The sequence below is a fragment of the Bacillus rossius genome, chromosome 12 (genome assembly GCF_032445375.1).
Source record: "Bacillus rossius redtenbacheri isolate Brsri chromosome 12, Brsri_v3, whole genome shotgun sequence".
In the NCBI taxonomy this organism is placed as follows: Eukaryota; Metazoa; Arthropoda; class Insecta; order Phasmatodea; family Bacillidae; genus Bacillus; species Bacillus rossius.
In genome coordinates, this window is record NC_086339.1 from 35,840 (window position 1) to 159,894 (window position 124,055).

The following is a 124,055-nucleotide window of genomic DNA, read 5'->3' on the forward strand; positions in this document are numbered from 1 at the left end:
ACATATTTACCGTCAGTCAGCAGGTTGGCTTGCCCGCCCAGGCGTGACCTTCAACACGCGCGCGCGCGTCTGTCTGCCTGCTGTTGCAAGCAGCTGGATCCTTTGTTATTATGTTTAAAACTTAACAACATTAAAACACTTTTATGAAATTAAGAACCGGTTTTATATAACTTTAAAACACACAGCCATATGTAAACATTTAATTTGTTATGCACACCTCTTATAAAAGCGGCTATGTAAACAAATCAGTTAACAGATAAACAGATTTAGATTTTCCCTAGAGCACAAACATAACATTAAAATACGGGTACACTCCCTATTTAACGCGGTTGTCGGGGGACATAACTTTTACCCGCGTTGTTGCATAACCGCGATGTTTCGATGTGACCAAGGTCAGAAGGCATAAAACACCGCCTGTGTTCTAATAGGTCGGCAAGCACGCACAGTATAGACGGCCCGCCTTTGTGCGGACTTTGCATCCGCAGTTTCCACTAAACACGGGTGAAAAATAAAAATAATAAATTTTAAAGATAAATATTAAATGTTGAATTGTTTTTATTTTTCCGCGTGCCGCGCACAGTTTGTCGCACGGCCTACGAGCGCGCCACACGCCGCCATACACACGTGCGGCACACAAGCTGCTGCTGCCAGTCTCGTGGTGTCAGCCACAGTATCTGCTTCGTCAGTGTCCGTAACAAAGTAAGTGCAGTGTGTGCGGTTACACACGATTCTGTGGTCAAAGTCTTCTAAAAAGAAAGGCCGTAGTGATACTTCAAACCGAATATGAATCGCAAAGTACCGAGTTTGATTGACAAAATAAAAATTCTAGATTTACTTACAGATAGCTTGTCTTTTGTAGAAGCAGGCCGCAGATACAGGAAAAAAACGATTCTAGCATTCGTACAATAAAAAATAAAGAATCGTCTATCGTGTCAAGTGGTTAAACTTTATTATCCATGCTTACAGTAAATTATAAATGGTCACATGTGGGAAACAAAAATTGTGCCAATTTAATTTTAGCGCAATCAGTGACGCCGTATTAAAAACCGTGTTAAACTTTGTCTTTACTTATTTCACCAAATGCTGTGTCGAGTTGCTGAGTGTGTGTGGCTCGGATCGGCAAGTGTTATATTCCCCAGCCTCTGGTTAAAGGTCGGGTGACCGCTACACATAAACATTTCCGGGACTTGTTTACTACCTCACGGCAAAAGTGGTACAGTATGGTTCACGTAAATATTGGACCACTGGGAATTCCTGGGCAAAGATTAAAAATACGCTAGCCGATTTACTTTACTATTTAATGTTAAAACATTATACCAAAGTAAAAAGATGAACTTGTATAATACAATGAATTACCCAATAATATTACGTCTGTAGGTTTAAGTTGTAACAAAACATTTATATACAGATGTCCAGTAAAGTACCAATTAAGATTCTGGAGTGGAATTTTAAACACCGGACTACCTGATTTTGCCTTGTACGCAGCGACGCTGCTCAGTCAAGTGACTCATGCTCTGCCTGTGTGCTGCGTGAACACATTCCCTCCCCCACTCCCCCTGGTGTTTCTGCCCGCTCTAATCTCTACCTCTCTCCATGTTCTCGGCTCGTCTCTCCCTACCCAGCGCTTGCCGACAACCAAGTCTATCCAACATCAATCCCCAGCCGAGTCACGCTGGATAATGTCGCTGGATGGTGGGCTTTATCAGGTCCCCTGTCCGATGCTTCATTTGTGAGATAAAGCGACGTTAAGAACTAGTGTTTCAGAAAATATCACTGGGCTGGATTGGACCATAATTTGAAAACCCTACAAGATAGAGGAATAATGTACGGAGATATCTTGTTTAGAATTTTACTGCGGACATTTTCTACGCCTAGGCTTTTTTCTGCCCGATGCTTAGTTTGTTAGTTACAACGCAAAATTATCCTAATCGGCTGTCAACCATTTATTCCATTATTATTATTCATTTCTGACTGGGGGACATGGTTTGACCCGCGATATACCCGATTCTGCGATCAATCGGGGCGCGATATACCAGGAGTTTACTGTATGTACAATATGTACATATACAAAACATAAAAGTTAGTTAAATATTTTCTGGGGTGAAATTAACACTATCATCTTGCTTTTTTTTAAAAAAACGTGTCCAATTTCATCTGCTTTGGTTTCTGTACGGTACGGCCTGTTCTGCAGCCGGGCATCAACGATACGGCCTGGTCTGCGGCCGGGCATCAACAGTACGGCCCGGTGTTTGTTTATCTGCGTGCGCATCTCTTTCCCCTCGCATTCCAAACCACTCTTCCCCCCTCGAATTCCATACCTGACGTCGCGTCGTTTCCGAGATTTTTTTTAGCCTGTGGCGATTTCGTGCTAACTGAAATTTACAGACGTGCTATTCGAGACTAGGGCAGTAAAATTTACATCGTGCTAACTGAATTCGCATTAATTGAAGACGTGCTATGCGAGGGATTGGTGTATTTCCTCACATTTACATTTCCTTAAAATCATACTTTCAGAACATACTATTACACCTTATGTACCTACACAAATATTAGTGTAAATGGTGAGATGAGTTGGTTACATTGGCCATGTCAACAAATCATGAATACAAGTGAACAGTTGGTTAGCTATGTTAACAATGCTATACATTAGAAAGAATGGATAGTATGAGGTTTAAGTTCTGTATCACATATCCAAGTTTTTCCTTTGATCCTGATGGCAGGATCCTGTATACATTGATCCTCAGATAATTGAAGTTTGCTGTTTTCAATTACTATGTCACTAGGTAATGGACAAAAAAAACACTTGTCATGTAACAATTAATTATGATCTATTTTATATGTGTGTGTGTGTATATATATATATGTATGTATGTATGTATGTATCAACACACACAAAAAAGGCATTTCCACAAGACCAGAGACATAATTTGTTTGTATAGCAACATTCTAGGTTTAATGTCAAGGATCTTTTGACATAGTAAAACAGCATTATGTACTACATGATGAATTCAGAGCCAAGGAATTAACTTGGTAAGGTGATATGGAATAATTACCATGTAGGTGACCTAACCAATAACTATTTCCAGGTTATTTACATGTACCTAACCTTGCAAAACAGACCTTTTTCTTAATATCATACACACCTCCTTACAACTTGTAAAAGCTATAAAATACTCAAAGCTAAGGTATCAATTTAATTCGATAATACAAAAATGTCAGTTAATTGACAATAATTTGAGGATTTTAATTTTACATAATAAAGGGTGGCTTTTAGAATTACCAGATTCAAGAAAACGCTCTTGACAAATTGAAATACATTACAATCAAGCTACATGAAAGAACTATGTGCTAACATGAATATTGTATTAAATATTGAAATAAATACAAACTAGACAAATTATTACAATTTATCTCACAGTTCACATATCATATTAAGGTCTGTCACGAAACATGTTTCAAAATGCCTTAACAATGTTTACCTACGTACCTGTATACTTCTCCCAGAGCACCGCCGGGGCTTTTGATTTTAATGTGGGTGCAGTCACTCCTGTAACACCGGGAAAGTGTTAAAATCGTAGCTTGTTCAATCAAAATTCATCGCCAGTGGGAAACCGTATCAGATGTCGTGCATGTTGCGCTAAACCGACAGAGATACGTCTGATCATTCGGGAAACTGTGGACTCGCTACCGTCTGTCACCATCTGTAAATAGTATTTCACATTGCACCGATATGTGCCTATGCAAACCACAAATTAAACACCACATACTGAAGTGCACAATAGGCTAACCTAGGCAAAGAGTGAGAGATGGTATTATTGTAAACAAAAGGTATTGGTTAGTAACTATGATTTCTACTGCTTACCTGGAAACTGCCTGTTGCGTAAAATCGCAAGGCAATTAGCAGCTGCAGGAAAGGCGATAGCGGTAATCCTCGATGACTCCGTGGTTCTTCAAACACTAGCAAAGGCAGAATGTGAATATGTGATGCCGAACAACATCCTTGGTAAAACGATATCGTCGTTTGAACTGCACGTCACTAAACCACTTTCGTGGATTTTCAAAATCCCTCAAATACCGACGTGGATCCCTGGCAACGTTTCTTTCTTCATTTTCTAGAAATACTTCATCAATTAAATCAAGAAATTCCACAACAATTGGTTCTAATAACGCAGCCATCTTGAATTTTTTTCCATATTTCACTCCGAGGGCCCTCGGAGTGCCCTCGGAGTGTGGTTGCGCGTACACTCCAATATTCCTTCGTTTTTACTCGGTTTCATTCGGATATTACTTCGTTTTTACTCCGTTCTCGAATGTGCAATGAAAATTCCTCCACTCAAACTCCACTCGCACTCGGAGAATTCAGTAACACCATCGGGCTGGTTATTGTTTTACAGAACGACTGCCTTCAAAATTCTTTTCGAGATAAGATTTTTCATACCAGTGCATTGAGACTTGATTTGATGGTTTTGAAACGGTGTCTCTCTCTCGTATAATTCACGGTGTTTTTATCCCCCTTCATTTATATGAATTTAAAATGTTAGATTTTTTATTTTTAGTTTGCTGAACGTGGAATTAGTGCAAAAACGGCCTATTATGACTTAGTGTTGCAGATGGGTCGGAAATCTTATAACGACCACCTCTCTATAACGACCCTAATCTCGGAAACCGTGAGGGGTCGTTATATCTATTCTCCGTTCACTTAGCTGAGTTTTGAAATAAACAAACACCGTTGTATCACTGCGCCGCGTCAGCAAGTGATAGGCTGAATTTATCTTGCGTGCCAAGCACTAGTTGCAACACACACACTTCCGTACAGTCGGTGCTCATAAAATAACGGAGAAGTAATAGAACAGGAAAATGGTTCTTCTGTCAAGCCTAGTTTTTTTAAAAAAAATACATCTGCTGTGATAAAATTACGCCACTTAATGCTACACCCTCCGACCTTTTCTGTTGAAACCATTCAAACAAACAAGTGTCCAAGCTGCTAAATGTGGATTCGTTCATCGTCTTGCGTTTATTTAATCCACTTGAAGTGTCAGCCTGTGAAGTAAACTGAAGGATTTTTTCGCGATTTTTTATGATGTCGCGCACTGCTGTGTTACCGACATTAAACTCAGTCGCAAGTTTGCAATCGTTTCTCCACTCTGAAATCTTTCTATAATTTTTGTTTTGCTGTCGATGGACAGTACCACTCGCTTTCTTTTCTGTTCATTTGATGACATGATGAAATGTTGCGCTCAACACTTCCGCACAACACAACGGTATAATTCGTCGGAATGCAGATCACTGTTACAATACATAAAGTGATCACCACCTTCACGCTTCAAGAACGTACACTAATGGAATGGACTGTCTCCATGCGCCGGGTAATCTCTGTGGCACGGCGCCGTGCTGCGCGCGGGAGTGTACAGTCCAGTCATGCGGACGTGGAATCGCGCACCAGTGTATAATCTATTCACGTAACATGGAACACAAAAAAAAATTATGTACATACGTATGTATGTACTAGTATTTTTTTTTAAACTTTCTGTGTATATAAACATAACTGAGTCAAAGTACTTTGACCAACATACATTTTGCAAAGTATTTTAACATTTACATACATTTTGAATCATTGGTTTTATGTAACTAAAAAATTGGACTTGATGGACATAAATCGTGGTTAATCCGCGAATCGGATGATCGAGTCACGGATAATCAGGGTTCTACTGTATTTACATATAAACAGATACGTCACTTTGGTGGGCGTCCATAATTTTCACACGGCACTGTGGTCGGTGTCCGATGTTTGTACACTATTTGGTATTTTGTCCAGTCAGGGTGGCCTGCCAGGGTGGTACTCTGTTATAAGTTTATGTGGGTGCGGGTGTGTTATGTCGTGTTGTCCGATGTTCTGTATGAGTGTAGACGGGTGTTGTGCTGCCTTATTGAAAAATTTGTCTGTGTATTGTATAACTAATTGGCGTGGTGAAGGTGTGTCTGCAAGTTCGTGTAGTTGAATGTTAGTTACGTATTTGTATTTAACGAGTGTTGCTCTGTGTAATTTATTAAAACATGTTTTTATTTGGTGGAAGCGGATGTCGGGTACGTGGGCGAAGATTACAGAGGAGTATAACAAGATAGGTACAATGTACGCCTTGAAGAGGCGCACTCTGTCCATGGCTGGCAGGGGGCTGTGGGGGCGAAGGGTGGAGAGCGAGTTGTAGGCTCGGTATGCCTGCGCAGTGACAGACGAGAAGTGCGGTGAGAAGCGCAGTGTGCGATCCAGTGTCACACCGAGGTATTTCACTGAATCGCTCCATTTGATCACTGCGCCTCCCACAAACAGTGCTGGCGGAAAGCGGGGGCGTCGCCTGGTAAAGAAAATGGCTTCAGTTTTGGAGGGGTTTGGGAGTATGCCCCAGGATGTGAAATAGGTTGTGACTGAGCGGATGGCCGAGGTCAGCCTGGCTTTGATTTGAATAGGGTCATGATGTGTTACCATCAGCGCGGTATCATCCGCGTACATGACAATCGTGCATTCTAGGGGCGTAGGGATGTCATGAGTGTAAAGGGAGAATAAGAGGGGAGATCCTTGTGGGACCCCTGCCGTGATGATTCTACTAGATGAGATGGACCCTTCCACCCGCACATGGAATGCGCGGGCTTCTAGGAAAGAGTGAAGGATGCAACGAAGGGCAGGGTTGAATCCCAGAAAGGCTAGCTTGAGGATAAGGGCTTGGTGATGGACAGTATCGAATGCACGACTAAGGTCTAGCAACACCATCCCGGTATGGGTTCTTTGGGTGAAGTTGAGGGTGATCTGGTCGGTGACATGAGCCAGGGCATGCTGCGTTGACAGTTTACGCCTGAAACCAAACTGGAATTCTGGCAGCGGTTGGAGACGGTCCACTTCCGCCTCCAACCTGGCCAGGACTATGCGTTCCGCTACCTTGGAGGTCACAGATAACAGTGATATGGGGCGGTACGATGCCGGCCGGGTGGCAGCGCCCTTCCCCTTGAATATGGGGATTACCGTGGCCTCACGCCATGATTGTGGGTAATGGCCTGTGATGAGGATGCTGTTGATGATGTTGGTGAGGTAAATTAAAGCTTTGCGTGAAATGGATTTGAGTAGGCGAGGGGTGACTTCATCTGGGCCAGGGGCAGCACAGCTGTGCACAAGGTCTATTTCCTTCCTCACCTGCCTGGGCGTGGCTAACTTGAGGGAGCCTGGCAAGGGGGGTAGAGGAGGTTGATAGTGGGTGGGTAGCTTTGACAGATGAGGTGGTATGGGTGCAGGGGTGAATGAGTTGGAAAAGTGGTCAACCAGGCACTCAGCCCTGTCAGTCGCCGTCTCCACCACTCCATCGTCCACCTCTAGAGGCGGGATCGCTGGCCTAGTGGAGCGGAGACTGCGGGCAAAGCGCCACACCGAGCCATTTGCCAGTGACAGTGCCTGGAACTTTTTGACCTCGCCCGCCGTCATCCATTCAGCGACGGCCACTCTGCACTGTCGGAACAGCGCATTGTAGTCGTCCCTGTCCGGCTGCAGGCGGGTTCGTTGCCATCGGCTCCTGGCCTTATTTCGGGTTGAAATGAGGTGCTTGATATGTTCGGGGAATGGGACCCCAAGGTGGTGAGGCCGAACTGTGAGGATGTGCAGTGCGGCTGAGGTGATGATGGTGTCAGCAAAGTGAAGAACATGTTGGTCAAGTTCTTCCTTTGTGCGGGCTTTGCGTTGCAGATCTAGCTGCTGGTCCGTAGCTGCTCGGTACATTTTCCAGTCAGCTAGTTTGTAATTTAAGATGAGTTTGGTGGTTGTGGGGGTGACTGTGGTGTCTATGGTTCCCATGACTGGGTAGTGGTCGGATGTCAGGTCGGTGCAGACTGTTTTTTCATTGACTCTGGGTAGGCCTGTGCCTATCACCAGGTCTAAGACACTGGGGCTGCCAGTGTGGGAGTGGGGGTGGTACGTAAATGTGTCAGGGGCATGAAGGGTTAGTGGAGTTCCCCTCAGGTATCTGCGGAGGGCAATACCTCTATGATTATTTCTGAGGCAGCCCCAGGAGGTGTGCCTGGCATTGAAGTTACCCGCCAGAATGACACGTGAGTCGAGGTGGCGGAGGCTGTTGAGGTCCTCCGTTGGAAATGGGGTGGTTGGTGGGATGTAGAGAGCCACGGCAGTGAAAGGTGTGGGGTTCGTGTGCAGCCGAACCGCCACCGCTTCCACGTGGTGTAGTTGCGGTGTTAGCCGCTGGTGATGCGACAGGGTTTGGCGCACAAGCGCCACACCTCCTTGGGCACCACCCACCCTGTCAGCTCGGTGCACCATATATCCTGGTACTGTGAACGGAACACCAGCCCTGAGCCAGGTTTCTGCCAGGAATACCAGGTCTGGTTTGTGAAATGAGATGAAATGGTTAAACTGGGGAGCCTTGTTGGCGATGCTGTTGCTATTCCAGATAATTAGTTTAAGGGAAGGCATTGGTGAGTGCAGTGAATGTAGAAAGAATCACTGAGCACTTCTCGTCATAGTTCTGTGCTGATTTGAATTTTCTCGTGGCGTCTAGGAAGAATGGGACCCATTTTAATAAGTTTAGTTCTTTGATCATCTTTATTAGTTCAGTTAGTATTCCAAGAAGGTTGGGTTCCATGTTATGCGTTTGATTTTTATTCGGTGGAGGGATGTTTCTACTTTGGCGGGCTGTCAAGTTTGGTGGTGCGCGGGTGTCGCGGTTTGGGGCTTGTGTTTGTGCTGTTTGTTGGGGTGCTGGTGTGGGTGTTTGTGCTTGGAAAGTTTTCAGAGTGCTTGCAAATGTGTTCCGTGGTGGGCGCAGCGGTGGGAAATTGGGTGTGGTGTGTGTGTGTTGTGTGGTGGGTTGTTGTGTGGGCTTTTGTACCTTTGTGCTGAGCATGGCCAGCCTGACTGGGCAGATGCTGGCGGCTGCGACGTGGGACTGGTCAGCTTGGCCGTGCTCCAAGCAGTTGACACATGTTGGGGTGTCCTCCCTGGTCCTTGGGCAGGCAGTGGATGGGTGGTCGCCTGGGCAGCGCACACATCTGGCTCGCATGTCACAGCAGTAGGACGAGTGCCCCCAGTGCTGGCAATTTACGCATCGCTGCAGCTCCTGTTGGCCCCAGTAGGCCTCGAACTGCACTCGTACGTGGTCCAGAGTGTGCGGCCCCAGGACCGCCGACAGCTGCGTGCTTCCATTCAGTGAAACGAGGAACAGGGGGACGGGGATGGGGTCTCCCCCTGGTGTCTTCCTGTCCATCCTCTTGATAGTAGCGACATCCAGTCCCATGGCATGGATCTGGTTCCGGAGTTCATCTGTGCAGGTGTCTACCCCAAGGCCGCGAACCACAAAGTGACTGTTCTTTTGGTCTGGCCTTGGGTGGGTGTAACACTCAAATTTTCTTTATTTTAGAAATTTGAGATTTTCGTGGGCCTCGCTGGTTGCAGTCCTTATTTTAACATTGTAACGGGTGACAATGATCTGATAGTTGTTGTTTAGAAGTTTGTTTAGTGCTGGCTTCAGCTGGAGAAAAGCTTTGTCTAGTCCCGTTTTGACTGTTACTGGGGGCATCGTAAGCTTAACTTGCACCCCCTGGGTGCCATCGGTCTGTGGTGGCGGTGGTCTTGCACTGCTGGCACTGGCCGCCGTGGAGGAAGGTAGTGGTGCGGTCCCTGTACTTACTGCAGGTGAGGGCTGTCGTTGCTGTGGTGTTGTGGGCACAGTGTTGTAATTGCTGGGTGCTCCGGGCTGCGACTGTGGTGGTGTGCCGTCATCTGGCAGTCCCAACAGTGCATTGAATTTGTTGGTTTTTGCAAGACGGTTGAATTGCGGGCTGGTGTCAAGGTGCGCAGAGGAGGACCTCTTCGTTCCTTCCCCCTTGGGGACAGAGTGCCAGTTGTAGGCGTTGTCTCTGGGTGTGGGAGATGGGGTGGAGAATCGGCAGTCATCCTCCATGCCAGTCTCATTGTCGGATGTGTCGGATTCAGGCGAGTAGTGGCGTGTGTTGTCTCGATTCAAGTACTCCAGGTATTCTTGGTTTCCTGCAATGACTGGTATTTGTTCTCCTGGTTTGAATTTACGTGCATTTATTTCACCTGCATGGCATATGATGAAAGGATGTGTTGAACTCGATTCATATTTCAATTTTCTGATGTGCAGTAAGAACGACATGGAGTTTCTGTTGACTGGTCTAAGTAATAATAGTTTTCGAACAGAAAATAAATATGTAAATTGTCAACATCATTTATCGCTGGGCAAAACATTTCATACATTGTATTGTCATTGGGCGCCATCTTGTTGTGCTGAGTGCGCGGGCGCGCGCCGAGGTTGTCGCAAGAGTTGGCCATGTTGGTATGGACAGCTTCAATTAATATATCAGTAGTTGGTTGCGATATGGGAACGCACCCTGTCGGAAAAGTCGCTCTATGGCGAGCATGTTCTATGGTATTGCCAATGTGATTGTTTTGGTACATATACACACGAACTTTACAAACACTGATAATTAATTAAATAAAACACACAAAATGTTGCTAAATAAACTTCAATTTTATGGTATTAGAAATACTGCGCTCCACTGGTTTACATCTTATTTGTCAAATAGGTATCAACTAGTAAAAATTTCTGATAAAAGACATAGTACAGTTCACTCAAATAAAGGGTTAATTAATCTTGGTGTGCCTCAGGGGTCGATCCTGGGATCATTATTATTTTTGATTTATATAAATGATCTTCCTTCTTTTATAACTGATCAGTCTGAAGTAATTTTATTTGCAGATGACACTAGCATATTGTGTCATAACATTAAAAATCAAGAATTAATTCAAACATTAAATAGTGTATGTGATAAATTAAATCAATGGTTTAATGCTAATAATCTTACTCTAAATATTGATAAAACAAGTATCTTAAAATTTCACTTACATAAACAGTTTAACCCTGTTGTTCAATTGAATTATAGTGATACTAAAATTACAGAAGCAAATAGTGTTAAATTTTTAGGCTTGCGTGTAAACAATACCTTGTGTGGCAAGGAACATATAGTTAAAATGATACCTAAACTATGTTCAGCTTGTTTCGCACTCCAATCGTTATCAGCAACTGTATCTGTTTTTTATTTAAAACAAATATATTTTTCATTTTTTCATTCTGTAATGTCATATGGGATCATTTTTTGGGCATCATCACCCTATGCTAATGATGTTTTTTTACTACAAAAAAAATTATTAGAATAATGTCTAATGTTAATCACTATGATTCTTGTAGACCATTGTTTAAGAATCTAAACTATGATGTGTCAGTATATATACTCATTAATTAATTTTGTAGTTAAAAATAATGATAGTTTTGATAATAACAGTGCAATACACACTTATGACACCAGAAATAAATCCGACTTGCATGTGCCAAGTAATAATACATCAAGGTATCAAAAAGGTGCACTGTACTCTGGCATAAAACTTTTCAATGCACTCCCTCATAAACTAAAAGCAATCTCCCATTGCAACCCAAGACTATTTAAAGTTCTACTCAAAAACTATTTATTAGAAAATTCATTTTATACATTAAATGAATATTATAATAATGTTTAGAATAACTTATGATGATTTGTTTGTATATTGATTTATTTATATTTTTTGTTTTAATTAGTTCTAATTTGATGTGATATTATGATTTAATTAATTTGATTGTTTGTATTGTTCATTTTTGTTGACTTTATTGACATGTTCTATATTCTTTTAAGAATCTGTTGAACGAATTTTGAAATAAAATAAAAAAAAAGCGATGCCTGTACTCACATCCATTTACACACATGTTGTTTTGACTTTCTGCACGAAATAATCACAGTTTTCGCACACTCGCGGCACTAAAAACTCGTAAATTAGCGAAATCGCGGCACCGATTTTCGCGCGCGACTAGGTGATCGGACTAGAACCGACGCCTTTAACCGCACGACCACCATTTCATCTTAGAAATATTCTTACAAGTGAGTTTATTTATATATTTTTCTGCACTAGAAAAGTCTAATCTATGCAGCCAGATTGAAACTGATGATCGTTTAGTAATGAATCTTATTTCTGTATATTATATTTATTTTCCATTCCATTATATTTTTTTTTAATTTTCAACTTCAAAAACTACAGTACCGGTAGCAGGTAATATGGAGAACGACAGGCCAACGTACTCTAATTTTCGTTTTCGGCAATATGCCACGCAGCATCTAGTTTTCAGTGACATTTTAAAAATATTTACTTATACTTTCAAATCCGATTATTATCACGAGACAATACTAAGATGGCCTTATGTAATTATAACAACTGGATATGTAATAAATTAAAGAGATCAAAACTTGTAATCTATTTTTTTTTCCCGATGTTGGTGAAACATGGTATGATCCCATTTTTAAGGATTCAGTTTGTCCTATCTACTGTCACCGTGTCACCCCCCTGTTCCTCGCCGCTCCAAGCAGTTGTACGTTGTAAACAAAGTCCCAGCTTACCTTGCCACTGTTGTCAGGAAACATTTTGACGCCGACCGCCGGTGCTCCCTCTGGTTCGCACAGGCCGTTATGTCACAACAACACTTACTCTTAAGTGCGCCGAACACGCCCGAGCGCGATGTCCGCCGAGTGTGTGAAAGTGCGCCGCGACGAGCACCAAAGCGACGTCAGCGCCCGGCCGGGTGTGGCAATGTACCTAATTAATTACATAATTATTCCGTCAAATTAAAACAACTAAATTAATAACAATTTAAAAGAGGATTCATGTAAGGGAAATTATGTCTAATTGTCTTATAAGCATATATTGTTTAACTTGTCTTTAAGTCCAGAACTGGCCGGGTCGGTTTTCCCGCGCTCCACACGTTTTGGCGCGAGGCCGCAGGGCGGTCTCGAACTCGGTTACCGTTGGGAGCTCGAAGGGGTCGGGCGCTCCGCGAACGTCGGGCCATCAACTTTCGCGCTTCATCTCCATATCAGCAATAGTGTAAGTCTTTTAAAATCCTTTAACTAGCTCGGCGCCGACCCCACCCCAGTCGCACGATATCTCGTGCGACTCGTAACTTATTAAGTTTTATCCCGACAGGGAGTTTTCTCATATTCTAGGTAATTCCATGTCCAGTTTAAGGACAGCGTATAGTGGTACGCAGTTTCGGCTTCACAGCCAATTAATTGTTATTACCGTAGGCTCATTGTAACGAGTGTTGAAAGCTACTGACTAACTTTCGCCTTTTAATTTTCACCATCTTAAATGTGTAATTTGTAACGTGTGATTTAACTGTATAACTTTAATTTCAAGAGACTTTGACGTGTACGTCTCCAGCTGGCGTATCTACATAATTTTAGAGACGTTAATATTTCGTCACAGGCTAGATTGCAAACAATCCTGAACATCGGGATTTCTCTTCGTGTTTCCGTGTCAGCCTAAGTCGTAGCAACATAAGTTCCGCGACTATCCGTCAAATCCTTCATAGGGACGTGTACTCACCATTTCAGCTTGTCGATATTACTTTGCAACCTATCCTGGTAGCGCACGTCGTTTACGTTCAGAGATACACGTGTCACAGCGGTCCGACAACGGACGCGGCCAGTACCGGGTCCAAGAAGTGTATCAATACTGAATAAAGTGCAGTGTCCTGTAACTCCTTTACCAATCATTTACAAGGCGTCCTGGGTGGCCTGAACATCCCAGGTAATTTCCGAACCACGACGCGCTCCTGCCTGCAGCCACGAGGCCGAACCCCCGTTAAAACCCCTGAGATCTTTTACAACGCTAATATTTTATTAAAAACTAAAACAGGCAGCGGGAGTGGCGTCAACTTGATGAAAATACTTTACCGTGGCCTCAAAATAAGTTTGTTTTACATCTTCGGTTGTGATGGTGCCATCGTGGTACCCTGATACTAGATGAGAGTATCATCGTCCGATGTCAAATACTGAAACATCGTTGCCGTAACGAGGGGTCGTCGCATTTCCAGACAATCCCATGTCTGGAATACTGCTGAGAACATATCCGCTGCAGGATCGCTGGGAGACTTGGGATATCAGACCAGCGTGCATGATCAACAATAGTATGTACTTTCGTTACCATTATCGTCAACCATGAACACTATGTTGATGTATTCTACGTCCGTACAGTTACTCGTCGTAAATTCTTCTATAACACACGTCTCACACTGTATTTGTCATTATGTTTAATCATTCGCGCACTTAACGTTAAGCATTCATAATTACTCGAACTGTTCGTTTGCGCCTTAAATATAATATTGAACCTCTTCACCACTTGCGACCCTAATAAAACTTATTTATTAAAAAAAAAAAATTCTTCAGTGATCATTTTTCATTAGCCTTAAACAATAGCAAATTAAATATTGGATAATTATACAGTTACAAACTAAATTGTAAGTATTTAGGATATGTGGACGAAAGGGATGTCCACGTCAGTGTCACGTAACCCTGTGGGATTACAACTACGAGTTTTGTTTTTTCTACTGCGAGACTAGGAAGTATGCTCACCAAAAAAAAATAAAGGAATCACAACGTAAGTATATCAAGCAATACACTGTTGGGATCAATATATGTAGATTAGTTTAGACATGTTTGCACTGCAACGCATGTATATGATGCTGACATAGCCCTTTATCTGATGCCAATACTCTACTTAGAAAGGCTGTATTCACTACTATTATATGATTCTCATATATTGTGACATTAAATATAGGTAGACTTATTCTTAGTCGGGTATAAATAAATTTTCTATGCGTGTGTATACAATGCTCATCGAAGAAAAAAGTATTGATTAACAAAGTGCGGGTCAATGGTACAATAAATATTTAGGCTAACAGTAGGTACATCCCAAATAGGTCAACGCCTAGGAATTTGAACATTAAAGTTCGTACTGAACCTAAAATAGCCTGGGAGTTCACACATGACTCCAAACTAAATAAACTGGATAACGAATACAAAATACAAAACATTAAACACTAAACACTAAACATGGTACACTAATCCAGTTCACCCGACACTTGTATTCATCAGTTTTCCTTTTAACAAAACAAAATGACATTATACACACCGTTGAACAAATTGAGGTTAATATAAATGTCAACTTCTTTTTTTTTTTTATATTTATACTGACACAATAATACAGATTGACGTAGTTAAAACGTAATAGTAGCTTCATACCACGCTGTTGGTTTCTTCATATTACAGGAGTATGATATGGCCTTAATTGATTTATGTTGAAATTACCAATATGTTGTCCAGTCGTAACATCTTGTAGCATGTAGCAATTTTGTCTAATTATGCCTGCCACCTGATATGGTCCGCTGTATAACATGAATAGTTTACGCGTGACTTGTGACCACTTGTTGCTTGTTGGTGCGGTCCTTTTTAGTACTATATCTCCAACCTTAAAGTTGCTAATGCGAGAGGTTTTATTTCGCTTCTGGCGACCTTTCGCTTCTGCCACCAGACGATCGTGGACAAGTGATTCTACTTCCTCCCTCGTAGGTAGTATTACATTCCTAACAGTTTGTTGATGACCGCTGCCTGTCGTTAATAACAGCAGTGAGGTCATCAGTCATGTTGCTAAGTTGTTGATCTGACTGTAATGTATTGCCATTAGGCGGTATAGGAGCCTGTCTATCAAAATATCCGTGAGGTGGATATGAGAATATCGGTGGCGGACGGCTGAAATCGGAACGTTGCTGAACCGTTGCAGATGATGTCAGCTGCTGTTGTGTCTGACGGTACTGATGGTGTGAGGACCCACTGTCTGACTTCCGACGAGGTGAAACTGATTCCTCCTCGCGGCAGTTGTGTTTGCTCGACTGCTCCACCCGCTCATTATTTCGCGGCTGTTTTTGTAGTTGTCTTTGGCTATAATTTTCGTCATTGCTGTCAGCTCGGTTGCATTTTCCCCACCAGTTGTTTCTTTTCTTTCCTCCTCTATAATGGTTGTATGACTTGTTCTGATAGCTACCTTCACAGTACTGCCAACTGTTAAGGTTCACGTGTCTAGTTTCATTATTTCCCTTCCATAGCTGGTACAAGGGCGCTGGTTTTTGATGTGTTCGCTTCTCTACTTCAGTAGAGTTCCGTGACAGCCGTTCCAATCGGTCGAATGCTACTGGTACCAGCTGTTCATGAAATTCCGTGATGCCGTCGAAATGTCTTCCGGTAAAATGTATTTGGTACCTAATTGGGAGCTGAGATATAAGCATAGACACAAATTCTTCAAGATCCATTTGTAGATCTAAATATCTCATTTTCTCATACATTTGTGAGAAATGATTTTCCAAGGATTTGGATTTTCCTGGATAATATTTCTCTGCATGCAGGCGTGACCTCAAATTTCCCTGCACTCGTGTATTCCAAAATTGTTGTCGGAATTTGTCTTTGAATTCGGCGTAAGTGTGCATTGAGACTTGGCTCAACTCCCACCAATAATACGCATGATCTTTAAGTGCCGAATTCATGCATCTCAAACATTCTTCATCTGTCAACCTAAACATGGACGCATAGTCTTCAAATTTTTTAATAAATCGCATTGGCATACCTGCCAACTTTGGCCAGTCCAAAAGCGGGAGGTTTTTTATTGGCGGGAGGGGGGGGGGGGAATTTTGTTTATTTTGTAAATTTTGAATTTTTTTTTAAGAGTAAACCAGCATGATTAGCACAAGCAATGGGAAAATTGTGTTCTAAAATAAAATACTTTAACAAACACTCTGCTTTTGTCACACTATCTTCTTTCCGACTTGTCACGAAAAACATCTAATTTCTGATTTGATGTCATAGCATTGACGGCATGTTTCTTCGTATTTATATGCTTCACAATGTCGCCCTTTCCGGCATGCGAGACGAAAAAATCACGACACAAAGAACAAAATGCAGCATGTTCACCTTTCCTCGATTGCAAAATACACGGAAATTCGTCACTAAATGTCTTCTTGTACACAGCAAGATACTTCACTGTAGGCTTACTTAGCGCCATTTCTATTAAATCCATATTGTGGAGTAGGCCTACAACTAAACAACGCATACAAAATACTCATCACGCAACTGCTTCCACAAAATAATATTTTTATGAATACACCGTTGAATAAATTCGAAGACTGTACTATAATGCTACCTCTACACTTCGTCTGTGAGCACAGACGCGAACAAAGGCGAATTTGTTCGGGGACGAACAAACAATTCACACATAGCCGGCTGACAAACCGAAGCTAATTTGCGCACGAATGTAAACAGTGGTATCATAAACTCATTATTAATCCACTCCGTTTTATTTCAAACCAACACCACCGAAAATACAGTTTACAATGTTGACAACACACGCCATCTTGGAAAACAAATGAAACCTTTTTCTGGTTGGCTAATAAACACCAATGACGAACGTGTACCAAAACAGCTCCCATAATTATCGTAAATAACTACGTTTCTTTCTTAGATGTACGCTTAACCAAGCGTTTTAGCCGACAATTATGGGCTTTTAGGTTATTAAAATAACTACACGTTATGGTACGAACCGTAGTTACTGTACGATTGTACAGAATAATGGTACAAACATATTAATTCTATAAATTTATTGCATTAAAAAACTTCAAGATAAACAGAACCAAAAATCGGGAGATTTGAATGACAAATCGGGAGGGCGGGAGAAAGGGTATAAAATCGGGAGTCTCCCGCCTAAAGCGTGAGGGTTGGCAGGTCTGCATTGGATTTTCGTTTTCTCCAGCTGAGAACTGTGGTATCGATTCAGACCATTGACGAATAGGGTGATGCATAACCGCTACCTGGTCTAATACTCTGTTACATGACGTAGGTCTAGGCGAGTCTTGCGCCTCGTCGTGCGTGTAGTTAACTGTGCGAATACGCTCGTGTGCGTGCTTATCAGCATTGGTCGTTGCATCTGCTGATGGTACACTAGTATTAGTTATATTATCTAGACGTAACTGAAGCACCTTTTCTTCCAGATGTACTACACGTACGTCTGTGCATTAGTTTCATTATGTTTTTCCTGTACGAGTGTAATGCGTTCGTCTACTTCAGCATGGTGTTGGTTTACTGCCTTGTTAACTATTGCATGACATGCACTGTTTATTTCATTAATGTTGTTACTATTTCGTGCAGCCTGCTCAGCTATTTGTTCTACCCGACCTGCCAATTGGTTATGACGATCAGTTATTTCCTGAGATAATGCTTGAGTTGAATCATCACATCGTTTCCGTACATCTATCAGCTGTTGCTTGGTACTTTCTATATGTGTCTCCAATCTGTTACTGATTGTTACAACACTGCTGTTTACTTCATTCAGTCCTTGACTAAATTCTTGCGTAAGGTGTTGCGTTTGTTGCTTAAGCTCAGTTTTAATTTGTCGCGTAAGCTCAGTTTTAAGCTCAGTTTTAAGGTGTTGTGTTTGTTGCGTAAGGTCAGTTTTCATTTGTGATAAACTTTCCATGACCATATGCATCATGGCAGACAAATCCGTCGGAGATCCTGACGGACCTGACTGTTCAGTTAACATGGCAGACTCTGGCCGCTCCAGATGCTGGCTTGCCTCTACATCGTCACTATCTACTTGTAAAGGAGACGCTACAATGGGTTGCAACCTATAGGTAACTGATTCTTCACTGTTATCCCTAGAATTACGTACAGAGCTCATACGGCTGCGTCCACGAGTTTCCATTGTACACTAATTATAGTAATCACAAAAAAAAATTACAACTAGATTTTTCGAAAGGCCCCACGTTATGGTGTCAGATCTGCGGGGAAGCTAACCCTCACAGTATAATTGATAATTTTATTTTAAATATAAATATTGCCAGTGTAACCTAGTGTGTCATAGATTTGTATGTAAGATTATATTACTTTGATAAATTTTAATATTTGACATCTGTATTACTTTCGACTGTGTAGATAAATTTTGACAAATAAAATATGATCACTGCAGAAGTTAATTTAAAGCAATATTTAAATATTCGTATCTAGCGTTGCTTTTAATAGTTGGGCACACAACAAGAATCAAAAGTTCTTAAAATATTAAATTTAAAAGTTTTTGCCGGCTAATTTATAACTCAATAGAGAACTCATGACTCTATTTCTCTACCACTAATGTCAATCATATTGACACCTGAACACTCTTTCTTCATTCATTATATCAGTTTGGTGATTTCATTCCAATTTAAATCACCTAGTTCTTGGCATACAATTCTTTAATCATTTCATACAGCAAAACATTTTATTCAGAATTGAATGGTGTTATGCAGAAGGAGACCAACCCTCAAAAATAAAAAAAATGGGTTACAACAATGTCTTGAAAGTTAAATTTTTATTCTGTATTCTGCAAAAAACACCCAACCCATATCTGCATTGTGCTGCCTTCTGTGTTCGATAAAACTAACCCACATTGATATCATTCGTAGAGTAATATTCTGCATAAACCATCCATGTTCCTTGGTCAACTAATTACTTATACTACTTTCACATGCCATTCTGCAGAAAGAATCCATGTGGTTTGGTTGATTAAATTCCATGTTTATTTTATCTTCAGAATTTTTCAGAAACTATCCAAGTGGGTTGGTCTGTTACTGCAGATCATTCTTTCGCCTTGTTATTTATCTTTGGAATTTTTCAGATTCCATCCAAGTGGTTTGGTTTGTTTCTTCTAAACACACTGGCCTATTTAAGTACACCTACACCCATTTTATCTATGTTTATTATTTCCATAATTTAATTAATATTGTAATATAAATGAATTATGTGCTATGGAATTTCTTGTGGGCTCATGTAAATGTTGCCAGCACTGCTAATGTTGCTAGCACTTTTTTACTTTTGGTGGGAAAGTTTGTTTACTGTATAGTCTAAACCGGTCTGTTATAATGGATGCACAAAGTAGAGGAAAATTTCTTGTACAGCTTGCCTTAAAAACATTTGCTGAGCAAAGTAATTACAGTCCTGAGCAAAGTAATGACAGTCCTGAAGATATTTCACCAGAAAATTTAATAATACAGGTAAGCATAACTTACTAAACATGATGGGATTGTGTTGTTTTAATTTTTTTATTAATTTTATTTTCAATGTGGTAACTAAACTTCATTAAACCTCATTGTGTACAATAGCTTTAAACAGTTACAATTGAAATAAGAATTTTGTTTTTTAATGAAAATAAAAATTTGGTTATTAACGGTTTGTTTCGTTGTACAGGAAGTACCAGACAAGGAGTCACATGAGTCACATATAGTAGGCCAACATTTTGAAAATGTGCTTGAAGAAGAGGAGATAATTTTTTCTGGTGTTGTAATTGAAGAAGGTATTCTAATCACTCACGAGGAAGAAGTGTATACCTCATTGCCACCAACAGAAGAATTTCAAGAGGTTAATTTATTTTCTTAGTTTCTATGTACTTTGGTTTCGGGAATTATATTATCCGGTAATTTAGTTGAACTGAATGCATTCGCTGTCTTAAAAGACCCAGAATGGTCTCTAAAAAACTCACAAAAGTTTTAAACTTAAAAAAGGACATAACTTCATAACTTACGAAGTAATAATTTTGTAATCTATTACAAGCATACATCATGTACAGTTAAACAGATTATCGTAGGCTCAGTACTCTTCTGTGATTATTCAATAGCACACATTTTCTTTATGTTACAGAACACTGAGACCATTCCCGTATCTGCTGAACATGTAGAAGATGCGTTTCCTGTACATGTGTCAGATTCCATTGCTGATGAAAATGGAGAGGTATATTTATTTCCAAACCTACTAAAGTTATTAATTACTGATTGTATTTTATTTACACCATTTTGGTGTTACTATATGTACAGCCAATATTGATTTAAGTTTTGCAGCCCCTTTAAATTATATAAGCTTTGCAATTCACATTTTTATGCTAAACAAAATTTCTGTGTATCGTTTAGGATATGTTATAGTTTTTACATTAAATAAAATATAACAGGTGGTGCAAAGTTACAAAAGGTCATGCTAAAGTACCTCAGTTTATGTTGTCACAAGTAATATTAATGCATACCTTACTTATGTGTTTCAGAAAAATGATACTGAGTCTAATGTCAGTCATGATGTTGATTATAATAAAAGTCATCTACATCATTTTCCTGGTGACTCATCATTTGATTCCAGTGGTGGGGAAAACCCAGAGGTAGGTTGGCACTATTTTCTAATAATGAGATGCTTTACTGTCATGAGACTAATATTTAAAAATAATAATTTTCTGTTATTTTGTGTGTTTATAGGAAAACTGCAAAACAGGGCGAAAGTCAAGAGGAAGAAAAAGGAAAATTGAAGATCAGTCTAGGAGTGAAAGGAAGAGGAAACGAAATAGCAACCAATCCTACTACAACTACAAGTACAAGCATGTAGCACATAAAGTGTTTGAAGATTATGAATGTCACTGCCCTCTCCAGTGCAATCAGAAAGTGGGTCTTGAAGAGAGGAAGATGGAATTTGACAGATTCTGGAAGTTGGGTGATTACACAGCACAAAATACATATATAGGGAGCCTTGTAACAGAATACCCTAAAAAGCGACAGTATGGACGTGATCCGAAAAAGAAGCAGTTTTCGAGAATTTTTCGTTTATCATCAGTACGAGTATGTAGAAATATGTTCTGCAAGACAATAGCTATCTCTCCATGCAGGGTTAACACGGCACTTAAAAAAGTGAATGGTCGCCTACCTTTAAATGATCAAAGAGGAGTTCAGCAAGGAGGCTGGAACAAAACATCTGACATCAAATTGGAGAAAGTTATAGCCCATATTAAAAGTGTACCAACATACACCTCACACTATTGTAGGGACAGTGTTTCTTCTAAATATTTGCCACGAGACATGACACTGGAGAAGATGTACAGTGCTTACAAAAGTGAAACAGAATACCCTGTGAGCCTTGCCACCTACAAAAGAGTATTTTACGATAAATTTGACTTAAAAATCAAACCTCTAAAAAAAGACACGTGTAACAAATGTGATACATTACATAACCAGATTCAGTGTGGCAACGAAAACAGTGCCGAAGTTAAAGAAGAGCGCCAAAATCATCTTCAAATTGCTACTGATGCACAAACCATGTTGAAAAGTGACATGAAACTTGCAAAGGACTGTGCTGATATTGAATGTCTCACTTATGATATGGAGAAAACATTACCATTACCTCGTATCCCAACCAGTATAATGTTTTATAAACGACAGTTATGGTTATACAATTTGGGAATACATAGTGGCAAAGATGAAAATGGTTACTGTTATGTATGGCTAGAAGGAGAAGCAGGTAGAGGAGCGCAGGAAATTGGTTCTTGTCTCCGCAAGCACATCACCAGTACATTAAATTCTGATGTAGAAACACTAATCCTGTGGTCAGATTCTTGCGGTGGACAAAACCGTAATATCAAGATGGTTCTTATGATGAAAGAAATTTTACACAATCATCCACGATTGAAAAAGATAATACTTAGGTACTTGGTTTCTGGGCATAGCTTTCTCCCTAATGATAGGGATTTCGCAGATATTGAGAGAGCACTCAAGCACCAACATAGGCTCTACACACCTGCAGATTACATCGATGTTATGAAGACATGCAGAAAAAAGAAACCTCTCATTGTTTCCAAAATGAACCCTGGAGACTTTCTTGGAACCAAAAGGATTGAAGGTTCTATTACTAATAGGAAAATGTCTGAAGACAATCGGAAAGTCAGTTGGCTTAATGCCAGACAAATTACACTAAAGCGCGAAGAACCATTCCTTCTGTACATCACTACAGATTTCAAAAGTGAAGATGAACTTGTAATCAATATTAAAAAAAGTACTAGGGGAAGGCCTAAAGCTGATGATATTTGGAAGCTGATTCCACTGTGGCCAAATGGAAAACCCATAACAGCTGCAAAAATGGCTGACATCGAATCCATTAAACATCTCATTCCAGCTGATGCAGTAGATTTTTATAGAAATCTTACGGCCGCCAATGATGCTCAGGAAGATGATGTAGATGGATTCAACAATACATTGAATTTTGACATTCAGGAGTGAAATGTTAGCTAACATGTATTTCGTGTTATAATTTTGATGTTCTCTAGCTTAATGTGTATTTATATTCCTTAGACTATTCAATGTCAAGAGATCAGTATTTTTAAAAAAATATATTATGTCCAAATAATTTTTGTTGTAAACCAAATTATTTTGTGAATATATTTGCTTAATACTATAAAAATTAAACAGGAATAAAATAATTCCAACTGCCAAGTTTTGGTTTACTTTGCAGTATTATAAAAATATGCATTTACTAAAGATCTTCAACCCGTATTTAAATGTTTAAACTGTGTATTATGTAAGATTCGGCATTTATAAAATTATATGTGATGGTTCAGGAAACATGTACACAAATTACATAGGTACTATTTTCTGCAGAACATATTTTACTGGGATTCAGCAAATTTGCAGAAAAAGACCAACCCACATTTACTTGTAATAAAATATTAAGGACTATTTTTTTTTAATTAAATAATTTTGAGAACAACATATATACTCATCCTAATAATCTAATTTAAATTTCATATTCATTGTTGAGTCTCAAAATATTTCAAAGAGCAGTGACTTTAAAGCTAGTGTTCTCTCTTTTGAAATTTTGTGGCATGGATGGCTTCTGCATAACACCATTCAATTCACTATTAACAATCCAAAACTTCCATTTTTCATTTTTAAAAACTTGTTTATTACCAGTCAGCAAAGATATTGCACTTCTTTTCAAAAACAAAGCACACAAAATAAAATAATCTTTTCTCATAGCGTTCATTTGAGTCCAAAGACTAAATTAAAATTATTCAGTTTCATAGTCCTGTGAATATGGCATATTTACAATACCTTCATACATGTGTACTAATGACTAAAAATAAAATTAGAGTGTGAACCATCATACACATTTTACCAGAGGCTCTAATTCACTCAAATTGTTGGTTTCCATGGTGACAGTCACAAAACCTACTTATTTAAAATAACTTTTCTAACTTTTAAAAATATATTAGCTAATTCCCTACCTTCATACATGTGATTACTATCAAATAAAACTAATTTGAAAGTGCAAACCATTATATAAAATTTACTAGAGGCACTATTAGCTTCTAATGTATGAAAATAATGGTTTCCTTAAAAAACTTTCTTGTTTAAACTCACTTTAGTATTTTTTAAAACTAATGCAAGTAATTTACTACCACCATACATGTGTGAACTAAAAACTACAACTAAATTTGGAGCGCGAAACATTATACAAATTTTACCAGAGGCTCTAATAACCTCTAGTGTGGGAATTATGGGAATGAAAAGATTTGAGCACACTAAAATGTGCTGCTGCTCAACACTACAACTACAATCGGTGATGAGGTGTGCTGATGTATGAAAAAAAGTGGTTTATGCCTTAACTAGTCAGCGATTAAATATGCTTACAGGGGTGAAATGCTACAGCCAAAACGACAAAATGCATAGTAACTACAGCGCCTCTGAGCTATTCAAAATGAATTACTAGTTTGTTGTCTGTCTGACTAAAAATTAAATAAAATACACCCACAACTACTCATTTACAAGCTTTACTTCAATCAAACCTATGTATTTACATAACAGTTTTTTGACTAAAAAATATTTATAAATACTAAACACGTTCTCCTAAGGAAATTCAAAACACATTTCCTTTCATCAGTACACTATACAATTAATAAAAACATTTCTGGATTTCATCAGTCCTAATGAAATAAAATAGCAATACCATAAACCATAAACATATTTATATCACAGATCATTTGATAAGTTAGTCCAACAAGACATGAACATCTGAATGTAACAAATGGCAGGATCTCAGGGTTGCTACAAGCTTGGAGTAAAAAAAATTTCCTCACTTTCCCAGCTTTTCAAGACTTGAAATCATCAAGTTTCTCTTACCTTTAAGAAATAAAAATGGTTGCGTAGTGCCATTCAAAGCAGGTGCATCAAAAATAAATAGCTGGGTAGGAAAAAGTGCAGTTTTTCATTAGCAATTTACATCAACTCTTAAAAAAATATATCAAATGCTGCCCATCAAACCTGTGTGTAAACTTGTGGAAATTCCCCCTCCTTTTCCTTATCCCCTCAGCCTGTTAAACTCCATGCTTACAGTAAAAAGTCTGTGATTTCACCAAAACACAGAAAATTAATTAAATTTTGTGATATTTCAAATTCATGAAGTGCCAATTCATTGGTGAAGGCATATATTTCACTTTACTTTTATTATCACTAAAATAAATCCCAGAAATATTTCGAAATGTCCCTTATTTTTTTTTAGTATTCCCCAAATATTTTCATTTTCCTATTCTCAGTTTTCACTACCAAAGGCAACCCTGGTATTTAGAGGCATTGTATCCAACTCCTTAGTGGCTCAGTGGCTTACAAATTATTTAATTTTTGTCAGTAATGCCAGTTTAAATTGTTAATCAAACCATAGATAAAAATTTTGAACAATTTTAATATAGCCAATATCATGAATAAGTTTGCAACATGTACATTGTATTAACATCTTTAAACTGATTCAGTCAGCCTGCAAAATCTTTGCAATATATAAATGAGTACAAACAGCTGTAGGGGAAGTAGTGAAACAGAAAAAAAACTCAGGTTGTTTCCAAAATGCAAAAAAAAATTGCAAGTCGTTTGGAAAGATCCATCACTGTGTAAAAATTAAATACTTCAAATTATTTTTGAGTTGGAAATCACAAGCATTTAAAATACCAATGAACAAATTATCGAGTAAAACATTGGTAAGTCAGTTGGAACAGGACTCTGTTATTAGTCTTATTTTATTTTTTTATATATATATATATATAATTATATATATATATATAATTATATATAATTCTATATACACATATATACACACATATACATATACATACATACACACAAACAATCCACACACACACAAATTAGATTAACAAGCTTGTGGTTCACAACTGTATTTTGTGAATATGACTTCTACAAATGTCAGAATATATATACATATATCTCTCTCTATCATATATATATAATATATATAATATATATATAATATATATATTATATATATATAAAATGAACAAATTGGTCATTTGTGCATTTGTAGTTTTATAACAGCAAATTATAGAAAAAATGTTTTAACAGATATTCTTGAAATTAAAGGTGGAGACCTGACTGAACTGAACGCAGCCTGGCCAGCGCTAGCAGCTGGGATCAACGTGTCTCGCCTGATGCACCGTGCCACGCTCCAAACTGCCACGCAGTCCTCTGGTTGGTAACACACCTCTGTGCTACTTAAATTGGTAACCCTTTAATTTTTTGATAGAATATTATCATTGAAGGTTTCCTGCTTACCTACGGATGTGAAACTCTGATAATATTCATAACAAGAAAACTTTAATAATCTTTAGCACTTTTTAGATGGCGTGTCTCTGACAATATTCATAATAAGAAAACTTTAATAATTTTTAGCTGTTTTTAGATGGTGTATATCTGACATGCAAACCATTTGTCGGCTGAGCCAGCAAGCCACCACAGGCGAGTTACTGTAAAGACTTTTGAGGCAAGTATGTACAATCAAAAGGAACAGGATTATAGTTTACTGAGAACTATAATTTATTATGATGGCTGCTGAAAGCTTAAATGTACTGCAAGGCTGCCAACATCCAAGACACTCATCAGTAATATAAATATAATAAAACATACATTAAATTTGCAAAAAAAAATTTATACTGAATTAACTACACACTATGTATTGGATAAACCAAGCTAATCGTCTGAATAATAATAAAATATTGACGCAGGTATGCATACAAAAAATATCTGAAAAATTAATTAATATATCAGAATTTATATTTGTTCTGAAATTAATTATTTTGTTTGCACCAATCATTGTATATTAGCATTTTCATACAGAAATGCAATGCAGTTAGTTCTTCCAACATATCCCCAATGAAAGCAACTTTGAATCTATAGCAGTGAAGATTCCAGCAAAGATAAAAGTAGAGTAGACTTGGTTAAGTTTTGTACCATAAAATGAAACCGCAATTGGGTACAATTTGACTACGTTTTTATCTGTGCCGCCACCAGTTGCTAATGAAAAAGTGAAATTTGCAAAACTAATGAAATTTCTTCTTTAGTCTGTTTTGCCATGCACTGTACTAACACATAAGTTATTGTCAGTACACATTCATTCTTATTTCGGAAACTTTTGAAGTAACTAGACATGGCTACTCTTTCATGTAACTTGCACAATACTTTTGAACAATTTTTTTTTTCTGCTAAGTTTAGAGGGAACGGCTGCACAATTAATTTTACCATGTTAACACACAATGATGATGCAATAAAAGCAATTCAACAGCAAATCCAAATTTAAGTGTTGTTGCCAAATCTTGGGCTTTTCCAATGTTGCCAAACATCAACTACCCATTTACCAAAATTTTCATACCGTAAGCTTATAGAATATCAAAAGTATCATTTCCACAGACACTGCTAAATGGCTACACGTGCAAGATTTATAGGACAAAGTGTATCACACCGTCCCGAAAAAAATCCAAAAACTAGACACCCGGTATTTTTAGCTCATCGTAAAATTTCTCTGTTATCCGTAATAAAGGAATTAACACTTCGTATTTACGTAACTGGATGTCTATATCAGTAATACGCAATACATATTGGCAGCACTGCTACTGTAAAAAATTATCCATGATTGCTTTAGTAAATGAAACATTCATTTTAAATTTTATGTTGACACTAGCTGCCCGACCCGGCTTCGCACGGCTATACTAATGGAAAAAAATTAAGCCACATCTCCCATTTACAGTAATGGTAAATAAAAAAAATTCAGTGAAAATTTATTACAATGCTGTATAATGTACCGGAGAGAAAATGAATAGCACCGATGGTTTCCCCACTCGTACAACTGATGTACCCGTACTACGCTACGCAGTCTACAAGGAGATCACTCTTGCGCCGCTCATTATACATGTCCCTCCTTGTGGGTACGCCACTGCCGCGCGATGCCCGTTGCAATGGAGACACAGAAGGCATGAACAATGCAAAATCCTGTTCTCATGCAGACAAAGTACCCACTGTTGCCTGGTTTTAACCACCCATGGGATATAATTTTCGGAAAATTTCATCCTGCGTAACATGAACATTACTGTGAAGTTTCAAGTCTGTATAATATATATACTAGAAAAAAAGGGCAATTAAAAAACAATTTAAACACAGAGAGGAAAAAAAACAATAGTATAGGTTTGCGATTTAAAGTGGTAAAAATTATTTAAATACTAATTGAACTCTTATGAGGGTACTGATTGCTTCGTTGTTAATATCACACGGGTGTTTTTGACTTGTATGGGAAAATTAAGAATGATAAGGCATCTAGTGCGTGGCAACAATGTTAATAGGCAATAGGAAATAAACTTCTATGCGCCTGCGGCATTGTCAACACACACTTCGTACGTGTACTGCATGTTGTATCTAACCCCCTCCAACGCATTCGATTCTAAATTGGACTTTTAGTAAGGATCCCTAATGTTATTGATAATATAATATAGCCTATATAGCCTTCCTCGATAAATGTACTATCCAACACTGAAAGAATTTTTCAAATCGGACCAGTGGTTTCTGAGATTAGCGTGTTCAAACAAACAAACTCTTCAGCTTTATAATATTAGTATGGATTTTGGAAAATTCTAACAAAACTTGTATGTATGCCAAGCAAAATGAATATGCATTAACATAAGAGTAGGTAAATCACTCAGTGCACTGTATCCTAAAAGGACACTCACTGTATTAGATCAACTTGGGACACAATCATAATCCTAAAATAAAATTGTAGATTTTTGAAATAATTTTTTTTTTTTTTTTTTTTTTTTTTTTTTTGATAATACATGGTTGCATCTTGAAATTCATTTTTGAAAACACTGAATCCACAAATGTTAACCCTTTGAACGGCTATGTCGAGTCAGGTGTGCCATATTCATATTCCTGTTCAATGTTTTGTCAAGCCCAGATCTTCATTCCCTTAAAACATGTAAGGACGTTTTATTTCATGTGATTCACGAGGATTGGAGAGCCATACTTGACAAATATTTTAACAGGACTTAGTTTCAAAGATTAAAATTTATTAAGTTACACAAAAATACATAGTTATTGAAGGAAGACAGCCAAACAAAACATGTAATATAACCGCAGATGCCTGATTATTGCCTCACCCCAACTCCGCAGTCCTTATTTTTCTTTGTTGCCTTTTGCCAATTTTTATTTGCATTATAGTACAAGAACATTTTTGTTGGCTTTATAATATTATATTTCATTAAATCAGAAAAGATAAATGTATGAAAATCACATTTACTTCTTGAGTTTGTTTATTTGTACATTATTAACATTGTCTATTTTAGTAAAGTAAAATCTGTACATTGTTTTCCCTATGATTGTAAAATAGGTTTTAATAAAGATCCGAAACCTTCTAAATTATCATACAAAAATGTCTTGAATTCAATACTAATAAAAAAAAGAGAAAGCTAAAATACTATCTGAATGTCATGAGCTCACTCCTACTACTTTTTGGCAGCAGCCTCTTTCATCAATTACTTTGAAAGTAGGTGTTATTTTACGTACAAGTGGTTCCAAGCTGTGTAGGTGAATACAAGATTTTTACTTCAGACAAGAATATTAAGTAATAATTACGTATCGCATTCAATTCACTACCAGTGACTTATTTCATGCTGCTCCCATATTTTTAGTAAGGAGATAATTCCTACATATCAATCCATAACTATAAATTCCCAATGTGTAACCATGATGCCTGTCACAGATACTGCTATGGTTGCATGATAGAACACTACAGAAGATTAACCATATCTTAGTACCTGTTTGGTATAAGTTATGTGCATTGCAAGGAAATAACTTAAAGAATTATTTCCTCTACATCCTAAAACAAAACTGCTCCTACACAACCAAAATGGAGGATACTGAAACAATAATCTGTGAAACAAGTACCCATGCAAAAAAAATAATAACCCACATTGTAACGATAAAGGTAGGTACATGCAAAAACCATCAACAGTTTAATAGAACTGTATTAGTGTAAATACATGTCTGCTCATCCAGTGTTTCTTTATCAATTAATGACTACTGAACCTATTCAACTTTTAACAGGTTTGGTCAAGTGGTTTACACAAGTAAAAAAAAATTTGTTCTATTATAGTATCAAAAAAATTAAATACTTAGCTCAGTTTATCACGCAGTGATGCAAAAAATAATATGTACAATATTTAATTTTATAAATAAAGCAAGAGATCTTTATTCACAGTCAATTCTTCTATGATTATCAATATCACACTTCCAATTTTCATTTTTAAACACACTTTACAATTTCAATGATTGTGCACATTCGATGGTACACGAGACAAAAATGTAACATTCCTATCTACTATAACAGATGGAATGAAGGCTAGGCCCTGCGAGATTCATTCGAAAAACCTTTTGACCATTTTCCTTAGCCCCCCACCACCAATTTTCTTGGCAAAGTGTTCCCGCTCCGTGTCGTCGCCGCTGCTGTTCAGCCGTAGCAGCTCCACACCATCCGCACTGCCGTTCGTGTGCCCCTGCCCCTCGCCATTGCGCAGCAGTGTGGGCAGGGACGGCTGGCTCGAGCGGTACAGCTTCCGCCAGTTGTCCGACTTGAGCTTGGCCGGGAGTCCCGGCTCAGGCGCGCCCTGGCCGCACGCCTTCCTGCTGTTCCGCGCGGACAGCGCCGTCTTCATGTAGCTGGGCGACGACAACCCGCGTGGCTGGGTGCCGGTGCCATTTGCGGACCTGCCGGGGTCCACCTTCGGCAGAGCCTTACCGGCGAGGTCAGTCCTCGCGTCATCGCTCAGTGCCACGACGCCTCTGCAGCTAGGAGATTCATCAGCACCCACACAATCGGCAGAGTTGCAGACGACCACGTCGGGATCATCACATACCCAGACATCTTGCTCATTGATGCTAACTATCGTCCGCTCTTTAGGGCTGCTGTGTGACCGGACCAGGTCTGAGAAGCTGGCCCGCCTCGGCAGAACCTTGTCCCCCACCACCACCACAGGGCTGACGCTCGAGCTGTCTGACTGTCGCCTCGACTTGGCCTCCTCCTGTGTACTCAACAGCTTCTTCTTACGTTTCTTGCGTTTGCCATCCACCGTGGGCAAGGATGATCTGCTAGTCAATTCCGTGGTCGTGGGTTCCGATATCAATAAATCTTTATACGTGCCTGAAACAAAAGCACTGCATTAGATACTAATGATAAAAAGTATGTTTCATCAAATTTAATAAGAAGTCATTTCACAAGTGGAATCAATCTAAGCTCAGGAAAGAAAAGTTGTGAGAAAACTTCTTATCCACTTCTTGGTTGCTGTTAAATTAGTAAAAATTGCCATAGTAAACTTAAATGATACTTAATAATAGTTGTTGGTGTAAGATACTATTATATTATAATGATCATAAGTGAAAGTGGTTTAGCATTTTAATAGCCTATTTCAGCAACTTATTCCATTGGTTTAATAAGTGAATGCCCTGCAATCTGAGATTATAGAATGTGCTTACAAAAATCCTACTAGGTTAACTCACCAGAGTAAAAGTTTACTCCACCCAAACGAGATCTGGATTGGGTTAACTTAATCCTTTAACTGATCAACTCAGGTGGACATGGAGTAGGTTCATTAAAAAAGAAAAGCACATAAGAGTGGGAAAAAACTTAAACAAATATAAAAATACTTCAAGTAATAGCAATTTATTTCTTTGGAAAAAAAAATCACAGAACTTAAGGAATATAATAAAATAAAAATTAATAAGCCAATAACTATAAAGATAAAAATAATACACACTTTCTCATGTATGACAGAAAACAATATTAAGTATTTAATTATGGCATTGTAAACCACATATCATAAATTTGTTTCCTGATAATGCTCAGCAAATTGAACTGTAAATTAATGTATTTTAACTGATGCAACAAAAACTTATTCTCATTTTTTAACTGCTGCAGTTTCAACATTTATATGAAAATCCCACTTAAGAAATTTTTTGAAGATTAAGTTTAAAAAATTTAGCACTTGCCCTATTAATACACATAATTTCACTCTTAATTCCCTGTTAATAAGTATAAATTTCAAAGTACCCTGAGAAACTTCTCGACAAATGGACTGTATATTCATTCTGAGACTAAATCATCAAACCAACATGATCAAGTAAACTCAGTTACATGATCTAACTAAGTTAACATAAGGGTTACATTTTCATAAGCGCTTTTAGTGGAAACTCTATAAAGCAGAGAGAATCATTGAATTAGATTATTATATTTATTAAGTACAAAAGAATACTCTGACCAGTAGCATTGTAAAATTAATGTAATGCTTCTTTGGCTTAATCTCTGCTTATTTATAAGTGTAAAGTCGACTGGGGCTCCGCCCCCACGAGCTTGGCCAGACTCCGCTCCCTTCCCAACTCTCACCCCTCCGGCATTTAACCGTCGCAGTACATGAGCGTGTGCATGTTCCAACAGTGCGCGACAACTCCGAACGCCATCCGGTCATGCACTGTAATGTCCCCTTTTATAATTAATAAAGTAAAGTGCTATGTGTCTTTCTTTTTATTCCCAAGTATATGTGCTTTCAGCAGACTGGCACCATTTTTAACTTAATTTAACTACAAATGAAGCTGAATGATTCAGAGCGGACCCAAAGTTAGCCGACGTGGGCAGTATTTTAAATATTATTAAATAGCTATATGTTAATTAGTAACGAAGGCATGACAGAATATGCCTCATTTATGTAGGTTTCTTTATGTATTATTTTTCAATCACTCATGGCATGAATTCGAATAAGCATAAAGGCTTTCTTGCTCCGGAGAGCGCGCTATGTCGCCCCAGTCTGACATCACCGGCCGAGGTAGGACGCGCCAGCACGCCGGGGACTTGATCCATTGCCATCACTGACCAAGTAATTCCATTTTCTTTCTTTAATTAATTCAAACAGTTTTCACAATGTCCTCGGAGCCTGCCTCGGGTGGCAGACTGTTTAATTAATTAATATTTACTCTTAACAGAGACTTCGAAATCTGACCAAACGAATCTTCAGTGCAGCCACATGGGTGGCTCGCACTTCACTTGGTCATATTTGTGCCATAGGGCTTTAGAACCGTTTTTATTGAGACATGTATGAGGGCGTGTTGTAATTTGCAAATGAGAATAAAAGCATGTTTGAGAAACTCCTGCCAACCAGCCGCAGGTAATAAGTGTGTGAGGCTTAAGAACCCGTGTGCCTGACGCTGAGAGTGGGTCAGGCCTTGGTAATGTTGGTAAGTGCATTCGGTGGGTCCAAATCTCATTCCCCACACGGGTCAAGTCTACCTTGAAAGGACTGTGTGACCTGTCTGGTCTGTGACCCATCTGATATCTTTCCGTAACGAAACCACCCTCCAAACTTACAGCAAGTGACATGAAATAATTTCTAGTTTTCTCTATATTAACATTTTACTAATAGTGAAAAACAAAAATCTATTTTAAAGCTTAATTTTTTAAAATAGAAAACGATGCAAAACTAGCATACATGATTCCATAGTAAGAGCAACTACTTTACATAAACACTTCAGATATATAATAATTTGTTAACAATAATCTAATAAACAGAAAATCAATTTGCCTCACTGTAAGGATTCACTTTAAAGCAACAAGAACACACATAAATAAATATAAAATCAGCAATAAAACAGTAAATAATTAAAACCATAACTACAGTGTAAACTCTTTATAATGTCACTCGATTTAACGACAAACTCCCTAAAACGTCGAAATTGTTTAACTTTGGTTGGTTTACCTTGTTTTCTATACAATAATACACTATCCATGCTGACTTTATTTAACGACAACAATATGACATTATAAATCATTAAGCAGTACTTTCTAAGTTGCCGAAGTTGATAAGAACTGCAGCTGTGTACTTTCTTTTGCTTCCTGTTTTGTTGTTGTATTATCTAGCACGTGGTTACTTCGAATGACGTACCGGAGATTCTAAGAAATTTTGCCTTTTGTTTTTGTATGATGAACTTGCACATGTTTACCTCAGTCACTAGACTTTAATCAAGATGTTACATGTTATCATTATCGCAGTTGCTTACAGACTTTTGAACTGTAAACATGGCAAGTGAACAAAAATTTTGTGTATTGACGAAATTTTTTTATTAATACGCTCAATAGAGGCAGGAGAAAATATCTATGATGTTGGAAGACGCTTTGGATTTAGCCGTTCTACCGTGTCAACAATATGGAAAAACAAAAAAAAACAAAAAATCTGCAAGCAGAGGGGGTGGAAAATCTGCTAATAAATTAAAGAAACCTCAATACGAAGATCTGGATCAAGCGACGCTATCATGGTTTTATAGACATGTAAAATATTTACTATACTAGTAAATATATATTACTATAAAATAATAAAATGATATCTTTTATTTCTCTCCATTTAACGACCACACTCTATAATGCCGACAAATGCTCAGTCCGTTAAGTGTCGTTATATAGAGTTTACACTGTATTTGTAAAGCAGTTACAAACTAATTAAAAAATTTGATGTGTTTGTTAGTCAAAATAAAAAAAGAAATACCATTAAAAATTTAGTTTGTATATAAATTCATTATAAAAAATTATGAAAGCCATTCCAATGGCATGCATACAACAGACTTGCACAGGATCAATCACATATTGCCAAATATTCACAAAACGTCCCACATTATTATGAGACAGCAAATTCCAAATTTTTTTAAATTCAATTTAGTGTAAAGCCCAAAAACAAAAATAGGTATAATTTAAATGAGATGTTTATAATCTAGAAATGTGCATACAGTAAAACCTCCATTAACGAATATTCTATTTAACGAAAAACCCCATACAACGAAATAAAATTTTGGTCCCGCCGAACTGCCATAAGATCAATGCTGTTTTAACCTCTAAATACCGAATTTTATTTGTTCCGAAATAGTGAAATTCCCTTTACAACGAACTGCCGCTATTGAAAAACACGCAAATATAAACATCTCCTACAAGACATCCACTAATTTTTTTGCATTCGCTGCTTAAAAATACGTGCGTATAACCTTAAAATAATAAGCAACATCGCGGAAGGCAATAAATAAACAAAGCATCATGGATAACACACGTCGTGTATACATGCCACACTTTGTTCAAAATGGCGGGTACATTTAGCGCTAGTGGCGGAAACCTCTCGTACCATCGCTCTGGCAAGACGAACAACTAGTGTATTTTGCGTTTCTATGGTTAAAGATGCGCACACGCAAATATTTTTAACTATGGTGTAGTACAATTTCCGTTTTTTCAGTTTTCACTGTTGTTTATTTATTTCCACACGTAGTTACGGAAATCAACACGTTACTACTGTAAAATGAATTCTAATCCTAAAAAGCGGCGACAGATTAACGTTAAAATAAAATTAGAAATTTTAAATGCAGTTGATGAAAGTGGAAAAAAAAGTGATATAGCTAAACGTTTCGACATCCCGGCGTCTACACTTTCGACCATATTATCCAACCGGGAACAGATCGAAAACAACGCTTCTTTGGTAGGGACAAATCGAAAACGTGTGAAAGTATGTAAAAATGGTGATTTGGACAAGATACTTTTTGACTTGTTAATGGAGGCTAGGGCATCAAACATCAACAAAGGCATGCCAGGAAGCACTGGGGATGGGAATTGATAATTTCCAAGCATCAAATGGTTGGCCATTAAACAAGTGTATTCTATGTACTTTTTCATGTTTAATTCCTCATATCGTATTAAACAGTCAGAAAGACAGTTCTAGCCATTTATGTGAAGCTTTATGGTGACTAGAAATATATCGTGCGAAACCTCCATTTAACAAACCCCTTTACAACAAACACTACAAATTTTGGTCCCTTGAGATTTGTTAAATAGAGGTTTCACTGTATAACCCAGAAAATTAATATTTGAGAGATGAATTTAATTTGTCAGTGGGCAAGCTGAAGACTTTTTTTTTTTTTAAATAAATGCACGGGCTGGTTTACCATGTTATTATCTCATCAGTGATTTAGGTGATGAAAGCAGTAAAGTAAGACTTGATCGAGTAAGCGAGTTCACCATGGCACACGAAAATTGTGAAATTTTTCGTCGCTGACAAGTTTTGAAAGCACGACAGCATTATTTATCTATGTAAATGGATATTAGGAGCCAGATAGTCCAAAGAGTTCTATGCAATAATATTGAGCTAGCAAATTACTTTGGTGGGAAAGTCTGCAAACTTGTCAAACTTTTTAAAATGTTTTTGGTAAAAGTAAAAAACTAATATTTTTCTCATATATATATATATATATATATATATATATTACAAATTTTTAAAATAATTGTAATTTTTAATTTAATGTGCAATTCTCAAATTTATTGTCAAGGAGTCAAAGTAAATATGTTTTACAAAAAAGATAAAGAAAGAAAATTATATGAACATGGAAAGTAATGTCACTAGAGGCACGGTTTGATGGTGATGGTGGGAGGTATTTCCCAAAGATGGTAGAGGTTAGGGATACGCCTGAATCTTGAGTAAGGGGCAAGGCAAAATAATCCTAACTTTTAACTCTCAAAATGTTAGACTTTATAGTTTAAATGTTTAATTTATAGTTTTTTTAGTCAAATAATCAAAAATTTGTACTTCATGAAAGAGCATGTATTTTTTTAAGTACCAATGTTGCGAAAGGATGCTTAACGAATTGTGTTCCCTTGCTTGTGCATACAGACTGCTCATTTTGCAGAATTTTAATCAAGGTATGTTTTTAATAACTAGAGACAGATGTAATATGCAACAATGTTTCCTGTCAAGATATTTTTCGAAATATTGTAGCTTCTTCTTATGTTATGGTTGGTAGAATAATTTTTTTTTAAGAAAATCTGATATTTAAGAGTGAATAACAGATATTCACTAGCAGAACAAACACACACTTATTGGGCAAGGCATCTGCAGAAAGATACCCTCTCACCGATCTTAGCCAATAGGGAAAGGAACGATGAAAGCATGGATGGACACGTGTGTTAAGTTTATGAAGCAGTGAAATTGTTCCACTATTCAACTATCTCTGCACACAAACATTTGTTTTCGTGCACAGTTGCAATAAAAATGACTGACCCAGTATGTGGAGGGCTTCCTCACTGGGGCGTCGCCTCTTGCCGAGCCGGCTCGCCGCATGTCCCATCAGCCCCTCCGCAGACTTGCGCCTCCTCGGTCTCCTCGCTCTCAAGCTCGCCCCGTCCTCGGCGGCGGTGGGAGGGGGGGCGTGGCCTCGGCAAGTGAAGTACATCACGAGCCCAGCCAGTACCATCAGCAGCAGGCTCGACGGCTGGAACAACTGGACCACGCCACCGTACATTACCACTTCACTTGACTGTGCTAATAACGTATGTATACTTATCAATTGTTTGAGTCCCGTGAGACACATTGCACAGCAGAAACTACCAGAATATGCAAGCAGAAGTGTGCTTGGTAACTTTTTCCCTAGGTTGGCAATCAGAATTAAAAATTAAAATAAATTTTAGTAGCTGTTTTTAATTACAATTTAATAATTTTTGTAATGTTATTTGTTTATTTGTTAATTTTATAGTCTGGTTAAAGTAGTCTTTTTTGAGAGAGAGAAAGGGAGGAAGAGAGAGAAGGAGAAAGGGAGAGAAAAAGAGAAAAGATAGAGAGAGAGAGAGAGATGGGGGTCGAAGTGTTATTGGTAGTAGTGGCAGGAATTCTGCGATGTTACAATATAAAGTTCAGTCTGGCAATTTTATGTAACCAACACTGTTAAGCAAAAAAAAACTGAACATGCACAAACCACTGTCAAAATAAAATAATGACAACTATGATGCTAAATAAGCAGTATAAGATTTGAAATAACCCCCCTTTTTTAATTTTTTTATTTATTTATTTATTTAACTGAATCACCACTCGATCCACTTTATTCTTTTTTTTGAGAGTAATTAAATTTGTTTAATGTTCACCCTCGTGTTCGCCTCAGGTTTACTTGTACTCTCCTCTTTCTCCCGAGCAGCTTCCTGGGATTTTGCAGAACTGTATCTAATGATGTACTTAAGAGAACTCAAAAGGTTTAACAACATGACCTCCCAACCAATCACATACAAGCTTAAAAACACTTTCTAAAATCAACCAATCAAAGCACAATTTACAAGACATCAAATTATTACAAACTGATATTAATGATATTAACAATTGGTGCATTACAAATCTAGTCACACTTAATAAAGAAAAAAAAATTAAATAATAACTAGTATTGTGCGAACTGTTCGAAATTTCGAGTCGAGTTGAGTCACATATTGCGACTCGACTCGACTCGTTGCACTTTGAAGTGTTCGAAAAAAAACGAGTTTTTAGGTTAGGCCTAACACAGGAATTATTTTAATTCCATTTGAAATTACAATAGTATTTTTACGGTCAGAAGCATAATTGAAAAAGTTTTAGGCTATTTTAAAACACGCAAATTAAAAGAACTACCGTCATTTTTGTTTACCAACACAATCTTATAATTTGCAATTTGAAAATACGCACCTGTACAAAGTACAAACAAAAGCAGTCGTGTTTCTCATCCGGAACGGCCTGGTTATAAATGTAAGACGGGTGTTAATGTACAGTGTTGATTAAAATCAGATTTATTTTTCGTGTGTACATCATCCCGTGACACGTTTCATAGTAATTAATTAATAATATACCAGGACAAGCATTCGCGCTAACAGCTGCATGCCGCCATGTTGTCTACTGTTCAACCAACGAACGAGCATTTACTGTTGTTGCAGTCATTCGATATGAGAATCAATACTACAAGTATGAAAATAGGTCGATTTATTGCGATTTTGCTCAATTTGTCGTGCCGGTGTCACGGATCACACAGTAACGCGATCTTTTGTTGAGGTTAATTTAGAAAGTTCTTATTTTCGTTTTGTTTACACCGTGAACATCATGTATCAGTAATGAAAAATGAATCCCGGTTCATCAAAACGTGGTGAAGTACAACATAAAGGTGCATTAATTTGGAAGTTTTTTTCCAAAACCCGAACGGATGAGGCAGAATGTAACACTTGCAAAATTACTCTGAAGGTGCCGTCGGGAAGTACAACTACGTTGATTCGGTATCTCAACAAACACCGACAGAAAAATCAGTATTGGGAAGAAAAACGAACAAATGAGCAAGCATCTGTAACGCCACCAAAAACACCCAGACAACAAACTTTAGATGGTGCATTTACCCATGTGAAAATGGATAAAACTCATCACAGATCTAAGGCAATAACATCGGCAATTGGGAGAATGATGGTTCTAGATTATCAGTCCTATTCCCTTGTGGAGGATAGGGGATTCCAGGAACTTATTAATACCCTAGAACCAAGATACGAGATACCTTCGAGAACAGTTTTTTCGAGGCGTATTATTCCTGAGATGTACGAGAACTACAAGTTACAAATAAAAACAGAAATGGAACGGGAACTATGTTCAGCACAGTTGCTGTCACTTACTACCGACATGTGGACTTCTCGAGCGAACGAGAGCTACATTTCTGTGAACTGTCATTATATGACAGCAGATTTTATGATGAAACGTTATGCTCTTGCTAATTCATACTTTCCTGGCCAACATACAGGATCTGTAGTGCACCAGAAATTGAATTCCATTTTAGAAGAATGGGATTTGGGGCAGTGCACAGTACCCATTTATATAGTTACAGACAATGCACGAAACCTAACTGCAGCATTGTCTAAAATAAATTGGATTTCAATACCTTGCCTTGCACATACAATGAAATTAGCAATAAGTGATGCAAAGAAAACCACTCCAGGTTTTAGTGAATTGTGCCAAAAAGGTCGAGCCATTGTTGGGCATTATCGTCACAGTGTTCAAGCATGAGAGAAACTAGGCTATCTACAGAAAACAATGGATAAACCTATGCACAACTTAATACAAGATGTCGAAACTCACTGGAATAGCGAGTACCAGATGTTTGCTAGGCTACTTGAACAGAATTCAGCTGAATTAGCAGAGAGTGGGAAAAAAAATTGAGTGTTTCAACCAAGCTTAGTGGCATATGGTTAGTGATATGGTTGATGTTTTGCAGCCAATTGACCAAGCAACCACTGAACTGTGTGCTGAATCTTACCCAACCCTTTCCATGGTGATTCCTGTTGTAAGCAGCATACAAACATTGCTGGAAAATAACATAAAAACTAAAAGCAAAACAGGATGTGATTTGACTTTCACTGGAAACTTGCTGAAAGCTTTTCGAGCTCGTTTCCCAGATTATAGAATGTTGAAACCAAATATGGTGGCCATGGTATTGGATCCACGTTTCAAAGGTGTTCTACTCAGAGAAGATGAAATGAAACTTGCTATTAAATTCTTGGAGGAAGAAATCTGCAGGCAACAGGAATGTGATGCTGAATTAGGCCTACCTGCAGTTGACAATTTAGAACAGAGTGATGTAACAGTCACATTGTGGGGGGCTTTTGATCAGTTAGCAAAAGAAAAAAATAAGCTTGCAAGCAAGGAACAATCAATGAAAGATCAGGTTACAACATATTTAAGTGAATCTGTCATAGCTAGGCATGAAGACCCTTGTGCATGGTGGAAAAACAACAGAAAGCAGTTCAATTGTCTTAAAAATTTGGCTCAACATTATCTTTCTGTACCTGCAACACAAGTAGCGAGTGAACGTTTGTTTTCCTGTGCAGGGAACACTGTCACTGTAAGAAGGAGTAATCTGAGCCCAGAGCATGTGGAGCAACTAGTATTTCTCCATCATAATATGAAGCAATAGTAACTCCTATTTCCGTGTAATGTTAGAGGCCTATGTGTAGTTAAATTGTGTTTGTGTAACCTGTTATCTAGTGTAAAAATAGTGTGCTTCAGAGAAACTTGATTATAATAAAACTTTAAACATGACTGAAATATGATAAGTAGGTTAGTAGGTTCTTACATGGATATTTATTTAGCCTATGTATGTTGATGATAAGAATTTATAAACCAATTTTTAGCAGAAATTTTTTACTGGTAGATTACCTCTAAACTCGAACTCGACTCGAAACTCGATTTTTTTTAAAGTGTTCGACTCGAACTCGACTCGAATTCAAAAAGTGGTGTTCGCACATGCCTAATAATAACCTTCACTAGGAAATATATTCCTATTAAATGTGACTTATTATTGGACAATACTATCATCCCAAAATGTATGAAATAGAAGATCTCGGCATTATTGTAGATGCCAAATTATTTTTTCATCAACATGTAGACTAATATCCAGGTCCAAAAATTTTAACCCTTTTCAAATACATTACTTTTCATGCTACTTCTATGGACTCTTTTCTTTCATTTTTCTATTCAAATACACCCTTTTCACAGTATGAAAGGCAAGAAAGCCATATAGCAAGCTCAGATGCAGTTCTGCAGCCTGCCTTAGCAACAAAATATCTGTGCACAACGAAGCCGGTAACCAGTGGAGTTGCTTATCTCTTTATCCAGTTTTGTAATAGAAACCACCACCGAAGCTGGAAGAATTTGAACTCGTATCCTCGTTATCAGATCGCCATTGGGGCCAGGCAGCTACCTTCCCTGATTAACACTAAGAGTTGCCTACCTTTGATGCATTTCCGAATGACATCATCCACGATGCAAACATTGCTATCGTACATTTCCAACCTGGATTATGAAACAAAATTGACTCGTGTCATAACAGCTACGAACCTCAAAAGGTCCAACAAATTTTCTAACAGTAAGAATGATGATGATAGTAATGATACTAATATAAAAATTTTCATAACATTCCAGCAGCTGCAATTTGCAGCATTTCATCCTAGAAGGAAGAGGTTTCATAAGTTTTAAACCATCTTATAATTTGTTTAACAATATACAGAAGCAAATGGAGCAAATATCTTGCTACATCTTTAAAATTTACACCAGAAAAAAATAATACTATACTAAAAATTTATTTCGCTGGCCTATTTAAAAATGCAGTGTGTAGTACAAATATTATATTAAATACTAAACAATGCAGTACTTTATGTTTCGATTGCAAAAACATTCAAAGTAAATGGATTTATAATTATTAGAATTTATGACCTTTTCTATGATTCTCCACTTTACAACCATCCATCACTATCTTGACCCAGTGGGTCACTCAACAGCTTGCACGAGGGAAGCATGTGACTCACTTTGCGCTGCCAACTGTCGTGCTCTGCCACCAAGGTGTCGATGACAGAGGACAGTGCTGCCACCTGTCTCTGCAAGGCCTGGACCATCTCAGCCTGCACGCTCTCCCTCTCCGCCCCCTTGCGGCTCTCCTCAGCGACCACTGCCAGCGTGCGGTCAAACGCTCTCTGCATTTCCTCCATCTGGCGCTTGTAGCGTCGACTCAGCTCTTCCAAGTACTGGCCGCTCAGAGACATGTTCCGCTCCAAGGCCTGAACACCAACACGACACCGGTCAGCACCGCCAACTGTGCATCACTGACTTAACTGTGAGCACATCTAGCTCTCGTTCGGGAGGCCAGCCTTCAGTGATGCTTCGTTCCCAGTTCCAGGAAGACATGAATCAAAAAAGTTCCTGAAACTGCGGGTTCAACATTCTCCACCCTTTCACGGATGATCAATAGTTAGGGACAATATAATATGGTGAATTGAGAAACAACACCTAAAAGCATGTCATTAAACCATAACGCAAATAAAATTATAATTTAGCATTTTTAATCAGATAATTAATTAAAAACACAGCAATGTAATATATTAAATTCATAAATGTTATTTATTTAGCAGGAAGTCTGTACCAAAATTTATGTACTAAAGTGATGGTAAATTGTTTTACTTTCTTGGTTACTCATTTTTGCTTTATGGTAATGGTACATTTTTCAAATACAGAAATACTTTGATTTATTTGTATTATTATGAGTAAGTAAACAGGCTTATAACAAATTATTATATTGTGGAATTGCATCATGTAGCAGTCCAAATTTCACTGTTTTGGTGAAATAAATCACAAAACATTTAAGGGTTACACTTGTTCAATTAAGTGTTATCTTTATGAATGACGGGGATTCATAAAAAATAAAACTGTAACACCAAAAAAAATTCTGTTTTAGAAACAAAATTCAGCTAAAAATAAAATCATAAATCATAAAATATTGTCTCTATCAATAAGTAATTGATGCCAACTGTTAACCAGTGTTGATAACCAAAAATCTAAACTAAGAAAAAATTACTGGGTTCTTGCAACTCAAAATCAAGCTGCAATTTAACCTTCTTGTTCAACTCAGATCTAAAACACTAATTTACCTTAAAAACTTGAAAGCAAGTTTACTATGATTCATCAAAATCAGACCAGCAGTTTTTGCATGATGCTCGAACAGACAAAAATACTTATGTTCACAGTTTTATAGTAGTTTTACATATACATACATATATATATACACACACACAGATTTTATATATATATATATATATATATATATAAATTAAAGTCTCATGTAAATTTACTCTACAATTCATCTACACATTAATTACTTTGTATAAATAAAACAAATGCATAAATCTCAGTTTAGCAGCAAAACAAACTAACCTTTATTCTGTTGGACAGCCTGAGGAACACTGACTCTTTCTGCACGACGCTTGGTGCAGACATGCTGCTGGAGACTGGCGATGAAGAAGTGCTGCTGGTATCAAGGTCCAAGTCCTTCAGTTCCAACAATAGCGTGTCTAGAGACAGGTCAGGTTCTTCCGTGTACACCTCTGCCGATCCCTCGCTGTCTTCTGGTTGCAACTGTGATTCAGACACTGCGTCAACTGCCTGAGTCCTCACACCTAACGGTTCGGGAGATGCTTCTGGCACAGACTGGCTATCTGGTAGCACTGAAGACATCTCCGCTGCTGACGCCGTTGAGATGGCATTTGTAACTTTATCAAATACGATCGTTTCAATTTTCGAACTATCGACAAGTGATACCGAACCAAAATTTGAAAACTCCCCCTGGTCGTAGCCATTTTTTGATAATGTTTTTGTGGGTTTGATCTTTAATGCTGCACTTTCAACATCTGCCTCAGGACTCGCTTCCTTTATCGAAGAAATTTCCGAGCCCAAACTGCTACTGCTCGCATGCACCAGATGTTGTGACGTTTGCTCCACACCAGCAGTGCAGGTGGTTTGAGGACTGACTAGATACTCGTGAAATGCCGTGTTTTCTGGACTAGTGGCATTATTCCATTCTGAAGTGAGATTCAAGGGAAAAACCTCAGCAGTTTCGTAGCTGACGTTCAGCACGACTTTCTTTTCAGCTACAGCAAGTACGTTGCAGAGGGCCGCGATGTACTCAGGGGGAAATATGACAGAAAGAAACCCTGTACGCCCGTAACGTCTGTGGTCGACACCGTTAGTCCTGGGTCGCAGAGGGTACGGTGCACCTATTTTCTGCAGCACAAAGTTCAGACCGAAATCTGCACACAGCTCACTTTCGCGTATGCCCTCACTCACCAGAGGCAAGTCTATCAACAAATGTAAGTAATGCCTGCGACAGCTCAGCAGATGAAACACCTTCCCGAACAAGGCATCGCTGCAATTGTCGCACACCACGATGTGGCTGGGGCTGCAACACCACTCAGATCTTTCAACTACTTTTGCAGGCTCCACGGGCTTCAGACTCTCTGCAACTGTTTCGTTCTGAGGGGTGCCGCTCTGCCCCAGAGCTTCAGCTGCCTTCTTCACGATGCTGAGAACAGCATCCCTCGCGCTGCCGAACAAGTTCTTGGGCGTGTCTCCGGGCTCCATCATGTCCAAGGGCTCCTCGTCGTCGTCATCATCGACGTCCGGGAGCCTCTCCAGGACCTCATCCTCCGTCTCCAGCACCTCGAACTCGCTGGTGCCGTACACCCGGAACAGCGACACGGGGCAGAAGTGCTCCGCCCCGTAGTGCGAGAGCAGCTCCACTCTGATGTACTTGCCGAAGAGGTGCGGGTGCAGGTCGAAGCTCTGCACGTTGCGCTCGTCTAGCGCAGTGAAGTGGCCCACGCTCTGCCAGTCCCGGCTCGGGTAGCGGTCGCTCACAAACACCGAGAACTCCTTCGGTGACGACGAGAACAGCTCGAAGTTGGCTAGGTCAATCTACAAGCAGAACACACCATGTTCACTTACAAGATGGTGCCAAATAATTCAATAAGTAGAAGACTTTATTGGCCAAATATGCAACCACAATTACTAAAATGACTCATTTGACGTGTCAAAAACTGAAACATACCCACAAGAATTTGGTAGGTAACATGACCTGAAATACCAAACGGACTGTCAAAGTTAGTTTCTGTAGATTTATTTGGGCCATTGCCCATATCAATATCAGGAGTCAAATATATTTTGTATTAATGGATATCTTCTGAAAATTAATGAATTTTTACCCAAAAGTAAAAGCGACAGCAAATGTGTGTTAGATAAGCCAGAACTATTCGTAAATGAAGTAGGCCTGCCATCTGTGGTATTTTTTGACCTCGGAACACAATTCACAAGCACTTAGTGGCAGGAAGGCTTAGGAAAACTGAATGTCATACCAACCACTTCTTCACTAAGACTCCCCCAGAGCAACCTAGTTGAAAGACAGATGCAAAACCTGCGTAATATGTTACATGTTTTTTGTCACCAATTCCAACAAAGTTGGAAAAACAAAATTCCTATAACAGAATATGTAATGACTAATACGGTTCATGGCTTAACTGGAATTACACCCTATAAGATATTAACAGGTAAAACATACCAGATATCCTATCAATTGTGCCAAAAGTTGACCAGGATTGACCTACAGAAACAAATTGAACTTTATAAAATATTAAAAGATCTTGAACAAATGGTTTGTACAAGATTAATAATAGCAGCTGCTGAAAATTGGATAAAACAACAAAAATTATCCAAGATAACAAGATTCACAATAAGAGACCTAGTATTAAAAAAAAAATTGGTTGTCTGTAAAGTCGGTTTACGGACAGTTTGTGACAATATCATAACAAAACATTGATGAAATGATTGAATACTTTTATGAATAAAATTGAATAATTTTTATTGAATTATCACTATTTTGTATCGATATAAAGAAGGAGTAAAATGAAATCTACATCTTAATTGATAAATTAACTTTTATTTGCACTCATTAATTCAAATATGTTTATTACTTTAACGAAGAGATTATTTTAACTATAACTTTTATACATGTTTGCTATTTTACTTCTTCCCATCTATGTTATTCTGTTAAGGATAGGACAATGATAGGAAAAGTAGGAAACGAATGGGAGTTTCAAGTTTAATGTGCCTCGAAAAAGTCAAATCGATGGTTGTTCCAATCGAGTGGAAGAGAGAGAGATGCGGCGCAAGCGTACAATGAGCGTAACGGGACACAGTGTAACTGGACAATGGGTATAACGGGACACTTTTTAGTGCGTGCAGCCGGCATTCATTGATTTATTAGACATTGTCACAACAAAAGAAATTTGATTAGTATTTTGGGAATTAGCAAATAAGAAGTTATGTTTACTCTATGACAGGCCATTCAAAGTAACTCAGGTTATCAGAGATAATTTTTATGAGCTATCTGATCCTCAAACTAATGCTATAATTGGCAATTTTTAACATTACTCAGCTTAAATCATATAAAACTCAAATTAATTTCTTAAGCATTTTCTAAGGAATGATAAGTCTGGTTACTCAAAATGAAAACTCTGGATTTAAACAAACTAATGCAAGTAGATTGAAATTCAATTTTGATTTTCACCTCAGGATTGACAGTTTGATTTTAAAATTTCCTTTTTATGACACCATGGTTAAATAAATGAAGGGGCTATTTGAATTTACAATGTAGATTTACAGTCTGTGATATATGTAAATATTTACCAAATTTGCCAGGTAACAATTACCTAGGCAATACACGTGTGATTATATCTTTTTTTTTATTCATTTTATATTGTATTTTGTGCTAGGTAATTAGTAACCTGAGATGTAGTATCATCTGGAGCAGCATCCCACATTGTTTTGATAACATATACTGATTATAGGCATAGTAGTGATTAGTAAATAGCCTCAGAAATTATTGTAGTAATAAAATCTGTGAGACTAGATTTTTATCTCAGCTATCTAGAGTGTTCTGCGGGCTTCCTGAGGCTGCCACGTGGGGTGGCGTAACTGACATTGTTCTGGGAATTTCTGTCGTCAAGTCGACGAACATATCGAAGGGGTGAGAGACCATTCCAGTAGGGAGGTGGGCTGAAGGGTATAAATTCTGCAATGCCAGCCTATGAGGTAGAGGAAGTGAAGAGGGTGAGTATCCCCTTGGCGAGTGATAACTGGACGAGAAGCGAAAGGCTTCATGAGCGGATTGAGGTGTATCTGGGACATTGTAGCGATGAGTAGTGCGAAAGTGTGTTGGGACAGAGGTGCGAGGTAAGAGACGAGCGGGAGTGAGAGCCGAACTCCAGTGAGTAGAGTAAACAGTGGACTGCTCCACAGTAGTGATTCATTTGTGAACAGACATTTAAAGTACACCATCCCTCACTTAGCACGACTAATTCTTTCCTAAAAATGCTCGTGTTATTCGTAATCGTGTATTCTGAAGCATTAGTTTCCATAAATAGCAAGGCTAATTTATTTAATGTGTTCCAAAATTGTGCAGGAATATACTTTACGTAGGCCTAATATAAATGCGTTGAATAACACTCAACTATAACTATGTCATACCATTTATCTTTATATGCCTCTCATCGCACTTTGTATGACAAATACGACACTGCTTAATGGGAGATACGTGGTTATGTACTTTATCGTCAGTCGGCTGGCTGTTATGCCCGCCTGGGTGTGACCTTCAACTCACGTCGCGTACTTTTCCAAACGATCCCTTACTGACAGTGAAACCGATATTACTGTCGGGATAGTTATAATTTAATGTTTCAAAAATTAAAGTGCTTATTTGCGTATCACCACCTGGTTCACACCAATCCTGTCAAACCAATTTTTTTTTTTTCATGCAAAATTCATTTAACAACTTTTTCCACGTGAATCATATATCTGTTAATTTCTGTTCCGGTATCTAATGTAAAATACATTCCCGCTAGTACAAACAACACATCAGACTTATATAAACTTTTGGTAAGAGTCTATTTCGTACGATTGTGCGCACATTTGACTTGCTTAAAACTAAAGTGCATCCAAAATAAGCGTGGCCTTCATGACAACCTGCGCGCCGTAATACTTCTAGTTTTGTCTCAAATACTTGAACACGATGCATTATGAGTGATCAAGCACGTACAGTTACCGGCAACTGAATGGGCAGACACATTTTTTTGAGTGAATTCCCTACCACTGGCTAGACTGAGTTCACGGCCTGGTCTGTGGCCAGGCGACAACGGTACAGCACGGTGGCATAGGCGCGGACTTAAATACATTTGGTCCTTTACATTTCATAGCAGCAATTTAACTTGTCATAGCTGATGTTTGTACAACAGCCGATAGCGTAGACAGACCTGTGCGCAATTCTCTTCCCCCCCTTGTTTGGCTAAATGTATCCCACAGCACATGTTCACAGAAGTTGAAATAGACTTCGTGGCGTCATGCTCGACTTTTTTTTTTTTTTTGCCTGCCGAAATTTCGTGCTAACTGAAGTTTACAGACTTGCTATTTGAGACTGGGGCAGTAAAATTTAAATCGTGCTAAGTAAGGGATAGGTGTGTTGTAATCTAATTAATAGTTTAAATATTAATAATAAATAAAACTGTATTTAATTAATTGTGCTATCCTTTTAGAGTCTTGTTGAGTAAATATTCACTTGTGCTGTAAAGTACTTTAAGATTCTTTTTCTTATTATGAAGCTGGATGAAAATTTATTCACATGTTTAGTATAGGACAGGTATAAGAAATAGGAAAAACCTATTTTATATAATACACCTATGAAGGAGTATCACAACAATTTGATTTTAAGAAAATGGGAAGAAATAACATAAATGGAAATATGTGTAACAATACATCTAGGAATGTGTGTGTTTGTGTGTGTGTGGGGGGGGGGTCCACACACACAAAAATACAAACACAAAAACATACGAAACACACAAAAAACACAGACACTTAAAAAAGAGAACATTTAAAATATTTGTCAATATTTCATAAATAAAAAAAATTATGAAAACAATGATATAATCATATTTGTACAAATGTATTTGCACACAAAGAAGGATAAAGTAAAAATTGTGGGGAATAGATAAAAAGTAATTATTCTATGACAAAAACTTACCACTACACACTAAAAAATGCACACATGACAAGATGCAAGTAGTTACGATGCATGAACACACATTTCTAACACACAATCATAGTTTTAAAAAAAACCTTATTAAAAAATTTAGCAAAATGTTCCGACTCTGGTCAAAATAAAAATGTTGCTACTGGTCTTCACCATGTGGTTACCACAATGCCACAATGCTTACCTTCTTGGCCTGAACAGCCTCGCACAGCTCGACGATGAACCAGACGCGACTGGTGCAGGTGTTGAGCATGTACTCGTCGCGCGACGGAGAGAGCACAGAGCTCGCGCTGCCCGCCTCGGGGTTCGCTGCGGTGATCTTGGCCCCGCAGTCCGGGGAGGCGTAGTTCTTGGAGCGCAGTTTCTTCCCACTGCCACCAGCAGACAGAACCGACACATTCTGAACTGCAGGAGAAACAACATTACCAACATCTCGCATTAACAGATGTTCATTTTAAAAGATACAGATAACATTCAATGTGCAAATGCATATGCACATAACATGTGCATAAACACAAACACATAAGCATGAACACAAACACACAAAAATGCATCAACATTACCACATGCATAAACACAACTAGTACCATGTCATAAAAAAGACAATTTCATCATTAAAAATGGTGGATTTTGTCTTTATCATCATTAGAAACACATTTAATACAAAGCACAAGTCAAGCACAATTACACTGATCAGCTACTTCAACAATTTGGGGTAAGAACTTAAAATGTGCACATTAAAAAACCAAAATCTGCAACTAAAACTTTCAATAAAAAAAATCAATATGCAATACTATTTTATTTCCTTCAAATTTTCTTAACGGTCATTTAATTCCTAACTCCACGACATATCAATTATTCTTAAAACAAAATGTTTAGCTATTACTCCCAGCACAGCTTTGTCATGAAAGTTTGTAATGCTGCCGATAGTATTTGACTAAAGGTATAATAAGGTATAAACAAATATTTATAAATTAATTTATACAAATTAACAAAATTAATATATCTATGTACCCTTAAAACATGCGTAAACACAACACATGCATACACAGATACAAGCACATGTGCAAAAACATGTGCAAGCAAACAAAATTCAAGCACACACACAAATTAAAAATGAAAATCCATTACAATCCACCTGTGGAATGCCACTGGACCAAAGGATTATGAACATAAAAAGACAATAAACTTATAGGGCTGATTCTCATCTGACCTGAAGAATAATTCTCATTAATATATAGAAGAAAGGAATACGTTAAAAAGAACTGTAGTTAAAAAAAATTTATGTCAGACCTACAAAAAGCCAAAAGAGGCAACAATTTCATCATCATCATCATCATCATCATCATCATCATCATCATCATAATTATATCATAGCTATTCTGTTTACTGATATAACAGTCAAGACCATTGTTAACACTATTTTAGTATAATACTATTTGTGAGAACGTTATTAGACCCAAAATCTGTGTTTAAAATATGTTGTTTTACTTGATACTTGAAACTAAATCAGGGTTTTACAAAATTTGAAGTCCTAAAAAATTTATTTGAATGATTCTTGTGTGCCGGAAATTAGCTATTTTGACACGATTTTTTTAAATTTTTTTTATAATTTTAAATTATTTTTGGAAATTTTATTTTTCTTTGTAATTTGGTTACTTTGGGTGATTTACTCTTTGTTAGGCTGGTGTACTCTCCTTAGTTAAACTTTGTGCCAGTAGACTGAAGCACCTTTCCCAGAGACCTATCGGATCTTTTGCAGATCTAAGACTTTGTTGGCAGCCCGTTTGACATTTCTCCCGCTTGCAGGCACGTCCCAGGCCTGTAACATTACTTCCCTTCATGACTAAAACTGCATACAACAGCTCTGGACGAGTTGTTACCATTTCTCAGAGACGAGCTGACCATAGCCTTTACCGTCACGAATACGTCTTAGGTTCTCTCCTCGAAAGGCACGTCATGGACGCTCGTTCCCAGCGTCGTTGCGCTTTTGCCCACCCCCTCCCATCTTGGTTCTAAGAATTCAGCTCCAGATCAGTGACCGGTCGTACACCTCGCCAGGCAGCGACCGACTTCCAAGGACGACTGGCATAAAAAATGTGTGTGCAAAGATGGACCACACACAACATCTAGCAACTTCTCTTGTGGCAAGCCCGTGGAGCTGACCCCCACGATATCTTGTGGCAAACTCGCTAACCCCCAGCTAACTTCTCCTGTTGGCCGCCAGACTGCGCCCTTTATCCCCTTGTTATAGCAGACGTCTTGGGCGAGTCGATTCTTTTTTATTTCAGACACCCCTCAACAGGTTGCGCTAAAGTCGACCAGTGCTACCAACGTCGAGACATCTAAGTCAGAGATTTTTATGATGCCCACTCGGGGAACTTCGGAACCTTTCGGTCTGGACGTCCCAGTCCCCCCCTCCACTTTTGGTTGAACATTTGCTTTTAATTACGAGACGCGGTTCTTCGCGAGACACTTCGCGTTGCGACTGCAGATGGACCGTTTGCGATTATCTGCGAGTCGACGAGACACTGCAAGATTTCCATCCGGCCTCAACCGACGATGTAGTCCATTAAATAAGGTATGCTATCCCTGTAATCTGCTTTAAGTAGTTTAGTCCGTCTGCATAGTACAAAGTGTAGTAGTTAGTTTTCTTTTAAATTATTTCTTTTGAAATGGTGGAAACGTCTGCACTCATTCGCGTATTCGCGGGATCCAGTTCCTGGCTGGCGACGCATCAGAAAATAGAAGCCGACTTCCCTGTCTGCTGAGTTATGATCCGCGACTTTCCCCAACCTCCCCTTAACTTTTGCGGGCATTCTCTGCCCAGTTTATACTGTCTGTGTACAAGTTCTGATCAGTTTTGATTCGGACTGTTCGCAGACAGGGTCCGAGAGCCGGACGCGGAATTGACATTTTCATCACCCTTCCTCAACAACACACAGGCGCCCTGGCATCATGTTCCCGATTTATCTCCAGGAAACGCAGCCCCAACCTCCGGTGCTTCTGTATCTATTAACCTTTTCTGAACTTTCTTAAACTACGCCGTCAGACGAAGTTCATCAGATAAACATCATTTCTGGACTTAAAGTATATATACTGGGATGGTTTAAATATATTTGTATTTTTTTTATTGGTTTATGTTTTTTATTTTAAATGAAACCTTTTTATAATTTAATTTTGGGTCGACCCATATTTTTTCTTTCTGAATATACCTGGGCCTCCAAGTATCTAGTGAGCTTTAAGCTACTTCTGGCCACGCCAAAGGCATGGTTGGAGTTGTGTTAGTGGACTGTGTCTAACAAGTGGCATTGAACATAGTACTTACCCTTCTTCTTCTCTGCCTCGGCCAGCTGTTTCTGGGCCCACTCGCTGAATGACGGGATATCTTCGGTCGAAGACCTCTCATCAGCACTTTCCACGTGCACCTCCGACAACACTTCAGGAACCTCGGCATTCTCCGCCTCGAGCAGCCGAGCTGCGGCTGAGTCCGTGCCCTCTTCGGGCCTGGGGGCCAGCACCTTGGGCTCAGCACGCACGACATAGCCCGCCGCCTCCTTCGGGGGCAGCTGCCCCGTGATGTTCTCGTCCCTTCCCTCCGCCAGCGTCACCTTGTTCACCTTGCGAGATGCCGAGATGGACTCTGCCCTGTGTGTGCTCGACGCTGTCGTGTCTACCAGCACGAACGACAGAGTCCGCGTTGCTTCCGATATTCTGCAGTAGGAAGAATTGTCACTCTCAGCAAACTCACGTTTTATAATATATACACCATTTCAGCACCTAAACATTCACATTACTATCAAATAAGTTATGATGGTCAAAAAGAACTCATGTCTCTTACACAAATATTTAATCCTGCTCACAGGATATTCCTGGTGTGTTCTTACATTCTACAAAGTATAAAGAGGTGAAAAATGCTTATAGTAGTATTAAACTGTATGAATAAATGGAAATGTTAGGTTACCGTGAAATATATTTTTGATTTTACAATTTAAAATGATCAATGTGTGTGTGTGTGTGTGTATATATATGTGTGTATGTATGTATGTATGCATGTGTGTATGTGTATGCATGTGTGTGTTTGTATGTGTTTGTATGTGTTTGTATGTGTTTGTATGTGTTTGTATGTGTTTGTATGTGTTTGTATGTGTTTGTGTATGTTTGTGTATGTGTGTATATGTATCTCACCAGTAAATATATGATTACGTGAAAATGATCGTTTGAAATAGATTTTATAGTAGATGGTTTCTGTTGCCATGAAAGAGCAATAAATATGATACAGCTCTGAGGAAAATACATCACAGTAGCTGATGCATTAACCACTTTGGGGTGTTTTCCGATATTACAGAAGCACAATTTTCACTACATTTTAAGAGCTTATTTTAAATTGCAAGGATGCACTCAGCTGGGAGGTTCTGTACATAATAATAATCAGCCAATTACAATTTCAAGTTACAGAATATTGTGGCGTTAAATTATAAAAAAAAAATTAAAGGCTTGAAAATTTTATAAAATGAGAAACTAATATGTTTTTTTAATACAGAGGAAATATTTAGGAGTTGGTGATATGAGAAGAGAACTTGAGACCAGATGGAATGCAGTTGAATGCTTTGTTCCCATGAGGGAGCGAGGGAAGTGCGCACCGGCTGTAGAGGCCCGACTGCAGAGTCCAGCACGCACACACCAGCGCCACGTACACGGCTGCCAGCTGCAGCAGGTGGCACGCAGCACGCTCCCCTCGGGAGCACATCAGCTGCCCCAGGCTGCAGGGTGCAGAGCCCTCCATGGCCTAGTGGCCTGCAGACACTCCTGCCTGTACTGCACCATTCGCTTCACTCATCAGCGACCTTTCTCTTGGTTATACACATGGAATTAATAATTTTTAAACATAAAACTACTAATAATGTTCGCAGGCTTTCACGGCTATTGTCTAAAGTAGCTTGGCTTCTGGGTTGTAGCCGTGTCCTTGGCGAATTATTCACCGACGTTTCGGTCGATATTGCAGTCACCATCATCAGGGAGCAGTAGGGTTGTAGCCAAGGACACGGCTAAAACCCAGAAGCCAAGCTACTTCATTAAACTACTAACCATTTGCAAAAATTTAATTATTAAGTGCTATAACGTAGGCAATGCCGAAATATTATTCTCTATATCCCTCTATATCTATCTCTATTACTAAATCTGTATATCTCTACCTGTCTGTACATATATGTGAGTCCCCTTACAAATCAAAATGCCTCGAATGTGATCCTGTGGCTAAGTCATTAGTAAAAACACCCACAGGGTTGATACCTTTTTTACTGGTTCAGGGCACTCTGTCCCTGACTAAATTACCATTTTTTTTCCCCACCCGTGCCTTTTTACAAAATTAATTTTTAAAAATATATGTCACAAATATATTTTATTGAAACAAAACAAGAGCAAATAATTGTAACTAAACACAAACACAGGAAATGAAAATTATTTAAATACAAATTTATTTAAAGTTTAATTAAAAAAGTAGGGGTTATATTGAAGCTAGGAGGTTGTGGTTTGTTACATGTATTTTCTTTATTAATTATTTCTGGTATTTTTTATAACTTTATTTAAATTAGAAAGAGTTTATTAGGTGGTTTATTTATTAGTTTTGTTTGTCTTTGTCAGAGTGATTTAAAATCATTAATTGATTATTCTTCTGTAATTCATATGGGTTTTGTATAAGGGGGTATTTTATCTTTTAATTATTGAGGGGTTTTGGTTCTTTGATTTTGATAACTGCTCATGGTTTATGTTCCTCTGGTTTGTTTTGTTTAGCTAAAATAGTTTATGAATGTTTAGGTAGTTGTAGTTTATTTATTATTAAAGGTTTAATTAATTTTATACCTAGTTTATCATTATGGTGATTTTATTAAGATCTTATAATATGGCTGATCCACTTTCATTAATTTTAATAGGTGAAATTATATTATTAAATAGATTAGTTTCTTGAGATTCTTTTAATACTACATTTTTATTATTATATCTTTTTTAGTGCAGCTTATTATTGTCACAGGTATTCAGCAATTTTTACGAAACTCTGAATACAATTGCATGCCTCATTTAGTACAAAAATTTTCATGCTGAGATTAGTTTCTCAGAAATAATCAGAAGCACACGGAGAAAATCAGGATAAGTCTCGCCAGGAATCGCTAGGAGCACACGGAAAAAACGAAAGCACATGTTCCTAAATCAAGATCAATGAACCACATAAAAATTATTAAAAAACAAAAATAATAATGAAAATAAAAATAAAAACTAAAAACAAAAACAGCTTCTGCTTTGTTGAACAAGTAATTGTAATTTTTAATTATTATTTGTATTTTAATTTATTATTATTTTTTATTTCACTACAATATATATAATACTTAAAATATATAATATATATAAATATATATTACATATATAAATATATAATATATATCATATATATGTGTGTATATATATATAAACTTTTGAGTTGAAGATGGTTTTGGGGTCTATGGACCACGACACAAAAAATATATGAAAATTTTCCAAAAGTCACATCATTGTAACGACTACGATAGGTATTATTTCTTTGAAATCTACCTAATATTGTTGGCCTAAAAGTATGACTAAAAGATGACGTATTTTAGTTACTATACTTCTCCCGTCCCACGAAAGTAGAGTAATTTAGATGAACAGTAAAGTTGTAAAAAGTTATATGTAATGTTTTTACAATATACAACCTTAAAATATATGTAGATGAACATGAACGAATCTAAAGAAAAGCAGCCTCAGAAGTGACTAGTGTGAGGGGCAGATGAATCCATTAAGACCCCTCAGCTATTGAGACCAACGGAACGCGACGGGACGTGTCTGAACCTGAACTTGACATTCTACAAGGAAGCCACACAAGGATGACCAGACAAACAGCACTCAAGGTCAACACGGCACGTATCGGGTGAAACGAAAAAGGTGGTTTTAGTTTTCCCATTAAAAAAGTAAGTTCTGGAAGATGGATAAGAGTATTTTTTGTTGTTACATACATTATAAAATAGAAAATATTTATTCATATCAAATTTATTTATAAGTTGAAATTTCCTTTCACTTATAAAATTGCTCCTATTGTTTTACTATTAGATTAAACCATGTTAATCATACATTTATTAACATATTCATGCCATTAGCACAAGTTGTGATACATAATTTTTAAAATGTGAACCTAAAATGTCTAAAAAATCACTTAATACATTTTACAATATGAAGAGTTCAGGAATAATGGCACATTAAGTGATATTTTGGACAGAACTCTAGCTAACACTCCTAATGCACAAACAGAATCAGAGACTCTAGATGAACTGGATTCAGATCACCTCCCAGTATTTATTAAAGTAACCCTAGACACATACAACCCTTCCACCTCCAAAACACCAATCACCATATGGGATACTTATAAACTAGATCTAATGGATGGATTCCCCCAAGCTCACAAATAGATGAGAAAGAAGACCTGAATAACTAAATAAAGCACTTTACAGACACCATAAAAGAAACTATAACACAAAATACCACCTTTCTAACTAAGAAACAGTACATAGCAATACACTACCCAGAAATAGATTTCTTAGTAGCCCAAGCACGGCACTTCAGAAATCGCTTTCAAAGAACTAGAAACCAACACTTTAAAACAATTCAACAGACTACAAAGGCAAATAAAACAAAAACTAACTGAAGTTATAATTCAAAACTGGAATAATGCCACAGCAGAAGAGACACAAAATCCCAGTAAAATGTGGCGACTAACAAACATCTGAGAGGTAAACATAAAAATTAACCACTCCAGCCATCACGACACCACAAGGTATGGTATACATAAATGAAGAAAAGGCCAGTGCAATCACAGACATCCTAACCTAACAATTTTCGCCTAACTGGGATATTCAAGAATTTAAATTTCATACGAAACACAATAAATAATATAAAAAACTATCTGGCACAACATGAACGCACGGCAGTCGAACCAATAACCCTCAGAGAATTGGCAGGATTACCAGACAAGTTGCGAATCTCGCAGTGACAAATCACGACCAGTGGGACGACGATGCAGTTGGCTCTGCAAGAGAGCGGAGGGCGGGAGAGCGGCCATTAGGGGAAGCCTTCATTTCACAGATGAGAGAGTCACACCCGAAGTTCCTTGAGGTTCATGCTCGCTTTTTTTTCTGTTCTATCTCATTGATTGTATAAACCGGTGTGGCATTAAATTTTACTGTCGATTGGGATAGGTTAGCTACATTATAAATACTTTAAAACATTGTGGATGGTTGGTTATATTAGGTAAGTATAGCTACATTAAAAATACTGTAAAATCATTTTATGGTTGCTTAGCAAATAACTTTTTAATATGTAGCTATCCAGGGCTAGGAAATCGTTTACATGATTTCACAGTATCTTTAATGTAGCTATCCTAACCAAATCAACCGTCCACAATGTTTTTAAGTATTTATAATGTAGCTAACAATGAACAAAAAAAACCCGAAGATGCACGATCGGGCGTTTGGCTCTCTCGTCTGTGAGAAGAAGGCTTCCCGGCCATCAGCCTCGCCAACTGCACGCCGGTCGCAGTCGCCCAGGTCGTGACTCGTGCTGCGAGTCTTTGCCTGCCTCCAGGACACCAGCTGCATGGTCGGCGGGACATAGCTTGTGAACAGTGACTTCCAGTGTTGCTATCGAGTGTCGATAAACAGACTTGAAATTTGAGCCGTGAAAGTCAGTAGTCATTTACAGAATTATGTTTTTCAATCGACTCGTGCAATTTTTACGTAAAAGAAATATCCCCGGTAACCATTTAATTTGTATTTGTAATATACAAAAGATATTGCCGTCATAGTTAACATTTAGATTGTTAATTTCAGACAGACTGCTATAAATGCTTGTTGTTTATTTCTTGGAAACGCTGTTGTAAATTTGAGTAATGTTCATATTTTATCTCTGGTAGCGAGGAATCTTAACAAATATGGCATAACACCACGGGATATTGATAATGGTATATGCACGTGGAGAAGCCACGCGCCACCGCGTGTAGGCTAGCGAGTGTCGGCGAGTGTCGGGATGTGGCGGCTCCAAGGAGACCTGGGGGCCACCCGAGCCACCAGCCAAGGTCACGGCCACGCCCACGTCTGACTACCTCCAGTCCACGCTACACAAACTATACTCCATGCACAACTTATTAAAACCCACAATTTACAAAAACAATTTAATGACTAACCGTTAACATGACAATAACCTTAAAAAAGGGGGGTTGTCTGTAAATTCGGTTTACGGACGATAATTGTACGTGATAACGTCATAAGAAAACATTGATGAAAAATTGCATACTTTTTAATTTTCAAATATTTACAGTTTTTTGCAAATATAATTTCAATAATTTGTTTAAATATAATCACGAACAATTAGTTCAAAAGCCCACCTTAACCTGTTTGATATTATAGATTTTCTCGCACGGTGGTTGGCCGGTTCTTGCACGCTCGGCTCAGGCGGAACGTGGCAATTTTTCGTGCGCGCAGCCGGCGTTCGTCGATTTATAAGACGTTATCACGTCAAAAAATGATCTGCGCGTATCGTTAAACTTGTACGGTTGCTGGTAATTGCACTTGTAATGTTGTAATCTCAGCCGGGCTGCAGTGACGTCACCCTACAGCCTGTGCTCGAGCTGGGTGAAGTGCTGAGCTAGACGCTCGCTGGGGTAACTCTGCAGATGTGCGGTGGCACCTCGCCCAGTCCACCCAGACACAGGTCGGACCTCAGGCGGAATGCTGCTGGGCAGTCAGGGGCGTTTCTGCGTCAATGAGGCATGAAGCTCTCTGGTGCTTTTAGCGCGGTATCGCCTCTAAGCGCAAGGATTTGAACTGGCGTGCAGTCTTCTCGTCTTGCACAGGGAAACTACGAGCTTTGAGGTGTGATCGTAACATTATATTGCCGAGAAATGAAATGAAAGTTTAATTAAAGTCCCTCGAGTGCTTTTAGGATCTCTGCGGGTGTTTTATGATTAAAATGTTTTCTGAAAACACGTGCTTTAGCTGTTTTCATTCTCCTAAAAACACAGTTTCAAACGACGGAAACAGAGCTACTCATCCGCCCTCAGCGCATTCTTCAGTGCTTTTCGTGAACTCTGATATCGTGAGTAGTTTTCAAATCGCGTGATTTGTTTTGAAGCTCTGCACAGGTAGGAGGAGCGTTAGGTGAATCACCTCGCTACACACATAGACGTCATCTAGTAAAACATTTTAAAAATAAGTAGCCTATGGCAACAACATTTCCAAAGAAATTTTTTTTTAACGTATTTAAGTAAAACGAGGCAAAACCCTGGCGAAATTCTGTCAGGGAATTTTCTTTTACGCAAAATACGGCTAATAAAATAGTTTAACATAAATAATTTAACGCGTTTCCTTTGTTCAATGGGCTAAAATTGTTCTTAAATAAAAGGAGAACTACACTTAACATGTACCTACCATTAAACATGTCAAAAGATGGAACTGGTGATAAGATACGCCAATTATCGCCTAACACAGTGTTTCAAATACTTAGCTATTTCTCATCGTAGTCGTGAAAGTTTCGCGAGAAGTGTTAATTATAAAAAATGACCTCATATCTACAAGTACTTACGCAGTCGATAAGCATAAACAATGGCCACGCAGCAGTCAGGTTTCACAAGGTACCGCGGCCTTTACAAACGTGCGTATATCCACATCACAACTCAGCTTTAGCGAATGTAATAAATTATAAAATATATATACATTACGACATGAGTTCTTAAAATGCTTCTTGTGCAATCAGAATTCTAAAGAAACACATCTCCCAAAATGCATAATGTGTTAGAGATTTGGCTTAGCGTGCGCAATAAGCTGCAATCTGAGTGAAACGGAGTACAGTAATAAAAATGCAATATTTCAATTTTTTGACTATCCAAAAAAAAAAGATTTTAGCTTTGAAATTAAATATATTAGATTTGAGAAATGTGCATTTTTATGGTACGTATAGGCATATATGTTGTATTTAGGCGTGTGACTACACCCGGCCCTAGCGGACATGTTCGGGGTGCCGAAGAACCAGCACGCGGCACGCCTGAACAGCAGGCAACCAGCAGTGTTCATCCCAGAGAGAGGAACCAACAGCTCAGGGACAAATAAACTTGTCAGGCCCCTCCCTAATATTAAAAGTCAACTTTTCAAACCCCCTAATTCGAAAAAAAAATGAGATAATGTAAGGTGACCGTGGACGTGATCTGTGCACAGAGTGAGGTGGCGACATCCCAGGCCACGGAGTGTTGCGTGGTCGCGACATGCAGACTGCGCGCCGGCACGGACGCCATTGTGCCGGGATTCCTCCCGCGATATAGGCGTGACCGGCGGTCAGCGACTCCCGCCTGCACCAACCAACCCCATGCAACACACCTCATCTACCTTGACATTTTTACGACAAAAAAAACGTTCGTCCCCCGCGCGTGTTATAAGTGAAATTTCGCAGATACGTGGATAGGAAGTCTGTAGGGTGCACAAATAATTTGAAACATCCGTGCGAGCGTGTAAGAATGTGTGCAAGTATGCAAGTGTTAACGCCAATATGCCACCGAGCGCTGCTGCTGCTTGCTATCTTTTTTTTCGGCAAGAAATTTGATAGCTACAATAAATATGATACATTTGCATTCAATAAAAAAACACTATTGAGATCCACAATTAAACCAAACATTGGCAACGAGTAACCTGCAGTGTCTTGCAGTTAGTTGTCTGACTACTTTATTCGTTATTCCCCTCCCCCTGACCCACATCGAGCACCCCACTCCTGAGCGTTTCACTATTGGTTTTCCGTTACGCTATGATATCTGCTCACCCTGCCGGCTGCAAAGAAGGACATCTGCTGCTGCACTGTACAAAAATTTTTTTCTTGAAAACATACGAAAAATACTGATTATAGGCTAAATCTTAGTAAATTAACTGATATATTTGTGCATTCGAGGGTGCTGGGTTAAGGGGGTGCCTCCCATTTCAGGTCCAGATTTTATATTTACAGTAGTTACAGATAAACTTGTAGACGTTTTCAATTGTTTAACTTTCACGAAATGGAAAATATATAAAGCGCGTACTTTTGGTATAATTAGCTTCCAAAGTTACATTTTTTACGTTTTTGGGTTGTACAAATAAGAATTTAATTTATTGAAAAAATGAAACTTTTTAGGTTTAACTGCAATGTCCCTGGCTACTTCAAGAAATGGTTTGAATTTCTTTCAGAAAATATTAATTGATTTTACATGGCATTTCAAAATTCTCAAATTTGAACGTGAAGCTAGAATAATCATATTGAAGTATTTACAAAACATATAAAAGTTTGTAAAGTTCGGTTCTTGCTGCTTCGTGCACGCCTACAACACCGCACAGGAGCTGTGAAGTGCATTCTTCGTTGAAGTCCGTATGTTTAACTTGAAATATTTGTGAACTACTTACTAAAGTATTCATCGTCGGCACTTCGAAACTAATGCAGAACAAGCAAGTTTTAAAATAAAAGAAAATATCCAAATTTATGACAAACATGTCAAATATTCTGTAGGTTTAAAACAAATGTAGGCATTAAGAAAATGTATAATTTGACGGGTATGAAAAAATAAACATAGATACACCAATTTCCAAATCATAATTTTGAATTTTGCGAAAAATAAAAATCATGCGTTGTAGAGGCCATTCAGAAATAAATGAATGAATGAATAATAATAAACACACACTGATTTTGTGTTACTCTCGCAATTGGGAGGTCACGCGGTGGCACGGTACACATCGCAACATCACAATTTTGACAACGCCATCTTATATAACGTATGAAACATGTCCTGGCTGTATCACAAACACCAATGGCTACTGCGTACAGGTAAAACTTTATAAATTATAGCAACCACTGAGGGTAGAGCCTAAGAGATGTGCGCTTAACCACATGTTTTATGTAAAAATTACCGGTGAAGAAAGCTGGTAAAATACCGTAATTATTTACCTATGTTAGGTTGTACGGGATAGTTCCACATTATTGGTACGAAAGCCAAAACACATTAAAACTCCGAACACCACAAGAGTAACTCTACAATAAATTCGCGGAAGATTGGAACGTCCAATCGAGGCAGCGGATGCTGAGTGGAGAATCGGGAGTCTCCCGCCTAAGTGGTGAAGAAAAAAAAATTAATTGTATTTTGGGTAACAATAATAATCATCTTAAAAAATCGAAAAATAGGGGTTTAGGAAAAGATATTTCATGACTCTCTTAGTAGGCGTAGCATTAATCCATTAGAATTTATTGTAAACATTCTAAATTTATAACAATTTTGTCTGAAACAAGTTTTGATAAGAACTAAGTACTATTACTATAAGGGGTGGTTCAAAAAGAATTCGGCCTATCTTTATTCCTAAGTACAGCAATGTGAACTACCTGCGCCTGTGGGGCGAGACGAAAGGGATTTTCGTTTGAACACAATCCCGAACCAAGCAACATCCGCCACCCTACACGACTCTGCAAACATGCGCAGTTTTCCAAGGTCACTCATAGCACAGGGATCTTCAAAGGCTACGACGCAATACCAGACTGAAAAATAATAATCATAAGCTGTCACGCGTCTTGCAGTTTCATTCCGCCTCAACAGAGAATAATGGTAACTGATAAACACACTGAATGAGTTACAATGTGTTTGCTTAAGTAATACTTACATGAATATGCGTAAATAATGTCTCCGTCGAGATAATTACTTTAAATTTCAATACCTTGCTGTGTACTGCAATCGTTTTATTGACGATGGCAACTAACAATATTTTAACAGACGGTAGATTAGAATCAACCCTGGTGTATTTTTGCGTTGTCATCACCACGATTCGGAATCGTACCTTCAATTTTGAGATTAAAAAAACACAAAAAAATTTGAAAAATCTACTCCAAGCATACTAATTATTATTTATGGCTCCAAACTCAATTTTGAGTCTAGTAAAAAACTTGGTTTAAGAAGTGCTCAAAAAAAACCCAACAATAACACGCTCTCACTGACGAAAAAAAATTTAAGGAAACAAAAAAAAAATACAAATTAACAATTTAGTTTTGGAATCACAAAAATTAAGTACACAAAATTATTTTATTGTTTGTTATTATTTGACAAACCTTTTCACCGTTACAAAATATATAAGAAATTTTTGGCATACTTTAAATATAACATAAAAGTGTGAAAAAATATTTTTGGGTTAATTTTACCTGCGGTTTACCTCACACCGATATCTCACATCCATGAATGCCCCACATGACGGGCCCTCATTGCTGAAGAGAGCGCGGTCCGCGGGTAGCCCCGGGGGGGGGGGGGGGATAATATCAGTTACTTCGAAATGACGATTTTGGGAAGATTTCACATGTTTGGTATTCTAAGTTACGTGTGGCGTCTCGATTCTCGCTGCAACTGGACTCTCGGAAACTGAAAACACGAGCGGCTACTCACAGCTTCGATGCGTGATGGCAACAGTTACGCGTAAGCTGGGAACTCATTCACTGTTGATTCACTACTTACATTATTCTTTAAGTAAATTAAAATACCTAACCTTTTATGTTTAACTACCTAGTATTCAAGTATATAGGACAAACTATATTACACACAGTTTTCACGTTTACTATTGGGTATTGTAACAAAGACGTAGCAGAGTGGGTTAGGTCATGAAGTTGTAACCAAATTCAAAACATTTTGTGAGTTAAATTCACCCCTTAAACAATTATTTTGAGATTTTTTCGTAATTACGTAATTTAATTTTTGTTAAAACAATTAAAGACTTCAAATTTCTCTAGAGTAGGTAGAATATTAATTTTTAACTTTCTTTTGCCTACATTTATCAGCATACTCAAGATATTACTTAGTGATATTATTTTTGTATGTAATATTTTAATTATTATTTTCAAGATTTACATTTTTTTAATATTTCTTCATATTTTCACAATCAATTAAGTTAAAAGGTTTTATTTAGTCATGCGATATTACCGGAAATTGCAGTGATAAAGTAATGCGCGATAAACAAAACTCTTATAGTTTACTCTATAAAAAAGCCACATAATTATATTTTTTTTTCAGTTTTTTGTGAATGGAAATAAATTCTAAATCACTTTACAGAATGAAAGAAAAATTCTATTTGTTGGAGAACCGAACCCAAAACAGTATAAACAGCAGTTTCGCATGCGTTGCCGTCACACTAACCACCGAGCTGAATCAGACAGTACGTATATCAATTTTGGTCACTACTATAATATATAATGCTAAATGTACAGTAGGCTTCAGAATAAGCGTGTATTCATTTCTTAGTTAATCGGTATTAGTAGGGAGAGCGTGCCGACTCTGGAACATAGGCGAGGGGGGAGCGGGGTAATCCGGGGATTATCCCATTTTTTATGGTTTTTTACGCATTTTTTATGGTTTTTTATGTGCAAATCCAGTTTTTTATGCGCTAATCCAGTGGCTAATCCGCTAATCCAGTGGCTAATCCGCAAATCCGCAAATTCACAAATCTGCTAATCCGGAGATCCGCAAATCCGCAAATCCGCAAATCGCAAATCCGCAAATCCGCCATTTTGTATTTCTAGAAATTTCCACCAACTTCGAATCGTGATGTCATGATTCTGTGTCGTCTGCTGGAGGCCGCCATCTTGATTTCTTCTGGCCGCCATCTTGTTTCGTCTGCTGGAGGCCGCCATCTTGATTTTTCCTGGTCGCCATCTTGTTTCGTCTGCTGGAGGCCGCCATCTTGATTTTTCCTGGTCGCCATCTTGTTTCGGCTGCTGGAGGCCGCCATCTTGTGTGACGTCATATAGTTCTGTTGGTCGCCACCAGGTAGCAGCAGGTATTATTTTATTTTAACTAAAATATTTTCAGTGCCGAGGCTGGGATTCGATCCATGGGACGTGAAAACGTCCAGGATGTCGTGGTTACGAGGCGGACGCCTTGACCACTAGACCACGAGACCAATTGGAATATGGTGGAATAAATAATCTATATATGCTACGTACTGACGGCAAGTTTATAATAAATGGGGGAGGGTGTTTTTGTTTTCCTTAATGCATACCTAAGGCGCCACATTTGAAATTAAAATTATTATACAGCCGCCATCTTTAATTCCAGCACAGACTACCAGATGGTGCCAAATTCAAAAATTAGTTGCCAGAGGCGCCGCCATCTTGGTTCTCAAGTTGGCTGGTAGATGTCGCTAGTATCGCGCGGCAAATTCAAAAATTAGTTGCCAGAGGTGCCGCCATCGTGATTCTCAAGTTGGCTACCAGAGTGTGCCACCGTCGCCATCTTTATTTCATATTTCAGCTGCCAGGGCGCAGCACCATTCGATAGGTCGAATGCTAATCGATATATTTACTTTTATTTCATATTTCAGCTGCCAGGGCGCAGCACCATTCGATAGGTCGAATGCTAATCGATATATTTACTTTTATTTCATATTTCAGCTGCCAGGGCGCAGCACCATTCGATAGGTCGAATGCTAATCGATATATTTACTTTTATTTCATATTTCAGCTGCCAGGGCGCAGCACCATTCGATAGGTCGAATGCTAATCGATATATTTACTTTTATTTCATATTTCAGCTGCCAGGGCGCAGCACCATTCGATAGGTCGAATGCTAATCGATATATTTACATTTATTTCATATTTCAGCTGCCAGGGTGCAGCACCATTCGATAGGTCGAATGCTAATCGATATATTTAGTAACAAGTGTTGCTACCAGAGGGCGCGATATTTAAATTTAAAAAAATATTACAACCTTTAAACAATTCTCCGCCATCTTGGATTCAACAGCCCCACCATCTTGGAAGCACATGATACACCCAAGGACTCGTTCCAATACATGCACAGAGTGCACCGAAAAGATTGTTCCCTTACATGCACAGAGTGCACCATATTGAATGATCATGATATGTGTTCCTTTATATGCATCAGAAGCAGGCATAAGAAATTTTTTCTTATAGGCATACTTTAGTGTTAGCTTTCCTGTAATGCATTTAATAATAGTGTAAGCTCATTATTATTATTTAGTGATAGTGAATTTATAACTATGATGTGTAGTCTCATTCTCTTCATCTCGACGTGGCGGAAGATTCTCTGGAGTGTAAGCTGAAAAAAAAAAAAAAAAAACTTGTGTTTGAATTTATAGTGGTATGCTGCTTTCCACATCACCTTAGAGACTATGTCTCAGGAGGTACAGCATTAGATGCGTTAACTCCTTTTTTTTATACATGGCGAGTTTCCCCGAGAGGCCTATTTTCCATGTTTAACAAGGGCGCAAGCATTATGCTTCACCGTCACTCTCTCCGAAGCCGCTGTCCACTCCATCATCTGGCTCCACTTGCTCTTGAGCCTCCATTACAGCTTCAAAGCATGCTATAATACCGTTGTAAAGGTATGTTAGAAACTCGTATTCCTCTGGAAATGCAGCGAACAAATTGATCGCGGAGACCTCTAGATGGTGTACTATCGCATCTATATTCATGCCGATGCAAGCATGAAGCGCATATTCAATGCAATCGCGCATTTCCTCAAAAGCAGCCATGTTCATTATGGAATTGTCAGAGACAGAATGAAGACTATAGTTGACCTGGTCTTGACGGAAAGATGACATGCAACAAAGTTTAACCACATTAGCATTTAAAATCAGGATAGACTCAAATTTACTTTAAATTATTAAACAGACTAGCATTTAAAGAAAACTATCAGATTCACTATCTGAACCGTGTAAATAAGATGAGTGCAATCTCTACATGTTAAACATACCGATGGTTTTATCTCCACATGCGCAGTACAGTAGTGCATGAGTTCTGTCCAACATTCTTAATGTTTTATGGCTGAAGGGGGAGGCAATGAATCGAAGTTGGTTGCCATCTACCCAGTTGGCCACTCCGAGCGGAGGAGGAGTTTGCAGCGCTGTTGTTTTCCTACAACTCGACTCGGAGCAGCAATGCTTATTGAGCGTACCAAGGTATGAGGATAGTACAAAAAAACTGGAAAATTATAAAATAAAATAAAAAAGTTAGAATCTCTTATTATGTGGGGAACTCAGGTTCAGGGATCTAGACGGTAATGTCCCCATGGAAGCGTGCTAATTCCATCATCGGAAATGCTCCGCTTGTCGTCACCTGATGACAACGCCACCTTAGTCACGCGTTCAGTACAAACAATGTGATTTCGTGAACGAAAATGATATTGAGTCCCCCAAACCCGTGAATTTGTTTGCAAGCAATCCAGATATTGCTCAAAAAGTAGCGAGCTGAGCACACTGGCCTTCACACCCTTGGCTTTAAGCGTAAAAGCACCATCGTCCATCTTGTATGCATAAAGTTTGGGGCGAAGACCAACATACTCAGTAATGATGCGTCCAGCGGCTTCATCCTTCATGACACCAGTCATGCCGTGGTTGACTGATGGAAACCTTTGAGCATTATCTGGAGCATAATTCGAAGTGTCGAATCGAGAAGCCAAATCGGGGAGAATCGAAGAATACACATCGCGACACTCGATGTGGTACAGAAGAGAATCGGTATCTGAGTAAAGCAGGTGCAGAGATGGAAAGGGAAACTTAACCTGCATATAGTTATAGTGGAAATCATAGAGATGCAATTTGGATAAATCTAAGATGGCCACACCAGTGTAAAGGGGTTTGTTGAAGGTTACCGAACCTTTGGCTAACTCAATGAGGACCAGATTCTCATCGACGATCCGCCTTGCCTTAAATGACGGACGACCTATCAACTCTGCCGCACCATATATGGTATCGTACCGCGAAACCACACGTATGTCACGCTCCCTACGCGGCGACTGCAAAGATTTGCCAAAAACGGAATTATTCATTAATTTATAGAAGGATTTCTCAAAGGGGTTCGCTGCCTGAGCACGGCAATTCAGATTATACCGTACGTACGACGCCATCCAGGATTTTTGTTCAAAGCGCAAAACACGATGAACATTGTCAAGAACGGCCCCGTACGTAAGGTAGTGCTGCAGTGTTTTTGCATGTAAAACATAGTTCTTTCGCGGTTCAAGTGTCAATAAGAGCTTTGACATATTGCCGTTCACCGGTACGCCATTCACGGGTGCAAGCGGCAGGTCTGATAGCCGGTCATGACATTCACGCGGAAAGGATAGATCCACCTCTATAAAACATGAGCAGTCACCATCGGTGTCCATGGTGCTAAAGTTCCAGTTTGCATATTCGAGTTCCTGCACCCACTGGAAGTTGCCCACCGGAAGCTTACCAAGCATCGTATGACCATAGAGAGAATTTACATCGAAATAACAGATGTAGGAAGACGGCAGGCTGGAGTCATAATCGCTCATGTAAACATTGTTAGCCTTCGCATAGCGCCGACTAACGTTGGTGATCCCACCCCGAACAGCATTCTCCAAGAAAAGATAGATATCTGGATCGGTGACTAATTCCAGACACACCTCAGACTTGCTCAACAAACCGTCCCACGCAAGTGATGGGGCCGTAATGTAGTGCGCCGGATCTAAGCCATAGGACTGGCAACAAACTGAACGGAAATTCTCGAACACGTCAGCCAACAAACACGTATCCACCTTCAAATACTGCAACGCGTAATCGTTCAAAGTCTTACAGTGGAAAACATTCCACGCAGATCTAGCGTGAGCATAGTCCCCGTCACTCACGTCAGTCCCACTAAGAGCATTATGAAATGCTTCCCTAGGGGGTAGTGAGGTCGTCTGCAGTTCTGCCATACTAGTGACGAAATCGTATGGGAACACCCCTTTCCTACGAGCTAGATCAAACTGTGCGTCTTCTGGAAACTGGACACGAGTGAGGCTCAGCTGAGCAGGCGAGAGATTACCTGCCAGAGTATCCAGAGATGAAGTTAGGAAGTTAAGGGAGTCAATGAATCTTAAACGCACTGTTCGAGTACCTCCTCTCGCATCATTACCGGTAATCGGTATGTACTTTGTTATGCTCTTGTAACTTTCAAGAGACGTGCCTATAACCCTGACCTCCCCGGGGTTCTCCAAAATGGAGGAACCGTCAGGTTGTGCAATATGACGTGAGACTAATGGTCTCATCAAAAAGTGGGCATCATAATTCTGAAGATTGTGGAAAATAGCCACCAGTTGGTTCTTCTGCAGTCTAAATGCAATATTACACTTAGAATGCGCATAGCCACGAATCTCACCGGTCAGGTGGTCATGGTCCAACACTGACTTGTCACCTAGTGTCTTATTACATATATGGCAATGTGTCTGACTCGCCAACCGCGCAGCAACAGCAGGAGTCTGGGCTTTCATGGGAACGGTCTTAGCATAAATCGCGCACACCCACTTAGTCATATCAATCAAGGTAGAGACCATGTCGGCAACACAATTCTCCCCTTCAAAGTGCGCATATCTGGTAAGCGAAGCATCGTACGAACAAACTAATAAAATGCTACATGCATAAGGCACGTGCTCGTTCACCGTCGTGGTGCTGGAGGCATCGGTCTCCGGTAAACAGGTGGACATCGGTTTCAAGTAGGTCTCTGTATCGCAATAAGCGACAAAGCCCATACGTTCCTTCTTGGATACATTTGTGAACTCGAGCCATTTGGTCTCCTCAGTCGGGAATACTGACCGAACGGCCGTGTGTTGGCTGCACAAATCAGTGTGGGAGTTCAACTTGTCCGCAGTATGGAAATACTGAAGACAGCGGTCGCAAACCCACTTTGTATGTTGATCACGCGAGAGTTGAGAAGAAAGCAAGCGGGACAAATTCTTAATAGTCACGAAATGGAGATGAGCGGGAGCACCAGACGCACGAATAGCCAAAATATTCACATGGCGATCACATCGCATAGAGGTAATGCAAATCGGCTGGATACTTGCATCAGTGGGTTTGTTAAAATCCTCGTCAATAATCGTTCCCTGATCACTCACGCAAGAATAAATGTTCACGGAAATATTATTGAGACTCTCAAAGATCTTAACCTGATGCAGTGTCATGGGGAACGTCATACCGGTCGTATCAAAAACCTCGAGAGGATTAGGATACGATCCAGTACGAGTAACCATCCCAGCCGCCGGCGTCACACCTGCCATAACGGCATACAGAAAGCACATCTCACGGTCAGTCTCGATGTTTACACAAGCTTTGCGGTTAGACAAAAATGCAGGCAACTTTGTATGCGCGGCCCCCACCGTGAATGGTCGGTATGCAGAGACATGCATGTCGAGATGTTTTACATGACTCAACATCCATCCAGACCCGCGCAAAGCAAACTCACTTACATGCTCCATAAGCACAGAAACTAATGTAAAACTGAAAATTTCTGCTAGGTCCTCACTTAACAAAACAGGGATACTTTTGGAGGCGAAGTGGAAGCTTTCACTGATGGGCCCCTGCACAGGATCCTCCTTAATAAATACCGCGGCCAATGTAAGATAAATTTTGAATGGGCGGAGAACGCCACCCACTACGTCCAGAAAGGGTTCCCTGCACCTGGAGAGAAATCTATTAATGTTGGGGTCGGGCTGGGGAATATCATTCGCGATTCTGGAATCAACAAGTCGACCCTGGAATGCGGAATCTAAAGCGACGGGCTTCAGGCTAGGCAAAGAGGGAGGTGGCATATCCAACGACCTAGAAATACATAGACTGCTGGTACCAACGACCTAGAGATTCGTAACACAAATCCTAAATTTTTAACATACACATCAATATTTAAATGAAGCTTATTTAAATATTGATGTGTATGTTAAAAATTTAGGATTTGTGTTACGAATCTCTAGGTCGTTGGTACCAGCAGTCTATGTATTTCTAGGTCGTTGGATATGCCACCTCCCTCTTTGCCTAGCCTGAAGCCCGTCGCTTTAGATTCCGCATTCCAGGGTCGACTTGTTGATTCCAGAATCGCGAATGATATTCCCCAGCCCGACCCCAACATTAATAGATTTCTCTCCAGGTGCAGGGAACCCTTTCTGGACGTAGTGGGTGGCGTTCTCCGCCCATTCAAAATTTATCTTACATTGGCCGCGGTATTTATTAAGGAGGATCCTGTGCAGGGGCCCATCAGTGAAAGCTTCCACTTCGCCTCCAAAAGTATCCCTGTTTTGTTAAGTGAGGACCTAGCAGAAATTTTCAGTTTTACATTAGTTTCTGTGCTTATGGAGCATGTAAGTGAGTTTGCTTTGCGCGGGTCTGGATGGATGTTGAGTCATGTAAAACATCTCGACATGCATGTCTCTGCATACCGACCATTCACGGTGGGGGCCGCGCATACAAAGTTGCCTGCATTTTTGTCTAACCGCAAAGCTTGTGTAAACATCGAGACTGACCGTGAGATGTGCTTTCTGTATGCCGTTATGGCAGGTGTGACGCCGGCGGCTGGGATGGTTACTCGTACTGGATCGTATCCTAATCCTCTCGAGGTTTTTGATACGACCGGTATGACGTTCCCCATGACACTGCATCAGGTTAAGATCTTTGAGAGTCTCAATAATATTTCCGTGAACATTTATTCTTGCGTGAGTGATCAGGGAACGATTATTGACGAGGATTTTAACAAACCCACTGATGCAAGTATCCAGCCGATTTGCATTACCTCTATGCGATGTGATCGCCATGTGAATATTTTGGCTATTCGTGCGTCTGGTGCTCCCGCTCATCTCCATTTCGTGACTATTAAGAATTTGTCCCGCTTGCTTTCTTCTCAACTCTCGCGTGATCAACATACAAAGTGGGTTTGCGACCGCTGTCTTCAGTATTTCCATACTGCGGACAAGTTGAACTCCCACACTGATTTGTGCAGCCAACACACGGCCGTTCGGTCAGTATTCCCGACTGAGGAGACCAAATGGCTCGAGTTCACAAATGTATCCAAGAAGGAACGTATGGGCTTTGTCGCTTATTGCGATACAGAGACCTACTTGAAACCGATGTCCACCTGTTTACCGGAGACCGATGCCTCCAGCACCACGACGGTGAACGAGCACGTGCCTTATGCATGTAGCATTTTATTAGTTTGTTCGTACGATGCTTCGCTTACCAGATATGCGCACTTTGAAGGGGAGAATTGTGTTGCCGACATGGTCTCTACCTTGATTGATATGACTAAGTGGGTGTGCGCGATTTATGCTAAGACCGTTCCCATGAAAGCCCAGACTCCTGCTGTTGCTGCGCGGTTGGCGAGTCAGACACATTGCCATATATGTAATAAGACACTAGGTGACAAGTCAGTGTTGGACCATGACCACCTGACCGGTGAGATTCGTGGCTATGCGCATTCTAAGTGTAATATTGCATTTAGACTGCAGAAGAACCAACTGGTGGCTATTTTCCACAATCTTCAGAATTATGATGCCCACTTTTTGATGAGACCATTAGTCTCACGTCATATTGCACAACCTGACGGTTCCTCCATTTTGGAGAACCCCGGGGAGGTCAGGGTTATAGGCACGTCTCTTGAAAGTTACAAGAGCATAACAAAGTACATACCGATTACCGGTAATGATGCGAGAGGAGGTACTCGAACAGTGCGTTTAAGATTCATTGACTCCCTTAACTTCCTAACTTCATCTCTGGATACTCTGGCAGGTAATCTCTCGCCTGCTCAGCTGAGCCTCACTCGTGTCCAGTTTCCAGAAGACGCACAGTTTGATCTAGCTCGTAGGAAAGGGGTGTTCCCATACGATTTCGTCACTAGTATGGCAGAACTGCAGACGACCTCACTACCCCCTAGGGAAGCATTTCATAATGCTCTTAGTGGGACTGACGTGAGTGACGGGGACTATGCTCACGCTAGATCTGCGTGGAATGTTTTCCACTGTAAGACTTTGAACGATTACGCGTTGCAGTATTTGAAGGTGGATACGTGTTTGTTGGCTGACGTGTTCGAGAATTTCCGTTCAGTTTGTTGCCAGTCCTATGGCTTAGATCCGGCGCACTACATTACGGCCCCATCACTTGCGTGGGACGGTTTGTTGAGCAAGTCTGAGGTGTGTCTGGAATTAGTCACCGATCCAGATATCTATCTTTTCTTGGAGAATGCTGTTCGGGGTGGGATCACCAACGTTAGTCGGCGCTATGCGAAGGCTAACAATGTTTACATGAGCGATTATGACTCCAGCCTGCCGTCTTCCTACATCTGTTATTTCGATGTAAATTCTCTCTATGGTCATACGATGCTTGGTAAGCTTCCGGTGGGCAACTTCCAGTGGGTGCAGGAACTCGAATATGCAAACTGGAACTTTAGCACCATGGACACCGATGGTGACTGCTCATGTTTTATAGAGGTGGATCTATCCTTTCCGCGTGAATGTCATGACCGGCTATCAGACCTGCCGCTTGCACCCGTGAATGGCGTACCGGTGAACGGCAATATGTCAAAGCTCTTATTGACACTTGAACCGCGAAAGAACTATGTTTTACATGCAAAAACACTGCAGCACTACCTTACGTACGGGGCCGTTCTTGACAATGTTCATCGTGTTTTGCGCTTTGAACAAAAATCCTGGATGGCGTCGTACGTACGGTATAATCTGAATTGCCGTGCTCAGGCAGCGAACCCCTTTGAGAAATCCTTCTATAAATTAATGAATAATTCCGTTTTTGGCAAATCTTTGCAGTCGCCGCGTAGGGAGCGTGACATACGTGTGGTTTCGCGGTACGATACCATATATGGTGCGGCAGAGTTGATAGGTCGTCCGTCATTTAAGGCAAGGCGGATCGTCGATGAGAATCTGGTCCTCATTGAGTTAGCCAAAGGTTCGGTAACCTTCAACAAACCCCTTTACACTGGTGTGGCCATCTTAGATTTATCCAAATTGCATCTCTATGATTTCCACTATAACTATATGCAGGTTAAGTTTCCCTTTCCATCTCTGCACCTGCTTTACTCAGATACCGATTCTCTTCTGTACCACATCGAGTGTCGCGATGTGTATTCTTCGATTCTCCCCCATTTGGCTTCTCGATTCGACACTTCGAATTATGCTCCAGATAATGCTCAAAGGTTTCCATCAGTCAACCACGGCATGACTGGTGTCATGAAGGATGAAGCCGCTGGACGCATCATTACTGAGTATGTTGGTCTTCGCCCCAAACTTTATGCATACAAGATGGACGATGGTGCTTTTACGCTTAAAGCCAAGGGTGTGAAGGCCAGTGTGCTCAGCTCGCTACTTTTTGAGCAATATCTGGATTGCTTGCAAACAAATTCACGGGTTTGGGGGACTCAATATCATTTTCGTTCACGAAATCACATTGTTTGTACTGAACGCGTGACTAAGGTGGCGTTGTCATCAGGTGACGACAAGCGGAGCATTTCCGATGATGGAATTAGCACGCTTCCATGGGGACATTACCGTCTAGATCCCTGAACCTGAGTTCCCCACATAATAAGAGATTCTAACTTTTTTATTTTATTTTATAATTTTCCAGTTTTTTTGTACTATCCTCATACCTTGGTACGCTCAATAAGCATTGCTGCTCCGAGTCGAGTTGTAGGAAAACAACAGCGCTGCAAACTCCTCCTCCGCTCGGAGTGGCCAACTGGGTAGATGGCAACCAACTTCGATTCATTGCCTCCCCCTTCAGCCATAAAACATTAAGAATGTTGGACAGAACTCATGCACTACTGTACTGCGCATGTGGAGATAAAACCATCGGTATGTTTAACATGTAGAGATTGCACTCATCTTATTTACACGGTTCAGATAGTGAATCTGATAGTTTTCTTTAAATGCTAGTCTGTTTAATAATTTAAAGTAAATTTGAGTCTATCCTGATTTTAAATGCTAATGTGGTTAAACTTTGTTGCATGTCATCTTTCCGTCAAGACCAGGTCAACTATAGTCTTCATTCTGTCTCTGACAATTCCATAATGAACATGGCTGCTTTTGAGGAAATGCGCGATTGCATTGAATATGCGCTTCATGCTTGCATCGGCATGAATATAGATGCGATAGTACACCATCTAGAGGTCTCCGCGATCAATTTGTTCGCTGCATTTCCAGAGGAATACGAGTTTCTAACATACCTTTACAACGGTATTATAGCATGCTTTGAAGCTGTAATGGAGGCTCAAGAGCAAGTGGAGCCAGATGATGGAGTGGACAGCGGCTTCGGAGAGAGTGACGGTGAAGCATAATGCTTGCGCCCTTGTTAAACATGGAAAATAGGCCTCTCGGGGAAACTCGCCATGTATAAAAAAAAGGAGTTAACGCATCTAATGCTGTACCTCCTGAGACATAGTCTCTAAGGTGATGTGGAAAGCAGCATACCACTATAAATTCAAACACAAGTTTTTTTTTTTTTCAGCTTACACTCCAGAGAATCTTCCGCCACGTCGAGATGAAGAGAATGAGACTACACATCATAGTTATAAATTCACTATCACTAAATAATAATAATGAGCTTACACTATTATTAAATGCATTACAGGAAAGCTAACACTAAAGTATGCCTATAAGAAAAAATTTCTTATGCCTGCTTCTGATGCATATAAAGGAACACATATCATGATCATTCAATATGGTGCACTCTGTGCATGTAAGGGAACAATCTTTTCGGTGCACTCTGTGCATGTATTGGAACGAGTCCTTGGGTGTATCATGTGCTTCCAAGATGGTGGGGCTGTTGAATCCAAGATGGCGGAGAATTGTTTAAAGGTTGTAATATTTTTTTAAATTTAAATATCGCGCCCTCTGGTAGCAACACTTGTTACTAAATATATCGATTAGCATTCGACCTATCGAATGGTGCTGCACCCTGGCAGCTGAAATATGAAATAAATGTAAATATATCGATTAGCATTCGACCTATCGAATGGTGCTGCGCCCTGGCAGCTGAAATATGAAATAAAAGTAAATATATCGATTAGCATTCGACCTATCGAATGGTGCTGCGCCCTGGCAGCTGAAATATGAAATAAAAGTAAATATATCGATTAGCATTCGACCTATCGAATGGTGCTGCGCCCTGGCAGCTGAAATATGAAATAAAAGTAAATATATCGATTAGCATTCGACCTATCGAATGGTGCTGCGCCCTGGCAGCTGAAATATGAAATAAAAGTAAATATATCGATTAGCATTCGACCTATCGAATGGTGCTGCGCCCTGGCAGCTGAAATATGAAATAAAGATGGCGACGGTGGCACACTCTGGTAGCCAACTTGAGAATCACGATGGCGGCACCTCTGGCAACTAATTTTTGAATTTGCCGCGCGATACTAGCGACATCTACCAGCCAACTTGAGAACCAAGATGGCGGCGCCTCTGGCAACTAATTTTTGAATTTGGCACCATCTGGTAGTCTGTGCTGGAATTAAAGATGGCGGCTGTATAATAATTTTAATTTCAAATGTGGCGCCTTAGGTATGCATTAAGGAAAACAAAAACACCCTCCCCCATTTATTATAAACTTGCCGTCAGTACGTAGCATATATAGATTATTTATTCCACCATATTCCAATTGGTCTCGTGGTCTAGTGGTCAAGGCGTCCGCCTCGTAACCACGACATCCTGGACGTTTTCACGTCCCATGGATCGAATCCCAGCCTCGGCACTGAAAATATTTTAGTTAAAATAAAATAATACCTGCTGCTACCTGGTGGCGACCAACAGAACTATATGACGTCACACAAGATGGCGGCCTCCAGCAGCCGAAACAAGATGGCGACCAGGAAAAATCAAGATGGCGGCCTCCAGCAGACGAAACAAGATGGCGACCAGGAAAAATCAAGATGGCGGCCTCCAGCAGACGAAACAAGATGGCGGCCAGAAGAAATCAAGATGGCGGCCTCCAGCAGACGACACAGAATCATGACATCACGATTCGAAGTTGGTGGAAATTTCTAGAAATACAAAATGGCGGATTTGCGGATTTGCGATTTGCGGATTTGCGGATTTGCGGATCTCCGGATTAGCAGATTTGTGAATTTGCGGATTTGCGGATTAGCCACTGGATTAGCGGATTAGCCACTGGATTAGCGCATAAAAAACTGGATTTGCACATAAAAAACCATAAAAAATGCGTAAAAAACCATAAAAAATGGGATAATCCCCGGATTACCCCGCTCCCCCCTCGCCTATGTTCCAGAGTCGGCACGCTCTCCCTACTGGTATTCTATTTGAAACTTTGAAAAGCTAATTCTTGAAGTGTTTCAATGTTTAATAATGTACGAATTCGCCTAGCAGCCTTAAAACGCTGATGAACTTAAATACAATGTAGATATGAAAAATAATAAAAGATTTTTGTTACAATTAATTTAGCCAGATGTTCATTGAGTGAGCTGCACAAGATTTTTCTTACGACGAATGCCATTTTCCTGTAACACAATTGTACACATGTGGATGCATAGAATAATTTATAGTCATAAGCGGGAAACCACTATAATTTCCCTTATTTCATGAAAAATGATGACAAATTAGTTTCTTTCATTTGCATCACGGTTTTATAAATAATATACACTCTCCCACTTTTTACAGTAGCTTACCGTTTAGCAAGCGCCGAGTATAAATAATTAACTACGACATAGTGATAGATTATGAAGATGTAATGGCTGTAGTAGGTCTGAAACGCCCAAAAGGGAGAGGCAAGAAAGAAGAGGTGGGGAATCAATCATTAAGACCCGAACATTGCCGAGAATGCGGACCCTAGTACACATACAGCAAATGGAAAAGCATTTATAACGCTTGCAGGTAAAACTCATTGTCAAAACACAGATCCGTGAACGAGCAATATGTCGGAATCGACATCGAAAGCTCGTGTGAATGCGATGACCCCGGGTACGCCTGGCAGTAGGACCTGAGGTGCTCGTTGATTTTCGTGATTTTATTGACCAACGTTTAGTATCCTTACTTTTTCATAAATTTCAGGACAAGTAGATACACTGCATAAACTATGGGAAAAATATTTTTTATTTAATGTTTCCACTGCTAAAATAAAAACAATTAAATTTTAGTAAACCTAACAAATATTTTTTTAGTAAATTTCAGTCCCGTGCAGCAACACAAATGAAGTCCAATCCTATGCAGCGTCACCAATAACAAAGTCCAGTTAGGTGTGGCGTCACCAATAACAAAGTCCAGTTAGGTGTAGCGTCACCAATAACAAAGTCCAGTTAGGTGTGGCGTCACCAATACAAAATCCAGTTAGGTGTAACGTAACCAATAACAAAGGACATCCAAGCCAATCACAAGAAAAACATGTGTAACAGTTTCGAAGCTATGTCAAAATACATCGCGGAATCATAATACAGGTCATACAAAACGCCGGTAAGACAAGGCTTTGGACCAATGGGAAGACAAGAGCTAAAAAAGTTGAATAACATAGCGGAAGCCATCCAACATTTGTAACTAACAAACCAAATTAATTTTGGGACCTTATTTCACAACACATTTGACCACCATGCTAGACTCGACTATCCCATCCATACTCAAGGGAGGGTCAACTATTTGTTGGCTGCCGCAACACGAGAGAACTTTTTGACGTGACAACGTCTAATAACTCGATTAACGCCGGCTGCAGGCACGAAAAAGTGTCCCGTAACGCACATTGTCCCGTTACGCTCATTGTACGCTTGCACCGCATCTATCTCTCTTCCACTCGATTGGAACAACCATCGATTTGACTTTTTCGAGGCACATTAAACTTGAAACACTCCCATTCGTTTCCTACTTTTTCTATCATCGTCCTATCCTTAACAGAATAACACAGATTGGAAGAAGTTAAATAGAAAACGTGTATAAAAGTTATAGTTAAAATAATCTGTTGTTTAAAGTTATAAACATATTTGAATTAACGAGTGCAAATAAAAGTAAATTTATCATAAAAATTGTAGATTTCATTTCACTTTTCCTTTGTATCCATACAAAATAGTGATAATTCAATAAAAATGATTCAATTTTATTCATAAAAGTATTCAATCATTTCATCAATGTTTTGTTATGACGTTGTCACGTTAAACTATCGTCCGTAAACCGACTTTATGGATAACCTTTTTTTTTATTATTATTATTAAATTGAATTGAGATGTTCTGGGACGTGTCAATATAACAATGAATCAATCACAAGGTGTTTCGAAAAAACAACCAGGTGGCAACTCTTCAGATTAGCTGCTTCTGTGAGAAAAACGTGAAGGGTATATTGTGTTAGGTAAGCTACATTAGTAAGTTGATAAAACTTAATGCACGTAATTAGATTACCTAACAGATAATGATTCACGACATCTAGCAGCGGCGGGAACTCACCCCAGCAGACGGAATGTTAAGGCGGCGCCTCCTCGCGGTCCGCCGAGCAACTGCGCGGGCCGCCGCCAGGGGCGCACACGACACCCGCGCGGCGGGGGTGGAGGGGAGAGAGGCGTGTCCTCGCCGCCCGCTGACCTTGATCGATCACGCTCGCGCGAGAACCGCCTGCCAGCTCGCGGTTAAGTAGAAACCATATCCGCTAAAGCTATATATAATTACCAATGGTTCCACCGTCTCCTAGTGCGCACAGTGATATGATCAAAAAATGCAAACCAATGTAGTGCAGAATAAGGGAAATAAAATAAACGCCCAACGCGGAAAACCAAAAAAAAAAAAAAAAAATCGTTCTAACTATAAAAAGAAAATGTAGGGGTTTCTGGATTTGCTTAACACCACATGTTATCAGTTTCATTACATTATATTAATCTAAATCAATGACTAAATTAAGTTCCAAATTGAACTGAACGAGACACACATTTTTGGAGCAATGTATTTCTCATGTTATAGATGTATATCGTACAATTGTATATACTACGTCAATATCTGCAATAAAAAAGCTTATAAACAAAACAAACATGAGCAGCACAGCATAGCCGCGCAGCTTCTACAGCCTGTCTCGCGCTTACACTGCAGTACAACCAAAGTTAGTAACCTTATAGTTATTACACTCAACTAGCACCACTCAGAGTAACTTAAAAGTTAAAATCACGCAAATCGGTCAATTACTTTCGGGAAGAGGAAGACTATGTTAGGAAAGGATTTGGCTGGTCTCTGTCTTCAGTTAACCAATTGGAGCTGAGAATTAGTCAGTTCAAGCCTATGCAGAACTATATATTTATTAGATTGCTAGCTTTCGCAAGTGTTCTTTTAGTAGAGTGGAATATACATAATAATTTTTTCTATGTAATTTTTTGGTGCTTTTATTCCTCGAACCTGTCACTTTCATTTAGCAATTTTAATTCGATTATCTTTATTGCATCACTCAAGAACCGAACCGAGGCGATCAAATCATTCGTTATTTTGACAAGCGATATTTTTGATAAATTTTGGAATTTTTAAAAAAATTCTAGTTTATAAATTATAGATTACCAAAATGGCGACCAAAACGGCCGAAAAGGTGGTGAACGTCCAGGCAACAGCGGTGAAAGGTCAGTCTGCCGGTGGCTTCCTTGGAGGAATAATCAGTCTCCATTTTTAATCGACTGACCTCGCCGGGGTCGAACCCAGTAGTACTTTTTACCAATTTTACTATAAAATTTTATTCAAAGAATTTTTTTTTTTAATTTTGAACATTTTCCCCATTTCTAGCTTTAAAAATATAGAATTTAATTATGGCGGACGAATTTCAAAATGGTGGAAGTTATTTTTATTAAAATTTTATTTAGTAAATATTTTTATTAAGTTTTAAAAATATTCCCTATAATCTAGCTTTAAAATTACGGATTTTCAAGATGGCGGCCGTAACGAGTGCAACGATGGCACCCAAGGTTAAGGTCATGACCTCGGCAGCTTAGAGCGGCTTGGTTTTAGAGGTCTCAAGACGCTTTTAGGAATTTTCAAGCCGTTGACATTTTTCAGAAATAAAATGGGAATTTTTCCTTAAAATGGCTATTTTACCCTCGAAATATGGAAATTTCTAGAAATTTTTAGTCATTTTTGAAGAATTTTGAGGAAATTCGACACCAAAATGGCCGTCGTGACGTTAGAGGTCAGTCGGTCGGCACCTCGCACCTCGACTCGGACCGGCTATCCTATACTACTAAGGTGAGGCAGTTTGGATAGTGACGCCCGTATTCGGGGCGGTATTTATTGACGTATTTTGTAATACAAGTCTTATAATGCCAGACTTAATAATCATTACCAGTTTAACGTTTAATCATCGTCGTTGATTGTAAATATGTATTTAATAATGTTTGTGATGGTCAAGTATATGGTAATGTGGTAACGCTTTTTTTGTAAATAATGCCCTTAGTTTTCTGATCATCAGGATTGTACTTTAAATGGAATTTTACTGCAGTATATTTTAATATCACGTTTTCACACTGATGAGACAATTCAAATTAAATTGTTTTTCTACTCTTTGTCAATCCTCTATCAAGTTTATTTTGGCAGCCTGAATTACATCATTTTATTGAATGTTTACGAACTTAATATTTAATTCCGTTGCACCGTTTGTTCGCAGCGGGTCGTGACTTGTGAATAACCATCCAACTAAAGTCAAAATGTTCACAAGGCTGCAAAAATAATTGTATTTATCCTATTCGTGCAACAGTTGTAATAAATATTTTCTGATACTTCACCTCTCGCTCTATTCTTCAAGTTTTTACACACAAACACACACACACACACCTAGCGTAACAACGTTACGCACGTTCTGGCTGAGCGCACCTCAGCCGCTCGTTCCATAAGAAATCCCGATAGTGCTCTGAGAGCATGAAGTGGCGCAACTATAACGCAACTTTCTAGTGGCTTCCAGTGTTAAATCGAGGCGCGGCGTTTAAACATACATACGCATTTCGAGGCAAGACACGACAACGCACACAGAGAGAATAGTTTACACAGCATACTAATTAACTATGCGTTTCCCTGCCAGGGGTAAAGCAAACAGTACGGCCGCAGATTAGCGTTGCCCCTGAACCACGATTTAGAATAATCCCTTGCGACGTACAAAACGGCCCATGCACGCACGAGTCAGGATCGCCGAGCCCCGCTCAATACTTACAAGGCCGTACGCACACGGTAAATGAATTTCGTGAAAGGAGCTGAAAATATATTTTAAATACTTAAGTTTTGTCTAGCTCACACAAAAATGGTTTAGTAAGTTTGCTGCGTAACGCACTAAAAAAAGGGGGGAGGCGTTGTCTGTAAAGTCGGTTTACGGACTATCATTTTACGTGATAACGTCATAAGAAAACATTGATGGAAAATTGCATACTTTTTAATTTTCAAATATTACTTAGAGTTTTTGCAAATTTAATTTAAAGTATTTGTTTAAATATAATCACGAACAATTAGTTAAAAAGCCAGCTTTAACCTGTTTGATATTAGGTATAGAAGATTTTCTCGCACGGTGGTTGGCCGGTTCTTGCACGCTCGGCTCAGGCGGAACGTGACAATGAGTCATGCTTTTTCGTGCGTGCAGCCGGCGGTCATCGATTTATAAGACGTTATCACGTCAAAAATGAACTTATATTTAAAGTCAGTGTAGTAATGCGGGTATATTCCAGACTTGATGCCAGATTGTCGGACAGGGCACACATGGCTGCCGTGAAGCTGTCTCGAGCGCGGACTCATGACTATACAGTGCCACGTCCAATTTGCAGCGGAACGAGATTAGTCATTGACAGGACGCACGAAACTTAAAAGACGGGATTATTGAGAAATAGCTACAGCAGTAAAAAAAAAACCGTAGTCTTGAAACAATACAGACTTAGGTGGATCAAAGTACAACTGAAATCACACTAAAGCAACGTTGCAAAATTTTCGTCTCTCTTATCGCTGCATACTTCAATAAAAATTTCCATTTTTTTTTTTAATGTAGAGCGGGAAAAAATGATGTAAGTATAAAAGTTGAATGGCTCGTCGAACAGATGAGTGCAGTGACGCTGCACCCTATCTATCTGTTGTGTGACGAGAAGCTCCGGGAACGAAGACAGCGGCAGTAGTCGCGAGGTCACCGCCGATAGTCGGCCGCGCTGCGTCATCAAAGATCCTCACGAGTCAAATACCACGTGACCACGACCCTCCCGTACTCCGGCAAATATTAAACGGCGCTGTGCCAACCAAACGCCATGTACTGAAGCCACTTGGCTTTCAAGCAAACAACGATGTACACACACGTCACACGTTGTGAGAACAAAATCCTTTATTAAAAAAATCTTAAGGGTACTCGGACGAAATATCCCAGATTCATTTCACACTATTTGTATGAAGCATTTGTGGTAATGCTCTATTTTGTGGAATAGCATTCATAAATCAATCAAACTATTAACTTTCTCAAAATCATGGATAAAACAAATAATGGTTTCACGACAAAAGCTACATACAAAGAGTTAATCCAAACTGTATACCAAAACATAGTTCCGAGAGGCATCTCCACTGCGCATGCGCGGAGAGGCCGGCCCCGAGAACACAAGATGCTTAACAATGGGTTCAACTACCACTAGCGCTGTAGTTCGCAAACCGCCACGAGACACGCCAAGGCAAAGACAAGGGCAAGGAAGTTGCCAGACATATCTAAATGGCCGTAGCCAAAGGAAACACAAAACCATTGATAAAAATACTACCGTAACAGTTCCTAACCTCAAATACTGTTTACGTTAAACTTCATTGTAAATATATTCGGCTCCTTAACAGTCATAACTATTATAAAAAGAAAATTGGGCAAATAAATTTCAAATTATTTAATACTTATTATACTTAGTTCAATAATAATGTAATTATTACATCGCTAACCTCTTATTAGTTTCACACCACCAACTGATACACACGTAGCACCAGTGCGATAAATGCCGTCCAATATGTGTATTCACACTCAAAGGTTACGGTATATACCACCAGAACGTCATCAATGGTCGGAGTGTTCGTAATTACGCGGCTTTTTCCTGCGGGAATGTCCAAGACATTCGATGTTTACCATGTCTTGTATCGCAGAAACGCGTATTTACAATTTGCTCGCTGGCAGCTTAGAATGCATGTGTTACGTGTGGAAAATGAAGGAATTACAAGCAGACGCACGCAACATCGTAAATAAACGTTTATTGTGAAGCACTCTGCCTAGCGCCTTCGGAAACATCACTAGCGCAACCATGTTGTCTAAGGTTTGACGACTTTATCGCACAACAAACGTTTGCATACAGAGCAGGATATGACAATTTATTTCTTGGATGTTCGCGGAGTCTTCTCGTTGTGCGTAGGGCAACTGAAACTGAACGGTAACCATAACGTAATATAGCGGAGAAAGGAAGATAAAGGTGTAATAAAAGTCCTTTGGGTGTTTTCAAAATCTGAACCGGGTGTTTCATGACTAAAAATTATTCTGAAAACGTGTTCAAGCCATTTTCACTCTTCAAAAATACAGTTTAGAAATGAAGTACGGAAACAGAATAACTCATCCGCCCACAAGGTATCCTTAAATGCTTTTCGTAAACAGACACTACTCGAATCGGCGTGGTTTCTTCTGAAGCTCAGCACACGTGTGCCCGGGCAGCCGGGCCTTGGAGGGGGGATGCACGAGTTGCGAGTCTGAGCAGGTCTTGACGCGCCACTGTTAGCACCGCGGCTTTGGGCGACGGCAACTCCAAGGATTATGTGGGGGGAAACCAACTCGGTGTCACATATGACACATTGGGGTCAGGATGAAACCCATGACCCTCAGTACGGCGAGTTACCGCCCCGGCCACGAAGGGCTGTTGTGCATTATTTAATACACTTGTTTGGGCATGCGCCATTGCAGTTGGCATCGTTTGTCATGGAAAACTTCAAGAAAGAAAGAAAAAGATTTTACACAAGCGCACATATATAGTAATTGCAGATGTTTTTTTAATGAATTTCACTGTAAATAGCTTAGCATATATTACAAAATGACTATTTATAATATACCTACATATACATACACTTATATACATATTTTTATATGTATAGAAATGTTTAAACAGTATAAAATGTTCTAACATCAATGAAATATTAATTAAATAGTTTAACAGTTTTTATAAACTAATGTTCTATATTATCTATGTAAATGTAAATTTCTCATTACGCTGAAATCAGTCAATATTAGTATCTGATCTTTAATAATTTCATTGTATGTTATAGCAATAACAACCTCCTGATCAACATTAATATTGGACTTCGACAGTCCTGCGGCGCCCGGCTCTGACTGGCAGCGCGGACCGGAAACCGGAAACAGAACGACAAGACCGGAGATTGGCGTCGCGCTAATAGCCTTCAATCGCAGCTCAGGCCGGAGCTAGCAGCTCCGTGATTGGACGCACGCACGCAATCAAGCATCAAATACAAAAATACACTTTTTTTTGGCTATTGCCATTTTTGCAATGCCATGCCAATTAAAATAGTACACACATAGTAAATTATTTTGCTTCTAAAATTTCATGTTTTTTCTTACGATTTAAGAATAAAAAAAACTTTGGTTAATAGTTTATAAATTGTTTTATCAATTTTATAAGTCTTTATTTAATGATTTTAAGTAACTAAAAAAATTCTTATTTCAATCCTATCATGAATTGAGAATATGAACTCCTGTCATATACAGTTCGTACCTTAGTTGTAAACCTCTTTCATTTTTAGAATGTCATTTAAAAATAATTAAATTTTGGTTTTCCCCAAATCCTAGAAAAATAACAAGAGTTTTTTTCCAATGAAGGCTACGCAGAAACAGTAAATTTAAAACTGTATTGCACTGATTACTTCCTCTCAATTCATGGTAGTATTAAAATATAAACTGGACTTATCAAAACCATTAAATAAACACTTATTAAATAATAATACAATTCATAAACAAATAACCATAGTTAAGTTCAGAAACTGTTCGAAATTGTAAGTAAAAACAAAAAATTACAGAAGAAAAAATATTTAGTAACCTGGTCCCGCCCTTCCCCTCCCCCCTCTTTAAGGGTAACAGCTTAGTCTGAGGTGTACTTCAGTAAGTGAGGCAGTACTAGCTGCTGTTTCTAGCGCGGTATCGCCTCTAAGCGCAATGCTCTGAACTGGTGCAGAGTCTTCTTGTTCTGCGTAGGACCACTATAAGATGAGTGGTAACCATAACATTATATGGCGTAGAAATGAGGATAAAAAGTCCGTTGAGTACTTTAAATGGGTGTTTCATGCCTAAAAAATGATTTTGAAAACCAGCATCTTGCCTATCCCAACAACTGGGCGAATTTGGGGAGAATTCATGAACAAAAAGAGCAGGTGCATTGAGTTACAAACACAATTATTGTATTCAATACCATCATGAAACCCTGAATAACGAACATATCAAAGTAATGTTCTTGCTTGACAATAAGTAAATGCTGGCCAAGACTCGTTATGATCGCACCATATGATGGTTACTATAACAGACAATAAGGCATATATAGAAATTCAAACTATAGGATCTCATAGTATTTTTTTTTAAACATAGAATTCCAAATAATTGGTACTTTTCAAAGATTAACAGCTTCCAATTAAAACAGTAAATAAATTAATTACATTTGTTTCACTAGCTAACATTTTGGATTAAATTTATTAGGATTGATCAAACAAGATTTAAATTATCTACAAACTCTTATATACAACGTTCAATTATAGTCACTGAGTACACACTTACAACCATGACTAACTTTATTTAGCCAATAAAGCGAAATTACCAAAAGTTTATCAAAAGAAGTTACTCTTAAAATGATTACTTAAAGGATGTGTAACCACCTCTCTGGTACATGTGGTACATGAATCACGCAGAGTTCCTCGCCGTGTCTCTCAGAAGCAGCTGTGTGCCGCGACTCGTGGCACGCCTGCCTGTCCGTGGGCGAGTAGATCCGCAGTCTCGATCCCACTGGGCGAGTCTTTCCCGTGCTCAACTATCCCAGCTTCTCCCATTGTTACGTTGCGTAAGGACGAGCTTCTACGCAGACGTAAACACATGCATTTCAAACACCAGTTACTTTCATAACACCTTTGTCCACATACCCATGGTCACGCACAGTGAAGCATAATATAAATCCATAGAGGGTAGCTTCTATGCACTCGTATTCTTCCTGGGACGAGTGCCTCGTAAGACTGTAACCAATTGTAAACACAGTATGTGCAACTTGGAAATTCACATAAAGGCCCATATTTCCATTAATGCCCTCATGTGCTGAATCAGATGCAACATAGTGACTTTCATCATACAGCTGTTACATAACATAAGTATCTTTACATAGGGCTACAGTTTCTCCTGAAAATACAGAAGTCCAATTCAGGGTGATAGCCGCTCAATGCCTCCAACCACAGACAAGCTCTACGACAACAGCCACTATCATACTACATACTTGTCAAATTCCATATGTATATCGTATACGTAGAGTCCCAAGTCGTGCTGCCTGACCATCAAAGTTGAAGTCCGAACCGAACTTAGAATAATTTTCAAGTCTTCCAGAAGTTCCAGCGAAAACGGGCAGCATGACGTCATATGTCGAGTTGGAGCGTCGGGGCGGCATCTGTACCATCTTCTTTCGGCGGGTGACTGCGACTGTTCCTCGAAACCAGGCCTTTATATACTAGTCTTGAGCAGCTATTGAGATGGCCTAGAACATTCTCCTTTAAACCTTTAAACTTCTGGTTGCTCTTGACAATAGCGGACTTTCGATGATGTAATATATGCTGTTGATGTTGGAGACTTAACTACATTACAATTTTTTCTTGGGTGCGCGCCAGGTTGCCTAAACCACGGGCTTTGGCATCGCTAAAGCTGGCACTAGTGACACAGTAGGGGACACATCTAAGAATTTTAGAGGGAAAAGGGGGGGGGGGGGGGGGGGGGGGTCACATAACACCATAAAATCGTGTTATAGCCATTTTACTTTTCTGAAAATACAGTTTACAAACGAAATACGGAAAAACAAAACTACTCATCCACCTTCAGCGCATTCTTGAATGCTTTTCGTGAGCAGATCCCACTCGGATATGTTGAGCTGTTTTCAAATGGCGTGGTTTCTTCTGAGGCTCTGTACACCGTGTGTGTGGGCGGGGCCCCAGTCTCGCCTACTGCAGACGGTCACACGTCGCCAGATGGAGGCCGAGCTCGGCTCCTCCGGAATAGTCACGTGTGTTACCACTGCACCACTCGCTCCGTACATACTCTTATACTGTATGAAACTGGAAACACAACACACAATGGCCGCCCACGAGACCAACTACAGCTGGAATGGTCATGTATTAATATCAAGTTATGTAAGACTTTCAGTTGTTGATACTCCTTGAAGATGACAGCAGCATGGTGAGCCGAAACGTTTGGCCTGTCATCACTTCCCCAGTCTCGACTCAATTGTCAAAAAGTCGTTATAAACGGCACTTGGTTCCTTATCGCATAAATGCAACCAACTGATTCAGCGACCCAGGGTTCAACGTGTGGTCGACATCAAGGTCACGTGGCACGGAGAGGCAGCCCCGGCACGCGAGTACGACCAGCTCACGGCAATGCCCGCCACATTTCCTCCTCACGGGAAACCCAGGGTCCAATCAACCAAGCTCAAAGAGACATTGCACCTGAATCACACTTTGTAATTCTCAAGTTTTTCATAATATCTTATGTTAATTGTCAAAAAAAAATATTTTCGGTTTATATGTTAAAAAACAGGATTTTTTATGCAATTTCATATTTCCTTCTATGTATTCAGTCCGACCAGTTGCCTGAGAGGAAAATCGAGGACAATCTCTCCATGGTCAACCACCTCCTAGCCTAGTGACCGTCGTGACCATGGGGGGAGGCCTCTTTCCCCCTGGGAATTCCCATCGCTGTGGAGGCAATCCTAACAGTGCAAAGGGGATGATAAACGTAGTCATAAAGTCATAACTATTTTTTAACGAAAACATCTTTGAATATTATAAAGTTAAATATTTTATTGCATGCTTTTAGGCTTAGACCGCCTAGTGAGATAACTTGTGTCGGTACCCTCACACGCAAAACTCTTGAGCCAGGGATTTATTTACCATAAATAAATCCAATACTAAATGTTCTTGACTTTCAGGGTCAATTATTTGTAGCATAAAATCACTGTTGACTTCAGGCATTTCATTAAATTATATACTATGCTTTAACAAAGCCAAATGTTCAAACGAAAATGGCTTCCTTCAGTTTTTATTTCTTTACATTAAGGAGAAATCTCACTATTCATTATATTGATCCTTTTTTTTGTTATCATTACTTTTATTTAGGGGTTATATCTAAAATTTTAAATTGATACTTCCTTTGCATTTTTTTTCCAAACAATACAATTTATTCAATTAATGTAATATGATGTATGTAAAAGGTTGTGAAAGTCCTCATAATTATCATCATTTTCACAAAGTTATACAACCATGATATTACACTAAGCGAATAACCCTTAGAAATATTTGTGGCAGAACTACAAATGCAATGAAGGTATTGAGTTAAAATGTTAGAATAACCCTTAAATAGAAGTAATGATAAAAAAATTAACGAATAATCATGGCATGTTAGACCAGTGTTCAGTATAAATTATTTTTAATTACTTGTCAAGAATTGTCTAGGCCTACCTACAAGCATAAAAACATCAGCTCCAGCAATTTCATGTTTGTACTATTAAAAATAAGTATTTTGTTTTATTTACATTATAAAAACTGTGAAAAAAAATTTTTGTCACACCTTAAAAATACACTACTAATGTAATTACATTTTACACTGCACTGTCTGGTTCAATCTGTTGAAAAAAATTGACAAAATAAAACCAAACACTCATACAGATTACAAGGACACTGTTCAAAACCTGTTCAACACAAATGCAAAAATGTGGAAACAAAGCATTCAACTGGAGAGACCCACTGAGTTGGTACTCTTACCACACATTATTAATCTAAAAAATATTAATGATAAAAGTTACTTCACATTTAATGTAGTAGTTGTCAACATTTAGACATAGATTTTTCACTCGGCCACAATCTTAGAAACAAACCTTAAAGCAAAAAATCACAAACTAGTTACTTCAGTCAGTGCTTTCCTTACCACCATAAATATTTACTAAAGTTTTGTGAAATGAATAACCTCATCATCTGTGTAATGGTTACCGTTGATAGTAAAACAAGTGAAAGGTTACGTCATAACCAGTATAGCTCTCAATGTTCTACTGTGCAAAGTAAAATGACTAATTACTACTACAAAACAAAAACACTTGAACAACAAAACATCACTGATGTACTCTGAAATAAAATTGATGGTCTACTCACGCATCTACAATGAATGGTTCATCACGAATATTTTCTTGGTGATCATCAGGTTTTGCCGCGGTTTCTCCATCAGTAGCTTGTGCTTCATCAAAACTGGAGAATATTTCATTTTCTTTGGTTTCTTTCTGGGTAAAATAACGAATGAATCTATTCAAACACTTGAGAATATAACTAAACACACAAATTAGGCAGCTGTCACTTATTTATATCTAAACATTAAGTAGGCAATTTATCTCACTTATGCTTTAAAAAAATTTAAAAAATATAGCATCATCAAAAAGCACAGTAAACAAGTACTGACCAGTGGCCACACAGCATAGAATTTGGGAAGGAGAAGGGAATGATTGGAGGGTTTTGAACTGCTGCATATGCAGGGGGGGGGGGGGGGGATGGGATATATATACACACACACACATATATATATATAAATCTATCAACCAACAAATGTAGAGAACTTGAAAGCAAACAGTGGGAAAATGAATTCATCCACCACCCTCCACAACCTTTTGAAATGAAATCCGACATATGCTCCTGGTTTAGAGTAGTGTGGAGTACCTCCCAGTTATATGGGGAATCAAAAATTTTGAAAAATAACAGCCTCTTAAAAATGCATAATTGTGATGTGTCAATATAAAATAAATTAATCAGTAGCACTATATAAAATACTTTTTTACACCAAAAAATGTAAATGGCTTCAAACGTCAGGTGCTGTCTGCTGGAGATAATTTTTTTACCACTATTTTTTTTTGTTAGTTAGTTCAACAGAACAGCTACCCGTACTGACAGACGTGTGCAACACTGCACTTTATGAAGTAAAGATTGAGAATTTAAAATTAAAATAGGATGTACAGTAGATAGTAAAAAAACAATTATGCACTGAAAACACATATCAGCTGCACTCCATAATTTGAGATGTGCCTATTAGTATCAAAGAAGAGGAAAATGTTTTTTTTTTCCCTCCCGAAGTTTGTGAGAGTAACTGAACAGCAACCAACGAACTAGTGGAAATCATTTAAAAGCAATGGTAAATTTAAATTAAAGAAGAAATATTATTAAGGTACAAGTTAAATTCAATTAATGATATATGTAGAGTCGTGTGTGTATATAAAGGTGTGAATGAAATTTAAATAGTTAAATGTGTATATCATAATATAAATAGTGTGTTATTGCGGATAGTAAGCAAGACAGTTGTAAGTCGGGGTGAAGGGGGGGGGGGGGGGATGAAAATGGAAATACTATTTGGCGATACTGGTATTTAAATATTTATGTGGAAAATGCACAAAAAAAATTTTTGGCATCGTGAAGTAGAGTACAGTCCCACCCAGTGTATTGTAATTGGTGATACCTGTGTATTTAAATCGTTAAATGGGTGCAAAGAGTAGAAAATTGTTATCCTTGATATGTTGATATTGTGAAGTAGAGTACAGTCCTATCTGGTCTACTCTATTTCACAATACCAATATTTCATTATGTTAAAAATGTGATGTACATGATCCAAATGGCGATATTCGTATTTATTTGGTAAAAAATTCCTCAAATTCAAGTAATATGTTATTGGTATCATAATATAGAATAGAGCTGGGAAAGAGGAGGAAATATATTAAGTTAATGATACCAGAAAACCATATTTATAAGAAAATGACATAAGCAAAAATAGAGAATACAATGTGTCACGATCAAAACCCCCATATTCTAGCGCTTGTCCTAAAAGAAAGTAGGGGTGGTAATGACGTAAACAACGCTAGTTTGGTGATGTCATGAAAAAAAATTATAGTATTGCCTTCTATAGTAGTTCCCTGGGCTCAAAGGCATACAGTATGTAGAACCTACACATGCCACAGACAAAACGTGCAGTAAATATCTTACGCTGCGGCTTTTCCTCAAGGTAAAAATAAAATTAATAAAATACAATTTTGCAACACTACAGATGTTCCTGTACTTACCCTGAAAACAGTGTTAATAAATTCCTACTAGTTTCTCAGAAATCACAGTTTTTAGCTCACATTTCAATACCTGTGCATTGCCGCTCCCACCGCCATTACTGTTTACCCGTGTCGGATTGTATGAACTTTATTCCAATATTGTGAATGGTAGATAAGGTAAGGTTAGCTACGTTAACAATACATTCAAACAATGTGGACAGTTAGTTGGGTTAGTATGGCTGCAATAAAATACTATAAAATATTTCTTATGATTGCTTAGAAATTACCAACTTAAGATGTAGCTATACTAATCTAATCAATCATCCACAATATTTTTAAGTATTGTTACATCGCTAATGTAATCTTAACCTATGAATCATTGTTACTGTGAGATTCAAAACTCTACTTTAAATTAAATGTAAAAAAAAAAACTTTTTTAATTCAAAGACTTTTGGACCAACAACCAACAAATTGAAAACAATGTTTCCCTACAACTACCATTTGCCGCCATATTAACTTTTATTTTAAAAAAATACCTCTCTTTACTAAAGTTCTCCAAAATAAACACAGAAACAATAAATGATAGCATCACTGTATATGCACAGGTATTGTAATGTAAAGTAGAAATTGTGATTTCTTATAAACTATTACAGGTAAATATGTAGTTGGGCAGTATTTGCGAAAAAAAATGTTAAAAATCCGAAAATACTTTTATTCTATGCTCTTTAACTTCCTCTTTTCATTAAAAGCGGCGGAGGTAAGAAATTCCAAATACTTTAGGAGATATCGAATTTTTAAATTTCATCGTATGTAGTTGAGCAGTATTTGCGAAAAAAAATGTTAAAAATCCGAAAATACCTTTATTAGATGCTCTTCAACTTCCTCTTTTCATTAAAAGCGGTGGAGATAAGAAATTCCAAATACTTTAGGAGATATCGAATTTTTAAATGTCATCACAATTATACCAGTGTATTCCTGTGGCTTTTCTTGTTTACGAGTATCTATTTTTTTTTATTGGATAATGATGTCACGTGATTGTACGTGATAGACCAGAATTCAAATGAACAAATACGTGATTATTTACTTCATTTATTATTATTGTTTAAAACAGTGTTTAATTACCGCCTCCAACTTAAGCGAGTTTTTAATGTTTCTAATATTAAAGTCTTATTTGTTATTGTTGCGCAAGTAATAAGTAACAAAAAAATTTTACGTCAGTTGTTACTGTTAATCCTTTGTCCCGGTTTGTTAGGTCAGGTCAGTTACATTATAAATACTTTAAAACTAAAGAACCATTGAAATTAATTCATATTATTTTTAATGTACGCTTAGTTTCAAAGTATTTATAATGTAACTGACCTGACCTAATCGACCATTTTCATTAATTAGGTATTCACAAACACATGGCAATAAAAAAAATTGCATTGGTCGATTGATTACACAGGTCTTGTATAGCAAAATAAGAACGGCGATATCTCATAAAGTATTTGAAATTTCTTATCTCCGCCGCTTTTAATGAAAAGAGGATGTTGAAGAGCATCTAATAAAGGTATTTTCGGATTTTTAACATTTTTTTTCTCGCAAATACAGCTCAACTACATATTTACCCTATTACATATTTATTAATGTTGTTGCAGGAAATACATGAACATCTCTAGGGTTGGAAAATGGTATTTTTGTAATTTTATTTTTATTCTGTGGAAAAGCCGCAACGTAAGAAATTTATTACAGATGCTAGTAGGAATTATGCTACTTTCTATCAATAATTAAAAACATGACAAATTGAAACAAAGTCTTGAATACAGTGAATACACTTTATAGTAAATAACATCTTACTTGGTCAGATGTAAATGAAGCTTCCTTTTTAGACTTCTGCAAATGGTTTTGCATTTTCTCATCAACTAAAAGTGTGTTTACACCAGATTCCTGACTTTCCGAATTGGATGATGGTGCATCACTTGCATTTTCTGATTTTTGCCCCAGTTCACTTGCAGCAATGATGAATAATGTGCTACTGAAACAATAAAAAATTTAAAAAAATCTGAGTTCTTAAATTTAATTTTTTTTATGAATAAATACTGACTTAAAATTAAAAGACATAGATTTTTTAACTGATATCACATGTACGTAATATAACTTACCTGAACAAGACTGATATAATAAAAAACATCAAATAAATGTAAGAAACGTTCATCTTCATTTTACAAATCGTATCTTTTCTTCTAGCATCATTTTTAGTGATGATTTGTTAATACGCTTAGACACAGTGTATATCATCGTTACTAATCACATATAAAAATTATATCGCGTCTAACACACAGATTCATATCATTCAGACAGAGATAACTATTTAAAATGTAACAAAAACTAAAATATTGTGGAATGTTCAATAGGTGAAACAATTTTGACACATTCATTTTCGTTAGGCCCACAGAATACAGAGGGAAGGCCTGACGTGTGATGAGAAATCAGTGCTACCAAACTCTTAAAGCCACTATTCTAGCTCGTTTGTCAGTAAACAATTATTGTTACGTACCTAACAGTAAAAACTTATAACAACTTATTCTTCAGAAAATGATTCATGGTAACGTTCGTAATTTGTGATATTTATTTTTATTTTTTATTATTTTATTTTCAATTTTGCAACTCTCAAACACATTATTTTGAGCATGAATTTGTCATTCGTGTGTATTTATTTTATTATAATTAAGTTAACAATACACTTTTGTAATACAGATTTAAGTCAATGTAGAAATGCTTCATGTGAATAATAATGTTTTAATGAGATTTCATTTGGCTTGGCTGCCTTGAATGTGAATAATGCACAAGAACCAAAAGAATAAAAACAAAACCAAAACCTTAGTTTTCTTGGTTTTTTTCGTCTGCTGTATTGGATACGGCGTGAGTGGACAGTTGAGTTTGGTTAGCAGAGAGGGAATTTTGAAGATGTGACGTGAATTCTTGTACCACGAATATTCAGGTGGCTTATTGTTACAGAAATGGCAGGGGCTGGACGTCAAGACTGTTTAGATGAAGTTGGTTCCCCATCTTCTGTTCAGTTCAATGAGGACAGTTTTTATACTAAAGAAGAAATGCACACTCCACCTAAAGAGTGTCAAATGGGTGATAAAATGGTAACATTTTCAGTGTTTCTTTACATAATTAATATATGCGTATGCATAAAAAAAATGTTTTAGAAAAACTTTTAATTGTTATATCTTCAGAACTGTTGTATAGGGGTTATATGCATTAGTTTTACCTATTCTACCATAATTGTAAAGGTCTTCCGTGGCTCTTGATTACCAACATGTCTACTATGTGACAAAGGTTGAGAGTTCTACAAGGAGGTAGGAGGGTAAGAAGGGCAGATTGGTAGTATGCCCTGGGTGTCAGATTGGTTGGGTGTTCACACACACCATAAAATAAATAAGTTGGGGAGGAAATTTATGTTATACGTTGCCTCTGGTGAAATTTTGACTAAATTCAATCATAAAGTAGTATCCCAACCCCTGGCAAGAGTAAATATGTAACTCAAATTTGTGTACATAAGAGTTTGTTCTGAAGTGATTCAACACACTATAATTCCTCCGAGTAGTGGCTTCTGAAAAATGGGGTGAATAATAAAGTGAATGTTTGGGTTAGTTTAGGTCAGCTGCATTAGTAATAAGTTAAAATAATTTTAAAAATATTAGAATTCTAGGATTTCATGCATTAAAAATGTTTGACAGAACTAACCAATCTATGTTACTAATTTTCTAGGTGCCATCACTGTGAGGTATTAACTTAAGAAGTATGTGCATTTTAATAGAAGTTAAGTCAACCCAAGTAAAGATTGCTAAACTTACAAACAAGGTGATGTCACTGCAGCCCATTTACTGTTAAATGTGCCAGTGTTTTTTACAGTACTAGCAGGATAGGCCATGATGACAGTGGCAAAGCGACTTTACTACCACCTATTCCTGTAAAGGGGCTAAATGTCTAGAAATTGAGCTGACAGTAACATTGTAATTCATTCTAAATATATTTACAAATAGTGCAATCAACAAAATACTTGGAGACTGTCATAAAAGCTACATGCTTACAGGGCTGTTGTGAATGACGTGGGGGGAGGGGGAATTGCTAATAGAATTAATTAATTGGAAACCTTACAAATACATGTGATACACAGATTATGTTTACAGTTAAGGTCACTAATGTTTACAGTTATAAGATTATTTTTTTAACTGGTTTGAAAAATTGTACATTAAGTAATTGTGAAAGGACCCAACAAAATTATTTGCCCCATAGTTTCTCTAGATGTTCCTGCATGTTTGATGATCTTCGTTGAAACTTTGACAATATTCTGCATTTTCTTGAACTACTGTAGTCAGTAATGCAGTAGTTCATATTATCAAGCTTATGGATCTTTGTCGACTGTTTATACTTATAAGTAGTATGACCTACAGTGAACAACACAAATATATTATGTCTTTATACTCTTGTGGTTACTATTTTTCATGACAAATTTTAACATCTGCTAATCCAGTATAACTTTTTATTTGCTTGCTGTAAACAATTTTCATGTCTCTTAAGATTTAGTTTAAAATATTTTATTTCTTCTGTAAACTCTTCTGAAGCTATAGTGCTGGTCTAAGTGGAAAAAACAATGGGTACAGGCAGAGAGATACTCAAGGTCATTTATGTAAACAATAATTACCTACCATAGATGTATTTGAACAACTTGCCTTATTTTCCTACTTCAGTCTCACCACTGTTTTTTTTTTTTTTTTTTAGTTAGTTTGTTGGAGCTTTGAAAACTTATTTTTCAGTGTGTACATGTTTGCCTGGTGGATGCGAACTTGCAAGCTGATGTGTATATTGTGTTCAGTCTGTGTACTCACAGACCATATATCACAGAGTGTGCGTACAAGAGTATAAATAATTAAAACACTGATGCAATATTTCAAACTCATTAAATTTTTGTATCCTTTTTTTTTGTATCAATTTATTTAAATTCATTTTCCTTACAGCTGAAAACACTAAAACGGTAGATACAAAATCAAAATTGCTACCATATAAGTACAGAAATGAGCATTAACAATTAATACTTACAAAATGGACAAACTTCTATTCATCTCTAGATAATGCTAGATTATACAACACACATAAAAGTTTGAATATACAACTTTTTAAGTTTTTTTAATTGGTGTACAATAAATACAACTACAAATTAAAAAAGAAGAATAAAGTTTAGATTAAATTAAATGTAGTCTAGTAAATAATTTTGTATGTTTGAATGTTTAATCAGAAAAAGTAATTTTCAATTTCATTTTTTAATGTGAGAGTGTCTGTATATAATATAATAATTATAGAATATACCTAATAATAGTCCAGTAGTGCCTGGTAAGTGCTTCCCTGAAACCTGAGGAAATTGTGTTTATAAGTGCCACAATGTAGGAAATAAAATCAGTACCAACAAAATAATAAATACCTACAACCTAACATCTTTACCTTTTTATTGTTAAAGTTATATTTCTGAATTAGGTAAAATATTATTGTGTGTGACAGTGTGTAATTTGAAGGATTAAATGCAGTATAACACTAAAACCCAGTTACAGTTCAACATTGGAATAAAGCAAGTGTATTAGTTTCCTTTGCTGCTGGTGGTTTGAAGCATGTGAGCGGTGGCAGTTGTGTTGATCCGCAGGTGATTGAGCAGTTGTATGGCAGTCCAGTCCTGGTGTTCCTTCAGCCACACAGCCTGGCATCCGCATCGTCCAAGACGTCCAGCCCGGGACGATTCTGCCGCATTTGTCACGAAGGTAGCTCAGCGACTGCTGTACAGACGTAGCAACACTTTTTCTTAGTACATATGTCGACTCTTGATCTCAGGGCCATTGGCGGAAACCAAGGGTCCAAGGACAAATAATATTGTGTAACTATTCAAACCCAATAATTAAAAAAAAAAATACTCAAGACTGTAAAGTTTACTGTGACCATAACTGTTAAAATGAACCGGTCATACTGCATTACTTGTAAGGTTTGCTATGAATTCTATTCACGATAGACGTGCAGTTTTCATCCTATCAGGGTAAACCCAAACATTATAATAAATGTTGAAACTCAACCCAACCCCTGTGGTGCCCAGGCATAGGGCATGTTTCCCTACCCTCTCGGTAGCCCTGCCTGATCTAGATGGCCTCCAATACTTTCATCAGTTTATCATTTTCTTGTGCATAGCTAAACAATCTCTATCTAAGTGATCTGATTTTCATCAAAACCTCATTTCACAAATGTATCTTATTTTGTATTGTCTGGGCCAATGTAACAATACAGCTTCATAAAACCCTACAGTATTATAAGTGTTCAGTTATACATTATGCAGCTGATTAAATCTCTTCAAAATTTGCTTTTTGCACAAAGAAAGCAATAATTGATATATGTCCGGCATTTGTCTATGATTGAATGTGTACCCACTTTCATGTTGAAGTACTTTCACGAAGTGACTGCATGTGTGTGGGCCGAGTTGTTCCAGACGACAGGCTGGAGGGCTTCGTCTCCCCGTGCGACTGCTCCGGCACCCAGGGCCTGGTCCACATCAAGTGCCTGGAGAAGTGACTATGTGTGGGCCGAGTTGTTCCAGACGACAGGCTGGAGGGCTTCGTCTCCCCGTGTGACTGCTCCGGCACCCAGGGCCTGGTCCACATCAAGTGCCTGGAGAAGTGACTATGTGTGGGCCGAGTTGTTCCAGACGACAGGCTGGAGGGCTTCGTCTCCCCGTGCGACTGCTCCGGCACCCAGGGCCTGGTCCACATCAAGTGCCTGGAGAAGTGACTATGTGTGGGCCGAGTTGTTCCAGACGACAGGCTGGAGGGCTTCGTCTCCCCGTGCGACTGCTCCGGCACCCAGGGCCTGGTCCACATCAAGTGCCTGGAGAAGTGACTATGTGTGGGCCGAGTTGTTCCAGACGACAGGCTGGAGGGCTTCGTCTCCCCGTGCGACTGCTCCGGCACCCAGGGCCTGGTCCACATCAAGTGCCTGGAGAAGTGACTATGTGTGGGCCGAGTTGTTCCAGACGACAGGCTGGAGGGCTTCGTCTCCCCGTGCGACTGCTCCGGCACCCAGGGCCTGGTCCACATCAAGTGCCTGGAGAAGTGACTATGTGTGGGCCGAGTTGTTCCAGACGACAGGCTGGAGGGCTTCGTCTCCCCGTGCGACTGCTCCGGCACCCAGGGCCTGGTCCACATCAAGTGCCTGGAGAAGTGACTATGTGTGGGCCGAGTTGTTCCAGACGACAGGCTGGAGGGCTTCGTCTCCCCGTGCGACTGCTCCGGCACCCAGGGCCTGGTCCACATCAAGTGCCTGGAGAAGTGACTATGTGTGGGCCGAGTTGTTCCAGACGACAGGCTGGAGGGCTTCGTCTCCCCGTGCGACTGCTCCGGCACCCAGGGCCTGGTCCACATCAAGTGCCTGGAGAAGTGACTATGTGTGGGCCGAGTTGTTCCAGACGACAGGCTGGAGGGCTTCGTCTCCCCGTGTGACTGCTCCGGCACCCAGGGCCTGGTCCACATCAAGTGCCTGGAGAAGTGACTATGTGTGGGCCGAGTTGTTCCAGACGACAGGCTGGAGGGCTTCGTCTCCCCGTGCGACTGCTCCGGCACCCAGGGCCTGGTCCACATCAAGTGCCTGGAGAAGTGACTATGTGTGGGCCGAGTTGTTCCAGACGACAGGCTGGAGGGCTTCGTCTCCCCGTGCGACTGCTCCGGCACCCAGGGCCTGGTCCACATCAAGTGCCTGGAGAAGTGACTATGTGTGGGCCGAGTTGTTCCAGACGACAGGCTGGAGGGCTTCGTCTCCCCGTGCGACTGCTCCGGCACCCAGGGCCTGGTCCACATCAAGTGCCTGGAGAAGTGACTATGTGTGGGCCGAGTTGTTCCAGACGACAGGCTGGAGGGCTTCGTCTCCCCGTGCGACTGCTCCGGCACCCAGGGCCTGGTCCACATCAAGTGCCTGGAGAAGTGACTATGTGTGGGCCGAGTTGTTCCAGACGACAGGCTGGAGGGCTTCGTCTCCCCGTGCGACTGCTCCGGCACCCAGGGCCTGGTCCACATCAAGTGCCTGGAGAAGTGACTATGTGTGGGCCGAGTTGTTCCAGACGACAGGCTGGAGGGCTTCGTCTCCCCGTGTGACTGCTCCGGCACCCAGGGCCTGGTCCACATCAAGTGCCTGGAGAAGTGACTATGTGTGGGCCGAGTTGTTCCAGACGACAGGCTGGAGGGCTTCGTCTCCCCGTGCGACTGCTCCGGCACCCAGGGCCTGGTCCACATCAAGTGCCTGGAGAAGTGACTATGTGTGGGCCGAGTTGTTCCAGACGACAGGCTGGAGGGCTTCGTCTCCCCGTGCGACTGCTCCGGCACCCAGGGCCTGGTCCACATCAAGTGCCTGGAGAAGTGACTATGTGTGGGCCGAGTTGTTCCAGACGACAGGCTGGAGGGCTTCGTCTCCCCGTGCGACTGCTCCGGCACCCAGGGCCTGGTCCACATCAAGTGCCTGGAGAAGTGACTATGTGTGGGCCGAGTTGTTCCAGACGACAGGCTGGAGGGCTTCGTCTCCCCGTGTGACTGCTCCGGCACCCAGGGCCTGGTCCACATCAAGTGCCTGGAGAAGTGACTATGTGTGGGCCGAGTTGTTCCAGACGACAGGCTGGAGGGCTTCGTCTCCCCGTGCGACTGCTCCGGCACCCAGGGCCTGGTCCACATCAAGTGCCTCGAGAAGTGGCTCTCCTCTTCCAACACAGACAAGTGCGAGATCTGCAAGTTCAAGTTCAGCATCCGCAAGCATCCCCAACATCTGTGGCAGGTAAGTGAGCAGTCTGCATGTATGCTTTGAACTGGTCCACCGCCTGTTTCACACCACCATTAAATTTTTACGAAAAGAATACTTGTGCCGGATGTATTTTTCTATTTGTTATGTATATTGTCAAATCTCTGTTCTTGACTTCTCACTTGAATAAAAGTAGATATCTCCCCCATCCCAGGTTCAGAAGTATGCCTTTCAGGTGCATGCTTCATGTACCTTTATTGATTTGAAACATGGTTAGAAACTTGTCATTAGTGTTCTCATGCATGAGAAATATTGAAAAGGTTTTCCAAGAAAAATGCCAACAGTCATGGGGTAGGGTAACTATTTTTAAATATGCACACTGTTCCGCATGTATGTAAAACATCTTTAAATGCTGGGATAGATTTTTATGATAGGATTTCCAGAATTTTTCACCAAAACCCTGTTCTGTGTTGTGTTGTATCGGCTGTAATGACTCAGTTGTCGACGACATGTTGCATCAAAGTAAAGTAAAATACAATAATGAGAGTGTGATTACATTATAAACTCGGCTACACCTGCATTTCAGAATGCCACATATTTGTTCTGGATCCAGACTGAGAAGCTCGGTGGTTTCCCGAATGGCACGACGTAGGTGTGCAATGGTTGTTGCAGTGGCTGTACAGCCACCAGGCTGGCGTGTCAGGCCCTCACGGCATCTACGGAGACCTGCTGTGCCTGGTGATCCTGGCGCCGCTGTGTCTGGTGTCTGTGTACCTGTGTGGCATGGGTGCGGCCGTGTACATGAGGCACGGCATCTGGGAGGGCACTGGCCTCGCCCTGCTGTGCTGCTTCCTGCTGCTCACCTTCGTGCTGTGGTGCACCGTGACCATCAGGTAGCACTCCCAGTGCCCGTCACACCTGGGCGATGCTGTGTCTAGTGTCTGTGTACCTGTGTGGCATGGGCGCGGCCGTGTACATGAGGCACGGCATCTGGGAGGGCACTGGCCTCGCCCTGCTGTGCTGCTTCCTGCTGCTTACCTTCGTGTTGTGGTGCACCGTGACCATCAGGTAGCACTCTCAGTGCCCGTCACACCTGGGCGATGCTGTGTCTAGTGTCTGTGTACCTGTGTGGCATGGGCGCGGCCGTGTACATGAGGCACGGCATCTGGGAGGGCACTGGCCTCGCCCTGCTGTGCTGCTTCCTGCTGCTCACCTTCGTGTTGTGGTGCACCGTGACCATCAGGTAGCACTCTCAGTGCCCGTCACACCTGGGCGATGCTGTGTCTAGTGTCTGTGTACCTGTGTGGCATGGGCGCGGCCGTGTACATGAGGCACGGCATCTGGGAGGGCACTGGCCTCGCCCTGCTGTGCTGCTTCCTGCTGCTTACCTTCGTGTTGTGGTGCACCGTGACCATCAGGTAGCACTCTCAGTGCCCGTCACACCTGGGCGATGCTGTGTCTAGTGTCTGTGTACCTGTGTGGCATGGGCGCGGCCGTGTACATGAGGCACGGCATCTGGGAGGGCACTGGCCTGCTGTGCTGCTTCCTGCTGCTCACCTTCGTGCTGTGGTGCACCGTGACCATCAGGTAGCACTCCCAGTGCCCGTCACACCTGGCCGAGGCTACCTCTCGATTGTCTGTGTTGAGAAACTGCATTGGTTTTGTGTTGAGTTCCATTTGGACACATTCATTTCAGATGAGTTCTACTTCGTGATTTCTGTTTAGAATATTTTTTGATTCTAATGTTTCATACACTTAAGAGTAATTTAAAGATAACAATACATAATGGTTGTTTACAGTTTTTTTGAAAACGGTTGAATATAGCCATTACGGTATTGAGACACTTTCCTGGGTTGTGGGGACGTGTGCCATCTCCCCTATGTAAAAGGGAGTGACACAGTTACTTACTTCTATTTTCAATTGATTTGGAAGTTTTAGTGTTTTTTTTAAAAACACACCTACATGTTTAACCAATCGTAGGGTTTGCATTTCGCAAAATTATATAATTGTGGTTGGTAATTTTTGTATGTTTATTATCGGTACCAATTTTTTTTTATTATGCTTGATTAAATTTAAAGTGGAAATTGTTCATCTTGTAACCATATTCACCCATATTTTACCTCTTAGGGCTGGAATTGGGCATAATGGTAAAATTATAGTTTGTTTTTATGTGTGTCAATTTTTTTTCCGTAGTATCTTTTGTTATGCTCGTTTACTTTAGAGATATAATTAATTAATTATCTTCAAACCATATTGACCTCATATTCACCCCTTAGGTATTGAACTTCGCAAAATGGTAGTTTGCAGATGTTTACTTGTGGCATGTAAAATGATTATTATGCTTTATTTAATTCAGAGATATAATTATTAATCTTAAAAAAACTGACTCTTTTTTTCTCCTCTTTAGGGTTGCATTTCGCAAAATGTAAAGTTTGGTTGTTGTGTTTGTATATCTTTATTGGTACCCAATATCATTTGTTATGCTTAATTAAATCTGGAGATATAATTATTATTCTTAAGAGCATACTCACTTCTTTTTCACCTCTTAGGGGTTGAACTTCACAAAATATAAAAATTGTGGATTGTTGTTTTCATATTGTTATTATTGGTATCCCAAATTATTTACCACCCTTAATAAATTTGAATATTTAATAATTACTCGTAAAAACATACATACTCTTTCTTCATCCTTTAGCAGGGGCGCAACAACAGGGGGGGGGGCAAGGGTATTTTGCCCCCCCTCTGAAACCTTGAAGTGGGGGCAAACGGGGGCAAAGAAAGTGCTGTGTAATCAATTTTTAGATAATGAAACTGCTTAAATAGCACCATTTTCCACCTTGAAATACAAATTTTCCCCGGGGAGGACCCCCCCCCCCCCCCAACCCTCACTTCAATAGGGGGGATCAATGATTCTTTATAAAAAAGGTATATTGCCCCCCCCCCCCCCTTTTTTTGGAAATTTAGTTGTTGCGCCCCTGTCCTTTAGGGGGTGATTTTTGCAAAATATAAAAATTTTGGTTGTTTTTGTAAATTTATTATTGGTACCCAATATCATTTATTACACTTAATTCAATTTGGAGTTATTATTATTCATCTTTAAAACATACTTACCCCTTTTAACCTTTTAGGGGTTGAATTACACAAAATATAAAAATTTTGTTTGATAGTTTTTGTAAGTTAATTATTGGTACCAAATATCTTTTCTTTAACTTGATTAGTTGCAAAAATATAATTACTTATCTTAAAACTGTATCTACTCCTTTTTCACCTCCTTAGGGGTGGAATTCTGTAATTATATATAGCCTAGTTTATAAGTTGGACAAAGATATTCCTAGAAAAAAGTTCATAAAAATCAGGCAAGTAGTTTTTGATTGATGCTTGATCAAATGGACAAACAGACAAAAATTTTAAAAACTATATTTTTAATTAATAACTGCTCACTGATGATGGTGACTGCAATGTCGACCGAAACGTCGGTGAATTATTCGTCAAGGACACAGCTACAACCCAGAAGCCAAGCTACTTATATTTTTAATTATCAATGTAAATAGCCATTTTCAATAGTTTTTTCAACATTTCATCCAATGTACAGACTTTTTGTTGTAAACAGTTTTATTTTTACTATAGATATCAGGCTGGGCTCTACAAATACAGGCACCAGATCGCCTTGGTGGGTACTAACTTGTGCCAGTTTGTGCCAAGGTTTTGAAAGCATCAGCCAAATTTGTTGTAACTAAATATTTAATAGAATTGACTGTATCCAAAAATCTGGTACGGTATATCAATTGCAATACATTAACTCTAATTGTACTGATACTTACCAAGTTGCTATATAGGTACCAATTAGTACTTTAATGTTAAAGTAAAATCAAAAATTAGAATCACAAAAGTATATATATATATTTTATCACTGGCTCCTAGATTTTGTGCCTGGTTTGTAAACTTTAAGAGATTGTATAGATGCCTGCAATAAGGCTTACATGAACCCCTCTCAATAGCTTTGCTGCTTGGTTTATTCATGAAGCCAGAAGGCTTCTTGGTGCTGGTGTCGGGGATGCCGCCTGAAGGGCGACTGCTGTGCCCAGGTTCCACCTGAAGGTGTTCCGCAGCTGGCAGGCGAGGAACCAGGTGGTACACCTGCAGGAAGTGCACTACCGTTACCGGAGAGGCGGGGAGCGCGTGGAAGCCATCGTGGGCGGACGCCTGGCGGAGCAGATAGTGCCGGACATCATCAGCCACGTCTAGCAGCGAGACTTGCCTGCCCACAGTTACTGTCATCAAAACACTATTGGGAGAACGTAGTTTTGAGACTTCATATTCAATCTGCAAGTACGTTCTCCGGAAATTAATTGTGACTGATGCCAAAGGAAGTCTATAAATTTTGAAGGGAATTGTTAAACCAAACTATTGAAATAATTTTCTTTCTGTTTTTATACATTTTGTATCAAGTTATTTGAACTTTTTTTAAACAATAATGTGACCTGCACAAAATTTAAAATTGGTATACCAATACTGCCAACCTGAGGAAACAAAATTTGGCATAGCCGAGACACATTTTACTACATTCCATCTTTTGCACAATCTTGTAATGATTTTTGGTTGCCTTTGACTTATTTTAAAGAGAATTTGTATATACTTGTGATTTTTGTTCACTTTTTTTTTTCATATACACTGCATAAAAATCACTGAAATTGTGAAAAAATTTTAACTGTGATAGTTTTAAAACATTAACATTTGCAATAAATATGTGCATTGTTTGTAGTGCATATAGTACTCATTGATATGGAAAATAACATACATGTTCAGTATACTTGGTTATAATTACTCAATTTTTTTTAAATTGCTTTGAAACTTTTTTTTATATAAAAATTCTTTGGGTGTGTGCATTGTCAAATACGTACCTACTTAATTTCATCTCCTCTCATGGATTAATGGTTTATTGCTTCCTGTTTGTTCAAACTTCTTCCTATATATGTACTATTCCTTCACTCCTGAAATTATTTTAGTTTATTGTGTTGTAATAGTTTCACTGCCTCAGTGATGATAATACTACTTCTATTTTTTATAAAGCATTCTTTTTCTCTAAAAACACTTGCATGTACATTCCTTCTTTTTATTTTCTACATATAGTGGGACACTGTTAACAAGTTAAGTAAATAAAACTTTTAACATCCATTACTAAATAACTATTTGCAACTGGCTTTTCGTTGCATTATTTAGAATATTCTTAAGTATGGAGTAACTTTGATCTCATTCGTGCATGATACCATATACTGTACTCAACCTGAATTTTCTATGAGTATTAACAAAAGTCTGATTAGTCTAATTTTTATTATATTTAATGTCAAATTTTTGTTTTGAGTATAAAAATCTGTATCTTAATTGTAATTTTATGTTCTAGGGAGTTTTCAACTTTGTCTTTCATGACAATTTGTGAACATTATCAAAAAACATTTTCTTGTATAGTGAAGTTCAATTATGTTGCAAATTTCTTGCATACTCAACCCTCCAAAAATTGCTGTGGTGCTGGAGAAATAGCCATAAACATAGATTTTAAACTTATATCATTATATAGTATTGTATACACAATTAGAATATAGTTGAGGGTTACTGGTGGAAATATTATACTTATTATGGTTGTGCCTCGTAGCTAGTTGTAGTTTTTGCCGATATTTTGAACTTCACGATTGCATATATATTTGTTTTGTTAATATAAATAAACATATTTTCCACCTAAAAATAATGCATAATGTGATAGTTAAGAATATATGAACACTTGTTATTTTTTTTATATGTAAATAGATATTTGTTATGTAGTGTTATTTTTATAGTTGTCACATGAAAAAATATTTTACGAATGTTGAATAAATTATTTTACTAGTACCAAAGATATTTTAAAGTTTGTAAATGTATCTTAAAGGATTCTTTTTTCGACAATTAAGCCTAGTTCTATTGATACGATAGTGGATACTGTTACACTAGAATGTAAGTGGCATCCACGTGTTTTGTCAATGATAAAATAAGAGGGCTTATTAAAAAGGTTTGAGTCTGAGGCTCTCTTGTGCAAATAGTATAAGGAAAATCTTTTATGCATACAGTATTTTTATTGCGCTCAGTTTTATCTCATAAGAAGCAATAATTTAGTACTGTATTTTCAGTCCAAACAAATTCATTTTGGAATTAAATCATTTCAGGGTTATGAAATTTAAAAAAATCTGTGTGATAATAGTTCTACTGATGTCACTACATAATGACTCTTTAATACAGAAACCCCAAATGATACCATTTTAGTACAAAAGTGTAAAAATCATTTAATTTGTAAAGGTGAAAAAACTTCAAATAGCATTAAACTTTTCATAAGTAGAGCATCCTCTTTTGAATTTTTACATTTCACCTGAAGTGCCTTAACTCATTGTACAAATAGTCAGGGTTCTCGCATCTGTGCTTTTTTTTTTTTTTTGTTCAGAAAATTGTCTAGAAAATTGTTGTCTTTATCAATAAGTAAGTTTTTGTTCCTATCAAGTTACCATTTCGCAGAACTTTTTAGAAGTGGCATATGTATTGTACTTTTGTTCACTTGTACATCATGTGCTTTGTTAAATATATTTAAATAAAAGATAAAATTTTACCGTAAAAATTTATTTTATCCCTGCGTTTAAGTGCTTAGTGTTGATAGGGCCCTAAAAATTAGAGATTAATTAGTAATACGGCGGTTCCCAAACGGTGGGTCGCGACTCTATCCTAAAACTATCAAAAACCATCAAATAAACCATCTGAAAAGATAAGAAAAATCGAAACAAATCAAATTCTGTGCAAACACACAGCTATTAAATAAATAACTGTTTTGTTACAAAGTGCTTATTATTTTGTCAACCATTTTCATTTTCAAATCAGAACACACATTGTTTATCAATAATCAATTGGTATCTTAAAATATATATATATATCTGCTTAAGGGGATTGGTGCACCAGCATCGTATTAAAAAAAACAATATATTTGTTAATGATTCAGCTGCTAGAGAAGATTTGAACCATTCTGGTGTAAAATTTATTTTTTTATTTTTTTATTTTAATTAAGTTATTGCTGATTTTCGGGAATTTTTTAAATTCAAGCTTTATTAAAAAACTATAAAGAATTCAGTGGTAAAACTTTCGCAGATAAATTTTCAGACACGGGAGATATAACTGTGACCATTATTTTATCTGTAATCATTATTAATTTAACGTATTTACAATTTGAATTTTAATAAATAAGCTGCTACGAAATTACGTGATATTCATTTGCGAATTTAATAACATTCGCGTTTTCATTTGTAATTCAAACGCCTACATATATGTCGGCTGAATGATTGACTTTATTTTAGTCTTTAGCTTATTGCAGTCGGACCTAAAGTAAAAATGTAGCTGTAGAAATTTGAGCAGCGTGCAAGCTCGGATACGAGGAATTATGGAGCGCGCTGGACAGTAGTGACACCTTGCGACAGTTTTCCAAACTTTTTGCAGCTCGTTCCCACCCAGCCACAGCTGTCTGCTGTTTACGAAGGGGAGACGGGATTTCGCGGGAAACTGATATGAAGGTCAACGTACTCATTTTCAGTAGATAAGAGAACGTGTTTGGTATAGCTCGGCCTATAATTGAATGGTTATTCTCTGTTATTATTTAGCACAGTGATTTAGCTAGATGTTTTTTGTTGTAAGCGTGAGATTTATTCAGGAATAAAATGCAGAAGAAACCTCCACCAAGCAGCGTACACAAAAGAACAAAACTATCGAAAACCATTAGAGCGCTTAGAAAAAAGAATAAAGAAAGATACGAGATTATTTTATTATAGCTTTTTTTACCATTTATATTTATTTTTCAGAGTTGCGTATGTACAACGCGATGGACGCGATGCGACAACAAAAAGATGTGTAAAATTTTAAACATGTTTTTTTTTGGTTTTTTCAGCAATGCGTGAACCATTCATTAACTATACTCAACATGTATCCGTATAATTACGTTTGAGTTTTTTTTTATGACAGGCACCAATGTTAACAAGTTTATTAAGCCACAATAGACTTTTTTCAGAAAACTAAGTGTAGCAGAAAACACTCAACATAGTCTCACACAAAATCAGTTTACATGAATGCAGTTTTAAGAAGTAAGCTACGTAAATAATAGTTAAAAATTATTTAATATCTGCTGGTAACGTTTCCAAAGTATCAGCTTCGCCTTCATTCACGAACATTATTCGTGAGCTTATTTATTTATTATGCTGGCTATTCGTTGGTGACTGTTAGGACTGCAAAATTAGTAAATATTTTTCACCCTATCCTGAGTTAAATCTAAGTGTGCGCGGTTAGATGAGGACCTAGATGTGTCTCAGGCTTACGCCTTTACACTCTACTCATGCGGGGTATTAACCATGCGCGTAAGGGCGCGTTGCCATTGACCTGTAGGATAGTCTCAACAATCCTCTACGAACTCGAAAAATGTCACCTGCTCATTGCCTACTTGACTTGTGACAACTGTTTGTTGTAATGCCTGTGATTCATCGTTGATTTTGTTGAGGAGTTTTCAGTGATTCAGAGCCTCCCATTTAACTGTGGCCGAATTGAAGAAGCATGTTACATGCTTGAATTCATAGCGAATGGAAACCACAAATATTTACTGATGTAGTGGTTGGTAAAAAAAATATTATTCGTATCGCGTCCATCGCTTCGCGCCATTATGGCTCCTATATTACATGGATTTATAAAATATAACGATTCATTTACGACACTTAAGATAAGGTGTGTAGGATTTTAAGAATTCACTTGAATTAATATTTAAGAACATATTTCAGGATAACTTATGTAGACGCTCGTACAGACGGCACCGGTTGTGATGACTCATTGTTACCAGAGCAGGGGCCACGCATGTGAAACCTCAACACAACTCGAAAATCAGTAAGTGTTACATTGAAATGTGTCTGCTACAAATGTTCAGGAATTATAACTTTGAAATCGAGTAGAAATATTCCTGCAATCAGCATTAGGTATATTTTAATATACATTGAAAGCGAATCATTAAGTAGCTTCAAAATCCAAATACCGGAATACAGATAGTCTGTAACAATACAGACCTCACAGACTAGATATGGTCCAGATTGTTAATACTAACACATTTGAAAAAAAACTGACTAGTTACTGAATATGTTGAAATTTTGTAAACCTGTTACTTTAGATGATTGGTGATGTAATAATGTCTCTTGGAAACTACATAAGATTTTAACTGCTTTTATTTCTCCATAAATTCGCAAATCACCATGGCAGCCATTTTACGATCATGATTTAATTCTTAAATTTTAAATTAGTTTATTTGTTGAGAGCCTGGTACAATGTGTCTGACCACTAAAGCGATCCGAGCCGCGTAGTGTATACTACTGCGAGGTTGCCGAAGTAGGCTCGGGTCGGGACGAATTTCGCTGTGAAGAAACAAAGGTTTTTAATACATGGAAAATTATCCCAAAGCCGAAAATTTGTACAGTAGTAGAATGAAAATTCTTAGTAACACGTCAAAAGTTTAAGTACTGCCGCAAACCTTGTGCGTCACACCAAAAACGGGCAGTTAAGTCCAAAATGACAATTTTATGCAACGATCCACAATAATGGATATTGCAAATGCACTTTATGGAGTAGACCGTCAGTATGGAACCCAAAATAATCTAGAAACATTGCCCTATCTGAGGATAGTGATAAAAAGCACAATGTTTTAACATGTTTCTATAAAATATACCTTTTAAATCATTAAAGTTAACGAATTCACTTTCATTCAATTTTAAGGAAATATAAATACATCTTACATAAACTTAAAGAGCCCAACGTGGAAATCGCTTAAAGTAAACGTTGTTGCATATTTATTCATCTTTAAATTGGTATATTTTTTAAGTGTCTCATACAATTAGTCTGACCACTAAAGCGATCCGAGCCGCGTAGTGTATACTACTGCGAGGTTGTCGAAGTAGGCTCGGGTCGGGACGAATTTCGCTGTTAAGAAACAAACATTTTTAATACATGGAAAATTATCCCAAAGCAAAAATTTTGTACAGTAGTAGAATGAACATTTCTTAGTAACACGTCAAAAGTTTACTGATGAAACCTTGTGATCACACCAATAATGAGCAGTTGAGTCCTTAATGATAATTTCTACAATGATCCACAAAAATGTTTCGTAATTTAATAACTTTAATACTTTTTTAAGCCGGTTCTCATTATGGCACCAAAGTAATATAAAAGAATGTCCTACATGGAAACTGTGATAAACACCTCAATGTTTAAACGTCCTATTATTAAATTGGTAATTTTAATCATAAAAGGTAAGAAAAATATATTTTTTATAGAAATTTGACTACATGTTACATAAATATGTTGAGTGTAGCGTCAAAATCACTTCATAAATATTGTCTGTGTGTTTTTTTTTTAAGGTTTTAATGTGTATATTTTGAGTGTCTGGTACAATAGTCTGACCACTGATGTATTTCAAGCTGCGTAGTGTGTGTGCAGCAGTGTTAAAGTCGCTCGTGCTGGGATGTTTTTTGCTCCAGAAAACTAAGGTTTTTAATGTATGGTAATTCCAGACTGAATTTTACTCTGAAAGAATAAAAGTTTCCTAACTGCAGGTGATTTTTGCTGCTTACGTAGATAAAAATCTTCCAGGATGCGATTTGCTTAGTTAAAAATGTTAGTATTATCGACTCTTTAATTTCTAAATTATAAATAAATAACAATAGAACTTCCCGGAAAGTTGTGATAAACTGACGATATTACGCGAGTAGCAGACCCGTACGTGACTACAGAGAAAGGCTATTTTCCTTGACCGTTAAGATTTCTGGGACGAACACCCTCTCACAGCTGGGGTCATAAAATACGGTCAAACTCTTGCAAAAACATCCACCACCGCTCTTTGCCACTAGCAATTCAACGAAGTAAGCTAGGCGCAGCACTCCAATGAATTAACTTAGAAAAAAAATACTAAATATGTAATTCTATCAATACATTTTAAACACAACTTATGTTTTATTTATTTTCTGGAAAAAAATAATATTATCATACGAATTATGTTATAAAAGGGACAAAACTCAATAAGCACATTAACGGTGTATCGTTTTCTTCAATTTTTATATAGTAAACTAATTTCATACAATTAAATATATATATGTATTTTATAATATAGGCTACATTAAAATTTTGCACAGTTCTGATCTAAAATAATATAATGTATTAGAAATAAAAAATAATTATATTTTTTGGTATTAAAATATTTTTTAATAATAAAATTTTTGTAACAAAATACGAACACACATATATAAAAATAGATGTCCTCTAGAATTTTGATTTACAAGTTCCAAGCAGAAATTGTTTATTGTTAATTTTATTGTATCAAAAATCATTCATATAAGAAAAAAGAATATGTATATCTCAATAGATGTAACATGAATACACCCTATCATATGCATTAAATATATTTTAAGTAATTCCTAAATAAGACCAAGTTTATTGAGTGTCGCAGTACGCAGCGTGTTTCAAAGCCCGCCGGCCGTGAAAGATCAGTACGGCCGCAGTACACTGCAACGCTCGGGCAGCTTTAATGAGGCAACTAATTATGCTAGACTCTTTATAAATATACTATCTTAAAGCTAAAAGTATAATTAAAAACATTTATTTAGACATTTTTTCTTATTGGGCTCTTCAAATCGGTGTAAATCGTATTTTTATCTGGGTGGCAAAGATAAAATAAATATATGTCGTGAATTAATCGCTTTATATCATATCTTAAATATTAAAAATTTAAATTTTTTCTAACATTAATGGGCGTATTACAGTTTCTAGATTATTTTGGTAAGTTTACGGACAGTCAAAATTAAAAACTGTATAAATGGGTAGTATTTTAATGGACTGATGCTGTCACCTAGGACTTAAATGCAAATTTTCGGTGATAACGCACAAGGTCTTCAGCGGTAAACTTTCGGTATGTTATCAAGCATAGTCAACTCTACCACAGTACAAAAATTCAGCTTTGGACAAATTTTTCACAGGTTGTCTTGGTTTCCTGGAGTAACATGAAAGTCTACGCGGGGAAGGGCGGCTACCTGATCCGAGAATGAAGGATAGGGCGAGATGGGAAGCGAAGATAAGAGCTGGTTGGGTGTCCGTGTTGGAGAGAGAGAGAGAAAGAGAGAAAGGCGATATTGTGGAAGACCTTCGAAAGATTCCCGCTAGATGGCAGGCCTCAGAGCTGCAACATTCGACAACCTCCCCTCACAGAAGCTCTCTCGCCACTAACTTGCCAAATCTCACCCGCTAGCTTATATACGTGCTGGCTGGCCGTACAGTAGTAATAAACAAGCATTTATAAAACACTTAAGCTCATTTCCAACAAATTCTGACGAATGACTGTTTTTTGTCCTGCACCAATCCCCTTAAGGAAAAGATACAATACAAATAAGGGTTTTTTACTCCACCATGGACCGATAGACTGAGGAGATATTTCTATAAGGAAAGGTGGGTTGCCAGCTGAAAAAGTTTGGGAACCACTGCAGTAATATCAAAAACTTAGGGAATACTTTTATTTATTTATTAATATATTAAATCCAGTTCAGGAATGACCCAGCCAGTAGAAACAGTTTACAAGGCCATCACAGGTGGGAAGGCTGGGTAGTAATGATTGCTCGCATTAGCACAACACAGTATAAAGGGCAACCTTAATTGAATATATGTATGTCATGTTTATTTTAATATTGTTTAATAAAATTGATGTGTTAGTTATAATTTGTGTATTATCATCTATCTCTATGGTTGTTTAAAATTTATAATCAATGTTGTCTAGTACAATATTTTATCTTTGTAAAAAGAATGGAGAGATAATAAGAATGTTTGGCAGAGCCATTAGCTTGTGAAAGGGATTTCATGAATAAATGTCAAGTCTGAGGACAGTAATACTAAATGTTCGTAAGTTACTGAAGTTGCATCATAAAATTATTAAGTAGAATTATAGAAATAGACTATAAAATTACTTTAGTATTTTGAGTGAACTCTCAAGATTACTACATACTATTGTGGATGGATTCATCCATGTCGGTACGATTGATTTTTCACGCTAAAGAAGAAACTACCGACTTTACAAGTGAATTAATCGTGCGATTATACATACCAAGAGACGCACTATTAAAATTTGATCTACCTTAACATGAGAGTCTTTGAGAACTGGTGTGCGTGTAATCACTTAAAGAGCCGCACCTTTACCATTCTATGAATCAAAGGAAGAGTCTCCGAACCAGCACCAGTCCTTCGAAAACTACGACCACCAACCTATAGAAGCCGGATTCGAGCATCATCCGTATTAAAGATCACCAAACTGTGATGGACGACGCGAATTACGTTGATTTTTGGTGACGTAGCCTCTCGAGTAAAACACTCGAGGGGAACAAGAAGTAGGAAGGGAAACAGAGTGTGGCGAAAAGTCATCTACAAGCTATTACAACTTTATGGTATTAACAACACATTTATTATAAATTATACATGAAATTATTCATTACACCTTGATTACTGACAAAAACATAAACAGTTGAGATTTGCGGCGTAGCTCTGATTCGTAAGTCTGAACAGAAACGTTTATGAATATTAGTAACTTGAGACACGCAAATGCAGCTTAACACATCCGCTTTACAATTGCCCGTGCTCTCATACTAGGCACGCCGCTTGGTGCTGGGTACACCGTCAAAAGAAACTTAGGTTACAAACAGTTAACGTACATTAATTACCCAGATTCCAAATGAAAATAACTAACACTACCCCTCGACTTAGTATCTTATTGACCTCTGTCAATGAACAAGTTACCGAACATAATTAACTAAAATACTGATTTTTATACACAAGCATGTTTTTACGGGGGTGCGCAGACCTTTAATAATTACTATAACAGGTCGTCGACTTCGATTACTCTGGTCGAGACGTATTTCTGCGGGCAAGTTCTTATTCCTCGAAGCAGGGGTTACCATCGACTATCTCCCCAAATTCTCATAGCGGGAGATATACTCGTCGGTGTGGGCACTGGCAATACTCTTCGGGTGTCACTGCCGGGTTTCGCACCTAAGTGTTGTAAGTCCAGTCGGTTGTCAAGTCTATCATCGGGACTCACAAGCTCACACCGCCGTCTCCAAGCCTAGCCTCCGTCACCACTGCCCCTCTTCTCATTCTAAGTTTTCTACCCACTCGGTCTATAAGTGTCCACGACGAATAGTACTTTACCAAGTGGTAGCTTCTTCCAACGGGCAGCGTGACGGCAGGCCGGCGAGACGGGTTGACGGTGTAGCTTCCTTCCGCAGCGAAGGCCAGCAGGGCCTCCGGCTGTTGTCGCTGATGGTCGCGACGAGTCTCCTCCCTCAACGCAAAATGGGACCCCTTTTATACTCTGCGAACTGCTAGTATCAAACATAGCAGAATGTTCTCGCTCGGGGCAACCGGAACCGGCGCCTGCGGCGATGTCCGGTTGGAAGCCCGCGAAAACGAGCCTCCCCGAGGACTCCCGAGCGGCTCCGAACTTCGCGCAGCGCGCGAACTCTGGGCTTGTGCTGGTTGCATCGGCGCGCGCTTAGGCGCCGCGCGACGTATTTTGATGTGCGTATGCGGAGCACACGCAACAACGTCGGCGATTAGATTGTCCGAAATGAATATGCAGAATTCGGTATTGATATGCGGTAAGTGCAACATGTAAATACCAGAAGACGGGACTTGTTCGAGGTTATAACCCCTGGAATATCAAGAGGAAACTACGACAGATACAGAGACTAAAACTTCGACGATTGTGCGAACGCTGGACATCCTTGAACTAGAGATTTTTTTTTTCATACCGTAATCCTGAAGTAATATTGAAAGATATGAACTGAGTAAGTAATTAATTTTAAGTATAGAGTCTTGTTAATATTGAGTTCAAATTATAAATAAGCCTTACTTCTCGAACTTTAATAATTCTTAAATTATTAAAGTACAGAACCTAGCTTCTAAAATTTGCCCACGAATACCCTGCTCGTTAACTAGCCGATGGCAGATATAATTATATCTATAGGAATATTTTACCGACTGAGTTTAAAATTTTCAAATAGTTATGTAGATAAACAACTCTCAACAAATTACTCGTTACAGTGGGACTCGTTACAACAGCCACGATGACAACAAATTTGCCTCGCGCATCTTGCAGCTGGAGACCTTCAGAATCTCTGAAGAGACGCGAGTTAAGCAGGGCAGACAAGCCAAGAGAGAGGCGGGGGTAATGACGAATCGACAGACTGCTGTTGGTGAGAAGGGGAAACGGGACAACGAATCAGCGACAAGGAATATTCGAAACCAAGTCATGGGAAGGATTCGTGCTGTTATGATAAACAAACTCAACTCAGTCGGGTAGGGCTTCTTAAGCGACAGAAATCAATCTGAAGTCATGAGTCGCAGTTAGTCGGTGGGAATATATTTAACACCGCCGCCAGGATAGTGAATGGTGAGTGACCACATCATAATGGTTCAATGATGGCAATTACGACCAAAGCTATAAGCCAACTTAAGGAAATTAAGGCTTAATGAAAACTTCTCTCTCTACTCAAGAAAAACTTTAACAGTTATAATTAAAATCACTCTTCGTTTTAAAATACTTTACTGTAACTTGATATTTTGTTTAAGTTCAATAAATAACTTTAAAATAATTGAAATCTAAAATCATTAAAGGAGTAACATTAGCAGTTAACATATCAGGTGCGAGAATGATTTAAATAAATTTGTTAAGATTGTTAAGTGCACAGAACTGCCGTCACCCGACCTCTGTGAAAGGCCCGGGGGTACCTGACGGGCGCTACGGGCGTCGCGATGCTCTTGCTGTCCGGAGGGGCGCCAGGCTAGCGGGCTGCTAGGCCGTTGGTGTGGGGTCGTGGGTACTCTGCCCCCGCGTGCCCCGCCAGGTACACGGCTTGAATCTACCCTGAATGGCTCTCCCTTGACTGTGAAGGCCGCTCGGCCGTGTGGAGGACGGGGAATTACGGAAAATGATATACGAGTTGGCGAGAATACATTTAATTTGGGAGTTTCACCGGGGGTCCATGTGGGTACACGGTACACTCTACAAGTCCGCTACAAAAATTCTCACCAACACTAAACACAACACTACGTGACAATGGTTACCGCGGCAGTCTCGCGGGACGTGGGTCGATGCTCGCTGGAGACGGCCAGCGCCGAAAGTTAACGGGTGCGGGGGGGGGGGGGGGGCTCTATGAGCGGGCTCCTAAATTCGGCGAAACACTTACGTGTGTGCAGCCGGCAGGCATATGCACGGCGTCCTTAAGTATAAACACTTTCGCTGGAGTCGGCCAGTAGGTACCGTACGTTCTGTGATACGATACGTCGCGCGGTATCACACTGAAGACGGTCGGGATAGGCCCGGCTCCGCAAAATACACGCCGAGTCGACGTGGGCAGCGGTGAATTAATAAAAGGTTTTAAATTTAAAGATTTAGTACAGAATAAAATAATCAAAGAAAGAAAACTTGGATGCTGCCCACGGACACACGTCTGTTCCCGGCGCGGAGTGGTTGGAGACTGCCGAACATGGCCGCCTCGCAAGGAAGAGAAACTTTCTCTTCTTTGTGAGTCGGCGTCAAAAAACTTATATTAATTGAATTTACTCTATTACCAGTTAAAACATGTTCCAGGTGCCCAATTAAAATGTAGCACCTGGTAATTGGGTGCTTAAGGCTTAACAATGGTTTTAATGTATTTAATTATTTAAATTGTGACATCAAGTTGGCGACTAAAAATTTACTAACATATTGTCCCACTGTGAATTGTTTTAGAGGGATTTCTCCTATTCTGACTTGATCATAGTCACGGGCATTTTAATTAAGGCCAGTGGCCGCGGTGACTGTTAATGAGGTTTGTTGTCTGCTCCGTGCGTGGTGTACTCGCCCGGAGTGGCTACGACGCACTTATTACATGTCGGGTAATTAGTAATTTCGTACTAATGGCTTTTCCCTTAATTGAATTATGGGTTCGAGCCTCCGGGGTTCCGTACCTTTAAATATCATTATGTCTATTGGGGTCACGCCCGGGACGCTCGCCTGACAATCCGGCTGGGCAAGGGGCGCGCTCCTAAACGGGATACGGTACTGGCGGTGCGGAGCACGGGCTTAACGGCCATGGTCGGTACGACGTCAGAACATACACAATCCGCGAAACAAATGAGCATAGGAATATAGAGACAGAGATGGCCGACAGCAGGATGTCAATCTAATCTCATCCTCGCTAGGTTCAACTACGGTTGTTTAAACCGATGTGTCTTTGTCGTATCAGTATCAGAGTATGATGTTGTCCAAAGTAATGTGATAAGCCCTGATGTCCACTCATGAAATATTGATTAAAAACTGCTTGTTTTGAAGTTACCAATACTTTTTTTTTTTCAGGGTTAACCTCTTTGTATGCATCAGAAAAGGGACTCCTCACCCTTCCTTTCTTTTAAAAAGGTTTAAGATGAGTGGTGGAGAAACACCTCCCAGGATTCTGATATTCACGTAGGGCCTTAGGGATATCATGAATCAGTTTAGATATTGATCCTGGTAAAATTCACATCCATTCCCCTTCCCATCAGCCATCATATTCATTTTATTATCACTTTTCGCCTTTCAACTTACCTTTCATATCCATATTTACGGTTGATGCAGGAATAGAAAGTCGATGGCCATAACAGTGTTTGTACTAACATTTGACTCGATGCAAAACTGGAATAATAATTTGCTATGAAAGTTACTACATTTTAATAACCTTAAAAGAAACATTCAATTTTTTTATTGGGTACATAAAGTTGATGTCAGGGGAAGTGTACTTCCTTAACGAGAGCGAATATTCGTTTGCTCGGGTGTCACCATATCGATGGGCACATGGATGGAACTGAAGACTCTATCACAGTTCCTTGACATGACCCATGGGTGCTGGGATCCATTTCCCCTCTATCCTTGCGCACCATGCAGCCCTCTCTGAGCGGTGGGCACGTTGTTACTACGCTGTTCGATGTTCATCGCTGGGCTCCAGGTGTCCCACACACCGCAGTCCCTGGACAGGTATGTACGTGGACCTGCTGAAGAGTCCACCACATGGCCCGTGAGATTCCCCTCCAATACCATCCCGCTCTGAGCGCAGGCACAGTGTTGCTCTCTAGGCACGTTCAATCCCTGGTCAGGCACGCCCATGGTTGAGCAGACAAAGTACTCGCGAGCATCTGGTGAGGTTTTTACTACCACGTAATTTACACGAGATAAATGTAATGCAGAAACTCAAACACGGTTATAATGGTAATAATGTCAATGGCAATTAATCTTCTTTAATTGGTCAGGGCACCACATGACTTGGTCTAGAAAGTTAAAAGTTGTTGATTCATGCCAAAGGTACATTACTGGACTAAAATAACTATGTTAAGCAGTTTGCCACTTGAGAGTAGGCTTCGAAGATAAAAAGAAAAGGTGTTAAGTATAAAAACGAACGGCGGATGCTATCAGGTCAGAAATAGAAAATTAAAGTTCTCGAGGGGCCGGAGCACTTCGAAACAATCACCGGCTCGCGGAGATACGCCTTAAAGCGAGGCACTTAGAATGGCCACTCAACCGCCGTTTGTGACTCAGTGATTATTTTGTTCAGGATGAGTCATTTTAAAAAAGTCCAGTGAATCATGTGTGAGAATATTTAGAGATTAAGTTGACTTATGGAGTTCTCGGAGAGTGAGAGTTGTTACCATAAACCTGTCCGTTTGGAGTCACGGGCTGATGCCGGGGCCTCTTGTAAAGTCTCGTCCTGTAGTATGTTAGTTTTTTCTTAAAATTGTAATGACCATTCTAAATACATCTGAATAAATTTTAAAAAAAATGCACAAGAACATTCCTTTAAGTACATCAAAGTAAATATTTTTTTTAATAAAGCTAGTTATTTAGAATTTATGACTATACACAAGAATAAACAGTGATCTGATAATTAAAGGTTTATTAAACTAAAATGTGTCTTGACTCATTTGAAGAACTATTTTCAAACTTTACCAGCGTTCGATCAGTTATCATAAATTAATCCAATCTTATTTAACAGTTATTTTACTTCACTAACTAAATAATTAATTAAAAATAGAGTCTACGAAGGACATGGCTTTGCCCTCTATACAAAATTAATTATGTCGGGAGTTAAGTTCTAGTAACTTTCCGAGGTCACCTTATTTCGCGCAAAGCTTGGAAACACTGAACCGGGATGGCTGTTAATTATTAACGGATGGTTAGTCGGATGTCCTTGTGACATTTTTGAAACATGAAGTTATAAACCATAGCCGCTCCCTGCCGACCAACTCATCAGACATTCAGGTCGGGAGAGGCTCGCTCTGTTATCATGGCCTCCTCGCCGAGTGGAAGAACGGCCTACTTCCAGCGCCAAGCGAGAGCTGCGCTGCAGGGCTGGTTGTAGCACTGAGGCCTGCGCAGTCGTAGTATGCTGCTGTCTCAGCTGGTGTCTGCAATTAACATACGCAGATTCGTAAAGCGATAAATTGAAGCTCTGTCGCACACCCCATTTTGTTGAGTTTTTTTTTTTTTAAGATTTTAATTACCTTTTGACGTGATAACGTCTTATAAATCGATGAACGCCGGCTGCACGCACGAAAAAGCATGACTCATTGTCACGATCCGCCTGAGCTGAGCGTGCAAGAACCGGCCAACCACCGTGCGAGAAAATCTTCTATAATATCAAACAGGTTAAGGCGGGCTTGTATAAGCAGCAATTAAAAAAAAAACTGATATGACGTTATCACGTAAAATTATCGTCCGTGAACCGACTTTACAGACAACCCCCTTTTTAATGTCTCTTTTTAAAATTTAAACTCGATACCTCCCTAACGTTTTTTGTTCTGCCAAAAATATTTTAAACAGATATTCACTTATTGGATTATCATAGGCGCGAGTGATGTTAATTACTAAGCTATGCTGCTTTGGAAGCAAGTATTTTGTGCCTCTGACCTTGACTACCTCGTGCAAGTGTTTAGCTAAATCAGGTTTTTCATCCATGATTACTGGGAAGCGCCTTTCGTCACCAGTCGCGAATTAAGTTTAGCTAGAAGCGACGTTATATCGTCGCGTATTTGCGCAATCGATACTTACTTAGATCATGTGACAAAGTCGAGAACCCGAGGCCTTCGCGTGCTGGTCGATGGCAACAAGGTAGGGAGGCCTACTCTAGTCAATCCTTTTTCGTACTTGCTACTTTTTAGCCGAGCAGCGAAATGTATTTGCGGATATCGGCATCGCGAGAGTCGAGAACAGTATGCAGTTCAGTTTGACGATAAACTGATCGAAACCTTGTCTTTACCTGCCCTTATATAGATGCAAGTCCTTGACTACAACTAGGAATCCATGCTCGTTTTACCAGCAAAAAAAAGCAGATATCTTTAAATCCCTGAAATGTCATGTGGGTGTTTACATTATCGTCATAAGCGTGACGTAAATTAAGTTCGTCCATGCGAAACAACGAATTTTCACCCAGCAAATACAGTATTATTTATTACCAGGGTGCCCGCCATCTTGTTGGTTGTCTTTTTAGCTAGAAATTTGGGAAAAATTCCAAAAATCATTTAAAATTAACTCATTAAAATAATGATTGATTCGATCGATTCCGTACAGGTTACGATACTCGACTGATAGAAAAATGTCTACTCTAAGTAAAAACCACTTATTTTAATACATCATGTTCAAAATCCTAAATGCAGCTTAAGTTCCTCGTTTACCATCCTCCAGTAAGTCTATATGGCCGCCATTTTGGAAATTCGTATTTATTGACCTAGAAAATTGGAAAAAATTCCAAAATTCATCAAAATATTCGCTTGTTAAAATGATGATTGAATCAATCGATTCCTATCAGTGGTTTGATACCAGGTGGTACAGAGTTAACTAAATGTATTAATTATATATTGAACAGTCTAAAGTCCGGGATACAATCATTAAAAAACATCAAAATCGCACGAAACAACAGGACAGAGGAGATATAAGTAGCAAACAAAAGTGCCAGTCACCCATGTGATTCATATCCACCCACCAACTTTGCATTTTATTTTTGCCTTGCATAGAAAATAACTTCTTATACGTGTGAAGTTGAAAGTATCATTTTTAGGACAACAATTTTTCTTTTCAGAATTCATGTCTAGGTATTTTATTTAAACCACTGCAGAATCAAGCTACAAAGATATCCCCATGAGCGGTATCCTTAATGATATATTGAAAACGTTAATATTTTAGCATCCAACTGTTTCCAATATAATATTAGATTTAAAAATTATGTGAAATAAATATTACTGTTCATGACAATCACGTATAGTTTAGTGAAATAGTTACTTTCTAAGTTTTTTACACGTTACAGGCAGCGGTTTCGGCGAGGGCTATTTGAAAAAAAATATATATTATGATTAATCTGTCAGCATGTAAAATAACTTATTTTAACCCTGTTAGAATGGTTTCAAGACTCATAGAACGCAGTATGTTGAGGTTTCCCTATGATCGTTATGTTTCTTTTATTTTTTTTTATCTGTAGTGCTGTAAATAATAAAGTGCCACTATTAGAAACAATCTCTCGATGATATAGAATCTTCTCAAATATTCTCGATCGCTCGTCTGTGCTCAATCACTACATGATTCGATTGGAGCTCCTGTAGCCATTCATTTCTACATGGACGACATGCTTCGACACGCCTCAGATGCTCTCAATAATGCATCGTTACGATGCCAGTGTGGAATTCTCGGTTCCACGAAAAACTACAAATTTCCATCGTCCTATTGCAGCAGCGACATTTATAATACACAAAGATGTATTGGGACAAAAGCCGTCTAAATACGAAAATATTTCACGGCAAGACTTACTTTGCACTTCATTCCTGATTTGTCCAATGCTCTTGCGATCACGAGCTGTTAAGGGCTCCGCCTAGTCATGGATATGTTTGTGCTAGGCTGGTGCTTATAGCGCGGTATCGCCTCTAAGTGCAAGGGTGTGGAATGGCATGCAATTTTTCCCTCGTGCATAAGGAAACTATGATATTTGTGTAGGAACCATAACATATAGTAGATAAAAAAATGGGTGCGTGTACTTTGGTACGCGCGTGAGAAGTTATACTTCTTTGGCATCATTAAAAAATAATTGCATGCAAATAATTCTCCATGGTAGCGTTAAACGTTTAACGCAACCTTGTTGGAAGTCGCATTAGAAGTATAACTTCAAAAAAGATAAAAGTTGTGATGCATGTCACTTTAATGCTTTCAAGAATCTGTACCGAGTGTTTCAAGTCTAACATTTTCTCAGAAAACATGTGTTTTAAGAATTTTCTCTTTTATAAAAATACAGGTTTAAAATGAAATACGGAAACAGAACTACCCCCACCAGGTCTCGGCGTAATCTTAATTGCTTGTCTTAAACAAATTACACTCGGATATCTTGAGCTGTTTATAAATTGCATGGGTTCTTCTGAAACTCTGCAAACCATATGTGAGCCCGAGTATGTGTGGATTCAAGCGTTAGTGCAAGAGAACTAATTTACTTTCTGCGAGCCTTTAAAAAGTTCCCAAGTGAATCGAAGTTATTAACAACATCACGTAGTTATTTCTCAATGGAAAGCTAAAAGCACAGCATAAGCAGGCTGCATTGGACACCCTTCACAGCAAATCTCTCCTGTGTGGACTTACATTTG

General features: G+C 38.9%; 3 protein-coding genes across 11 annotated transcripts; 2 read left to right on the forward strand and 1 right to left on the reverse strand.

The window, feature by feature from the left end:
* Positions 1-17,560: 17,560 nt before the first annotated feature.
* On the forward strand, positions 17,561-25,959 carry LOC134537293 (uncharacterized). Its single transcript, XM_063377576.1, has 5 exons — positions 17,561-20,006; positions 20,200-20,370; positions 20,650-20,739; positions 21,044-21,154; positions 21,249-25,959. Exons 1-5 carry the CDS (start codon positions 19,875-19,877, stop codon positions 23,034-23,036), a joined length of 2,292 nt encoding a protein of 763 aa, XP_063233646.1. The 5' UTR covers positions 17,561-19,874; the 3' UTR covers positions 23,037-25,959.
* A 3,169-nt stretch (positions 25,960-29,128) lies between these two features.
* On the reverse strand, positions 29,129-94,992 carry LOC134537291 (SUN domain-containing ossification factor). Of its 8 annotated transcripts, none has more exons than XM_063377566.1 (9): positions 94,646-94,992; positions 94,341-94,515; positions 90,583-90,707; positions 52,702-53,087; positions 49,558-49,778; positions 43,676-45,211; positions 42,277-42,525; positions 37,208-37,427; positions 29,129-31,278 (listed from the first exon to the last, which is right to left on the reverse strand). In XM_063377566.1, the coding sequence occupies exons 1-9, from the start codon at positions 94,702-94,704 to the stop codon at positions 30,497-30,499; spliced, it is 3,753 nt and encodes a 1,250-aa protein (XP_063233636.1). In that variant the 5' UTR covers positions 94,705-94,992; the 3' UTR covers positions 29,129-30,496. The 8 variants fall into 8 exon arrangements, with proteins under 8 accessions (XP_063233636.1, XP_063233635.1, XP_063233643.1 ...); XM_063377565.1 differs by having other exon boundaries at positions 94,341-94,518; positions 94,646-94,978; XM_063377573.1 differs by lacking the exons at positions 94,341-94,515; positions 94,646-94,992 and adding an exon at positions 54,017-54,191 and having other exon boundaries at positions 90,583-90,673.
* LOC134537292 (E3 ubiquitin-protein ligase MARCHF2-like) lies at positions 94,985-107,943 on the forward strand. 2 transcript variants are annotated; one of them, XM_063377575.1, is made up of 6 exons: positions 94,985-95,088; positions 95,502-95,638; positions 98,191-98,305; positions 101,179-101,342; positions 101,979-102,199; positions 105,392-107,943. In XM_063377575.1, the coding sequence occupies exons 1-6, from the start codon at positions 95,079-95,081 to the stop codon at positions 105,549-105,551; spliced, it is 807 nt and encodes a 268-aa protein (XP_063233645.1). In that variant the 5' UTR covers positions 94,985-95,078; the 3' UTR covers positions 105,552-107,943. The 2 variants fall into 2 exon arrangements, with proteins under 2 accessions (XP_063233645.1, XP_063233644.1); XM_063377574.1 differs by lacking the exons at positions 94,985-95,088; positions 105,392-107,943 and adding an exon at positions 95,234-95,405 and having other exon boundaries at positions 99,019-101,342; positions 101,979-102,134.
* The last annotated feature ends 16,112 nt before the right edge of the window (positions 107,944-124,055 follow it).

What these genes read in the sequence shown, in the direction of transcription:
- LOC134537292 (XM_063377574.1), top strand. Translation starts at nt 98,207, where the DNA reads ATGGCAGTCCAGTCCTGGTGTTCCTTCAGCCACACAGCCTGGCATCCG. An exon ending in CTGCCGCATTTGTCACGAAG is followed by an intron (nt 98,306 to 99,018) that starts GTAGCTCAGCGA and finishes GAGTTGTTCCAG; the next exon opens with ACGACAGGCTGGAGGGCTTC. An exon ending in ATCCCCAACATCTGTGGCAG is followed by an intron (nt 101,343 to 101,978) that starts GTAAGTGAGCAG and finishes TGGTTGTTGCAG; the next exon opens with TGGCTGTACAGCCACCAGGC.
- LOC134537293 (XM_063377576.1), top strand. Translation starts at nt 19,875, where the DNA reads ATGGATGCACAAAGTAGAGGAAAATTTCTTGTACAGCTTGCCTTAAAA. An exon ending in TTGCTGATGAAAATGGAGAG is followed by an intron (nt 20,740 to 21,043) that starts GTATATTTATTT and finishes TATGTGTTTCAG; the next exon opens with AAAAATGATACTGAGTCTAA. An exon ending in GTGGTGGGGAAAACCCAGAG is followed by an intron (nt 21,155 to 21,248) that starts GTAGGTTGGCAC and finishes GTGTGTTTATAG; the next exon opens with GAAAACTGCAAAACAGGGCG.
- LOC134537291 (XM_063377565.1), bottom strand. Translation starts at nt 94,704, where the DNA reads ATGAAGATGAACGTTTCTTACATTTATTTGATGTTTTTTATTATATCA. An exon ending in CGAGGCAGAGAAGAAGAAGG is followed by an intron (nt 49,779 to 52,701) that starts GTAAGTACTATG and finishes TTTCTCCTGCAG; the next exon opens with TTCAGAATGTGTCGGTTCTG. An exon ending in GGAAGCCCTCCACATACTGG is followed by an intron (nt 31,279 to 37,207) that starts GTCAGTCATTTT and finishes CTTTTGTTTCAG; the next exon opens with GCACGTATAAAGATTTATTG.